The sequence below is a fragment of the Sminthopsis crassicaudata genome, chromosome 5, assembly GCF_048593235.1.
Source record: "Sminthopsis crassicaudata isolate SCR6 chromosome 5, ASM4859323v1, whole genome shotgun sequence".
Classification (NCBI taxonomy): domain Eukaryota; kingdom Metazoa; phylum Chordata; class Mammalia; order Dasyuromorphia; family Dasyuridae; genus Sminthopsis; species Sminthopsis crassicaudata.
This window is the reverse complement of record NC_133621.1, coordinates 67,557,244-67,701,422: the sequence shown is the minus strand read 5'-3', so window position 1 is coordinate 67,701,422 and position 144,179 is coordinate 67,557,244. Positions and strand designations below refer to the sequence as shown.

The following is a 144,179-nucleotide window of genomic DNA, read 5'->3' as shown; positions in this document are numbered from 1 at the left end:
GTAACTTTTTTCACGTTCATTAGCTGACAGCCTCAGCGGGATAACATATGTACCACTCTCACTAAATAACCAATATCTTCCGGAAGAGAGAACTACCTTGATGATGAAATGAATGACCTTTTCCAGTTTTTCCCCCACATCTAGAATTATTTCATAATTTCTCTTTCAGAGAAAAGATTTGAAAAGTCCATGCTGCAAGACATTACTCTTCCTTTACACAGCAGTCCAAAAGTTCAGTCATAGTTTTGGGGGGAGTTTCTTAAGATTTGCAAAGTATTTAGAGGTCCTTGAGCCTGATCCATCATTGTAAAGAAGAGGAAACTAACATCTGGAGATAACTTTGCCCAAGAAAACACATCCAGTTCTAATGGAGTCAGAACTAGAACTCAGTACTCTTGATTCCATAAGAAATGAAGTACTTTTAACACTGTGAACACCAGCTTGATCTTTATCAGGAAAATTTTTTCAGCATCAGCATTTTTTCTCCAAGTAATGGAGCAATTTTTAATTCCAAAACATCTCTCAATAACTAAACATCACTGAGCTCCAACTGGGTTTCTTATTATAGGGTTTTGTCTTTCCCTCTCTCTGCAGTATATTAAGTATATTAAGTCATTTTTCCACAAACATATATATATAGAGAGAGGTTTCTTCATGGACATTCAATGTTTGTCTCTCTCTGTATGATGCCAGAGCTGAAAGATAGATAGAAGGAATGACTACATATAGAAGCTCAGACTTGCCTTCTTGGAGGGAAGACTTTACATCTATCAGGATCCTCTAAGAAACCACATGGTCCCAGGAGAAAATGGAGCCATGTGGCTACACAGAGAGGCGGCATTGGGGTGCTAAGGAATCCCTTGGACAGGACGAAGCATTCTGACTGCAAAGAAGGCTTTCTCCATCAAACCTCCTAAAAGGAAAAGAAATAATTCCTGGACATGCCAGAACCAAGCAAAATAACCTTGGAAGCTGACGCCATAGATAAGGAGCAGCGAGGGACAGAGCTATGATGTGCACAAATCAAGCCAAATCAAGCATTTATTAAGCACCTTCTGTATCCTATGACAATTTAAATCCTTTAGTCTTATGTGGACTGAAGAGAGGAGACTAGACTCTCTAGTAACTCCCAAGTGCTTTTGCTTTTTGCAAAGGTCCCAATCATATATTTGGAGAATTCATTTAAGTCCAATCACTAAATTAAACATATCCTTTGATCTAGCAATACCATTATTAGGCATCTACCCCAAGGAAGTGAAAGACAGAGGGAAGAAGCAGAGTATACTGGAAATATCTCCTCCTAGCTCAAGAAAATGAGTTGTTAAATTTTCAGTTTGAATATTTACACTTCAAAAATTAGGATCAGGGCTTGATTTATCATTCTGTTAATTGTCTAAATTTAAATTAAAGTGTTTTAAAATGGTAATAATGTAGATTAAACTTAACCAGTATACCCCCACATTCAGTTACGAGATCCCATACTGGGTTGTGAACCATAGTGGGCTCTAGATAGAGGCTGAAGTACCTTCCACCTTAAAAATTCTGTGATTCTTTAATTTTTGTTTTTGGGGGGTGTGCATACTGAAATGTTTTTGTATTTATTCATGATTATTAGGTTAGTAATAAAAGAGAAAAACAGATCCATGAGAAAGATAGAGCACACCCAAAAGGAACAGGCATAAGTACAAACGGTTAGCATTTTTCATTTTCTGTTGGGTGAAATAAAATTGTCTCATATGCAATACTGAAATCATATATTCTTGTGTGGGAAATGAAGATTTTTTTTCTGCTTTTGTAGCGATTGACCCACAATGATATTCTCTGAAGAAATCCTGAATCCTTAAAAGCACAAAGCTAAAAAGTATGAGTAAAAGGATCCAAGACAGGTCTCTGTTGAAAATTCTAGGAAACAGTATTTTGGCCCTTTTTAAAAAAGTTAAATCCATGTAAACTAGAGCTTCATTTCTGGGCTATAGAGTAAATAGCTATAGCAAAGTTCTTTTTTGTTGTTGTAATTTTTTTCTTAGATTTTGAATTTAACATCAACATTTACATATGTGTGGAAAGACAGAAAGAAAATTGTACTATAATGTTAGGCTTTTATTATGTACAGATTGCTTTTCTTTTTAAGTTTATAGTAAGGAATCTATTAGGTACAGATTGCTTTTCCTTTTAAGTTTAAAATAAGATAAACCTATGGCTTTCAAAGCGTCCTGTATACCTGAACTTGGGGCAGTGGTGAACACTGACCAACTCCAGAGGGTCTATTGTTAAATATTTAGTATGAGCATTCACACCCTGGATATTAACAAATTTACCAATTAAGATTTGATTTATAATTTTATTGATTGTCTAGATTTAAGAAAGTGATAGAGGAAAATGTTGCAAATTAATATTGCAAATTAAACTTAAATGTGTGTCTTGTATATATCCCCCCCCCAGCACCATTAAGCTGGTTGTTAAACATTTACTCCTGAAGAAGGGTATTTTCTAGCTCCAGATGAGAATAATAACTATATCTTGGTTATTTGTTAATGAATTTGAATTTATTAGAGAGAGATGCTGATACCATCAATTTACTCAAATAAAACTTTGGAGAACAAATAAAGAAGCGATTTGAAGACAAATGAAAGGAAAAATGAAAATCTTGGAAAATTAAATAAATAATCAGGCAAGCAATCTGTGATCACCTTGAAGACAATACCCTGGGTGGGAATAGATAGCACATGGGTTCACAAACAATAAATCCTCCTAAATTAACCAGATTTCTCCCACCCCACCCCACCCCGAACTGTTTAACAAATTGGATTGTGGAATGGGAAGGTGTTAGACATTGTACTACTGTGCCAAGCAGATCTAATGAAAAACAAATCCAATTCACAAGGAAGGATTAAGTGTCCTTATCTGGATTTTAGCAAGATGCTTGGGCTCAGCTCCACACAGAGATCTTTCAGAAAAGAGTGGAACGTTCTCAATACGGATCCTTAAGGCAGAACAAAGAGGTCCCTGTGCTAAAGAGCAGGTAGTTTGCTTTCTGTGAGGAAGCAATAGAACTTTTGCATCCGACTTTTTGCAAAGGACCATCTCCATCTTCCCCAGGGGAACATCCCCAGGAACACTGTGACCCTGAGTCCCGAGGCAGCAGGGGCTGCTTGGGCAAAGTTCCTCGCTTGGGAATGAGATTTCTACTATGACAGCGGTTGGAAGTTTGGAGGTCTGGAAGGGGTCCAAGGAGGGCAACAACGGACACGAATCGCCCTGCATTAGGACAGGTCTTTACCGAGACCTGTCCAGCAGAGGGCAATATTTGTATAGTTACTTTAACAGCAGAGCTCTAGCTGTCCGTAGGACGGAAGATCCCAGAGCAGCCGGCGCCCCTTTTTATCTGGCTCAGAAATGAAGGCCCACCCCTCGCGCCCCTCGCGCCTTTCTCTCAGCTGCATCCAAGCCGTTTATCCCTCCCCTTTATAGCGCTCTCTGATTTTGGGGGTCGCCCGTCCACACCGGAACTTCTGAGATTCTAAAATAAACCTGTCCAAGGGCAACAAGGACCACGTTTCTGGTCCCTGTGTCTTCCTTTATTGGAGGTTTTCTCCGCCGTCTTCAGAGTGAGCCTTGATGCAAAGTTAGATGGTCTTGACATGGTAGACCAAGTCATTTCCCATGATGTCCCACCAGACATGTTTGTATGGACAGGTCAGATCTTCCCTAACAGAAAGCCACGTGTGTGTGTAGGTATATTGGTATAAACTTTATGTATACATATATGGGTATACATATACTTTATATATATGTATACACACACACACACACATATATGAGCCTGACTCTCTCCCCCTCCCTCCCTCTCTCTCCCTCCCTTCCTCCTTACCTTTCTCTCTCTCTCTCCCTCTCTCCCTCCTTCTCTCTCCTTCCCTCCTTCTCTTCCTCCCTCCCTCCCTCTCTCTCTCTTTATCTCTCTCTCCCTCTCCCTTCCTCCCTCCCTCCCTCTCTCTCTCTTTATCTCTCCCTCCTCCCTCCCTCCCTCCTTCTCTTTCTCCTTCTCTCTCTCTCTTCCTCTCCCCACCCCCCTTTCTATTACACTGACCTCTTCATACAGGAAAACCAGAGGGCCAATACCTATAGAAGTATACTTATCTAAGATTCCATGGGAATAAAGAATGAGATGTCATGGAAAGTCTCAAGGGACCCAACAAGTAACAGAGCATAATTTTTATATTATATCTAAGTAAATATTAACACAGCCCACCCAAATATGGCATTGATCATTTTGTTATTCAGTTATAAATTGTATTCTATCAATGATGCTAAGGTCTTAGATTTTAACTGGAGAATGCAAATTGTGCTTGGGGTCTAATCTTAAGGAGGGAGGATTTTTTGGTTTGTTGTTGAGAAATTTTAAAATGTTGTTGATTGATCTGTTACACCAAAATATAAGTATCTCTAGAGAGAAAAATAAGTTATCAAGAAAAAAAATATGCTTTCTCTTTTCTCAAATAAGCATGAGAAATGTAAGGTCCCTAAAGGACTAAGGCCATCTTGTTTTTGTCTTTTTATCCTTAACACCTAGCAAAGCGACTGACTGTATTCATATGAATACCCAAAGGATCTGTGATTACATCATTGTTGGGAAACTCCCAGTGTGGGAACTCACTGGAGTGACACAGACTGCATCTCCTCTGTGATTTAATAAATAAATCCTCCATAATTGCTTGAGTGAGCAGCCTACAGTCACATGGTGTTCAATCAGAATCCATATCTTCCTGTCTCCAAACTCAACAATCTATTATTTAGACCAATTAAAAATTTGTTGAATTATCTCATGATTAATCCTGTGACTGGGCCCAATGAATGATGATTTCTATAGCAATGTCAACTTGAAGCAGAAGGTTCTGATCTACTTAATAATCTTATTTATGACCTCCTTGAAAGTACAGTTAGAGGATTTTTGTTTCCAATTTGCAGATAACATAAAGTTGGAAGGGACTGCTAATATCTTGGATGAGGATGAAGATCTCAAAATCCAGATAAACTGGAATAGTATAAAATAAAATAATAAAAAATAAACACACACACACACAAGAAGAAAGAGGAAGAGGAAGAAGAGGAGGAAGAGGAGGAGGAAGAGAAGGAGGAGAAGGAAGAAAAGGAGGTAACAAATAAAATGCTCTGTCTTTTTAAAGCTCTAGGTGGCATTGAGACTGGAGTAAAGAAGACCTTAGTTCAAATCCAGCTCATATAAGTCATTTAAAACCTCTTTTAAAAATCCTCATCTGGAAAAATAAGCTGGAGAAGAAAACAGCAAATTTTTCCAGTATCTTTGCCAAGAAAACTCCAAATAAGGTCATGAAGAACTGGACATGACTGAGCAACAACAATATAAGATATACACTCTAAAAGAAATGTCCAATTGCCCCTGGGATAATTTTGCCTCCTCCTCATCTTTAAAAAAAAAATTTTTTTTTTTGCAAGGCAATTAGGGTTAAGTGACTTTCTCAGGGTCACATAGTTAGTAAGTGCTAAGTGTCTGAGGCTGTATTTAAACTTAGGTTCTCCTGACTCTAGAGTTGGTGCTCTATCTCACCCTCTAACTGCCCTATCATTATCTTTTAAAAGTGTCTTAAAAACACACTTCAAAACACCCCATAATCTGACCCTTTCTTAAACTTCTTTATGTAACCCCAAAGTCCTGAAATGGATCCATTTCCAAGTTATCTAGTTTCTGATGGCTCTGGTTCATGTTCCACTGTGGACTATGGCTGTGTTCACACAGCACACAACACACACACGACACACACACACACAGCAGCCCCTGTTTCCATCTCTCCCTCATGTCCCTCAGCTTCCCATGACACAGTAATATGTCTCTGGACGAAGAGGAGGGAGAGCCTGAAAGGTGTGGCTAGGCAACTACTCAGCACCCGCCAGTACGCAGCACATAGTGTGGGCAGCGGGACACCCGCTGGGGACTGTGCACTCTGTGGTTGGGCTCAGGATGGCTGAGAGCTGAGATGCCCTTGCATGTCTCTGTCCCCTGGCCTTTCCCCCTCCCCAGCCTCTCCTCCCTTTGTCTCCCCATCCAAACATTGCTCCGATAAGGACCACTCTGTCTCATAGTCTCATATTATGTCCCCCAACCCAACTAGAACCTCCGTCCAAGTTCTTCTGTTTGTGGACAATACCTTTAAAGCCAGATAACTAACGCCATTTCAATCCCTAATTAAAGGTCAGGCTTAAAATTGTAAACACCCTTAGGAGAAGCCTACAAAATCTTAAATTCATAGGAAGGCATAAAGTGACTTCAACCTATGTAAATATTATCCAGTCCTCCCATCTCCCAGAAGAATGCAATCTACTTTTTTTGCCTTAAGGGCAAAGACTTTGTTTTTTGCCTTTGAATCCTAACATGTGCCTTCACATAGTTGGTACTTAGAAACGTCTTGTTAAATTGAATCAAATATCTGCTTGTGAACAGGACTGTACAAACTGTACATGCACACAGATCATTTTTAATGTTGTAAAAGAGTCTAACTAATCCTTAGCCAAAACATGATTATCCTTTTTATTTTATTTTATATATATTTATATAAATATGTTATATTGTATAATTGTATAGTATATAAATTGTGTATATATTTTATATATACACAATATATATTATATCATGTCATTTAAAATATTATTTCGATTTGTTATATTGCATACATGTATGTGTACATATATGTGTGTATTTAGTCTGACCAGTAGCCATTCAGCCTCTACTGAACATTTCCCAGGAAGCGCTAATAAATGCTAGTTGATTGGCTGGTTGATTGACTGATGGCTAATTCATTGATTTCTTAGGCAATGAAATGGTGAAGTAGGTAAAGTGTATCCTTAGCACCCTGCTAAAAATATGGATCTGTGCTCTTCTCTCCGCTTTCAGGTCCCAGTTCTGTTCTCAGACACCCGGGGCTCTCGCGTTGGGCTCTTCTGTTAGAGCAGTAAACAGCCCACTCCCATTGCTTCATCCTAGTAATGTTAGGATGTTCTTCCCGACAACTGACCTTCAATGGATCTTCAGGTCATTTTTTTTTTACTCCTCTACCTGAGGAGTCAGAGGACCATCATCAGACCATTCATGGAAGCCTTCTCTCCCCCTTGTTTGGTGTTTGTTCTCTTAAGTCCCTTCTTCTCCCATCTTACTCATTGGAGTCTAATGTAAATAGTTGGTTCAAGGAGACAGCACCACCTTACTATAGTGTAAGGGAATTTCAAGGAACAAAAAGTAGTCATGGAGGACTGGTCAGAGAAGACCCAGGCCTGGCAGTGGGCAACCACCAGAGCATGCTCCCAAAACTACCTCTCTCCACATTAAGAGGCTTTTTAAACCACCAGGAAAAAGACAACTCCATTTAGCCCATTTTTATATATTGCTTATAAGCATTAGAAAGCAGGTTTACATATGTAACTTCATTTGATCCTCATAAAATCCCTAGGAGGCAAGTGCTATTTTTATTTCCATTTTACAGATGAGGAAACTGAGGCAGATAGAGGTGAAGTGTCTTGCCCATAGTCATACATCAAATCAATGACTGAGGCAGGATTTGAATTCAAGGCTTTCAGCACCCCTATCCATTGCACCAGAAGTGTCAAGCACTGAGATCCCATTGCTAAAATGTTCCCTGTGTGGGGCCTGGACCACATTAAAATGTAACTGGGAAATGTTTAACAAAATAAAAATAAAATGATACAGTGAACAGTAACAGCATTGGAGTCAGGAAGGCTCCTCTTCTTGAATTCAAATCTGGCTTCAGATACTTAATAGCTGTGTGACCCTATCACTTGAACCTATTTGTCTCAGTTTCCTCATATGTAAAATGAGCTGGAGAAGGAAATGGCAAACCAATCCAGTATCTTTACTAAGAAAGCCCCAAAGGAGTCACATTGAGTAAAGAATAAAACACAGATAATGTGAATTTGTGTTTTTCTAAATCAGTTTGTGCCGTAGAAATCCTTATGAAGGCTTAAGAATGCCATTTGTATTTGAGTTTGATACCATCATGTTATATCACTTTTTTGCCTCAATAGAAAGTCACAGAATATCTGTATTGGTCCAAAAAGATAAGCTTAGCCCCTCTATTCCACCTTCCACACTTCTAGGTCTCACCAACTCCTCTCCATGTGGTTTGGCAGCAGGAAGCCCCCTGCCCACTATTCTATCCCAGCAGTGGGTTCTCATTGGCCAGTACTCTGCCCTTAACACTATCGAGAGCTGAAGTCTCTCATGAGAACAACTAAGGGCTTGATGTATTCTTCCCTGTTGTTGCTCCTCTTTAGTCCTCATGTTCCTCCACTATGCACTTTGATAGGGTCAAAATCCTCTGTATCTCTTTCCCTCCACCAGAATCAAGTGTTGGATAGAGCCATAACCTTTAGCTCCCTTTTCCTTTCTGGCACAGGTTCTAAGTACACACTTATTTGATTTCTGATCAAAATCACAAGACCTCTGAAGCCACCTCCTTCACCAACCCAACTGCCTTCCTTTTGGTTTTTCTTAGGAAGTTCCACATATTTTCTTGAACCTTTCACATAAAATTTATAAAAAAAAAAAACACCATCAAAAATCAAATTGGACCCTCACATGATCAAGAATTCTTTCTAATTTGTAGTCAGTACGGAACCATTCAACCTTACATTGAAAGCCAACATTTGGGTAACTGTTTGCTCTTTCCGATTGTACTTGCTACTGAGGACATCGATACCTGGAACATATAGTAGGTGCTCGATAAATGCTAGTTGTCTGACTGACTGACTGACTGGAATTACCCACAATACCATGACTGGTTCCTATCATTAGGATTCATTAGGTTACTATCATTTGGTTTCCCATGTTTGGATACGATGATGGGTTTCTATCATAAACATGTTTAGATGAAAGCAGATGGAATAGGGGGATAACAACAGAAGGAAAAAAATTCATCCTTCTCCTTAGTATTCTAGCAGTACTCATCAGTATCTCAGAGAATTAGGAAAATATTTTTAATATGCAAGTCAATTTAATAATTTGGGTTTAGCTTTAGTGCCTGATGAGGACACCATTCACCAACTGGTGACTTCCAAGTGTTTCATTATCATTAGTCATGTATCTGAAAGCAATGGAGCCAGAATACTTACACTGAAAAAAGAACAATAGAATACTAGTAACTTTTTAAAAATTTCATTTTTTTTTCCCAATTACATGCAAACACAATTTTTAACCTTTGGATTTTTTTTTTGTTTTATTGTTTGTTTGTTTTTTGTTTTTTGTTTTTGTTTTTTTACAATTTTTAGCTTCAAATTCTCTCCTACTCTTCTCCTCTCCCCTTATATGACAAGGCAACCAATTCAATAAAGATTATACATGTTTAGTCATGTAAAACATATTTCCATATTAGTCATATTGTAGAATAAAACATAAACCAAAAAACAAGAAAAACAAAATAAAAGATCTGGTTGGATCTACTTTCATATGATTCTTTTTCTTGAGGTGAATAGGACTTTTCATCACAGATCTTTGTTGTGAATGTTTGTATTGCTGAGAGTAGTTAAGTCAGTCATATTGATTATTATATAATATTAATATTATGGTGTACAGTGTTCTCCTGGTTCTGCTCATTTCACTTTGTATCAATTCATATAAACATCCCCAGGTTTTCCTGAAATTATCCTGCTTGTCAGTTCTTATAGCACAATCATATTCCATCATAATCATATATCACAATTGTTCAGTCATTCCCCAATTGATGGGAGTTCCTCCTCAGTTTCCTATTCTATATCACCAAAAAAAAAAATTGCCATAAATATTTTTATACAGATAGGTCTTTCCCTTCTATCCTTTTTAAACCTTTTTGAGATACAGGCCTAGTAATGACATTGCTGAGTCAAAGGGTATGCACAGATTTATAACCCCTTAGACATAGTTTTAAGGTGTTCTCCAGAATGCCTGGATCAGTTCACAACTCTATCAATGCCTCAATTTTCCCGCACCTCCTCCAACATTTGTCATTTTTTCTGTTATGTTAACCAATCTGATAAATGTAATGTGGTGCCTAAGAGTAATTTTAATTTGCATTTCTCTAATCAATAGTGATTTAAATAGTTATGGTTTTTTCAACTGAAAACTGTCCATAGCCTTTGATCATTTATCCATTGGGTACTGACTCATATTCTTATAAATTTGACTTAAATTCAGAGATAAGGCCTATATCAAAGAAATTTGCTGTCAAAATATTTTGCCTCATTTCCTGCTTTCTTTCTAATATTGGTTACATTGGTTTTGTTTGTGCAAAATCTTTTTAATTTAATGCAATCAAAATTATCCACTTTACATCCTCTAATGTTCACTGTCTCATTTGATAATAAATTATTCCCTTATCCATAGATCTGACAAGCAAATTTTATGCATGCTCCCCTAATGTGCTCATGGTATCACCCTTTATGTCTAAGCCATACACACATTTTGATCTTATTTTAGTGTACAATACAAGTATTGGCTTATGTCTAATTTCCACTTTCCAGTTTTCCCAGCAGTTTTTGTAAAATAATGATATCTTGTCCCAAAAATTTGGGATCTTTGCATTTCTCAAAAATGAAATTACTATGGTTATTCCATTGACCTACCACTCTATTTCTTAGCATTATGAGATTGTTTTTAATAATTATTATTTTGTAATACAGTTTGAGAGCCTGGTACGACTAGGCCACTTTCCTTTTCATTTTATTTCATTAATTCCCTTGATATTTTTGATCTTTTGTTTTTCCAGATGAATTTTGTTATTATTCTTTAGCTCTAATATTATTTTGGTAGTTTTATTGGTATGACATTGAATGAATAAATTAATTTAGGTAGAATTTTCATTTTCATTATGTTGATTTAGCCTACCCATGAGCAATTAATATTTTTATAGTTGTTTAGATCTGACTTTATTTGTTGAAAAGTGTTTTGTAATTGTGCTTACATAGTTCCTGGTTTTGTCTTGCAAGGAACTCCCACATATTTTATATATCTACATTCAATTTTAAGTGGAACTTCTCTATCTCTATTGGACTTTGTTGGTTACATAGCACTAACTTTTTGTCAAGAAAAGTAGCTTTTGGGTCAGAAACATTTATCATTAACTTGCAAGGTGAGCTTAGTGAGTCACACCTCTCTGGCCTCTTGTAATCTGGCCAGATTACATGTAGAAAATATAAATGATCTAGGTTACAAAAATATTGTGGAATAAGGGGAGGAGGAAATTGGACACCTGAAATAAAACATTTTTTTTCAGTTTTCTGTTGTTGCTGTGCTTTTTTTTGGAGTGATTACTGAGTTTATTTAATTCTATATTTTGGGATTTGTGAACCTGAGATATTCTTTGGAGACAATTTCAGTTTAGTGTTGGAGTTCTTTTTTTTTTTTTTTTCAGGGTAGCTAGTTTTATTTATTTATTTTTTTATATTTTATTTTATTTAGAATTTTTTTTCACAGTATATATGTATGAGTAATTTTTTAAAATAATATTATCCCTTGTGTTCATTTTTACAAATTATCCCCCCCTCCATTCCTTCCCCCTGATGACAGGCGATCCCATACATTTTACATGTGTTACAATAAAACCTAGATACAATATATGTGTGTAAATACCATTTTCTTGTTGCACATTAAGTATTAGATTCCGAAGGTATAAGTAACCTGGGTAGATATACAGTAGTGCTAACAATTTACATTCACTTCCCAGTGTTCCATCTCTGGATGTAGTTATTTCTGTCCATCATTGATCAACTGGAAGTGAGTTGGATCTTCTTTATGTTGAAGATATCCACTTCCATCAGAATACCTCTTCATACAGCATTGAAGTGTACAGCGATCTTCTGGTTCTGTTCTTTTCACTCAGCATCAGTTGATGTAAGTCTCTCCAAGCCTCTCTGTATTCCTCCTGCTGGTTATTTCTTACAGAGCAATAATATTCCATAACCTTCATATACCATAATTTACCCAACCATTCTCCAATTGATGGACATCCATTCAACTTCCAGTTTCTAGCCACTACAAAAAGGGCTGCCACAAACATTTTGGCACATACAGGTCCCTTTCCCTTCTTTAGTATTTCTTTGGGATATAAGCCCAGTAGTAGTATGGCTGGGTCAAAGGGTATGCACGGTTTGATAACTTTTGGGGCATAGTTCCAAATTGCTCTCCAGAATGGATGGATTCTTTCAGAAAGTGTTGGAGTTCTTAATCCGGGGAATATGAGCTTGTTTGGGTTTTTATTTTGGTCCCAGATATTCTTGGACATTCAATTTTATGTAGTTCTTAGTGCTTTAAAAAGCTAGGTTTTATCCCTCTCCAGTATCTGGACACTGGCTTGTCCAAGGGCTGAAAGGCAGAGATGGAGGATAGGTGCTTCTGTGGATGTGGAGTGGTAGACACGAGAAATTCAGTGGAAGCAAAGTAACATAGAGAGAGTGCAGAGGAAGATTATGAGTTACTGAATACGGAGAGAGGATTTGGCTAATAGAGGATGGGCAGGGAAGAAATGGTGAGACAACAAGCAGTCAGTGCGTGGGATGGACTCAGGGAAAATTTTACCTACCAGATCTATGGATAAGAAAAAAAAACTAATAGGTAAGAAAACATGCAAACCAAACAAAATAGTCAGAACAGACACAGGGAGGTTAAGTGTTGAGGATACAGTTCTGTGAGGGGCTCCTTTACCCATGCAAATTCATTCTTAAAATGTAATATATAATAAATATATTAAACATATATATAATATATAATAATAAAGTGTAAATATCCCACAAAATACAAGCTCTTAAAGTACCTACACATTCATAGATCTACCTCTTCTATACTATAGCAAGTAGAAAATCCTTTCAGTTAACTGCTAGCCTTTTTATTTTCCATCTCTCCCTTCTATATGTCTACCTATAAGAAACTCAGTTTTATGCCCAAAGGGCCATAAAACTATGTATACCCTTTAAACCAGCAGTTTCATTATGGGTCGGTAGCCCAAAGAGATCATAAAAGAGGGGAAAGGATCCATATGTACAGAACTGTTTGTAGCAGAGCTTTTTGTAGGGGCAAGAAACTGGAAATTGAATGGATGCCCGTCAGTTGGAGAATGACTGAATAAGTTATGGTATATGAATGTTATGGGATATTATTGTTTAATAAAAAACGATCAGCAGGATGATTTCAGAGAGGTTTGGAGAGACTGACATGAACTGATACTGAGTGAAGTGAACATTGTACGCAGCAACAAGATAATGTGATGATTAAACCTGATGGACTCGGCTCTTTTCAACAATGTATTAATTCAAGGCAGTTCTAATAGACTTAGGATGAAAACTGGGATGAAAAATCTCTTACATCTAGAGAGAGAACTATGGAGATTAAATATGAATGAAAGAATAATAATTTCACTTTTTTGATTGCTCGTTTATTTTTTCTTCCTCATGGTTTTGTCCTTTGGTCTGATTTTTCTTGCACAATATGACAAATATGGAAATATGTTTAAAAGGAATGCACATATTTAATCTATATCATATTATTTGCTGTCTTGGGGAGAAGGGAGGAAAGGGAGGGAAAAATTTGGAATACCAAGTGTTACAAAAACAAATGTTGAAAACTATCTTTACATGTATTTGGAAAAATAAGATACTATTGTATATGGGAGAGACAGAGAGAGAAAGAGAGACAGAGACAGAGAGAGGAGGAGGAGAAGGGGAGAGAGGGGGAGAGAGACTCAGTCAACTCACCAGCCATATCTACCTTATCTATCTTAGTGAGTCATTTGAGATGGCCACATATACAAGTCAAAACAGCATGAAACTAAAGAAAACCAAGTCAATGGTGGGGGGGTTTTTTTTTGTGTGTTTTTGTTTAAACCAAATCTACTCAGTTACACCCATCTAAAATTGACACATATGTTCCAGAAAAGGTTACAGGTTGATTTCCCCAAATTCCAAGTAATTTGAGAGGATCTAAAGGATTTCACAGCATTTATATTGGATTTCAACATTTAAACCAGTAGGAACTTCTAACAGCTAAAAGACTGAAAAGAAATGGGACCCAAAACTGCTTAATTCAAGATAGAAATTCACTAAAAGTGAATAATTAGAATTATATCTTAGAAGTAAAAGGATTTTAATTTTTGTTTTAATCTGGAAATAGTTAATAACCCTAATTCCTCTCTAAACTACATTGCTAACTCATCTCCACAGGATTTTGTCTACTGTACTCTTATCTGGGCATCTTCCTTCTCCCGTCTCCCCTTTACCAATTCCTTTTTTCTTCCTCAATTAAAATGTAAGCAACTTGAGAGCAGGAATTATTCTTTCTAATTGGATTTGTGGCCCCAGATCTTAACATAGTGCTAAGCACAAAACAAGTGCTTAATTAATGCTTCTTGACTGGCTGGAAAGGACAAACAGTATAAGAAAAAGATTCAATTTTTACTTAGGTCCATGACAGACAAAGTTTCTCTTTACACAGAAATAGAAGAAATATCTTTGACCATTCATATTCAATCTTCTATGTGTTTCAGTAATATATATTTAATATTCTATATTATCTAAATAAGTTTTAAAGCATTAAGGTATTATTGTTTTCAGAAGAGCTGAATTATTTACTCTGGGCTTTGGATTTCCCATCATATTTAAATTTCTCTATCATAAATGACATGTACCAGAGCAATGGTGGGTTGGAACCTTCCCAGAATGCAAGCATTAGTAAACCTGGCTTCCATAGCATGGGATAGAAAGCTAGAGGTCGCTATCACTTCCTTATCCAACAAATAAGATTTCATTAGCTACCTTTGCTTTCCTTCATTCCAAAAGCTTTTGTAGTACAGTCTTAGGAATGACTTTCAAATGCTGTATTTTATTTCTGTGTTGTAGAATGTCTTACATGAAGATAATTTATTATTTTAAGATCTATAATTGAGAGGCAAACATATAAAAGTCAAACAAAGTAAACTGTGTATTTGAAATGTGGAACTGGAAGCTTAATTATTCCATTTTAAAGTCTTAAGGACTTTGATGCTATTTCTGTAAATACTTAAAAATTTAGTAAAACACAATCTTTGTGAATCAGGATAGCTTTCAACTAACACTGTCATTCAATATTTTTAGATGATAGAAACGAAAATATTAAGCTAAAAGCCAGTATCATTCAAGAAAACCACAATTTTACAACTGCCTCAATGTTGAAATCTTTTAAAGAAAGGCTTTTTTTGGGCTCACCTGCTCACATACTGTTGCTTAGATTCGAAGTTTCTGTTTCAATGGTAGCTTCTATAACAAAGCAAGGAAAGTTGGCTGTGCATAGTAGACAGCCCAAAAAATTCCCAAGGTGAAGTTCCTCAAGCTTAATGTGTGCGAAAATGGACCTTCCTCTGCTTATTTGTTTTGAATGCTGTACTCTGGACTTATATTGGATTTGTGTCCTTATGCTATTCATAATAACGATTTTCTTGTTGGAGAATTGATTTGCTGGACTTGGAAATTGCAAAATCCACAATCAAATGCAGCCTCAGTCTATTCCTAGCTTTGTGATTCAGGGCAAGTCCCCTAATCTCTCTGTGCCTCAATCAATCAACCAGTCATCAAGCTTTTAGTATTACTTGCTGTGTGCCATGGGAAAGCTAGGTGAGAGTGGATAGACTGGCAAGCCTGGAGTCAGGAAGACCTGATTTCAAATTTGGCCCGAGACACTAGCTATGTGACCCTGGGTAAGTCATCTGACTCTGCCTGTAAAGTGGACTAGAAAAAGAAATGGCAAACCACTCCACTATCTCTGCTAAGAAAACCCCTAATAGGGTCACAAAGACTTGTCCAGCACAAGTAAGTAACAGTAAAAACTATGTTCTAGGAACTAAGTTTAGCACTGAGAATTTAAGGAAAGGCAAAAGTTGGTCCCTACTTTCAAAGAGCTCACAGAGTAACAGGAAAGAAGTGGGAGAGTCAATGTTCAAACAGCTATATCCCAACAAGACACATACAAGATAAATTGAAGATTGCACAAAGAAGGCACTGGCATTAAGGGGAATCAGGAAAGACTGTCTATAGAAGGTGACATTTTACATTTGTGGCAGTCCTTTTTGTATTGGCAAAAAACTGGAAACTGAATGGATGCCCATCAGTTGGCGAATGGCTGAATAAGTTCTGGTATGTGAATGTTATGGAATATTATAGTTCTGTAAGAAACGACCAGCAGGATGATTTCAGAAAGGCCTGAAGAGACTGACATGAACTGATGCTGAGTGAAATGAGCAGGACCAGGAGATCATTGTACACAGAAACAAGATTATATTATAATCAATTCTGATGGACGTGTTGCTTCAACAATGAAAGTTCCAGTGATCTTGTGATGGAGAGAACCATCTACACCCAGAGACGGGACTGTGGGAACTGAGTGTGGATCACAACATAGCATTTTCACTCTTTTGTGGTTGTTTGCTTGCATTTTGTTTTCTTTCTCATTTCTTTTGTCTGACTTTTCTTTGCAACATAATTGCTTAAATATATACACATATTGAATTTAATATATATATTTTAACATGTTTAACATATATTGGATTATTTGCCATCTGGGGAGGGGTGAGGGAAAAGGGGGAAATTTAGAACACAAGGGTTTATAAGGGTCAATGTTGAAAAATTATCTGTGCATGTTTTGAAAATAAAAAGCTTTAATTAAAAAAAAAAAAAGTTAAATAAAGAAACAAACAAAAAAGGTGACATTTTATCTGGGATTTGAAAGAAGCTAGGGAAATTGGGCTAGAGATAAGGAGGAGCATTCCAGGCAAAAAATGGGATATAGGGAAGTATAAAAGGATTGCCTTGATGCAATGAGGACTCCGTTGATATTATGCAATAAATTTCTCATCTGTAAAATGGGAATAATTAATAATACCTATCTCATAGAGTTGTTCAGATCAAATGAAGTAACATGTATAAGCCACTATGCAAACCTTAGAGCTGTGCACTAGTTGTAATTATTATTGTTAACTTAATAATAATGTATATGTAGCCAAGAATCCATGTAGTGTTTGATACCATATTTCTTCCCCTTGTGAATAGGAGTGCTAATGAATGTTTGTGTTATTCTAGGCCAGTGCCTCTCAAAATGTGTGACCCAGAGACCCTTGAGGTCCCCCAAATGCTTTCAAAGGGTCTATAAAGCCAAAACTATTTATATAATAATATATTTTAATTTCAAATCTGGTAAATATTAACAGATATAACCCATCTAAACAAAAACTCTTTGTGGGAGGAGTCCTCAATAGTTTTTCAGAACATAAAAAGTCCTGAAGCAAGAAAATTTTGAGAATTGCTGGTCTAAGTCATGCCTTGTAGTGCAACTGAGCTCACACACAACCATGGAGTATGAAACCAGGAAACTGTGAAATCAGAACCAGTCTATTGGTTTTATAGAAACGGTATCAAAGGATGTTTTTCCCATTTCCAATCCTTAGAGAAAAGTCCTGGAAGCAGTAATGAACTTAAGCAGCACCTAGCAGCTTTCTCTGTACACGATTCACTCTCTGCTCCAGAGAAGAATTGCAATTAAAAGAATGAGCATCACATTTAGAGGCAGCCTTGTGGGTAGGCAGGATAGGTGCTTGCTTGCCCACATGAAGGAATCTAAGGGATGAGAACAGCAGGCTTACCCATCATGAAGCAGTTTCAAAGTGGAGACAAAAAGTAGAGGTCGATGCTTTATACAGACAAGATGCTCAAGGGACAAATTTCTTGCTCTAAACCAGGCAACTTGGAAATTTCAGAATGGAGAATGCAACACAGGTTACCTGGTTTTTCTTCTTTTTTATTATAGCTTTTTATTTACAAGACATGCGCGTGGGTAATTTTTCAGCATTGACAATGGCAAAACCTTTTGTTCCAACTTTTACCCTCTTCCCCCCCCACTCCTTCTCCCAGATGGCAGGTTGCAGGTCACCTGTTTTTAAGATTGGAACTTTCTCTGTTTTCCTATGCTCTTCACTCAATTCTATGTTCTTTATCATTTCTCTGATGGAGAAACTACATTTCCAGGTTCTCCACTTAAAATGCAAATACCCCTGGTGAGGCAATAAAAACTCAACTAAATACAAGATCATTTTCAAAAGCAAGATATCAGGCAGCAAAGGAATGGGAAATAGGAGAGGTAAGCTTTGATGAGATAGAAAGTGACAGCATATCTGTGGATATATGCAAGATAATGAGAGACAGAGACAGACAGACAGACAAAGACAGAGAAAGATAGAAAAAGTCAGAAAGAGAGACACACAGAGAGAGAAAGAGAAAGGGAGAAGAGAGAGAAAAAAAGGGAGGGAGAAAAGGGAGGGAGAAAAGGAAGTAGATTGAAGGGAAGGAGGGAAGGAAGGAAGGAAGGAAGGAAGGAAGGAAGGAAGGAAGGAAGGAAGGAAGGAAGGAAGGAAGGAAGGAAGGAAGGAAGGAAGGAAGGAAGGAAGGAAGGAAGGAAGGAAGGAAAGAAGGAAGGAAGGAAGGAAGGAAGGAAGGAAGGAAGGAAGGAAGGAAGGAAGGAAGGAAGGAAGGAAGGAAAGAAGGAAGGAAGGAAGAGAGTGAGTGAGAGTGAGAGAGAGAGAGAGAGAAAAAGAAAGAAAGAAAGAAAGAGAGAGAAAGAAAGAAAGAAAGAAAGAAAGAAAGAAAGAAAGAAAGAAAGAAAGAAAGAAAGAAAGAAAGAAAGAAAGAAAGAAAGAAAGAAAGAAAGAAAGAAAGGAAGAAAGGAAGGAAGAAAGAAAGAAAGAAAGAAAGGAAGAAAGGAAGGAAGAAAGAAAGCACAAGGTCAGGTTCCTAAGGGACCCTTCACTTGGGAACCATGGAAATACAGCACAAATCAAGAGAGGTAACTGAAAGTGTATATTTGTATTTGACCAACAGTGAGAGAGAAAAGAAGTCCAGAAAAAAGAGATAGAAGAGTTGAGAGAAATATGTTGTGCCTCAGGCTGCCTGTTATTTTAATACTGCTAATTATTTCATTTATTTTCTCTTTGCTTAATATTTATTTGTAATGTAACTGGTTCAGCAATTCAGCAAACACTCAATCTGCTACATGGAAGGCACTGTGTTTGATGTTCATGATATAAAGATAAATATGAAATAGTTTTTGACCTTGAGGAACTTACATGTTACAGGGGAGATGTTATCTATTTAAGGCAACATAGAGTTTTTTGAGGAGGAAGCAGGTTCTAAAAAGCTGGGGAAGCCAAGGAAGAGGTAGTACCTGGGCTGAACTTTAAAGGGAAATAAGATTATGAGGTTATTGGTCACCCTTGGGAAAGCAGTTTCAGTAGAAAAGTAGGATCAGATGCCAGATTGTAAGAGTTTTGATGTGAAGAGATGGTGAGAATAGAGACAGTGAGTATAGATGACTCTAGTACTTTAGCAGTGAAGGGGAGGAGAGATATGACAAAAACTTGAGAGGAAAGCAAATTATTTGTAGATCTGAGAGCATAATTTACACTTTGCTCCAAGGAAGAGTAGCAATAAGAAGAATAAGCATTGTATTTTGATGGAGGAGAACTGAGCATGTTTCCCCAGCAGGGAAGAAGTAAATGGATAAAGAGTTGTGAGAAAGAGAGGTAGTGACACAAAGGGAGAGAGAAACATTGAAATTGTGAGAAAGACAGAAAGAGACAGAGAGAGAGAGAGAGAGACAGAGAGAGAGAGAGAGAGAGACAGAGAGAGAGAGACAGAGAGACAGAGAGAGAGAGAGAGAGAGACAGAGAGACAGAGAGACAGAGAGACAGAGAGACAGAGAGACAGAGAGAGAGAGACAGAGAGACAGAGAGACAGAGAGACAGAGACACACACACACACACACAGAGAGAGAGAGAGAGAGAGAGAGAGAGAGAGAGAGAGAGAGAGAGAGAGAGAGAGAGAGACAAATCCCAAGTTTGGTCAAATGAAAAAGGAAATGTCCCTTTATTCCTGACTTCTTCCACTTGATCCCTAATCTTATTCTTGTTTTTCAGTTGTTTTAGTCACATCTGATTCTTTGTGACCTCATTTGTGGTTTTTTGGCAGGGATAATGAAGTGGTTTGACGTTTCCTTCTCCAACTCACTGTAAAGATGAAGAAACTGAGGCAAACAGGGTTTAAGAACTTGCCAAGGGTCACATTTGAATGCAGGTCAGATTTGAATGCAGGAATGAGTCTTCCTGAGTCCAGGACCAGTATTCTATCCACTGAGTCACCTACCTCCTTCCCAAAGAGGAAGTTGGGTGTGTTTGTTTCTGGCCAAATAGCTTGGTAGAAGACTTCCAGGAGCCAGCCCCATATTCCCCATGTTTATAGGGTTTGAATTTAATGGAGATTCATGTGAAGCATCACATCTGGAAGAAATAACCAGCAGATTCAGTGAATTCCATGTACATATGGAATACATAGAGAAATATCCATAAAACTTTGGGATGATAAGGAATCCTATTTATTCCCCAAACGACAATATTTCTGTGGTATAAAGATATACTGCATTGTACAGAACCAGCATTTCTTTAGTTTATCCCATGATTTTTGACTAAAAAGTCATTTTCATAATGCTGGTGATTTTCTCCTGGGAACTTCCATTTGAAGAAGCACCCATACCAGGAGGGCTTACTTCAAATATAATCTACTCTTGACTCCCCATATTCCTTCTGGACCTTGTCCCTGCAAGGTACCTTTCTACCTCCCTCTTTAGCTTTTTAAAAAATCCATTGTTTTCCTCATTTAAATGTAAACTCCTTGAAGATGGACCCATCCTACTTTTTATTTGAAGTTATATTCCCAGCTCTCAGCATAGTGCCCAGGTAAAGACTTAATAAATATTTCATCTATGTATTTATCCATCTTTCTATCTATTATGTATCTGTATCTTTCTTCATCATCATCTGTTTAATGATCTATCTTTCTTAGGATATTTTCACACCAATGTCAGCAGTTCTAATATCTAAATATCAGCTGAAGTCCTGGTTGTCAAAACAAAGAATAATAGACTTAGTCACAGAATGATTTCCTTCTAAATTTGGCTATGGTGTCTGTTAAGGCATTTCAATATGTTCTACAGCTGCCAGGATGACCCCAAATGATATCATCCCTTAGATGAAGCCATTTAACCATGGTAGGCTGAGAGCCCTGGGTCAGACCTAGGGGCTCACCTAAGCTCAGGTCAACAGAAAGTAGTGATCTTTTAGTAGTTTCTTGGTCAGCACTTCCTATGCAAAAAAGCAGCCTGATCAAATCTCAGCTTCCAAGAAGGACTGCCAAATTTTTATTCTTGGATTCAGGACCAAAAAAAGAGCAGTTCTCCAGAGCCACACTGGAGCCTTTCTTCCCCCACCTTCCATCAGCACCAGTGTTTTAAATGGAAACTTGACTCACTGCTCATCAAGAAATCCAGAGCCTGCTATATCAAAACTGGCTAAAGAGGCTCTCTCTACCTCCAGGCTCCTGTTTCAGTCACTGATGCCTAACATGTTGATAAGAGAGCTTCACAGAAGTAAGAAAAACAACTTCTCCACAGTGTGTCTAATTGTGCATTACAAAGACCCAAGGGAAATGTCTTCCCAATTCCCCTTGAACTGATGATTCCCTGAAGAATCCAGGTCTGCAACTTATCAATCCTTTAAATTCATCTTCTCTTTTTCATAGGGCTTCCATATTAAATCTATCTGAGATTAAATTTCGTAACACATTACATCGTTCCTTCCAGTCAGGCTGATAAAAATTATAGTCTGCCAGAGGCCTGTTTCCTTAAAATCTTTATCTTGTCTCATTTTCTTCTCTCCCCCCCTCCCCTTAGCTCCTTACAAACTAATTTTTTTAAAAAACAATTTTTTTCTATCATAGTTTTACATCACCTAAATTTCCCCTTGCATCCCTTCTTCTCTTTTTCCCAGAGAGTTATTCTACATAGCAGATTTTTTTTAAAAAAGGAAAGAGATGAAGAAGGAAAAAAATCAGTAAAGCAAATCAATACATCAAAGAAATATGACAATATATCTAGTGTTCCATATGCATAAACTTTCCCAGCTCTGCAGAATAGTTGGGGGAGATGTTTTCCAATATTTTATCTTTGGAGACATGTTTGTTCTTTGCAATTTTCTAGCATCCATTTAAAAAATTGTTTTGTAATTGATTTTCTTTTCTTTCTCATTGTTGCAGTCATTGTGTAGATTATTTTTCTTGGCTCTGCTTAATTCACTTTATATCTGTTCACAAAAATCTTTTCCCACTTCTCTATATTTTTCACATTCATCATTTCTTACAGCAGAAACCTATTCCATTACATTCATGTGACACAATTTGCTTAATCAGTGCTCAAATAGTGCAGTGCATCAACTTTTTTATTTAACACAACGTGCTGCCAATGGAACCATATCCAGTCATATTTCAAATGTGTCTGACCCTACTTGACTTCATTTCATTTTTCTTGACAAAGACATTAGAGTGGTTTGTCATTTCTTTCTCCAGCTCATTTTGCAGATGGCAAAAGGGAGGCAAACTAGATTAAATGATTTGCCTGGGATCAAACAGCTAGTGCAGGACAGACTTAACAACAGACTATTTAATAAATAGAATTTCAGAGCTAATGGAAAGGGTCCCCAAGAAGTTTCTGCCTTACCTGCTCAATGGCTTTTGAAATTTTTTAACAGAAATAAAAATGTTAATGATAAATTATAGTAATAGATAGTATATAGCATTTATAAGAGTTGCAAAATTCTTTACATTTTCTTATTTGATTGTCATAGCAACCCTGTGAGGTAGGTGCTATTATCATTCTCATTTTACAAATGAGAAAACTGAGTTTGAGAGAAATTAAGTAACTTGAATAGAATCTTGTGAAAGTATCTGAGGAAGAATTTGATTTCAGGCCTTCTTACCTCTCAGTTCAGCACTCTTAAAATAATTTAAATACTATTATTTAATTGTATTAATAATAGTATTAACTGAGGGCTTAAAATAATTTAGATACTATTGGAAGAAATCAATATCATCTAGATTCATCCTGAATCATGAAGGATGGATATAGGATCTTTTACTGAAAACCATTTTCAAATGGAGGGAAAGTGGAGGACTGAACAAATTGGGAAAGGAATATAGAAATAGTAAGTTGCTCATCAACAGTTTTGCTCAGTGATAGCTCTCCTTTGGAATATTCCATATTCTGAAATTGTCCTATATTCAATGTCTGAATTCTGTGTTTCAGTCAAGTTATCTGGTGCATAAAACTTATATGGAGGTGGTTGTGACTAAGAACCCCAGCAGCAGAGAGGCCCTTACTGATCTCTGTTTCAATGAAGCTACTTGTTATAAAAGATTTGTACCATATATATCTTTTCTAAGGTGTGTTTATAAATTGATTGAAGAGGGTGACACAATAATTCATCATATGAGACAATTGTAATTATCTTTCATATAATGTGATTGTCATGTTTCTGTGGAAAACCTTTCTTTTGCTGCTTTCTAATTCCTGTTTTATTTTTGCTGCAACCAATTAGAAGATACGCCATTAAAGTTGTAGAATTTTGAAGAGTTTCTTTAGGGAAATTTCACAGGTGTCCTTGAAGGTACTTTTTGGAGTTTTTGGAGAAACATAGTAGCTTGAAGATCTTTTAAAAAATTAATCCAGGGAAACTGGTTTTATTGCCTTTCTCTTCTAACTGAAATAGGAAAGTTATTCAGCTTTTTTTGTGCTATCATCTTTTCAACTCAACCTTGAACTTTAATGTTATTATTATTCATGATATGCCTGCCTTTGAACAAAACTTTTTTTTTTCAGTTTTTTTTTTTTAGTTTTAGAGGCAATTGGGGTTAAGTGACTTGTCCAGGGTCACACAACTAGAAAGTGTTAAGTGTCTGAGTTCAGATTTGAACTCAGGTCCTTCTGACTTCAAAGCTGGTGCTCTATGCACTGCACTACCTAGCTTCCCCCTTTGAACAAAACTTAATTTGCTTTACAGCAAGCCTCCATAGTGGGAGCTTTGGTCTATCCCAAAGGGGTGTCTGATCAGTAAAGCAGATGGAAAAATGGAGTCATCTCCCATTTCACCAACTGCAACCAATTATAGGACTTGTCAAGATACCCATATATATATATATATATATGCTTATTTGCTAATATCCTCCCCACTCCAATCCTGTTCCCCTCTGCAAACTCCCAATCTCTTCCCTTTATTACACAGGCTGAATTCCTGAGGAGTTTTAGTCAACTTTTCCAAAGTGGAAACTAACTTGTTCAAATGTAAGGCATGATTGGGGGCAGTAGGTGATATAGTGGATAGAGCACTATGCTTGGACTCAAGAAGACTCATCTTCCTGGGTTCAAATCTGACCTCAGATGCTTAATAGCTATGTGACTCTGGGCAAATTACTTAACTCTGTTTGCCTCAATTTTCTCTTCTGTAAAATGAGCTGGAGAAGGAAATAGCTAATTACTCCAGTACCTTTGTCAAGAAAACCCACAAATGGGGTCTTTCATGAAGAGTCAGAAAGGAAAAACAACAATAGGAAAAGGTCTTATTAGGGTCATTCATGCCAAAAATACAGGTGACCACCTTCCCCATCACTCTGCAATCCTTACCTGGAACTTTTTAAAAAGCTACACCCAAGTTAGCTAAGCATGTAGCGCAGACTACAGCAGTTACTCATGTCTTGTTAATGCCATAGATCACAGTGTAAGCAGCTTTCTGGATGAAGGTTTCCCTCAAGGCTGCATTTTCTCAACATGTTCATTTTGGAAGCCTGATGACTCCAAACACAAAATGAGCCACCCAAGCAAATGCCATGAGCTTTGCCATTAAGGAATCAAGAAACTATTCATTGTATTCCAACTCCTATAATTGCTGGTCCTTGCTGCTTTCCAATTTCCTCATTCACAATACTCCTTGCCTGTTAAAAGCTTCCTCTTCATTCAAGGCCTGGATCAGTTCCACTTCCTCCATGAAGCTCTCATGCCCCTCTGCCCACTCTTTCTACAACTCCAACTGAAGGTGATCTCTCCCCCCTCCAATTTCCTTAGAGGCTTTTTCTCTGGGTCTCTCCTGTGCCCCATCACATTCTCCCTAGTCACATTTATTTTTTTATCAAGGTGTGGGCTTTTGCACATGCTACAACTTCTTGGAGTCACAGATCAGAGTTGGGTACCAAGTAGAAACTAAAAATGGATCAGCAAGGCCCCACACTAAAGGAGCTGGTCCTCCTTGAACATCACATTTGCTCCAAGACCAGGAAGGAGACTGAAACAGGTGCTATGGAGTACTTAGATCTTGGTCAGACATTGAAGACACCAAGGTCATTCACTACATCCCAGACCATTACTGGTCATCCTGACTTTTGCCTTGCCACTGGACTTTGATGACCTGGAAGAAAGAGTGAGGTTGACAACTTAAATTCATGCATGAGTCAAGAACAAACAACAATATTTTCTTCCCATAAGTTAAAGGCTTATCTCTCCCATTTCCTGGGATGTATATATGCTACTTTTGGAAATCAAGGATCTAATCCAATTCTCATTTTGCAGATATTAAATGACTTGCCCAAATGGTAAGGTAGGAAGTATCACAAAATGGGATATCATTTTGGGCCTTCTGACTCTGAACCAACCTCAACATTTTTAGTTTGTACTTGATACCCAACTGTGATATGTGACTCCAAGAAGCTGTAGCATGTGCAGAAGCCCAGATCTTGGTAAAACCAAATCAGCAGAAGAGCTAAACCAGTTTGAGTATAACCAAAGGGTCACAAACCCATTGGTGAGTCAGGTGAATATTTACTCCAAACGTGAAGATTTCTCCTGTGGAATGAGTGGGAGAAAAGAAAATATTGGAACATTGGCTTCTAATAACTTTTAATCTAAAAAATAGGAATAGGCTCTGTACTTGTGATTTCATTGGTATATGGAATGCTCTCTATCACTACAGGTTAGCCCCTTTGCAACCTAAAGTCTTAGAGAGCTGCCAAGAGTACTGGGAGTTTAACAGTGGCTAACTGTCAGAGACAGAACTCAAATCCAAATCTTTCTTGCTTCAATCTCAAGCCAATCTATGAAGGATTTTTAAATGCCAGTCTGAGTAGTTTGTTTTATCATAGTAGAAGTAGTCATTGAATATTTTTGGGTAAGGGAGCAGCCATGGTCAGATGTGTTTTAGGAATAACAATTTGATTGTTTTAAGGGGAATGGATTAGGGAAATTCTATCCCATAGTTTTGTTTGTTTCTTTATTCACTATTTCTAAAAAAATCCTATGATCATGAATGAAAATTCTGAAGCCATGTATGTTTTCTGGAAATGAGACTAGTGCTGTAAAATGGGCAACAGATCTGGACTCAGACAATGTGGATTTAAATCACAGATAGCTACTAAAAAGCTTTGTGACTTCAAGCAAATCACTTGACTTCTTAGCCTCAGTTACCTCATGAACAAAGTTGTAAAAAAAAAAAAGCACTACATTATTACTCAGACTGGTCATCTGCAATTGGGACAGAAGTTAGAATTAAATCAACTGGCTCAAGATTGTATGATCTTTCACTCTCTTTGAACTCTGTGAAGCAGGTATGAGAATCATTCCCTTTTTCTCTCTTCCCATTTAAGCCATAAGGGAGCGAAAGGATTGTTCTTATTTGAAGACTTATGTGGCAATGGGTGAGATTTATAATTGGTAGAAACTAAAAGGGAAAAAACTACAAGGACCAGAGGAAGAAGCACTCCCTGGTTGGTTCTCCAGAGGGAGACTGTTTCTCTCCTCAAGATTCTAAGGATAGCTATGAACCATGAGGTTTCAAATACTGTTTCGCATGAGCCCCATCTGATGTGCTCCCCCAACATTAATCATCAACAGACAATTTGTTAAGAATATATAGCAGAAAAACAACTGTATGGAGTGGTATACATATATTGTATTTAACATATACTTTAACATATTTAATATGTATTGGTCAATATTGGTCAACCTGCCATCTGGGGGAGGAAGGTGGGGGAAAAGTTGGAACAAAAGGTTTTGCAATTGTTAGTGCTGAAAAACTACCCATGCATATGTCTTGTAAATAAAAAGCTACATAAAAAATGCATAGCAGAACAACAAACACAAACAATTTCCTCATAGGGTGTTAAGGAACAGGTCAGTTCTCTGAGAGCCTTCACAGCTGTGGATCATAGCATCTGAAGGAGTTGCAGGGCAGCCTTTGCTGACACAGGTGTTGTGGACTGGGAATGAGATGAATTGGAGGCAGAGGGAAGAGGAGAGAGGTCAGACAACGCAATGGCCTCTCAGTCACAGAGGTCAGAGAACAGCCACTGCCTCTTAGTCTCCTTGTATCATCCTCTCACAAGAGGAGATCCATTCTGGGTTGGATCTCCAGCAGCCACTGTCAGATGGCTCCCATGTATTCCAACAATAGGGGTGGGAAGGAAGAGAAGGAGGCATACTATCCCCTTTTTTACACGCTTAAGGTCCCTGGTGATTCCAAACTTAAAATACCACCCTGTTTTAAAACATCCCCTCAAAATATTATTTTAAGAATGACTTTGAGGGACAACTAGATGGCATAGTGGAGAGAGTACCGGACCTGAAGTCAGGTTCAAATCTGATCTCAGACATGTAATACTTACTAGCTGTGTGTAACTCTGGGCAAATTACTTAACTCCAGTTGCCTCACAGACGAAAAAAAAGAAAATAAATGAACAATTTAGTTATTTTATCTATTATAAATACCCAAATTAATAAGCAGAAAAAAACAATTAATTAAAATAAATAAACACCCAAATTAATTACAAAGAATATATGAAGAAAGGTGCAATCAGCAAGAACCAAAAAATAGAAGTATATGTGGGATAATTTTACATATATATATATATATATATATATATATATATATATATATATATATATATATACACATATACTTATTTCAGTGTAATGGTTGCCATAGGGGGTGAGAGAAGAAAAAACTAAAATTTCCATGATAATTTTGTTGTATATTTTTTTAAAATAGCAAGTTATGCATAGGAGACTTGCAGTTTCAGGCACAATAACCTTTTTACATTGTCCTATGTTATGAAAATGCTTGTTTTATTTCATAAATTAAAAAATCTCCCCAAATCGGAGCAATACTTTTCCCATTGAGAGAGCTGACTCAAACTTAAAGTACATAAAATTAACTAGGTGAATATATAGAGAACCAGTGGGACAACTCCTGGCCCGAGGCAGCTTTTCCTTCCATCTCCGAGTCCCCACTCAGCACACACTATATTTGCTTCTGGGTGCAGTTTCCCTGATAGACAAGTCTCTCCATTGTTCAACTGGGTCAGCTCTTTATAGGTTTTGATATCTCATCTGACAGGTCCATCCACTATTAGTCTGGATCAAGAAGATCATACCTCATGGCTGGCTCTCCACCAGACCCAGCTACTATTGCTATTGGCCCCACTGGTTTCTGCCGGTGAGAGACTGTCCACTCAAATCTTTTTTATGTACATTCAGTTCTGTTACAGCAGTCAATCAGAAGAGTACCATGTATCTGCCCCTTGGTCACTGATGTCTGGACGTAGATTCGTCAGTCCTCTGAGTGTTGCATTAGAACCAGGCCAGGAATATAGGATGGATCCTCAGTGACTGGACACCCATTACATTAATTAAAACCAATGAAGTGTCAAATTCTTTTGAAGAAGGAACACATTCATCCTGGGTTGCTATCATTATTAATAGTATTAACAATAATATTGACAAAAGACTGAATCAAGCCACATATAACACAATGTCAGGAAAATACAACTGAAAGGTAGAACTACCATGTAACAACTTTAATAGGATGATTTGTTGGTTGGTACAGTGCCTCGTAAAGAAACAAGAGGCATTTAGAATACACAAATGTGCATCTACTTTCCCATAAGTGGAAATATCCTTGCACCTTTTTAGGCATCTTGGATGAAAAGTTAAAACTAGATGAGATGAGAGTCTGACTTCTCCTAAATCAAAGTACCTCCGTGTCAGGATTGGAGTGCATTGATGATGTGGGGAGCAGCAACTGGCCTCAGATTTACTCTCTTTCCAAATACACTGGAGGAGGGAAGGGTTTTTTGGAGGGGGATGAGAAGGGCACTTTTTAGCTAGCTTCCTGAGTGGCTATTTTTAACCCATGAGAGTCCAAAGGGAAAATGAAATATTTGGCTCTCCAGCAATGACAGGCATTCACTGCAGCACCTTCTTGAGGGAATGAAGGCACTGCTCCTGGCAGGAACTGGGAAAGGGATGACTCACATTGGGCAGGAAACAGTTGTCTCTCCTGCTGCTGCTGGGCGGTGCCTTGCAGTCCCTTGGCAAACAGGTTGCTGTCAACACTGGGACTGCACAAAGACAGAGTTTATCTGCAATGCTTCTTGGGGACAGTTGAGAAAGGAGCCAAGCTAAGAAATGGATCAAATAAGCAAACAGGGAAGGCGATACTCAGTACAGAGGCCCTGGGCAGGCAAGGGCAAGCTACAAGCTTGGAGAAGACCAGGCAAAGGATGACTAGGTAGAAGTGAGAATAGCTCAGATTCATCAAACTTTTCAGAATACAGGGGGTTTTCCTCACAACAACTTCATAAGCTGGATAGTCCCTCAATCTCTGATTTGTAGGAAAAGGAACCAAGGTTGGGATGTTAAGGGACATCCATAATAAGGAGTGAATCTCAAGCTGGAATCCAGGTCTCTCACCTGATTCCAAGTATTCTTTTCACTATGACGTGATGCATTTAATTGAAGCCATTCAATGTGAACTTTCTCTTTTTCCATCCCTTTTATCTCAAAATTCCTAGATATCATCTCCTCCTTTGCCCCAGCCTCTGAGAAAGAGATAAGCTTTCTTACTAAGGCAATCCCTCTATTTAAGCATCTTTTTCCATCTCTTCTTCTTTAGCAAACTGCATCCTAAATGATCCCTCTATCTCCCTCTCAAATCTTTAACCTTCCACCATCATTATTCCCTTCCGTATTGCCTTTCCAAGTTTCTTTCACCCATAAAAACCTCATAATCCCTTATTAGGTCCTATCACCTTCTGGAGCTATCTTCCTGTATCTCTCCTCCCTTTTTCATCCAAATTCCTTGAAAAAATTTTCTACATTTGGTGCTTTTCACTTCCTCTCAGTAGCTCCTCAGTCTTTTGCTATCTGGCTTCCAATCACCTTTACTCAAGTGAAACAGCCAAAGTTATCAATGATCTCCCAATTTCTACATGTGATGGTCTTTTCTCAATATGCACACTATCTCCACCTTCCATTTCCATAGCTTTGCATTTATTCTTCTCCTTTCCCTTGAAAGGCATTCCTTCCCTGCCTCCTCAGAGTCCTTCTCTTTCTTTTTCTTTTTTTTTTTTTTTTTTTTTTTTTTTTTTTTTTTGAGGCTGGGGTTAAGTGACTCGCCCAGGGTCACACAGCTAGAAAGTGTTAAGTGTCTGAGACCAGATTTGAACTCGGGTCCTCCTGAATTCAAGGCTGGTGCTCTATCCACTGCACCACCTAGCTGCCCCCTTCTCTTTCTTTTATCTTGAGTGCAAAGTCTTTCCTTATCCTTCCAACTCCTAATGCCCCCTCTTCCAAACTACAGTATCTTGCATTTATTTTGTATCTATTTGTATTTATTAACTTTATATATATATATATTTGATGTATCCATTTTATATGTGTACATTTTATGTATAAAATGTATACATTTTATATGTATGTGTCTCCCCATCAGAATATAAACTTATTGTGAGTAAAGATTGTTGTATTCTATATACTTGCATCTCCATCACTTAAGCATAACACTTGATTCATAAGAGATGCTTAATACATACTTGCTGATGATTATTAACTGATTGATTGGAGTTTCTCAGGAAGGAACATAAGAGTGAAGAGGTGAAAGAAAGGCTTCCTTGAGATAGAATAATCCTATTCCACACTGAAAGGTTTTTATTTGCTTCAAAGAAAATTAATTCATTTCTAGATCAGAGGATCTGAGTGAATTGTTCTGAGTGTTGAAAGCTCTTAAAACTTACCACTGTAGAATCTTAGAACTGAAAATCATTGTAGAGATCATTTAAGTTTAACTTCTCTTCTGATATCATGTGAGAGAAATACTTGATTAATTCCACTAAGGGAAATTACATTGATGAGATTGTTAATGAGTCAAAAGAAGAGTAATGGATTTTACTTAAATAGCAGTAATGACATAATGAACAAACTGTTGAAATATAGTTGGCATATTTGAGCCCTGATTTCATATTTCCTGGGATTGTCATGTCCTTTCCATATAAAGCCAAACCAGTCAGTCAATAAACTTTTAAAGCAACTACTACATTTTAGGCACTGTGCTAGATGCTATAGGATACAAAAAGAGGTAAAGAATAATTCCGCCCTCAAAGAACAAACAATCTTATGGGGAAGAGAACAAGTATACAACTATATATGCTATGTGCAGGAAAAATAGGAATTAATTAAGAGAGAAGGCATTAGAATTAAGAAGGGTTGAAAGAAGTTTCCTATAAAAAAAATGGCATTCCTCTTCTCAGTGGTTCAGTGATCCAAGGCAATCCCAATAGAGTTTGAACAGAAAAGGCCATCTGCATCCAGAAAAAAGAATTATAGAGATTGAACGTAAATCAACACATGCTATGTTAATGTTTTTTTCTGCTTTGTTTTTTCTTTTCCCATGGCTTTCCCCCTTTGCTCTAATTTTCTCTCTCAACGTGATTCATGAAGCAGTATGTATTAAAAAATAAACAAAAATTTAAAAAAAGAAAATGGCATTCCCTTTAGGTGAGACTTAAAAGAAGCCAGAAAAACCAGAAGGGTGAGCATTCCATTTGTGGGGGACAGCCAGGGAAAATGCTCCAAGCCAAGAAATGGAGTTTTTGTTCGTAGAACAGCCAGGAAGCTGATGTCATTGGATCCAGGAGTATGTTTCAGGGAGTAACGTATAAGAAGCCTAGAAGGATAGGAGGAAGTTTGAATGCCAAAGCATTTTGTATTGATCCCAGAAGCAATAGGAGTCACTGGAATTTATTGATTGAGGATTGACATGTTCAGACCCACACTTTAGGAAATCATTTTAGTGGCTGAATAGAGAATGGACTTATGGGGAAAAGAGAAAGCAGACCCAACCATGCAACAGATGTTGCATATAATAATCCATGCAACAGATGGTGAGGGCCTATACCAAGGTGCAGGCAGTTTCAGAGGAAAGAATGGGGTGCATTCTAGAGATGACACAAAGGTAAAATTTACAGGCCTTGGCAACAGTTTAGACATAGCAGTGGGGAAGGAGTTGTTAGAGAGAATGAGGAATCCAGGACTTCTAGGTTGACAGCCGAAAGGATTAGGAGGATGGTTTGACCTCTACAGTCATTGGGAAAGTGAAGGAGAGGACTTAGTGGGGAAGATAATGAATTCAGTTTTGGTCATGTGGAGTTTAACATATTTCTTAGACATCTACTCTGAGATGTCTGAAAGGCAGTGGGAGATGTAAGCTTGGAGATCTGAGGCAGAAAAGGTAGATTTGAGAATCATCAGCATAGAGATCTTAATTAAATCCTTGAGAGCCAATGAGATCACCAAGCAAAGCAGTATAGAGGGAGAAGAGAAAATAACCCTATGTTGGACAACTACAGTTAGAGGGCATGATTTGGATGAGAAAGAGACTGAAAAGGACCAGTCAGGTAGGAAGAGAACCAGGAGAGAAGAGAGGATCATGGGGGAGAGAATGACCAAAATTGCCAAAGGCTGTAAGAGAGATAGAAGGGAATGAGGTCGAGAAGAATATTGCCCGCATTTTCTTCCATTTTACTTATTACCTATGTAATTACAGGAAAGTCATATCATGTCTCTGAACTCCAGTTTCTTCTATTATAAAGTGGGGTTAATAATACTTGTACTACCTGACTCACTGGGCTATAAAAATCAAATACAATCAATGAATCAATGTGCTTTTATCAAATGCCTACTATGTGCCAGATACCATTGGAATATAAATACTTTGAAAATAGGAATTATTGGGGGTAGCTAGGTGGCGCAGTGGATAGAGCACCAGCCTTGAATTCAGGAGGACCCGAGTTCAAATCTGATCTCAGACACTTAACACGTTCTAGCTGTGTGACCCTGGGCAAGTCACTTAACCCCAGCCTCAGCAAAAAGGAAGAAAAAGAAAATAGGCAATATTTCATTGTTTGCCTATCCAAGATACATAATAAATATTGTTGAATTTAATTAGATAACTGACATTTTAATATTTTTTCCCCAAAGTATTTTATATACTTGATTTCATTTGACTTTCAATAACCTTGCATGAAACAAAGCATAGAAAGTGCTTTGTAAACAATAAAATGACAGGTAAGTGTCAGTTAAGATATTAATATTAACTATAATTATGATGATGAAGTATCTTTTTAGGTTCACTCAGATAGCTAATGCTTAGAAGATCTTGGTCCATGGTTTGAACTCTAGTCAGGTTCTCACAAAGGAAAAACTTGGTTTACCTGAACACCCTAACCCCAACTAGTTATTTTGTAAATACAGATCCACAATGGAGACTAAATAAAAAAGAGTGGAAGTTTCCATACAGATCCATCACTGCTATTGTCAAAAGAAATCGAACGTAGGCCTACTTTGGGTTTATTGGCAATGCAGCCATCCTGTTCATAAGGCAGCATGTTCTCAGATAAAGGGCTGGCTGTGTTCCTTCCCTCTTCCTCTTCTTGGCTTGAGACTAAAACCACAATCTCTCAAGGACATGTTGTGAGTGTGGATGGTGTTGATAGTGGGATTTACTGAATGTTAATTTATTAACACCTTCAGCTCCACTATTTTATGTCCAGTTGTTTTCCCTTTATTTACTTTGGAAGGAATTTGTAATAGTTCTAGACTTCACTGCCACCTCTGGGAGATTTCTAATTAATGATTACTACAGGTTAAATTCATAGAGGGCTTATCTCCAAAAGACTTGCCGCAAAGTAATTTATTTTTCTTTTGGCCACAGCAGCTCATTGAAACCTTTTGCAGGCATTAAGGGAGTCCAAAATTCAAAAATAGAGGGAATATCAATAATAAAATTGTGAATTTCTTAAAGAATTTAGGTACTTTACAGCACCACTAAAACAAATCCATATTTCTTGAAGGCCAGATGCTGGATAATCTATACTTCAGCTAAACTGGATGACGCATAATTCCTTGATCTAGCACTTAATACAGTGCTTGGCATGTAGTGAGCATTGATTTATGTCTGTTGCTGATTATGATGATAATGATCTCATTCTGTTCTTGCATATTTTATATATTTCACATATGTTTATACATATATATTGCATATGTTTATATTTTATTTTAATGTTTATAAAATTGAACTGAAGAAGGAAGTCTTGACTTTGAATAGGTGAGGAATCAAATAATTATATGATATAATCCTGGCTTACAATGAGCTGAGGATACATAAAATAATCAGAGGACAAAGGAATATAAATATTAGAGGGAGAGTCTATAGACATCTACAAAGAATCTTTCTAATGGTGACTGCAGAAATGGTAGGCAGAAATAGTAGATCACAATAGTTCCCAAACTGGAAGCCACAGGGCACTAAGGATCCAAGAAATTCTTTTGAGAGGTCCAGAAATTCACAAACTACCAAGAAATGCCATTATTTGTATTTCACTCAAACAAAATATGAAGCATGATTAATAAAGTAAATATACTTTCTGAAGATAGGATAAAGAGAGGGATGGAGAGACAAAGATATTCATTAAGCAGTTACTGTTTCTCATGATCAAATCATCCATTGGTTAAAAAAATAAAATTTAAACATAAGAGTTGAAATAACAAGAAACAAAATACAGCCTTAAAAATCAAGTTATTCTCCTTAAATTCTCCAAGGGTGAGATCCCAGAAATCATGGACGTCTATCTATATAACAATAAGCAATCAGTTAAAACCTTAAGTTTCAGTTCAAATCTGTTCTCAGACACTATATATATCAGCTTAGTTAAGTTACTTTTCCTTGATCTGTCTCAGTTTACCCAAATTTAATAAAAGGATCAAAACTCCCTAACTCCTAGGATTGTTGTGAAAATCAAATGAAACAGTATTTGTAAAACTCTAAGCACAGTGCCTGACACATAGTAGTCACTTAATAAATGCTTATTCCTTTTCCTTCACTGTCATTATCAAATGCAAGTAAGACAGTGCCTACTCTCAAGATAAGGCAAACATAAAAGAGACTGGCAAAGGAGTCCTGGATCTAGGCAAAAATAAGACAAAAGCTCACTTATCAGAGCCTAGGACTGTTTCAGAGGAAAGATCCAAGTTTCTAGTAGAGAGGAAGTAGAGGAAATGGCTGGAGAAGAGGTTTAAAGATGACTAGGAAGAGATACGGAAGTCTTCCAATACTCTTAAGGCCCCCTGATTTCCTCCTATAAGATTCTCTGCTGCTCTTTGCTAGATGAAATGTCTTGAACAGACACATTACTTTGCCAGGCTCATTGGGTCTGCTCCTGAATGGTCACATTGCTCAGTGGGTAGTGGGCTTTGCTCTCTGAACACATTGTTGTGCCATTGGTTGCCCATGATCTCTACCTCCGACTTTCACATAACCAGAATTCCTTGGCAAGGACACTCTAGGTTCTTTCAGAAAAATCCTTACACTAGCACTATTGAAAAGCCTCTCCATTTCTGCTCTCTCAGAGTCTTGGTTCTTAAAGATTGTCATCTGCCAAGTAGCAGGATTCAAGTATATGCAAAGATAGTTTTCAACATTCATCCTTGCAAAACTTTGTGTTCCAAATTTTTTCTCCCTCCCTTCCCCTGCACCCTCCCCTAGACAAAAAGTAATCCAATGTATATTAAGTATATGCAATTCATATATATATATATACACACACATATATATGTATATATTTCTGCAATTATCATGCTGCACAAGACAAATCAGATCAAAAATGGAAAAATAAGAAAGAAAAGAAAAAGCAAACAATAACAAAAAGGTGAAAATACTATGTTGTGATTCACATTCAGTCCCCAGAGTTCTCTTTCTGGATGGCCATGACTCTCTTCATCCCAAGTCTATTGGAATTGACCCGGGGCAGCTAGGTGACACAGTGGTATCGAGCACCAGCCCTGAAGTCAGGAGGACCTGAGTTCAAATTTGACTCAGATACTTAACACTTCCTGGATGTGTGACCCTGGGCAAGTCACTTAACCCCAATTGCCTCAGAAAAAAAAGGAAAAAAAAAAAAAAAAAGGAATTGGCCTGAACCACCTCATTGATGAATAAAGCCAAATCCATCAGAATTGATCATCACATTTTTATTAAAGCTTTTTACTGTCAAAACATATGCATGTATAATTTTTCAACATTGACTCTTGCAAAACTTTATGTTCCAATTTTCTTTCTCCTTCCCTCCACCCCCTCCCCAAGATGGCAATTATTTAAATATATGTTAAACATGTTAGGGGCAGCTAGATAGTGCAATGGATAGAGCACCAGCCTTGAATTCAGGAGGACCCAAGTTCAAATCTGATCTCAGACACTTCTTAGCTGTGTGACCCGGGGCAAGTCACTTAACCCCAGCCTCAGAAAAACAAAAAACAAACAAGCAAACAAACAAAAACATGTTAAAATATATATCTGTTAAATCCTATATATGTATACATATTTATAGTTATCTTGCTGCATGAGAAAAATCAGATCAAAAAGGAAAAAATTGAGAAAGAAAACAAAATGCAAGTAAACAATAACAAAAGAGAGAAAATGCTATGTTGTGATCCATACTCGATTTCCACAGTGCTCTCTCTGGGTATACATGACTCTCTTCATCACAAGATCATTGGAACTGGCCTGAATCATTTCGTTGTTGAAAAGAGCCACAGCCATCAGAATTGATCATCATATAGTATTGTGGTTGAAGTATATAATGATCTCCTGGTTCTGCTCATTTCACTCAGCATCAGTTCACATAAGTCTCTCCAGCCTCTCTGAAATCATCCTGCTGATCATTTCTTATAGAACAATAATATTCCATAATATTCATATGCCACAACTTGTTCGGCCATTCTCCAACTAATGGGCATTCACTCAATTTCTAGTTCCTTGCCACTACAAAAAGAACTGCCACAAACATTTTTGCACATATGGGTCCTTTTCTCTTAAAAAAAATTAATTTAAAGAAAGTTAGAAAAGAGATTTTTCTCCAGTGCTCCAGGATTGGGACATAATAAGCCAGAGAGTACAAGAAGGGCCTAATTCTCCTCTTTAGAGTCAAATTCCCCCAGAACTAAATCCAATCCATATAAGTTTTTAGCTAATCCTACCAAAAAAGATACACCAGACATATAACCAGGTATTGTGCTAAAGAACTATAGCTTTAACCCTTATTTTCTCAAGGTTTGTGGCTGAAGCAAGATCACAATATAAGAACAATAATTTTATCTGATTGTATAGCAGCTTGAATACTGAGAAGAATAGAATTAGAAGAAAATTTGTGGGAGAAGTATCCTATTATCCTGAGTTACCAAAAAGTTGAGAATCACTGCTCTATAAAGATATCTATCTATCTATCTATCTATCTATCTATCTATCTATCTATCTATCTATTTAGATATTGAAGGCCAATTTCAAACAATACACATGGAACTCTGTGACTGGGGAAACAACAGAACACAAACCAACCTGAGTAGTGATAATCTGCTCATACAAAGATGTCATAGAGAAATTTGTTCGCTGGCTTGAAGGTTGGACATAATGGTCTCTATGGACCCTTCCAACTCTAGGATCTATGATTTTCTGAGAGACCATCTTTAGTAAAGTCCGAGTAGGTCCGCCACAAAAAGGACAGCCTCTGTCAAAAGCAGTCCCAGCTGTCTGACATAGAATGGATTATCTATTAATGAGAAGGGAAAGACAGCTGATTACGTCTCAGTCTACTCAACAATACTTCTGTCTGCAAATAAATGACACTTCCTTCAGCAGCATCTTCAGATAGAAAATAACAAAAAGAAAATGTATGACATAGACTTAGCAGATATGCACAAATGCAAAGGTAAGTAATATCAATATGGTGATTACAACTGGATTCAACAAAAGGTACCTAGATATATTTTCACTTAATTGTTTATATTTCAGGGATAGGAAGATGCTAGTTTTGGAAGGGAACTTGGAGATCATTCAATATAATTTTCTTGTCACATAGGTAAGAAGCATCAGTTGTGGGATTTGTGCCCAGTCCTTGAGCATAGTATACTGGAAGCCAGGAAAATTCTGGTTCAAATACTATCCCAGTCTTTATTAGCCATTTCACCCTGAGCAAAGCATCTAACCTTTTGATGACTGAGTTTCTTAATCTATAAAATGAGGGAGTTAGGTTCAATGTCCTATTCTTCCAATTCTATTCTTCAACTCCAGTATTCAAGCTGCTATACAATGAAATATAATTATAGTTCTTACATTATGATCATGCTTGGGTTGGGTTGCAAACCTTGAGAAAATAAGGACTAAAGTCATAGTTGTTTAACACAATACCTGGTTATGTGTCTTTTTTTTTTTTTTTTTTTTTTGAGGATTATAAAGAGAACTCATTAAAGTTCAGGTATAGTGTAGCAGGAAATAAAAACAAATGAAAACCTCAGGTAGGAGGCAAAATAAATACTAACTGGCTTTGATAAATAATGAACCCTCCCGAGGAAAAGCAAAGGAAATGATAGTGTTCTCAGGAGACAAATCACGCCTTCACAAATTAGCATGATCGAATAATTTGCAACTCAGAATTTTGGAGATGAAATAGCCAAGAAACAAAACACAGCCTAAAAATCAGGTTATTCTCACTTCCAGTTGATCAATGATGGACAGAGGTAGCTACACCCAGAGAAGAAACACTGGGAAGTGAATGTAAATTGTTAGCACTAATATCTGTCTGCCCAGGTTGCATGTACCTTCGGAATCTAATGTTTATTGTGCAACAAGAAAATGGTATTTACACACATGTATTGTATCTAGGTTATATTGTAACACATGTAAAATGTATGGGATTGCCTGTCATCGGGGGGAGGAAGTGGAGGGAGGGGGGGATAATTTGGAAAAATGAATACAAGGGATAATATTATAAAAATATATAATAATAAAAAAATAGTTTTAAAAAATCAGGTTATTCTCCTAAAATGCTCCAAATGGGAAATCCCAGAAATCATGGACTTGTGACTCTATATCAATATGCAACCAGATGAAACCATAAGAATTCATCTGGGCAATTTTTCTCCACATAGATATTCACATTGCTGATTTCTGAACTGAAGTGCTGGTTGACTTTTGGTTTTGAATTTTATAGATGTAGAGTCCTACAAAAAGGCAAGTTATGTAATTCAGCTGAGTATTATTTGGTAAGGTTTACAGTAGCATCAGAAATACACTTTTGATACACAATATCGAAAATGTACCTTTGCCAACCCCACACGTAGTTTTAAAAGAATTCCTTTTGCCTTTTGTGAATTCTGCAATAAATAACTTCTCCACTGAAGAGGTAATTTGTGGATTTCCTCACTATCTGATACATGCTTATTGGCGTGTCTCATGATTGCAGTCACTGTGTCATGGAACCTGAGTGGGTGATTTTGAATATTGTAGTATTCAAAAATTATTTTTTAAAAGCATAAAAAAGTTTAAAAAGTTGCAACTTAGGTTTTTTTGGTTAGTTTTTTTTTTTAAAATAAATCACCATTCTTTAACTGTCTTTAAATTACAAGATAAACCTCATGGGAAAGGAAAACTACATTGAATGAAATTTGAGTGAATTATTCAAATTATAATCCTGCTGCTTGTGTAACCAAAAACTCAAAGCTTCCTTGAATGAAAAAAAAAAAAAAAAGAAACGTACTTTAGGGAATGCTGCGGCTGATGACCCTATTATAAAAAGATTAGCTTATGAAAATGCCAATAGTTCATGCCGCGCTGTCCTTAATGGCCAGTGGCAGGATAAATCCCTTAATGAGATGATCAAACTCTGCAGAGATGTTCAGGACACTACTATGAGCAAACTAGAAAAAATGTCTCAAGCAGTATTGGCCCTGCAAGATCCCATGAAAAACATGTCAGAGGCAGTACTCACTATAGGGGCAGCAGTTAATACAGGACAGACTGTTGGGCACCAGAAAACTTGCTTTAAATGTGGCTTGGAAGGACATTTTGCCCGACAATGCCCCTCTAACTTTCAGGGATTTCCTGGCAATACGGCTCAAAATAGACGAGCGCTGCCAGCCTCTGTGTGCCCTAGATGTAAAAAAGGCTATCACTGGGGCAACACTTGCAAATCCACACATGATATTGAAGGAAGACCTCTGCCTCCTCTGCCTCCCCTTCCGGGAAACGGCAGACGGGGCCCCCCCCGGGCCCCTCAAGGACCTGTTCACACAGCCACGGGGCCCCAATTCCTCCCCAGCTCCACAGGGCAACTCCAGGGAGCGCAGGGGTGGACTTGTGTACCTCCACCACCACAGTATTAAAACCTGAGGACGGCCCAAAAGCCTTGCCTACTGGCTCTTTTGGACCTCCGCCACCTGGGTCTTTTTTCCTCATTATAGGCCGTGCCTCATGTACCCTTCAAGGGATAATTATTCACCCCACTTTGGTTGACAATGACTATGAGGGAGAAATTAAGGTCATCGCTTCTTCCCCCCACCGCACTATTACAATTCCCCCGAAACAACGTTTGGCTCAAGCACTGCCACTCCCTTTAGACACTAGCTTCCCAGCTTTCAAAAATAAGAGAGGAATATCTAACCCTGGGTCATCTGACATATATTGGGTACAGTCCTTATCACAAGAGAGGCCCACCTTAAAACTAAAACTACAAGGCAAATCCTTTACGGGACTAATTGACTCAGGGGCTGATGCCACAATCATTTCTGCCTCCCAATGGCCCAACTCTTGGCCCCTGCAACCATCTCTCACACATCTCCAAGGCATAGGACAGACTCAGGAGACTATGGAATCTACACAAATGCTGATATGGGAGGATGCAGAAGGAAACAAGGGCATAGTACGCCCCTTTATAGTTCCTAACCTCCCCATCAATCTTTGGGGTAGAGATATTTTATCTCAAATGGGCATTATCATGTGTAGCCCCAATTCTATTGTCACGGAGCAAATGTTGAGACAAGGATTCCTTCCCAAGCAAGGACTAGGAAAGAATAATCATGGAATTCGGGAACCTATACAGCTGCAACCCCAATCAGACAGAACAGGCCTTGGCTTCCAAAACCAAAACCTTTTTTCATAAGGGCCACTGATCCCCCCAGCCTACAGGCGGATAAGATCACCTGGAAATCAGATACCCCCGTCTGGATAGATCAGTGGCCCCTCCCAAAAGAAAAACTAGAGGCTGCAACTAAATTAGTTCAACTACAATTAGACGTGGGTCATATAGAGCCCTCTAATTCACCTTGGAACACACCAATATTTATAATCAAGAAGAAGTCTGGGTCATGGAGGTTACTCCATGATCTTAGAGCAGTCAATAAAACCATGGTACCCATGGGGGCCCTTCAGCCAGGCTTGCCTGCCCCCGTAGCAATCCCCGCTGGGTTTCATAGGATTGTCATAGACCTTAAAGACTGCTTCTTCTCCATACCATTAAACCCTGAAGATTGTAAAAGATTTGCCTTTACTGTCCCTGTCATTAACTGTATAGGCCCATCTCTTAGGTTCCAATGGAGGGTCCTGCCACAGGGCATGGCCAATAGCCCTACCCTTTGCCAAAAATATGTTGCTCAAACGGTAGACCCCTTTAGATTAAAATACCCACATCTCTATATAATCCATTACATGGATGACATCTTAATAGCAGGCCCTTCAGAATTAGAATTAGTAAAGGTATCTGATAGTCTAGTTTCAGCCCTCCAAAAGAGAGGCCTGCAAGTTTCACCAGAAAAAGTCCAAACTACCCTCCCCCAACTTTTCCTTGGGTTTGAGCTACATTTTTCTCAGGTAATAACCCAGAAAGCCCAGATACGTACCGCCCATCTTAAGACATTAAATGATTTCCAAAAACTTCTAGGGGATATTAATTGGCTACGTCCCTATCTGAAATTAACTACAGGGGATCTTAAACCCCTCTTTGACATTCTAAAAGGAGACTCGGACCCTTCCTCACCACGCTCCATAACAAAGGAAGGTGAGACTGCCTTACAGAAAGTCAATCAGGCAATATCCACTCAAAAGATTGGATACTATGACCCTGCAAAAAAACTCTGGCTTCTCATTTTTTCCACAACCTTTTCTCCCACCGGTTTGCTATGGCAAGGAATGCCCCTGTTCTGGATCCATAGCTCAGCAACTCCTAATAAAATACTTGCCACTTATCCCATACTTGTATCAGAGATTCTACAAGAAGGAAGGACCCTCTCCATAAAAATTTTTGGGAAAGATCCCGACCATATTGTCTGCCCATACACCAGCACAGAACTGACGCAACTCCAACAAAGGAGTGACGCTTGGGCTATTGCCACTATTTCTTATCAAGGGACATTGAACAACCAATACCCTCCAGATAAACTTATTAAGTTCCTTACAGAAAATTCAGTTACCTTTCCACGTATAACCAAGACTAGCCCTATAAAAAAGGGGAATGGTAAACAGTAAAGGAAAGGTTGGGGAAGGTTCCTGACACAATCCTTTGTGCCTGATTGAAGGGCAGAGTTAGTGAAAATTTGAGAGAGGAAAAATTTTGGTTTCTGGCTTCCAGCTTCAAGAAAGAATATATATAGTTCCAGATTCAGTCTCCGATGGGAATAAGTCCTCATGTAGAGGAGCTGACATCTTACTCATGTCCCCATCTCCAGCTTGCTGTACTAGTTAGAGGCTTTTGGAGAATTTCACTTTGGGTAAGATCCTGGGCTCTCTCCCTTGGTTGAGCTGAGATACTTCCAAATGGGAGATGTCATTCACTCTGTACTATCTGATATATTTTCATCTGAATACCTTGCTGATTTCTATTTGCCATTGAATTAGATAAATGGGTTTGTTATGCATTGTGTGTGGTCTTTGTGTACCTGACATTTGGTGGGGAGAGTTTCAAGTCTTGGAAAATTAGTATGGGGTATTCCTTCACCATTAGGGGAGAGTGATCAGGAGTGCAGGAGTACAAATTATTTCCAGCAAACAAGATTTGGTGAGAAGGGTGGCTAGTTAGATAGATATAATTCTAGTCTAGTACTTTTTCCCTGGTATCATTGTTTTGTATCTCCTTCTGGAAGCACTCAAAATCTCCCTTGTAGAAATGTAGGCAGAGAAAATACTAGAGATACCTTTTCATGATTCCTTGAAAATCACATCTAAGGAAGGCCATGTGGCCGCACATAAGTGCATCTCACACACACACACACACACACACACACACACACACATTGCACTTAATACCTATTTAACATTATGCAAATTATTTCTCCTGTCTTGATTTCAGTGACCTTATCTATAAAATGAAAGGGTTATAGTAAATGATCCTTAAGGTCTCTTCTAATTCTAAAATCCAATATTCCTGGCATCACGTTTCCAAATTCTGATATGGAGAAAGAAGAGAAAAATATGCTGGGATATGTCTCTAGGGAGAAGCTGGACAAAGGTCATTGGCTATGATGAAACTTAAGACCTGCCATCACAGGCTTCCTGTAAGGCAACCAGTTCAGACTTTCCAGAAGGGCTTTTACCTTAAATTGAGTTTCTAAACATAAGTTAAGTGACGGTATTAAAAGTCTCAGGGAAGACAGTGGAAGTCAGTTCTGTTCAAATCAGTTTAGAGAATAATTCTCTTAAAAGAAATTCAGAAAAGGATATAACAAAGTATAAGCAATTAAGAGGAGGGTTTTTTTCCCCAAATATATTCTTCCTCTATCCTACCTAGGGAGTCATCACCTGTTAACAAAGAATAACAAAGAAAAGTAGGTCAGCAAAACTGACCCACACATCAGCTGAGTCTGACAGGGTAGTCAATGTTTTGCTCCCATAGTTCTCACATCAGCAAAGCAGGAAGCCTGAATTTTCTTAACCCTTCTTTAGATATTATGGATATAGGCTCAGCTAGAGGAGGTCCCTTCCAAATCTGAAATTCTGTGATTCTAAAAAGATGTCAAAGGTCAGACCTTATCTCAGTCCAGACTCTTTACCTAGTGCAGCCAGATCAAAAGCAAAAACATCTGAGTCACTGACTGAGCTACCCAAGGAAGTCTTAGAGCACTTCATATCTGTTCATTGAGCCAGCTTAGGGAGCTGAAGAAATCTTCATATCTATTGGCTAAGCCTACTAATTAAGGAGAACCATATCCTTATCTGCAGAGGAGGTACTTATTAACCACACAGTGTATACACACACACACCCCTCCCACATCCAGTGGAAAGTGGAGGTGGCTAAAGAATTGGTGAAAGATCTCTACCCACAACTTCCTTACTGTATATCATACAAGGTATTAAGCATCCCTAAAAATAGCCAGAGTTGGTGACCAACTGGAGCCTTCTGTCAGAGAAGCAATGGAAGTAACGTCTGGCCAGGAGCAGCATTTTCTGAGCCATCAGCAGAGAAGACACTGGTACCCTTGAAGCAGCAGTATCATGAATCGTCTTTCCACACAGGTAGACTGTTCTCCTGAAGGGATGTGCACCTTCTTTCCCACAGATACCTAAACCACGAGTATTTTGCATGAGTGTATATCCCACATTTAATTCTTTTAAAGATCGACTTGTCCCAACAAGTATGTCTGTATTCGTGAAAAAAATAAATTCAAGATCTATGGAAAGGAATGTTATACTATGTGCTGTATTATTCAGGAACTTTTATTATTTTATTTGCATAACTGTCAGGGACAAAGTGCCATATGGACAGAGAGATGGCCATCAAACCAGGAAGAGCCGGATTCTAGTCTTCCTTCTGAAGCATTTAGTATGGGCAAATCCAGAACCTCTCTAAAGTTTCCAGACAGCTCTCTAAGATTATGTTGCCAACTAATAGTTTCCTCAGCTAAACCAATGAAACCACAGGTCCAGAACCTGTCATTATTTATTTGTATTGCTAGTTCATTAAAATGCCTTTGTTAATAACTAGGTATGTTCCATGCCTAATTAGTAAAAGTAAAGCGTATTGGTGAGGGCTCATGAGCTGTGGTGTAGATGAAATTCTGATCCTTAAAATACCTACAACATGAAACAGCAAACTGGGAGACTCAGAGTAAGGGTGTTCCCCATAAGCAACACTGAAATGGGGCTAACTATAAAACAGCCTAGAATCTGTGCACAGCAACCATCTGGAACAGTAAATAAATGATATCATTATACTACTCTCTAATTCTGAAAACTTGGGATTTTATGCATGAGCAATTAATGGCAAAACATCCCAATCACTTTGTGAGTTGGAACTAATTTTTTTTTTCATTTTCCCAAAGTCTTGAGATCACAGAGAAGGTGAAGTGCATCACTGAATCTGGGAATGCTAACAGTAAATTCCTTCAACCAAACTGGATATAGGGGTAATCTTGCCAACTCCATGACTCTTTTTCAAAGGAGGGAATGGTTATCAGTAGCAACAAGCTCACTTGGCTAGTTATCCTTTGAGATCTTTTTGGTTTATTTCTATCCACTGGTTGAGAAGAACTATGAAATCATTTGCATTTCGGGCCTTTGTGCTCAGTGCTTGGGATATTTCAGACAAATTATTGCAACATGAACATCTTTTATAAAATGTTAAACAATAATTTGGGCCTCTACAACCTAGAACTCTCAAAATTATTTTAGCTCACACCTGAGAGATACCTATTACAATATATGTTCTTTCCAGTTATCACAGAGCAATAAGGATGACTGATAAACATCTGAAAAACATTTCTATGAAAATCTCTAAACCAAATATTGTCTTTAGAGTTCTAATTCAAATTCCACTGCATTTGAGACTGAAAGAAAGACGTAGAACTTAATTCTAAGTTATCAGAAAACCACCTCCTCTTTTATTTCTCTCCAAAGAGCAGAAGTTAGGAAAAGACATTTTTCTGCAAACTATCTTTCTTCGAAATCCTTTTTTAATGTGTTGTTCAAACTTTTTAATGAGACACAACATGGAAAAAATGAGACAATAATTCATTTCTATCTTCAATCTTCTCATCTCACTCTGCTAAAAATATCTCCCATCTCCTCTAGTTGTTTCTTTATTCAATGTTGGTTTTCATGGAATCTTTCTCATGTCCTTACCTATGAAAGGTCTCAAATATTTGCTTTTTTTTTTTTTTTTAAAAGGCTTTATTTTCTTAAGAAGATAGCACAATGGGGGCAGCTGGGTGGCGCAGTGGATAGAGCACCAACCTTGAATTCAGGAGGACCCGAGTTCAAATCTGGTCTCAGACACTTAACACTTCCTAGCTGTGTGACCCTGGGCAAGTCACTTAACCCCAGCCTCAGGGGGAAAAAAAAAGATAGCACAATGGAAAGATGGGTGCATTTAAAATTAGAGGGACTGGGTTAGATTTGGACTTAACTACTCACTACCTACAGGATCTTAGACAAATTATTTCCCCTCCTGGAACCTCACATTTTCTAAAAAAAATCGAGGAGAAAGTTAGGCCAGATTGTTTCTGACATCTCTCCAAGCACTCAATCCATACATTCTCCCCACGCCAGATGTTTCTACAGTGATGGCTGCTTTGGGTGGGGTTGTTCATTTCCAGCAGTAGCCACTGATTGCAGAACTACTCCATACTATAAAGTCATCTGGAAGAGTAGGTGTTTTGTTTTTTCCCTGATTGCTGTGCCCCAGGATGAGAGGTCTCCTGTGGTTTTGTAGCTTGTTGTGACAATGAAAGCCTCATTACTTGGGCTTTTGTTTCAGCAACTGGCTCAGACTTTGACTCCTGGCTCTCACCAACCTTTGCCCTGAGCCAATGGTTTTATGTTTTCTTTCTATCTAATGATCTGTAAGTGAAATGACTGTTATATTCAACAGCACCTGCCATATTGTTTACATTCATGTAGACAGTTAAACAAGGGCAAATAAAACTTTGTGAAAGAAAAAACTGACAAAGATCACCCCCCAAGTCCTTTTGTTCAATGATTTTGCATTTAAGGAAGAAGTAACTTCATGGGGAAGATGTATACTAAACCCTACTTCCCACCTCCAGCCTTCTTAGTCTACCCACAGACTTTTGATCCTAAAGTCTATTTATCCATTTTTTAATTTGGTTTTGCTCTGTGATTTTCACTAGGATAAGGAAGCTTCAATATGAAGCTTCCTCCAAAGAAGAAGATCACCCAAATTTGTAGTCAATTTATAAACATTGAGAGATCCCTTGGCAAGGGGGGGATAGAGAAGAGTGGGTAGGGAGAAAGAGAAGGGCACTAAGAAGGTTAAATGGCTGCTTCATTAGCATCAAGCAATTCCAGATTCTGCTGGATAACATCTGCTATCCAGAATCACGGCTCTGACTCCTGCCCAATCCTCATTTCCAACAAATCTTCCCTAGACCAATCCAGCAAAAAAGAAAGAAAGAAAGAAAGAAAGAAAGAAAGAAAGAAAGAAAGAAAGAAAGAAAGAAAGAAAGAAAGAAAGAAAGAAAGAAAGAAAGAAAGAAAGAAAGAAAGAAAGAAAGAAAGAAAGAAAGAAAGAAAGAAAGAAAGAAAGAAAGAAAGAAAGAAAGAAAGAAAGAAAGAAAGAAAGAAAGAAAGAAAGAAAGAAAGAAAGAAAGAAAGAAAGGAAGGAAGAAAGAAAGAAAGAAAGAAAGAAAGAAAGAAAGGAAGGAAGGAAGGAAGGAAGGAAGGAAGGAAGGAAGGAAGGAAGGAAGGAAGGAAGGAAGGAAGGAAGGAAGGAAGGAAGGAAGGAAGGAAGGAAGGAAGGAAGGAAGGAAGGAAGGAAGGAAGGAAGGAAGGAAGGAAGGAAGGAAGAAAGGAAGGAAGGAAGGAAGGAAGAAAGGAAGAAAGGAAGAAAGGAAGAAAGGAAGAAAGGAAGAAAGAAAGAAAGAAAGAAAGAAAGAAAGAAAGAAAGAAAGAAAGAAAGAAAGAAAGAAAGAAAGAAAGAAAGAAAGAAAGAAAGAAAGAAAGAAAGAGTATTTAATGAAAAAGAATGCAAGGTGAATAGCAAGGAAATGGTGAAAATATTTTGTTTCTGGCCCCCCATCTCAGGCAGCTGGTGGCCCAAGCCTGAAATTTGGATCCAAATTCCATTTTAGTTTCAGGCACTTACTGTGTTACTCTAGGTAAATTGCTTAATCCCATTTGCCTCAGTTTTCCCATCTGTAAAATGAAAATAATAATAGCATCTGCCTCCCCAGAGAATCAAATAAGATAATACTGGTGGTTTAAAAAAACTTACTTAGCATATAGTAGGTGTTATATAAATAATTATTTCTTTTCCCTTTTCCTCTTCTGGAGCACCAGTCTCAGTTCCTAATTCTTCTTGAGTCAAGAAAATGTTAAACAACTTATCAACACAGAGCTGAAGGAACTGGGGTTAAGGAACAGGTGCAGAACTATCATTCATTTATGCAATAAACATTTATGAAGTGTTTACCCTGTGCCAGACATTGGACATATAAAAACAAAAAAAAAAAATTCCTGCCTATATTCTATTAGGGGAAAACAACACAGACACAGATAAGTAAATATAAGATAAATAAATATAAGCAAATAAAATATAAGTAAATATAGTAAATATAAGATTTATGAAGTGTTTGCCCTGTGCCAGACATTGCAGATATAAAAATAAAAACAGTCCCTGACTATATTCTATTAGGGGAAAATAACACAGACACAAATAAGTAAATATAAGATGTGTGTGTGTTTGTGTGTGCTAGATAAATGCAAGACTCCCATCATCCTTTAAATTGAGTGGGATGGGGCTTTACACAGACTCTTAGGAGAGGAAATTTAGTGACATGTCCAAAGAAACAGACTTTTCACCCTAAAATATTTCAGGAACATGATATTCCAGACTGTTCCCCTATAGGTGTCTTGACATATCCAACCACAACTGACTACCTAGTGTTTTTTAGATTAGTTAAAAAAAATAGCCCAAGGAAGTTTAATTTTTTGTTATTGTACCTGTTTTTGTTTTGTCTAGAAATGAGAATGATTTTTCCCCTTTCAGGATGTGAATTAAGAAGCCATTATTAGTTTGGCTTCTTTCCTACCATTAATGGAAAAGGAATTTGTCTACTGCATGACCTTAATTTATGCAGGGGGTGAAATGATTTGAAACTTTTGTTTTACAAAGAGAGGGCTAAGGAGGAAAAATCCAGCACTCTATTCCAGAATACTCTATTCTAATAAGTTCTTTTTTTTTTTTTTTTTTAATAAAAAAGGAATTCTAAGTTTTTTCTCTGATAGCCAGCTTGAAGGATAAGACTCAGGCATGGCATTATTATAAGCTTCTTATATGATCCAGTCTTTCAAAAAGGAAAGCTTTCTAGGGAACCAGTTCAACAAGAAAGAGAGCTCCTCAGGCACTAAAGTCCTTCAACTCTCCGGCATCACTTTGACAGAGAGCTCCACCAAAACAGCCTTTAATAATTCATACAGAAATATGATTCAAAGAGAACAAAAGGCACATGAAGAGGGACATTATTTTTTTGTCAGTGCCTCCAAATTAGAGCCGTAGACATATGAGAAATTGACAGTTGCCTATATCGGTTGATTTAAGGGATAATACAAGGTTCTACAGGGCCAAGAAATTTCTCCCACCTGCTATTTTTTTCAACTAGATTGATGACATCAGGGTATGAATGGTACCTTGGTTTGCAAGTGGATTGGATTTAAGTGAGGCAAAATTGTGCAAAAGTCAGCTTCCTCTCTCTTCCAGAGAGTTATTATTTTTTTTATTTAATAGTTTTTATTTACCAGATAAATGCATGGGTAATTTTATAACATTGACAATTGACAAACCTTTTGTTCTAATTTTTCTCCTTCCCCCCGCCCATGGCAGGTTGACCAATACATGTTAAATATGTTAAAGTATAAATTAAATACAATATATGTATACATGACCAAACAGTTGTTTTGCTGAACAAAAAGAATCGGACTTTGAAACAGTGTACAATTAGCCTGTGAAGGAAATAAAAAAATGCAGGCGGACAAAAATAGAGGGATTGGGAATTATATGTAGTGGTTCATAATCATCTCCCAGAGTTCTTTTGCTGGCTGTAGCTGATTGGAACTCATTTGGTTCATCTCGTTGTTGGAGAGGCCACGTCCATCAGAAGTGATCATCATACAGTATCGTTGTTGAAGTGCATAATGATCTCCTGGTTTTGCTCATCTCATGCAGCATCAGATCATGTAAGTCTCTTCCAGAGAGTCACTGAAGTTTAGTGGCAAGCCCTCGTTCAGGGGTGCTTAAACAAATTATTCTTGTCCCTTATTCTTCCAGGAGAAGTCTTCACGTGTTTGGGACAAGGATCCCCTACTTTACCAGTGGGTTTGAAGCCCGTAGCTACCTACTACAGAGAATGGTGAATATTCATGTCTGGAATAATTTCTTTTAATTAATGCATTATCTCCAGAATAGAATCAGGACAGAAAAGCAATGTTACAAAGAAAGTAGCATTAGCTTGTGTTTTCCCCTATAAATTTTTTTGTCTGTACACTACAGACATTCTATCCAATGCCATCAGCAGCCCAGGTTTCAGACCCCCCCAACTAGTCCCTACTCTGCTTGAGTGCCTCAATTTATCGATTGTATTCTCTACCCTTAGGAAACTAGTCTAAAATTTATATTGAAATATTCATTTATTCAATAAACATTATTCAATTCAATTATTCTACATGCAGAACACTGAGCTAAAAAATAGGAATATACTCAATGTCCTCACGTAACAAATGAAGAAACTGACCAGTGGGGTCAAGTGACTTCTCTAAGGTCACATCAGGAATAAGTGACAAAGTAGGATTTGAATTCAAGGCTGCTGCTCTAAAACCAATCTTTGTCTCTCAACTAGGATTTGATCAATTACTCCTTCTAGTTCTATTGTTATCCAGTCCTTATAGCTAAAAGAGTAATTTTAAGTCCTCTTTAAAAAGATTAGGAATAACAAGAAGAAAATAAATGAACAAATGAGAATAAGTAAGATAATTATTTATACTCATATTACCTTTTCTAGGGCGATATTTGCATATTAACAGATTCAAAAGAATTAACTTAATTCAAAAGAATTTTAGGTACTTCCTAAGAGAAGTATTTTGGGATAGGAGAGTCTTTTCCTTTCGAATCATTACATTCAAGCAGCCACTAAATCCACCTGCTTTTAGGATCAACTCCATCAATGTGAATATGAAATCAGGCAATTTCCAATCGTAATAAAAAATTCTTTGTCTATAATTTCTTTCTTTTTCTTTTTTGAGGCAATTGGGGTTAAAATATGACATGCTCTAACTTTACAAGTGGTTACTTAATTGTGGGTGGGAATAAGGGAAAAACCCAGAACTCAAACATTTTTGAAATAAATGTAAATTTTTTTGTTTTGAATATGACTGGGGAAAAATACAAAATAGATAAAAAATAAAAAAAAAACAGGACATTCTCAGGGACACACAACCAGAAAGTGTCTGAAGTGCAATTTGAACTTAGATTGGAGTCCAGGTTTGGTGATTTAATCACTGCACCACTTAGATACCCTTGACCTGCAATTTCAATGGTATAGGGAACTCCCAGGTAAGGAAACAGCGTCTACCAATACAAGTTGACATCATTTCTTCAACTTAGTCTTGGAGAGCTAGCCCAGAACACAAAGGGTTTAAAGTAATGGGCCCAGCATCATATAGCCAAGCTATTTTAAAAGCAAAACTTGAATCCAGGTCTTTTGGTTTCAATTGTCTATACCGAATTAGAGCTGAAAAGGAAACAATATCATCCCATTGAATAGTCATACATTTGGAAGTCCTGGGTTCAAATTCTGATTCCAGACAATTGCTACTGTATGACCATGGGCAAATTATTTAATCTGTACAGGCCTCTTAATAAGGGACTGGATGAAATGATCTCTGAGATCTCTTCCAGTTCTAAATCTATGATTCTATGTTAGGGACTGGAAGGTCATCTCGTCTGACAAATGAGGAATGAGTCTTCAAGGAACTTTAACCCCATTGAGGTCAAGTGATTAGCCATATAAATCACATGGTTCTCATTTTAGGCTCTAGACTGATAAGTAGCTAGCTAGCTAGCTAGGATAGATAAATAAATGTTCAGATTTCTGTAGTGCTTTAAGATTTACAACAACAAATACTTAGCACTTCCTAAATCAATACTTAACTAACATTCCTGAGGACTAACTTTGCTCATGATCTTTGCTGGGCTCAAAAATCAAAAAGGTTAATGTATTACTAGAGAAGATTAAAGTAAAAGGAATCAACTTCACAATAATAGATATAATTAGATAGATAGATAACTGGATAAACACAAATATAGATATATATGCAAATATATATATAAATATATACACATACACACATATAGTAAATATCCAACATTTGTGGGGGTAACATTCCAAGAAAATAGCACAAAAATAAAACATGTAAATATGGATATATCGAATCTATGGGAAATAGATTAGGTTTCCACAACCACCAAAAATTATAATCTTTTGCTGATGATTGCTGAAAATACACTTTTATATACCCAGTTCTTTACAACAAAATATTAATTCAATTAATAGGCACTTTTCCTAACATAGTAACCATGAAAAAAACCCATAAAATGCAGACACAAAACAAAACTGGTAACATGCAAAATATTTCTTCTTGCTAGTAATTCCCTAAAATTCTTTGATCTTTTGTGCTTATATTGCAATAAAAATATTTCAGAGAATATTCAGTTTTTGTAACAATCATCATTTGATTAACACCACATTAGTAGTTATTATTGCAGATATTCCTATGTGAAATTTATCAAACACTTGTTTTCTCACAAAGCCACACTACTGACTTTGCATGCTTGGGCTTAAAAGAACTTGAATTATGCTTTGGGGGCATAATTGCAATATGAAATGTGAATTTTAAAAGCAAACAATACAACAAATGCATGGAGAGCTCTTTGCGAGATAAGATGAATAAGCCCAAAGAAGTGCTTAGTATGACACCAGCCACTCAACGTACTTGAACACATTGGGTCTCTCATTTTTTTCTTTACTACATATACTTAAAATATGTGGTTGTCAAAATAAAAACATGAAATAAAAATCATGAGAATGTTTGGTCATGAGCAGTAAACACAGATAAGTTGAAGGTTCAATATATATGTATATATATATATATATAGACATATAGTTTTTCTGTGCTATAATCCAAATCTACTAATTATCATTTTTTAAAAAAAATCTGTACAAATAATAGGAAAGAACAAAGGAACTAAGTTATCCAGATAAATATTATATAATGACAATCAGTCCTAGTCATATTTAACTAAATGAATAAAATAAACTAAATAAAATAAAATAAAAACTAAATGAGTAAAATAAAAATAAATGAATAAATAAAATTTTAAAAACACCATCAAAAATCAAGTTATTGCAAAGATGTAAAAACTGAACAAGTGTGGGCAGAGACACATGTGATAAAATTGTGAGCCAGTTGTAATCTATGAAGCAGTGCCTCTGGAATGCTGGAGAAGCAAGAATGTCAGTAATCAGTCCAAGAGGACCCAGAGGCAGGTGCTGTGGGAGCCAGACCCCACCTATCTGAGCTACAGCACACAGTTTTAAAATAGAAGATATTCTCCACTTGTCAAATCATATTTAACTCATACAAACTAATGAAAAAATTCCTTAAGACAATATACTATCAAAGATGATTCTCCAAAATTATGAAATTGTGAGATTTTTGCTATTAAAAGAGGCTTAAAAAAAAGCCCTCATTTAGGCAGAAATCAAATCGGTGTTAAATGTTACTCAGATATAGTGTCAGCCACAATCTTTAAATAATTGGTCCTTAGGAGACCATTGCCATACATCCTACAGACATTCAACAAAGATGCATGGATGGTGAGAATCAAAATTCAATTTAATTCAAATCAACAAATAAATGCCTACCACGTACTATGTAGAAAGACAAAAATAAAACAGTACCTGCACTCATGGAGCTTACATTCTACCAGATGAAAAAGAGAAAGATAAAAATATACAGGATTCCCCTTCTGGTCTCATTCTTCCAATCCCCACTCACATTGCCCAGAAGGTATCTAACTACTTCTAACCTTTCCCTCCATAACAGTCTATCATTAAGTAGCCTTGAAGGACTTGAGTTTCTATTTCTGTATCATGTTCAGTATAGTTCCCAGTATCTATCAACCAGTTAATACCAGTGAGCTCTAACAAAGGATTATTTTGAGATGTATAGCAAGGACAGAAGTTTTTTAAAATCACCTAAATCAGGGATGCTGTTTCAGCTGCACCCTGGGAGAATGGGCTCAAACTTAAAAGTGCCCATGGAGAAAATACCTGGGACCCAGGAGTGCCTTATAATTCCTGACCCTAGGAAGTATTCTCTCTCTTTTGGCAGAAAGAGACTAATTGCTCCCTTATTCATCTGGACTGGCTCCTTACTATATAGGTTCAATCTACTGGGTGGAGTCAAGTGAGCCTTTCAGCTTCTATAATCATGCTTCATTGGGCTTGACTCCTGCTACCTACCTGCCTGATGGAAAGCTCCTCAAATGATTTTAATGAACTTCTAGGTCTCATCCATCATTCTCAAAATGATCAAATGAGGTAATATATGTAAAGCAGTTAGCACAGTGGCTGACGCAAAGGAGTTGCGATTGCTTTGAATGCTAGTCATTCATAGCATTAATAATAATAATATCATTAATAATATTATAGTTGCTGTTATTATATACTTTTAGGACATAAGAAACACACAGGATTGTTGTTTTTGATACCAAATAATAGAAATGGATGCTTTAAAATAACTGTATGGATATGTATACATATGTTGTATTTAACATATTTAACATATATTGTCTACCTGCCATCTGGGGAATAGGGTGGAGGAAGGAGGGGAAAAATTGGAATAAAAGGTTTTGCAATTGTTAATGCTGAAAAATTACCCATGCATATATCTTGTAAATAAAAAGCTGTAATTAAAAAAAAAAGAAATGGGTGCTTTAAATCATATTATTTGGTGCTTGTACTGAATATATGTGTAAATATATACATATCTGTATACATATATGTGCATATATAAAAATATAAATGTGTATTTACTATATATTCTCATTCTCCACATCACACAGTAAGTGCTTAAAATCTATTTGCTGAATGAATGAATAAGCAAAAGTGTCACAACCTGGAGTCTGCACTGGGTATAGGGTTAAAAGCTAAAGATGTCATTTATGTTCACAAAACATAAATTATAGTCAAAGCACAAAATAATGGTTCTCTTAGCTTTTAGCTAAAGACTTCAAATATTCTACAAAAAATCTTCTGGAAATACTTATGTATTAGAATAAAAATAATGATAATAGCTAGAATTTATAAAGCTCTTTAAAGTTTGCAAAGTACTTTACATTTACTATCTCATTTGATTACTTGCTATAAATGACTCTTTAAAGATAAAAGCAAACATGATATGGAATACTGAATGATGAAGAAATTCTAAATGCCATTACATTTCTTGGTGGCTGGCTCCTTATGGACCCATTTATGGTGTTCAGGTTTGGTCTAAGGGATTTTGGGGAAGTCTGGCAAGATTCAAGATCATCTGCAGTCTGAAGAATCCAAGGGAAAACTGGGCTAGTCAAATCAAGAATTCAGGTTCTTCAAGAAAGGCCCCAGATTCCAGCCTACTCTGTGACTCCCATCTCACCTAGAATCATATATCCTAGATCCAATCCAGGCTAGCTGACATCTTTGGAACAGGCTTGATTTCATTGAAGTACTTTATGGGGATAATTTGGGACTGGTTGTGGGAAGGTGCAGGGATAGGCTTTACTACTCAGGGTATAAACTATACCATTTCAACTTCAGTAGAGGTGTTAACTTTTTCCCTATTATATTTTAATCTGATTTTGGCTGTTGCCTGCTACTTGTGGCTTAATGATGTTGAGTGTCTGACAACAGCAGGGATTTCTGAGCACAGACACTTTTGTGTGATTTAGTGGTTCCCATTCTATTTCAGTTTGATCCCATTGGTCTAGAGGATCCAAATTTAGGGATTGATTTAGGCAAAGGGAATGTAGCTACTGGTTTTTTATCTCAATGCAATCTACCATTGTGCTAGGCACCCCCCTCAATCATTACTTTTTGATGGATTAACTAGAAAGAAGTTCTACCCTGTTCAACTTAAATGGTATCTGTTGTCAAAGTTCCAAGTGTGAGGAATGTTCTCTAAAAGTATGACAAGTTCATTTGTTCCTCCAGTAGAAACAAAATATTTGGAGTATGCCCAGAAAATTGCAATCACTGTCAGCTATTCACTCTAAAAATGGAAGTGTTCCGTTCTAAATAAGTTATGAAAGAAACTAAGAGAACAGCTTAAGGCACTCAACATCTGATGTCATCAAAAAATATAAAACTATTATCATGCTGGACCTTTGAATGAGAATTGAAAATTTATTGCAAGTCCATTAGAACATTAAATTTTTCATTGTGCTCCTAGGGTCTTTTGTCAACTGAGTGAAAATAAAGAAAACATGGTCATCAGCATCTGTAATCAGTTTCATTTGAGATTTGGGAGAGAAAGACCCTAAAAAGTTTGTGTTCAACTTGGTATACTGAGGATGGGTCAGTCATGATTCAATTTAAATTCTATTTAAGGAGATTCTTTGAAAAGACAACATTTGCTTTTGGGGTAATGTTACTGAAACATTTTTAATAGTTAGAATCAGATTTTTTTAATGGAGTCCAAAGAATAATGGAATCTGGTATTCAAGGGACATTTTGTCAGTAAAGTTTTCTTTGAAGTTTCTTTCTTTACACTTTCTATTATTGCCCATTTATTCATTTTCATTATCTACTTTGTGGCAAGAGTAGCTTGGGCAGGACTTGGAGACAAGAAAGACTTAGAAGTATCTCTCCATTTTTTTCTGGTGCCATTTTTTGATGAACTAAAACCACCTCAGGGAGAATTCTTTTCTAATAGCTGTTCTGCTCAATATATGTAAGAGGAAGCACCAAAGGACCAAGAATCATGAATGAAGGAAAGGGGATATAGTCGTCATCATCTCATCTTTGGTTTCTTTCCACTTTACTCTCCCAATATCTCTTATGAATTGACTTATTTTAGATTGAGGAAAAAAGCATGGCACATTCTGATTGGGCAAGGAGGAGATCTGCCAACGTACGGCTGGAGTCATGGACAGTTTGCCAGATACTTTCTGATTTACTAAGTCATGTTGCCTCATATGATCATTGTCCTAACCCAAAACTAAGATGCATTAGCTGAGCTGAGAAGGAGACCAAGTTCTAAAACATCTTTATGGCTGCTACATTTTCATCCTTCTTTGTGGCTTACCTTGAGCACAACAGCCAGATACCAACTGGAGCTGGAGATGTCCAGGAGAAGGATGCAGTAAAATAGTTCTTTTCCATCCTTATACTGGGAAGTGTGAGGAAATCTATAATGCCTCTCAGCCTTCCATGACTATTGATCCAAGACCTAAAGGGGAACTAATATTGCTTATTAAAGAGTGTGGAAAAAATTAACCTTCCATAGTTAACAACTTCTTCTTAACTTCTCTCTCCAAATCCCTATAATTAGAAGTCACAGGCTGCCTTATCCTAGTGCCAGTGCCTAGTACTCTTATCTCCATCCACCAAACCCCCACTCCCCAACTTGCTCTGCTTTCTCCCTTCAAATTAGCCTTCTGGAAATATAGTTCATTTTTTTAAAAAATTAATTTTTAAAATTTAAGATTATTATTTATTTTTGACATTAATTCTTTTATTTGAATTCCAAATTTTCCCTCATTACCCCTCTACTACCTATTGTGAAGACAAGAAATGTGATGTTAGTTATACATATGAAATCATGCAAAACATATTTCCATAAAATCCATAGCCCCCAGTCACTACTAATATATGCCTTCTGAAACTAATGTATATTTACTTTGTATTTTTACTTCTCCTATATGCTGTCTCCTTTGCATAATATATACATATATATATATGATACTTTGTAATTTAAAAAATGCTATCTAAAAGCCAATTCCTAGTGAAAAGAACTAGCTTATTTTTTCCTTTGTACCCCTATCTTCAAACAATGTGACTGGCATACAGCAGGTGTTTAATAAGTGCCTGTTAAATAAATGAATTCTATATCAAGCCCCAAGAGCTCCTTCTTCACTGTCCTCATAGATATGATTTTAAAATTAATTACATCAAATTGATGAGTCATAAGACCAGTAATTAAACCAATAGACAAAACTTCTGAATGATACCCTATAGACAGATTCCCTTAAATGTCTCTCTTTTACTTTGGTCCTTATTGTATGGTTCAGAAGAATTATGATGATGGTTGATGCTGTGCCAACTTTGAGTCCCCAGGTTGAATATCTGATAGTGTTCCTTGTATATAGGCCCACCTTTCTGTTTTCCAGTAATTGAAAGTCTGTTCACTTAATGTTAAATGGTATAGAGAGTAGAGGGAAGCTTTAGATATTCTCAAGTATATCCTATAAGGAAGTTAGTTTTTAAAACCTAATCACCTCCTATTTATAATCATGCTTTCCTTTATTCTGGCTATGTTTGTTGATAATTTTCCAACATGATTCAATATCAGCTTTTATTTTTAAAAGACATATTAAATTTACCCTATTATTCGAGGACCTATTTTCAAAGTCCTCCTTTTTATTTTTGCAAGAACGGTATAAACCTGATATCTTATTTAATTTCAGCTCTTCTTCATTAACATCCTTCCTATTTCTAAAGTTTTTTGTCATTAGAATTTACTAAAAAATCTAAATAAGAAAGACTTATTAAGAAAGAATTTCAAATTCCCTTATTATTATCATTGTAGAATTATCCCCAAATTAATGGCTAGATTTCAGTTTGATTGTGGCAAAAATATAACCCAGTTAAAACTAAATAACTTTAGTATAAGTAATTTTATTTTAAAGCTAGAATTTTTAAAAGATGCAAATCATTTTAACAAAAGATAAGGGAAACACTTGACACATCTTACTTAAAATTGAACTTAGCTTAAAACTTATACTTAACATTTCACAGCATTGTCTAGGCAAGCAAACTTTGAAAAAGCTATAAAAACAAGGATAATGTTGCATCTGTAAGCTTTTGGCTTTTGTTCAACCTTTAGAAATGAGTCTAATATCATATGGGAAAAAAATCATTAGTTGTGGGAACAATGTTCCATTGTACTAAGTTAACAGGATACATTATCAGCAGTGGTTGTTATTACATAAAATTCCAGAGGCAACTTCCATCTTGGGGGAAAAAAAAAAAAAAACTACCCCAAACAAAAAACAAACAACAAATCAAAGAAACCAATCGATAATCCCTAAGTGCAGTGCAAGGCATTAAAGGCACACGAGGGGAGAAATAGTCAAATAATGATTTAGTAATGTCCAGGGTTTTGTTATCCAGCACTTTGCAGTGATCTACAATGGTCATTAAGCAAGCTAAACATCAATTGTAGAACCTTTATAGCCAATCGAATTTTATCTCTATCAAAGGCAAAACAATTTTATTTTAGCTTGTCATCACCACTTTTTCATGCAAATTCTTTGATTCTGCCAATGAAATGTAGCTATGCTTTAAGAGTTCTTATTTTTTGTGTGTGTCATGAACCCTCCTTTGGAGGTCTGATGAAACCTATGGTTCCTTTTTCAAAATAGTGTTTTATTATGAATGAAATATATAGCACTACACAAATTAGTGAAAATAAAGATGTATTTTTTTCCCAAAGATTTCAGACTCCTTGAAATCTACCTATAGATGACTTGCGAGAATGAGGGGTCCTTGGACCCTGAACTAAGAACATCTGTTCTACTGAAGATCATAGAGGTTGACTAGGTTCACATCTTTAACAAAAAGTTCAAAGTTTCAGTAATAGGAAGAAGTAGAAAAAAAACCTCTTTGTAGCAGTCATTTTGAGATTGGAAGTAATTATGAGTTTAGAACAAGAATGTGCATCTTAATGATGACTCACACTTGTTAAATAGGGGCTGAATTCAACCTATCAGAATCAACCATCTTTTTCAGACTGAATCCAGAATCATTCTTCCTGAAACTTCTTGATCATCCTTCCAATTAATGGATTCAACAATTGTTATCTGAGAATGAAAAGAATTCCAGGAATATGGGTTTGAAAACATGAACATGGACAATATGTACAGTTATGTACTCAAGTATATTCTAATAGCTTCAAAAATTATTTTGGCATATTGCATTTTAACTTCATATTTTTAAAGTAAATTTGGTTATTTTTAGTTAATTAAAATTAAGTTTATTTAAACATTAGTTAATTTAGTTTTATTTGATAAATTAAAAATAAGGTCATTTATATTTTAGTATTCAATAAATGTTCATCTTAAAAGATATATAATTCTTTGAGAGCACATCCTGATAAATTATGCTACTCAGAACATTTCATGGAAAGTTGTCTCAGAACTTAGTTTTCTTCTCCAGCTGATTCGTTGGCAATATACTAACTTATAAATTTCACAGAATGTAATCAAATAACTATATATTATTTAATACACAATATTATACTATATATACACTATATACTCATATGTGTACATATATATACACAAAGAGAGCTGTTTATATTTTAATCTCATTTTATTAGGATATGTATATATGTATATATAAATATAAAATATAAACAAGCCTACCTTTTTATGGCCAAACAGCTCTCTGATATCATTTATACAGTTTCTTCTAATTAATTCTTCATTGGTTGTTTTGTTATAATTTATTCACATCCATTTTGTGTTCCAGACAGGGACACTTTGAATTCTGGATTTAGATGAGAATGGAAGGAGAGGTAACAGCTGTAGAAGGGGATACTGAAGCACAACAATCAGTAGGACAAGAAGTTGAAATTCCATATTCCACCCCCACCCCCCTTGAGGCTGGGGTTAAGTGACTTGCCCAGGGTCATATAGCTAGGAAGTGTTAAGTGTCTGAGACCAGATTTGAACTCGGGTCTCCTGAATTCCGGGCTGATGCTCTATCCACTGCGCCACTTAGCGGCCCCGAAATTCCATATTTCAACAATCCATAGGAGAAGGGGAAAAAGGATTCAGAAATTTTAAAACTAAAGGAATCCAAGATTTTCATTTAAAAAGTCTGGCTAGAATAATGGGGCCAAATAAAACAATAAGAAATTTAATAGGGACAAATATAAGGGTCTAAGTTGTTTTTGTTTTACAATAATTTTCAGTCGTGTTGTGGTTTTGAATTTTAATTACAACATAGCAAGATAACCACCCAGTCATGACCTAGATCTTAGAATATGTTCGTTTTCTTGTTTCTGCATGAAATAGAACTTTACCATGGGGGAAAAAATAACATAGCTCGTATAGACTTGCTCTTGTAATAATATTGTCATCCATTAATTAAGCTAACAAAACAAACTGGTTTCCAGGTAGAGTGTCTCTAAATGCAAAGTGTTTTCCTGTTAGAGATTTCCTGGTATTTTATTGTATATTTTGTATCTTAGGTCTCCTTGAATGTGGAAATACCAGTTTTTGGAAGATCTTATTTCCTCTTGGTTAAAATATAAACTTTTCAGCCTGGCATTTCAGGCCCCCCGCAATCTGACTTCCACCTACCTTTCCTGACTTATTTTGTATTACTCTACTTTGCAAGCTATGTGTTCCAGCTACACTAGAGTACCAGCTGTTTCCTGAACATAATATTCCATTTCCTATTTCTTCACATTTTCACAGGTTATCCTGGTGATAACTTGTAATACAAGTCACCCTAGTCCTCATCACCTAAAAGTCAGGGTTACCCTACCCCCCCCCATAGTATCCCAGAGAAGATGGATGAAAGGTTAAGTTTTTGGTTCATGTCGAGGGTCTTCCTACTATAATGGTGATGTAGCAAATAGAAGAACATGAGAAATAGATCCCAATCCCTCTCACTGTCCAGGTTCTACACCTAGCCCTAAACCCAATGTAGATGTAGTATGTGTGAGTAGATGAGCTTCTTAACAGAAAGGGAACAGGTAAAACCCCAGGATTTATTATTATTAAATGTAAATGAGGAAACTGAGACCCTGAAAGTTTAAGGTAACACAATAGTCTCAGAGCTGGATCTTCTGTCTCTATTTACACAACTTTTTTTTCTACCATAGTTCCCATTTTTGTTTATGGTGCCATCTTTCTGTAAGTCACATAATCTCAAAATGTTTGAGTAATCTTCCAAACTCTTCCTCTTGTTTATATCTTCATATGATGTCATTAAGACTTGTTTATTATTCTTCCTAATATACTTTTCAATTATTTTCTTATATTCATTCTTTTCTTTTCATTTCCTAATACAACCCTAATTTTACACTATTCAATGTGGACCTATATGGATGGTCACAAGAGCTATTTAATTAGTTCCCTGCCTCAAGTGTCTCCCCTCTTTAATCTATCCTTGGCAGAGCTGCCAAAATGATTTCCTAAAGCATAGATATGATCTGAAGTGCATGTCACTTCCCTACTAACTCAAACGTTATGTCCTCTGATTTTTAGAGTCCTTCATCACCCGATTCCAACTTTATTGAATACTATCCTCCTTCTCAGATGCTATAGTGCAGTCAAATTATCCATCTTGCTTTTCCTCCAATACAACATTATCTATCAATTTTATACCTTTGCAGTGTTTGTCTCTCAGGATTGAAATGCACCTTCTTCATTTCTCTTGTTTCTTTCAAAACACTGTTCATGCAACACCTTCAGCATAAAAAATTTTCTGATTCCTTCAGCTTCTAATCCCCTCTCATCATACAATTTACCTTATATTTATTTTATTTATACTTATTAACATACCTATTATATCCATTGGTAAAATGAAGATAATAACTATTTTTCTTTTGTCTTTATAACTTTGTACCTACCACAATATCTGGCACAAAGCAAGTGATTAAGAATTACTTGTTAACTGATTTTTCATCCCATTTACAGAGGGTGAAATGTGCATAGAGAAGGAAAGAGGCTTACTCATGGGCAAGAAACTAGCAAATTATATCTCCCTAGTTTGAAATTTTCTTTCCTTTCAAAAAGCTATCCATCTAATAGTTGAAGACATGGTAGATAAACTAAGATTCATATAAGTATGTGCAAGTAAGTATAATAATTATCCAAGCATATTAGTGGGAAACAGTAGGTCAAAGAGTGTGTTTGTGGTTTGAGAGATGGGTGGGGTTAATTAGATAAAATTTCTTAGATAATATAGACCTTGAAATATGGAAAGGAAGAATTTGGTTTGGAGGAATGGAATTCCATTGAAATACTTCAAAGGAATGGTATGTCCAAAGCCACAGGCACTAAAAAGGAAGGCATTGGAACCCAACATTTCATTACACTACTATGCATTGCCTCCATGATAATGCTATAAATATCAGCTTAATAATGTACTATAATTATACTTAATAATATCCTATAATATAATATAATTATACTATAATACAATAGTAAAAACTTAATATCAAGAAGACAAGGACCTAACTATTACAATGCTAGCTATCAGTCAAAACCAAGCCTTTACCTTGCTATTAAAGACAAATGCATACGTATATACATTTATATATAAAGATAAGTCTCTATAATCATATTTTTAAACACTGATATTCTCTAACAAAATAGCTAGGACAAGAGTTCTCAAAGAGAGAAGCCGGAAGAAGAGAGAAGGCTAGATTGCTCTGGAGAAATTGCAAATTTTCCAATCTTTCCATCACAAGAAAGGTCTCTCTTTTCAAGGCAAACTTTTTATCAGTGTTACTGTATAGTAATGACACTTGGAACACCTCTTTCTTTGAAGATCTAAAGGTGAGTATAACATAGAGGGCAATGGAAAGACACCTAATATATGTGAGCAGGCTGCAACAAATAGTCAATAAAGAGAAGTAATGGGTGTCTTTGAAGAATTGTAAGACAGAAACAATAGCTGGGAAGGTCATGTTGTGAGAGCAAGGGATGACGTGGGCAATAAGAGTTCCATTGGGAAGCAAACTCTCAAAGTTGGGAGAAAACAAGAAAGTTCTCCAGCACATTGGGTGGATCCCCATGGGAAAGGGGGAGAAAAGTAGCACAGGGTGGGCAAAAATGACTGTTGCAATCATCATCTTTCAAGGCAACTCTTGAATCTGTGAGATTATACATCTGTTTGGCTATTTTAGAGTATTTTCTGGGAACGTTTCATCACAAAATTGGACTCAAGTAAATTATTTTTTCTGCCACAGCAACTTTCTAATTATTAATATCATAAAGAGGATGTTTCCCACATCTGTGAAAGTAGTATCCACACCAAAGAAATCATAAGAAATGATAAGAAATCAAAGAAATACCTGAAGTAATGAGTTAAATAGTCTCTTTTGGCAATGTTCCACAGAACAGGAACAACACAATGCCAGAACAAATAAAATTATTGATAAATCAAAAAAGACAACAGAAATATGTAGAGAGAAGATAGATTGATTGATCTATCTATCTATCTGTCTATCTATCAATCCATATAAGATGCCACATTTTATCAACAGTGGCTTGTGCTTAATATAACAATATCATCAAGAATACAAATAGCTAGAATGCTAACTTCTTGTGTATAAGGATTGTTTCATTTATCATATTTGTATGCCCAGCACCTAGCAAGCCCCGGGCACATAGTACTTGTTAATTGATTACTGGAAAGATGGACTGGATCTGTAATGTGTAACGAGTAAAAGATAAAAAATGGAAGTGACAGATTTTATAAATAGAACCAAAAAACCCCATCTAATTCTTAATCATAAACATCAGCACTAGCTAGAGTAATCTGTCTCTTTATTTAGAGCTTAGAATTGCTATACCCTTTGACACTAAGGTTTCCAAAGAGGAATTTCTTTCAGTGAATGTTAAAGATTATTACTAGGAGTGACAATTCAGGTTACAAAGGAAGAGTTTCTATTCCCATTTGAGATAATTGTGATATTAGGAAACACTCAAGCTTCACAAAGTAATCTCTAATTCAACCCTATGAACTTCTCTATCTTCTAATGCAAAACCTGTAAGATCCACTAGCACAGGAGTATATATATGAAATTATAAGATCATAAGTACCTGAGAAAATAGTTGATGAAAGGGCAACATTATAAGGGCCACAGATGTATACCAAGGAACATATATTGGAACTCTTGTTATTGGAACAATGTTTGGCTATTGCATCCAAAAATCTAAAAGGCTGGGTACAAGATCTTCACTCAGAGAAGAAAGGGATTTTTTGACTGTCCTAAAGGCTTTGGAGAGAGAAACTGATTAACCAGGACACAAGGTCCCAGCACACTGCTCTTGGAAAAGAAGGACGGCATCTATGAGGACAGCTGTTACAAGTATCAATTTAAGACCTAATTGAAATGGAAAACTTAGGTTGATAAGTGAACATATAGGGCAGAAACCCTATTAATGTAATGAAAATGAAAATGCCTTCATTTGGCACTTACACCTCATTGGAGAGCCCAGGCTAGAGTGAAATCCTATAAATATAATGAATGTGGGAAAGATTTCCCAATGATCAGACCTCATTCTAAACCGAAAAGTTCCAGTTTGGAGAGAAATTCTATGAATGTTATGAGTTCATGATAGCACTTTGAATTCATTCATTGTGAATTCAACCATTATTCAATATCAAAGAAGCCATATAAACTTGTTTTATGGATAAGATCCATAAAAACTTATTAGGAGCTTAGATCTCACTAAACAAAATAGGACCAAATACATAGAGAAATTTTTTTTGAGTGTCCTATGAGAGGAAAGTATTAGCTCCATTGAAATCTTATCTGGCATCAGAGAAGCCACCTGAACAAAACATATTTGTTTTAATGAATCAGATTATTTATACATGAGTAAATTATATTTTTAAAGCCTTAACTTGTCTTTAAAATTTTAGAACAAGTTATTTAGCCCTTATACTTCACAATATTTTGAATAGCTTTGGAGACTACTGCTCTTCCTATCTTTAATCTTCTCTTTCAAATTCTATTTATTCTTGACATCAAGCATGAAGTCATTGGCTAAATCACTAACTTAGCTTCCCTGACTTCCTTCAGATTTCAGCTAAAATTCCTCTTTTCTGTTTAGATGTCTTCCTCCTTATGCTTGTGCAGTCATGTATTTCCAATTTATTTTGGATGATTTTTTAAAATTCATAATTGTTTTCATGTTGACTCACCCATTAGATTGTGAGCTTCCTTAGATATTGTTTTTACCTTTGTTTCTATCACCACAATTAATACTACACATGGCACACAGAAGGCACTTGTTGATTTGAATGACTCTCACCTAAGTTTTCTCTTTTGTTAAATGTGGAAAATAATCCCAACATAACTTATTTCAAAGTCATATTGCAGGAATAAACTGAAACTACCAATGGGGAAAGAAATAATGAGGGATGGACAATCTAAGTGCTAAAGTGATGTTTATAAAATATCAAAAGAACTAAAGAAAAAAATCCTATGTATTGGATGGATCTATGGAAATTCTTGACCCAGGACTATGTAGGAAAAGAAAGTATGCAAAACCTGTAAGATCCACTAGCACAGGAGTATAAACATGAAATTATAAGATCATAAGTACCTGAGAAAATAGTTGATGAAAGGGCAACATTATAAATAGATAATGTGGTCCTGGTACCAGAGCTGCAACTCTCTATTCAATTAATCCTTTTTCATTTACACTTTAATAAGAATGAATTTTAGTTTCTTCCAGAGGGCAAATTTGAAAAGGAGAGATATAGAAGATATAGTAGCATGGGAGAGGGGAAGAAAAGAATATTTACCAGACTAATTCAGTTTTGCTGAAAAATGGCTCTCCATAATTCGGTGCACAATCTGTTTAAAGTGACTGCACATATTTAACCTGTATCATATTGCTTGCTATCTTGGTGAGGGGAGGTAAAGGAAGGAGGGAGAAAAACTTAGAACACAAAGTTTTACAAAAATGAATGCTGAAAACTATCTTCACATATATTTGAAAAAATAAAATACCATTAAAAAAATAAATTACCTTAAAGAAGCATCAGCAATTGCTTCAGCTGCTCTCATGAATTTTCATTCTTGACTTAGTCTTCTCCTTTGCTAAATCAGCACTTAGAGAAACAGTGTTTCCTGACCAACAGTATAACCTGATACAGTTTTCAATGGGACGATTCAATGAGTGATGTGAATAGACAGACACCTTTGCTAAAAGTTTTGAAAAGTTATAGAAACACTCTTTATCCATTCCAACCTGATCAAAACTTCTGTTGATAATAGAAAAGCATGATACATTGAGGATAGTGTGGAAAGCTCAAATACCTACTCATATATTCTTTACTATAATATGAAAAAAATTACCATATTAAAAAAAATCTCATGTTTGCTGACTGGTCTAGCTTTTTAGATAATGAGAGGGTTTTTTTCTGTACATATAATACATATTCATTTATGGGGAGTTGTTGAGAGCCATAATTTACCAATCACATAATTCTTTGTGGCAAAGATAGATAATTATGTCAAACTGCCTAAACATGTTGTTTTTTTAAAAGTATAATAAATTGGGGAATGGCTGAACAACTTGTAGTATATGAATGTAATGGAATTGTGCTATAAGAAATGATAAGGAGGCAGATTTCAGAAAAAACCTGGGAAAACTTATATGAACTAATGCAAAATGAAGTGAATAGAACCAGAAGAATATTGTACACAGTAACAGCAATGTTATGCAATGATGAACTTAGCTTTTTTCAGCAACATAATGATCTAAGGCAATTCCAAAGGACTCATGATGGAAAATGCTATTCTCATCCAGAGAAAGAACTGATGTAGTCTGAATGCGGATATTATTTTTACTTTTTAAAATCTTTTTCCTCTTAATCTGTTTCTTTCTTTACAACATGACTAATATGGAAATATGTTTTATAAGATTGTACATATACAACCTATTTAAAATTCTCACTTTTGGGGGGGAAGAAGGAATGAAGGAAGAAAATGTAGAAAACATAAAATATCAAATGATAGTTAAAAATTATCTTTAGAAGTAATTAGAAAAATACTACCAAAAATAAAAATAATATTGATCAATATAAAATACAGTGTTTAACAAGAAAATCAGTCCTACCCAGATAAACTTCTATCCTCATATTTTTGTATTGTTTCATTTCAGCATAGTTTTTCTTGTTTTATGAGTAATGCCTTTTACTTACTTTTACTTTAAAAAAAAAAAGAATTTCAAATCAAAGTCTAGCACAAGTATAATGCAGTGGAAAAAGGATTGAATTTGGATTCTGAAAAACCTGGATTCGAATCTGACGATACCATATGGTTCAAGTTATCTTTTTTGTTCTAGAGGGACATTGCTAGAGGAAGGGAGATGAAATCTGATGACCTCTTAGGTCTCTTCTCACTTTAACAATTTGATTTCCCATCACCACCCCAGAAAAAAAAACCAAGCAAGCATTTTAAGGTCATTGGTTTTTGCCACTTTGTATAATTTTATTTTGATTATTTTGTGGATAGAGGACTGGATCTGGAGTGATACTTCAGGAGCTAAAGGTAAGTCACTTAACCTCTGTTTGCCTCAGTTTCTTTATCCATAAAATGGGGATAATAATAGTAACTACCTCCCAGAATTATTGTGAGGAATAAATGAAATAATTATAATAAAATGTTCAGCACATAGTAGGCACTAAATAAATGCTTTTCATTATCATTGCTTTGTTTTTTTAATAGGCACACAGCTTTTTAGCTGGCAGGAAAACTTTGTTCTGTTTGTCTTTCAGAAGCAAAGTTTCAACATTACCTCATAACTTTACCAAGAAGGAGGGAATAGACTTGATGTTTACTTTGAAATCCAATCTCTGCATTCTTAAAAATCAAGTTTCCAACATTTAAAAAGCTCTGAAAGAATTCTTCAGTAAAAAGATGGCTCTCTTAGAGATTCCCTGGGAGCCTAATGATTCACCTTCTTTGGAGTTCGTTCATTGTTAATATTTTAAAGGCTGGAAGTCTTGGGCCTTTAAAGCAACTGCCCTCTTCACTCACCCACTCAATGCATTATCACACACCCAACTCAAACTCAAATGTGTACAAATCATTTTTCCTCTCCATTACCCTGTGGAGTCAATAATTCAGGCAAGTATTATTTCGCAAGTGTATAGATGAACCTCACCAAAAGTCATATATTCCCCCCTCCTTCAGGCTGACTTTGCTTCAATCTAGGAAGGATGAAATCAAGATGAAGTAAATATGAGCTTCAAATATGCCACTGGTTATTCAGGAGAAAACTCACCTTTTCTAATTATTTGGAGACAAAGATGAGGTCATGAGATCAACCGTTTTTTAAAAATCCAACAAAAAAGAAGTGGATGCTAAAAGAAAGAATTAAATTGTGGGTTGTAAGTTGCTTCTTTGTTCTCTCTGACTGAACAGTGGTATAGTATTTTTAAAAGTCATCTCAATGCTGCACATGCTACAGAACTTAGTGTAAATTCCAGCTGTCTGTGAGATGGATAATGATTCTGTTAGAAATCATTGGGATTCTATAAAAACCTCTCAGTGACTCATCCAATATTTATTAAGAACCTACTAAGTGCACTGTATTGTGCTAGGGGCTGGGGAAGACTCCCTTCAAGGACCTTACACTCTAAATAAAGGTGATAAGACATGTATAAAAATAATAATACAAATTAACATATTAAAAGTACAAAAAAGAAATACAGAGTGCCATGAATACAGAAGTCCCAGCAGAGTTTTAATAGTTAAAAAGAACTGATAATACCTTTACAAGGTAATTGTTAGGCAGGAATATATGCTTGTGCTTTGAGGTGTGGTAACGAAACTCTTCTAAGTCTGGATTTTTATTAACCCTACTTTATCTAGCAGTAGGGCCCTGAAGTGTTTATTGTACTAGACCTACTTCCTAGAAATCTAGAAAATCTGATGTGAAACATAAAGTCAAAATAATTCTGTTCCAACTTAAAACTTATAACTATAGGTTAATCTATAGTGAGTAAGAGTCTGTGCTTAAGAACATAAAAAAATTGGAACTAAGAAACATGGAATCAGAGTAGATTAGCAAGTAGATTGTCAGCTCTTGGATCAGAAGCACTTGGGATCAAATCCTGACTGATTTATGTCATAAGGAAATAACTTAATTTTCTGTGCCTCAATTCCCTCATTGTGAAATAGGTTATAAAAATAACATTTATGTAGTGCTATATAATTTGCAAAGGACTTCACATTTTATCTTACCTATGACACATACTTCACATGTTCTTGTGAACCTTACTTGATAATCAAGATGACTGGAGATAGCCTTGGATGAAATGGGAGATCTTGGTTTTTTTAAGCTAAGGTCTTCAACAGGGCCATCTCCAATCTTCTTGATCTACATCTTGCCACTGGCCCCAGATGGCTCTGACAGGAAAGTGAGGCAGGTGATCTTGCACAGCCCTCCCTCACTTAAATCCAATCCACTTATATGTTATGGAATCACTTCCCCTATGTCATGGTCCTCTTTGAGAACAAAGGACAAATAACAATATATGATAATAAAAAATTAGTATTTAAGGTTTGCAAAGTGCTATATAAATATAACCTCATTTTATCCTCACATTGACCCTGGGGAGAGTAAGTACTATTGTTTTTCCCATTTTACAGACAAGGAAACTAAGAATTACAGAGGTTACATGTCTGTTCTGTCTCCCAACTACGGAGGATTTAAATTCTACTAAGGCTGGATTTAAATTCAGATCTTCCTAATTCCCAGACAAACATTCCATTCAATGTGTATAAAGTATTTTGCAAACTTTTGGGTACTAGGTAAAAGTCAGTTATTATCCCCATTTCCTGGTGATATTTGAAAAGACCTTCTACAAGTGTTCTGTTCTGATACCTCATTGTTGCAAAGCCTAAACTTTGGTATCCACAAAACTGAAAAATTTTGTATTTAAAGAGATAGTGGGGGTAATTAAGACAAGAAAGATCACTAAGTTTTAAATCAGAAGACCTGTATTTGAATCTTGAGATCTTTGACATATGTATTTGAAATTTAACAAGACAATGTTTAAAAATATTTATTGGTGTAACCCATATTATACTTAGCTCTGGATTTATGAGATCCAATGAGTTCAGCATGAGGTATTTTGGATGACAAATGTATGCCACTTGATTCAAGCTCCCTGGCAACCTTTAAAATCATCTGAATTCAGTTTATCCCAGGCTAACAGAATAGACAAAGCATTTAAATAAGTGAAACAATTGAGACTACTACAATTAGCAGAGGAAGAAGGAATACAATCTACAGGCACATATTCTGGGGATTAGGGTCTCATTCCAAATGCAGAGAGTGTGGAAAATAATTTACTTTTTTGAGACTAGTTCTCTGGGGAGGGAAGGGCATGTAAATATCTCTTGCATGGTTGGATGGAAGAGTGGGGGAGAAGATTCACTTGTGCAATATCTGAATCCCTGCACTCATGCATGGCATTTGCCACATTCTGTCTTTTGCCTAATCACAACAGGAGGACCTCTCTCTTTTTTTTATGTCTTCTCCAGTTTGTTCTGGACAGCTGACAAGCAAGTTGCATTGCTGTTGTCCATTTTGTGCCCAGGTTCACAATGATTACTTCTCCTCTGAGGTTTCTATTGCCTTTCTGTTGGAATTGTCCTGTGTCCATGGTGGACAGTGTCACAGGAACTTAAGTCTTAGTAACTTCATTTACGGCTAAATATTCTTGGAATCATAGATTAGGAGCTTAAAGAGAAGTGAAGAATTGAACAATTAGTTTTTACAGAAGCATTGTTTTTAGAACCAGGCCCAATTTATATCCCAAAATATATCATTTGATTGTTTTCATTATTTTCAGACACTTTGAAAAAATAGATTTCTTCCAGTAGAACTCTAACAAACATTTGAAATTAAATAAGATCAAATATTTTCAAAAATACTTATTGTTATAACTCACATTGCATATAGCTCTGAACTAATGTGAACTGGTAGGTTCATCCCATCAAGTCCAATCCTTCATTTTTCCATATGAAGACAATGAGATGCAAAAAGGTAAATGGATCCTAGGATCACGCAACTAATAATGGTTGGAGAGAAGATTTGAACCTATGTGTTCCTGATCCCAAGTCTATTATCCTATTCATGACAAGTGAGAAATGAAGTCCTTTCCTCAGATGTGTTTCTTATTACCTGTCAAAAGAAATTAGATCAGATGAATTCTAAGGTCTTTCAGGGCTATAGATTTATGAATTGATGATATAGAATATGTAAGAATATAATTTTTCAATTGTTTTCCCTTGGAAAGTCTATTTTTCTATTTTTTGTATTTCTCATGGAAATTATCTTAATATTTCTTGAAAAATACTCTTGTTTTTAATTTGAAAGAACATATAGAAGCACTTTATATTAGGAGTTCTAAGTTATGGTATTTCAGAAAAGATTAATTTCACCAAATATCAAGATCTTCCTAAATATAAACACCAGAATAATCAGGTAAATCCAGAATTTACAAGAGGTTCTAAGCATTTTCTTTGGAAGAAAGGAAGGAAGGAAGGAAGGAGCATTAGAAAGGAAGGTAGTTCAGATCAAGTCAAACTTGGCAAGTCATTCTTTAATCTACATCTGCATATTGATTTGTAGATTCTGAAGTCTTGACACACACTGTACTTTGATTCTGGTAAATCCTATGCTTATTCTTAGCATATCAGCAATAAAATGTATGTGTATAGGGGGAAGGAACTCACCTCAGTTTGAATTTTAGATAGAATGTGGAATTTTCATTTTAAAAGTTCCATTTCATCACTTACTGTTCTACTTAAATAGCATAGTCTAATTTTTTTTTAATTGTCCAAAGGCTAGATTACTAAATATATGGTAAGAGAAATTCTATAGAAGGCTAAATTTTTCTAAGCAGTTGGTTTGGGATGGGTCTCCACAATATAAGGAACAAAAGACAATTGACAATCTTTCATTTGGTTTAGACTATATAATGTGTTGTATAAAATCTTCAACCCTTCCCAAATTAAAATTTGGAGCCTAATTTATCAACTCTTCTCACACTGATAAATGAATTGGAATTCTCCTCTTCACCTTGTAAGTAATAAGATGAGTCAACAAGAGTCACTTTTGCATTTAATAGTTTTGTTTCTGTTGTTGACAAGAATGAATAAAAAGGTTTTCAATCTAATAATGCTCAGACATAAAGCTACAACTCTTAATTGCATGAGTTTTATACCCTCCTATTGACAATGTACCATAAATGAAGACAAACTTCAGAAATATAGGCCATGCATTTCTGTGGTTATGAATGAAGTTTTTGGTGCCCACTTGGGTACCTAAATTGGATACCAGTATATGAGATGGCTTTTACATTGTTTTAATATCAACATTATTCAAGAACAACATTTAAGTGATATATTTATAGTTCAAGGATCTTGAAAAGTATCATAGTTCCATTTACAGAGTGTACCCACATCTTTGACACAGTAAATAATAATTATTCATATGTTTGTATAGCTGAAACTCAGAGGTGAGGCTGCAGTTGCTCTGATTAAGGCAGTAGCCTTCTGCAAAAGGTTTTACACTGGGCTTGTTAAAACATGACTATGATTAGGATGACAGTAACTGTGCCTCCCTGATTCCAGAAACAATCTCCTCTTTTAAATCTTTTCATACCAAAGACAACACAATGAAAGGCAAGACTTTACAGAGACAAATCAACTTTTGACAAATATCATAGTGCTGTCTCCCAAGGAAGAAGAAAAGTTTTAATGCTGTCTTTCTAAATAATCTTCTGTTTTACTTCTAATCTTTTAGTGCCATAGCAGTAAGTAGAACTGAATAAGAAATGGGCACTAATGACACAATAAGGTCCTGCCCAAAGGTTCGTCATCATTAAGGTACGTATTGAGGAGAAGCCTAGACTAACTACCAGTTAGAAAAGCTGGAAGTACCTGTACTTTGAGAATGTGTCCCTAGAAAATGAACATTCAGATATTGTCTTCTTTGCTTCCTAACCAATCCCGCATTGAAGTTTTTAAACTTAAATAAAAATCTTTTGCATTGTTAGATTTGGGGTTGCGAGTGAAAGGAACTGAACAGCCTTCATATTAACAGTCATTAGAGGTACAGTCTAGCTGGAGACCTACATGGACAATGTGTCAGAAATATTCAATTTAGGGAGAGCCATCTTAATGTCCAATCTGTACCGCTGCTTTAGCAAGTGAGTTACTTAATGAAATGGTCACTAGAAACATTTCTGAGCAGGTTTGCAGTGGAAGATATGGGCATGTGAACATGTCAATACCAAACAAAAGTGAAACTGTGAAATTAATAATTAGTCACACTCTTTGTGTTACGTTTTAAGCAGAATGATCCAATGAAGCTGACCAAGTCTGTCAAATCATACTAAATATATGAATGTTAGAAGAAGACTCTTCTCCTTACTTTCTCATTTATATACATGTGTGTGTGTGTGTGTGTGTGTGTATCTCTTTGCTTATTATAAAAGACATTGTTGGTAATAGGTGCTTCAAAAGCAAAAAGGGAGGTTTCAACATGAGCATTGACATAAAACGTTCAAAACTTTGATCGGTACACATTTTGTAGAGAGCATGGTCATTCTATGACCAACTTGGAAGGTTAGAGAAGAATCCCCAGAACTTCCTTCCTTAAAGTATTAAATATTTCTTAAAGTTTTTGTTATGTGTCTAGCACTGGTAGGGATAATAAAATTGATTAAAACATTGTTGCTTTTGTGACCAAAGAAGAACTAGAGATCATTATTGATCACAAAATAGAAAATGTTGATTATGTCAAGTTAAAAAGCTTTTTACAAACAAAACTAATGCAAACAAGATTGGAAGAGAAGCAATAAACTGGGAAAACATTTTTACAGTTAAAGGTTCTGATAAAGGCCTCATTTCCAAAATATAGAGAGAATTGGTTCTAATTTATAAGAAATCAAGCCATTCTCCAATTGATAAATGGTCAAAGGGTACAGACAATTTACTCATACGAAAGGGTGTTCCAAATCACTATTGATCAGAGAAATGCAAATTAAGACAACCCTGAGATACCACTACATACCTGTCAGATTGGCTAAGATAACAGGAAAATGATGAATGTTGGAGGGGATGCAGGAAAACTGGGACACTGATGCATTGTTGATGGAGTTGTGAATGGATCCAACTATTCTGGAGAGCAATTTGGAACTATGCTCAAAAAGTTATCAAACTATGCATACTCTTTGATCCAGCACTGTTACTACTGGGCTTATATCCCAAAGAAATACTAAAGAAGGGAAAGGGACCTGTATGTGCAAGAATGTTAATGGCAGCCCTTTTTGTAGTAGCCAGAAATTGGAAAATGAGTGGATGCCCATCAATTGGAGAATGGTTGGGTAAATTGTGGTATACGAATGTTATGTAATGTTATTGTTTATAAGAAAAGACCAACAGGATGAATACAGAGAGTACATGAATACATGAATTGATGCTGAGTGAAATGAGCAGAACCAGGAGATCATTATACACTTCAACAACAATACTATATGAGGATATATTCTGATGGAAGTGGATATCTTCGACAAAGAGAAGATCCAATTCAGTTCCAATTGATCAATGAGGGATAGAATCAGTTACAGCCAGAGAAGGAACATTGGGAATTGAATGTGGACTACTTGCATTTTAATTTTTCTTCCCAGGTTTTTACCTTTTGAATCTGATTTTTCTTGTGCAACAAGAGAACTGTACGGATCTGTACACATATATTGTAGTTAAGATATAATTTAACATGTTTAACATGAATGAAACTGTCTGCCATCTAGGGGAAGAGGTGGAGGGAGGGAAGGGAAAAGTTGGAACAGTAGCAAGTGCAAGGGATAATGTTGAAAAATTACCTATGCATATGTAATGTCAATAAAAAAATAAAAAAATAATTTAAAAAAAACCTATTGTTCCTGCCCTCCAGATTATAATCTAGTTAAAGCAGAATTATCACTTGTGAAACAGTGAGGAATTAAGTGGAATCATTGTGATTATAAGTTTAATAGATATTAACAAAGGAGGTGGGTCTAGAGCTGAGAAACTGTAGGATTTGGATTTGTTCAGTCATTTTTCAGTCATGATGAACTCTTCCTGACCCTATTTATTAGTAGTTTTCTTGGCAAAGATACTGGAATAGTTTACCATTTACTGCTCCAGCTCATTTTACAGATCAGGAAACTGAGATACCTAAGGTTTAGGCACTTGCCCAAAACCACATACCTAGTTAGTATCTGAGGCCAGATGAAAATTCAGGAAGATGTCTTTCTACTTCCAGGTCTGGCATTATATGTACCTAGTCATCTAGGTGCACTAGGCTTTGGATAGGTAGAGGGAAAGATGGAGAATATCTATGGGGAGGGTAACCTAAGCTCATAGGCTCTTGTAGGGGGCTAAGGAGGATCCTGGTGTGGCTAATGCTTAAACTGAACTAACTACCTTTCTTCTCCAATTCCCCATCCCCTTCCAAATTTCCCTTTTACTGCATCGTCTACTGCAATAGCCAATTTAGGTGGCTTGGTGGATAGAATTCCAGGAGTAGAAGACTTGGAGACCAGTTTAGAGGCATGAAATGGGGAGAACAACAAGTCGGGTACTGAAATGCCCCAGATTTGGATTCAGAAGGGCTTTTTGATTTTGGACAAGTCTCTTAATTTCACTTATAAAAATGGGGATAATTGGATAATATACTATATTGCCAACAATAAAGCATTCTACAAATATTATTTGAACAACAAAGAGTGAATTGGAGAGGAAGGTGTGAATTCTAGAGAAAAGTCAAAGGAAGGAAGAATGGGAGGTTAAGATATAGATTGTCATTAATTTGTGAATGGTATTTTAAAAGTTGGCCTATAAATTAATTGGAACGCAAAACCCATTTTCCCTTAGGAATATTTTTTCCATAGGACATTGTAAATGGTGATTAGGTTCTCAGACCAACTTATCAAAAACGTGTTTAACTCCATAGTATGCCTGAAGCATTACACTATTTAAATCATACATAGCTATCCTTTGTAATATTGTTTTCTTTGTAAAAATGGATTCTGAGTTGTAACTAATTACTTCAAAGATAGAGGGAAGGAGACAGGAAAGGAAGGGGTGGTTCATGTTCTCCAGGATACCAATAACTACTTTCTACATCAGCCTAAGAAAATATAACTCAGAGGACAAAACCCCCCTTGGAAAGCAAAAACCTCAGATAAAGATGTACCCTAAGCTTTGTTACATTTCATTCTCAAGTTGGGTATTAAAAATTAGGGATGGGGAAGAAGGAAGAATTAAAGACCACCCCAAAGTTTTTAATGTAAGAGCCTGAAGAAATAGCATTATTTCTTGGTTGGATGATTGGCTGCTGTCTTTCATTCTCAAAGAAGACCATAATAATATCACTGTTAGAATAAGTTACAGTGCATCTGACTGTGGCCGATCAGACCAATGTGAGCTCTGAATGCTCCGACACAGGTCAGACACAGATAGTCCCTATGAATATTTGGAGTGGTTTGTCTAATTTTGTGCACCTTGCATTTCCTTTGGGCTAATTCTGCTTTGTCCATAAAGCACAGCATCTTCTGTGCTTTTCTGACCACCTTGTGAGCACTTACCCTGTGTGAATTCTCCACAAAACAATTTTTTTGGCAAGCATACATTTGGCATCCAAACAATGTAGCCAGCCCAATGGAGTTATGCTTTCTTCAGTAGAGTTATCTCTAATAAAAACTGAGAAATTCTGTAGGGAATCATGGGGAGGAGGTACAAGGAAAGTGGATAACCCTTAAACTTCTTCCACTAGCAACCCCTTTTCACCTGATAAATTTTTATATAACCCCAGGTATACAGGTATATAAAATAACAGATAATTAATCATAACTTTCTGACCCTCACATTTAGTTACGAGATCCATATGAGGTTGTAAATCAATTTTTAAAAAAAACTTTGCTTAAAGGCATAGTTTTGAAAACACTTTTCTCACCACAACATGAGGTTTTCAATAAATGTAATCATTTTTATTTTTAAAAAGAGATTGCCTAGCTATTTATCTGAGGTGGATTTAAATCGAGCTTCCTTTCTTTCAAGTAAACACAATCTCAATTCACAGAATTTCAGTGAATGAACAAATGTAGCTTGGTTAAACAAACATGGCATATAAATATTAGAGAATGTGACTACACTGTAATTAACCTGAAATATGAAGGATATAGAGAAGCATGAGAAGATTTATATGAAAGAGGGAAGCAGAACTAGGAAAACAATATACACAATGACTACAAGGATGTAAATGACAAGGACAAAAACCAAAACTAAACATTCTGATTACAATGACTAAACCTGGCCTGGAAAAAAAGGGACCAGAAAAGACGCTTCTCTCTTCTTACAGACCTAGAAGACTATGGATATGGAATAATGTTTCTGTTGTCGGACTCAGAGGATGTGTTAGTTTTGTTGTACTGTTTTTCTCTTTAAAAAAACAAAAACAAAAACAAACCTTTTTAAATAGGGATGGGTCTCTGACCAGGGGAGAGAAAAGGATATATTTAGAAGGTGATAAAAAAGAAGAAATATTTTTGATGGTGAGTAGCTTCCTTAGGAAACCATTAGGGACCTTTTTTTTTTTTTTTTCTTCTTTTTAATTCCACCTGTGATGTGACTTCATCAGTGTATTGAGCTCCTGGTGAGTAACATCCTCTATTAGTGCAGATCAGGGCCTTCTGGGTAATTTAAGAGTCTCAGAATGTTGCTTAGGACACTGGGCACGTGAAATGACTTTGTATAGGTATGGGAGGCAGGATTTCAACCAAGGTTTTTCTGACCTCAAGTTCAGCTGTCCACTATACCACTGTGTCATAGTCATGTTTTATTAGTTTAGTGGAAAACTTTTCTTTTTTTTTTTTAAACAGATTTTATTTTATGGCTTTAGCCTACTTGTAGAAGTATTCTATGATTTATTCTTTCACAGAGTGGCCTAGACAATGTCAATAAAACCTGGATTTAAATCTTGGTTCTGATGTTTTTTTTGTTTTTTTGTTTTTTTTTTACTAGCTATGCAAGGGTAAATTACTCTTGGGGAGAGGGTTTGGGAGAGGAAACAACTTTACTTCTGTTTTGTCTTTTTTCATCCCTAACCTGGGCCTTTTCTGACACTTTCTTTTAGTGCTGGAACATAAAACTACAAAACTTCTGATTCTTTCTTTGCTCTAGAAATCCCAACCTGAAGGGATTTCTAGAGCAAAGAATTAGAAGTTTTCCTCTTCCTACCCAGAAAGAAAACATTTCTTTTTTCACAGTCTTTGAGTTAAACTATATATATATATATATATATATATATATATATATATATATATATATATATATATATATATATATATATATATATATATATATGTAAGTGATGTTAACAGAAAGTAACCTCTAAATAAAAAGTGACATGGCTGGGTCAACTGCCAGAAAGAAAAGAATTTGACTCCTACATAGATAATTCTTATAACCTGCTGCCCTCTTCATTAATAACAATCATAATAACTCACTATTTATGTAGTGCTTTAAGATTTGCTCTGGATCACTCCTACCATTATACATGTTGCTGAATAAAGATGGAGAAAAGCTATTGTCCACTACAAATCTGCTACATATCCTCAATTGGGCCCTCACTGCTGCCAGGCAATCCTATTATACCCTCTTACCAACTCACTTTCACAGCAACTCTTCCAAATTCTTTTTCTCCTCAAACCCCTGAGTTCTCCCTTCCCCCATCTCAGATGAGAACTTTGCCTCACAATTTATAGAAAAAATTGAGGCTATTTCCCATGAACTCTCATTTCCCCCCTCTTCGTCATCTTCTATCATTGTTGTCTTCTTCCATTATTTTCTCCATTGCTTCTGCCTCACATGAAGTGGCCTTTCTTCTTAAGCCTTCTTAAGGCTAAAGTCATCTTCTTCGATCCCCTTTCTGACACTTATTTTCAATCTCTTCTTTCTACTGGCTCATTCCCTACTGATTACAAACTACAAAAACTCTCAGTTGTCCTCTTCATCCCTGCCATCAGCCTATAAATTTTCTTCTCTTAGGGGTAAATTTGAAAAGGCTAGCTACAATCTGTGCCTCCACTTTCCTGGCTCTTTTCTTAACTCCTCACAGTCTGGATTCTCACATTATGCCACTAAAACTACTCTCTCCAAAATCACCAATCCTCTCTTAGTGGCCAAATCTTAGAGGCCTTTTCTCTATCCACTTGCAGACTACTGAAAGGCTGTTGGAGATGTGATTTTGGAGGTCAGCAGAGAAGTTGGAACAGAATAGGTAGATCTGAGAGTCATCACCTCAGAAGTGGCAATTAAATCCATGGAAGCTGATGAGATCACCAACTAAAGTTGTATAGAGGAAGAAAAAGACCCAGGACAGGAGAACCCCGAGGGACACTTAGAGGTAGAAAGCATGATCTGGAGGAGCATCCAACAAAGGAAATAGAGAATGAGGAGAACCGGGAGAGAGTGGTGCTTCAAAAATCCTAGAGAGAAGTGAGAGTATCAAAGTATCTGATAGCTTTTACAGGCCACAGAGGCAAATTATTTGTTGCCTTTCCCATTATACTTCAAGCTCCTTAAGGACAGATTGTCTTTTGCCTTTCCCCCCTCCCCCCAGATTCCTAGGTTTAACATAGTGCTTACTATGATAAATAGTAGGTGCTTAATGAATGTTTATTGATTGATATTTGTTTTCATTTGATTTGATCTTCATAAGATCAGTGAGAGGAAGGGACTATTATGTTCCCCAATCTACAGATAAGGCAACTGAGGCTTGAAAGAAGTTCAGTGACTTGCCCAAGATCACAGTTAACAAGTGTCAAATTGAGAATTTGAACTTAGGTCTTCTTGAGTACAAGTTTATTAACTGCCCCACCTATTTTACATATTCTTGAATAAAAAGTATTATTGATAAAAGAAAAATCAAATTTAAAAAGTTCAGTTGTTATAAAAAGGAATTACTGGTAAATAAAAACCAACTTTTAAAAATTCATTGTCATAAAAATATTGGTTAAAAAAATCAAATTTAAAAAGTTTAGTTATCATAAAAAGGCATTATTAGTTTAAAAAAATTTAAGTTAATTTGTCATAAAAAGGTATCATTGGTAAAAAATAAAAATTATATTTAAAACTTCAGTTGCCAAAAAAAATGTATTCTTGGTCAAAAGAAAAACAAATAAAAATCAAAGTTTAAAAATTCAGTTGTCATGAAAAGGTATTATTTGTAAAAAAAAAAAAATTACATTTAAAAATTCAGTTGTCACAAAAATGTATTCTTGGTCAAAAGAAAAATAAGAATCAAATTTTAAAATTCAGCTGTCATTAAAAAGGTATTATTGTGAAAAAAGAAAAGTAAAATAAAATTACGAAGTTCAGCTGAATCATAATAAGGAGAGTATTACTGATTAAAAAAAAGGTTCAGCTGAGTCTCGCATGCCAGGGACGCACACGAGCCCTACCCCAAGCCCGGCAGGAAGAGAAGTGTCTAGGAGTTGTCCAGGGCGAGGGGGAGGGAGCAGAGACGAGGAGGGAGCCTCTTCACGCCTGCGTACCAGCACCACCTCGCTCCCTCCCTCGCTTCCCGGGCTCACCGCCGCCCAGTGTGTGGCGGCTGCGCACTGGGTACAGGCCGAGTAGGGGCGGGCGAGCAGTCCCAGAGGCGGACGGGTGGGCAAGCAGGGCACAGCAGAGTTGATCTGGGCCGAGCCGAGCCCAGCTGAGCTTTGTTGTCCTAGGCCCAGGGTGGAGACCACGCTCCCAACTTCGCGGGACTCGCCTTCTTCCCAGCCGCCTCCTCTGTCAGGGGCGGGGACGTTGCCGGACACGCCGGACGCTTTGCCGGTCGCCGCCGCCATGGCCGCCATATTGAATCGGAAGTGAGGCGGGAGGGGGCCGAGGCGGCTGCCGGCGCCGGCGCCGGAGGTTGGAGTCGCTCTTCCCGGCCGCCCCCGCCCCAGGGGAGCCCAGCCCGGCCCGCGCGCGGCGAAGAGCGAAGCAGCCCGGGCGGCGGAGCGCGGCCCCGCTGTCGCGAGCGGGCAGGCTGAGCGGCGGGGAGGGGCTCCGGGCCCAGGGCCCCGGCCGCGAGGAAGATGGCGGACCCGGCCGAATGCAACATCAAGGTGATGTGCCGCTTCAGGCCCCTCAACGAGGCCGAGATGGCCCGGGGCGACAAGTACGTGGCCAAGTTCCAAGGCGAAGACACCGTCATCGTCGCGGTGAGTGTCTTCCCCCCTTTCCCCCCCTCCCCCCCCCGGCGCGGGGCAAGGGGCTGCTGCTTCCTCCCCCCCGGCTCTTCCCACCCACGCCCTTTCCGCCCGGACCCCGGGGTCCTGCCCCCTCCCGCATTCCCCTGCGCCCCCACTTCTAGGAGCTTGGAGTTACACGCACAGTCCCAGCTACTTGTTGGTCTCCATTGGAAACTGTGCTGTCACTTTTCTTGCGGGTTCTGGGGCGAGGGGGAGGGATCGAGGTCTGCCCCTCCGCTCCGATCCTTTATTTTGGTTTGTCCTACGAATGCAAAATTGTTAGCTATTCGGCCATAATAGAATGGGGCAGCTCTCAGAATAGGCTGTCGGATAATTTTAGACGAAAAAAACCGCAAACTGACCTGAAAGGCTTAGGTCCCTCTCCCCACCCCCCACCCCCATCTTTTTGCTCTTTGTCAAAAGAAAACTTACCCGATTTAAAATTTTCAATTCAAAAAGTACTGTTGTTGTATTTTGACCCAAAGGAAACTGTTCTCCAGAAGAGATCGATCAGATAACTAGACTTTCTTTTCATTTGATTTAGATACATACCTGGAAATGTAGCCAAGCTGTCCCATGCAGCCCAGGCCTGCCACAAAGGAAATTACAAAGTTACTTGGTGAGGGAAGTGAGCAGGGAGCGATGTTACAGTTTCTATCTGCATAAGGATGCTAGTAGTGACTAAGCTTTCCCTTTGACATCGCAGTTGGGCTAGAATAGTGTACTGCGTTCAGTATTGAGGAACTTTCAGTATGCTTTCCCATATATGTGATGATCCTAATGTGCTAATAAGTAAGGAAATGCCTACATTGAACTGGTAAAGACTTAATTCTTGCTTTCCTGTTGAAATCAGGATAGTCTGCAATGCTAGTTAAGTATATCATACTTTAACTTATTGTAATTTCAGTCACTGACAGAATTGTAGCTATTGCCATTCCATATTCACTAATATATTTAGGGCAGTTTAACTTGGAAGGAAAGTCAGAGTAATTTATAACGTTTAGAATATTGGAGAGGTTTTAAAACCTTGAAATACATAGTAAAGTGTTATAGTTTTCTTCTTTTCTCCCCATTTGTTTTTCCCAAATTCAACTTCAGAAAATGAATGACAGCTCTTAAAATGGTAGCTTTTCAGTTGGTCTGAGTCTTTAGCAAACAAGTTGACTAACTGCCAACAGATGGTATGTTGAAGGACTTGATGTCAGTCCGATTCTTAGTTGATCAAAAGCTTTTGCTGCAAGTTCAAAGAATGATTAAGTGTTTAAACTTAATGCAGGAAAAATCATCTTTCCGTAAAGGACATTAATAGGCTATATTAGATGCTCAGTTTTATTCTTTTTCCTTCTAAACTTATCCTTCACATGTCGTTTTCCAATATTATTAATATTTATCCTAAAATTTGGTGGCTATAATAAAGTTAGATTGGATATTTTGTTTACAATAGAATATTGGACACAGTATGTGAAGAAAAACTTGGAAGAAACTATTGAATAATTGTCCCTAATAAGCATAGATGCATTTTACTTTTACTTCAAAATATCCTTGCTATAAAATAATGGGACAGGTGATTGAATGGGGAGTCAGTGGGAAAGAATTGGGAAGGTCTGACATTCAGACAAAAGTAAAAAATAATTTAATCTTGGTTGAAAAAAATGCAGCACAGGGGTTTGCAGAAATGCAAGTAAACTTTGAGATTTAATTACAAGGGCTAAGAACTGTCATGTTTCTTATCAGTGCATTATATCAGTTCTTGATTTAAAATGGCTTTTATTTTCCTCAAGACCAGAGCTTTATATTTTTGGTGAATTTTAGTAAGTAGATTATTTCTTTTTTTAAGTAGGTAATTGAATATGTTTTTGTTTTTGTACTAAAAGCTTCTCTAATTGTAAGTATTAATTTTCCATAATTTTTTTTTTTTTGAGTTACATGTCTTAAACATGTCTCTGTTAAACTCAACTAAAGAAACATTTATTAGCCAAAGGTATAGGGGATACAAAGACAAAAAAAAAAAATGAAATAGCTCTTGTCCTTTTAAGGAGTTACATTCTTCTAGGAAGATTGAAATATTAGATCACTTAAAAAAAAAAAAAAGAAATCGAGCATTCTGAATGTTGCTGTGGAAATTAATATAAGAAGCATTCATTTTCTTTTACTCCATACGTAAATGCTTTTCTATACTGTTCATAGATATAACTTATCTGCACACAAATCAATGTAATTATTTATAATCGGTTGGTCTCTGTATTGGCCTTGTCTATTTCCTGATTCATCATTCCTACAGCAGATGTAATACATATAATGGATGATAGATAAGTTTGCAAAATGAATTTTATTAAAACATTTTTTCAGCTAGCATAAACTTTAATACATTGCCCTTTGAGTTTAGAAAAATAAATGATTACAGTTTAGAAAGTTAATATATTTGATTTTTGCATTTATGTTTGAAAAATAAGAATTGATCCCACATACAGATAATTTGTTTAATCACAGAAAGTAAAGTTGCTTAAACATCATTAAGAAAAATAATTCCTACCTGTTTGGGCACCATTAAAGTAGAGGAGCATGCTCATTTGCATCACTTTTAGTGCTTTTGCTGTATAGGAGAAACTAGGCATGTAGACATAAAGTAAGTTCCCTTAAAACAACAGAAAAATGAATAAGAAAAAATATTTCCTACCTGTTGTTTTAATGGTTAGGTGGAGCATGCTGGTTTGCATCACTTTTCTAAGCAGCATTCCTTTTATGGTGAATGACTTCACAGAGTAGAGTCTGCCAGAACCAAGTATAGGCAGTTATAGCTCTTAAAATGAGAGGTGGATAAAACTGATTAGGTCATTTTGGCCATTCCCTTGCTTGAGGAGAACACAGTTGCTTCAATTTGAAATGCTTGATTTGGTTTTTGGTGCTTCTGGCTAGCCTTCTGCCTTGAAAAATATAGAGGAATACCATCCAGACATACTTGTTTATTTGTTTTGGTTTTGTTTTTTAACAGGAAGCAAAAAAAAAAAAAAAAAAAAGTTGGTTTCTCTTGAAACATCAAGTAAATAGATATAGAGTTGTGGTAGTTAATAAATAATTGTTTTTTTTAATTTAACAGAACATTGATCTAAGTGAGGAAAACCTAATATAGTAGATTACCATGTTATCTGAACAGATGATCTCTATTTAAAATTCCAAGGGAAGGCTGATCACTCACCAGGATTATGTGCTTGACTTTGTTAATTACTAAATTTGCCTTTCAGTTTAGAATCATCATTTTTTGAGAAATGTAGGATATAAACATGGTCCAGGTAAATGACCCATTTCCTTTTTTTTTTTTTTTTTTTCCCCTTGATTCCCAGTCATGTGAATTCATCTTGTGACTGAGTGTGTGTATACAGGAAATCTGAAACTGAGTATGTCTGAAGATAGGTAAATGGGAAAGTTCCATAATATATGTTCTAAAGACATGTTTTTAGTTAAGAACCAACTTCTAGAGTATGTATATGTCAGAAGTTTGAGTTTTCTTTTGTTCACATTTCAATTGGAAAGCTGTTCAAGAAGTTTCTTTGGCCTCTTATTGCCTTTAGGATAAAATACAAAATCTGGTATTAAAGCCCTTCACAAATATGACTCCAGTTACCTTTTAAAAATTATTTCATATTTCTTTCTCATACTCTGTTGTGTTCCACTTTGACAAATCTTCACCTCAAGGCTAACCTACCTCCTTTTCTGACACTATTTCTTGAGTGTAGATAATTCATGGAAGTATGCTCAATCTATTTGTACCTAGAATAATATGACTACCAGAGAAATTTTCAATAGAATACAATTTAAATTTTTTTTTAATCTTTAAAATGAGAAGTGGTTAAACTACTGAATTAGACAAATTTTAAATTTCCATTTACTCTACATATTTAGCCAGGTCTTGTTATTTCTACCTTCATGTCTCTCCTCTATGTTCCCTTTTCTTTCCTAACACAACTATAAAAGCTTTTGGCTCTTCAAGCCTGGAGAACTATAATAAACTACTTTTAGCATTAACCTTTTCTCCTCATTCCAGTCCATCTTCCTTCTGTGCCCTTTCCCTTTCCCATTCCCCTGTTCCCCCCCCCCAAAAAAAAAAAAACTCAGCAGGTGACTTCCTATCACCTCCATCCTTTTCCCAATCTTCTCTCACTCCTCCCACTGGTAGCATTCTTCTTCTGAGATTATCTTCTATTTATATTGTATATCTTGTGTATATCTATTTATTTTGTGTGTATATACATCTTTTTGCTATTGTCTTCATTAAGATGTGAACTCCACTGGATAAGAACTATTTTGACATTTCATTGAATACCCAGTCTTTATTTTTAGCATAGTATGGAACATAGCTAATTGTTTAATAGGTTTTTGTTGACTAATACCCCAGACATGATCAGTAATTGTAAAACATTTTAAATTACTTTCTAACTATCATTTATGTAAAGCCATTAATACCCCAAACAGGAAACTCAAATTCTCAAATCTTTCTACTGTTGCAGATGACCTCCAATCCATGCCTTTTTTCCCTTTCCTAAGACACCTGTTTTCTCCATCTTTTTGAAATGTTGTTTAGAATTAGTACAGTACTTGTAGTAGTATGTCACAAAATAGTTTAAACTTTAGAAGTTAAAATAATTAAAAAGAGAAAGAAAAGAGTACTTTTGAACAACTAGAACTTTCTGACCTATCATGGTTTCAGAGTAAAAGTTGTCTCTTCTTCCTAGTTTGAATTGTGGAATATATGCTTAAGTTTTTAGTTGTCACTTCTGGGTCTATTTTTTTGTTTGTTTGTTTTGTTTTTTTAATCTGAAATGTGCTTGCTAATAAAGAAATCACAAATGAAGGAACCAAGTTTTGTATGAGCTGATACAGGTCTAAGCACTTGTTCAGGCTTCCAAGAATGAGTTTAAATAAAACCCTGACTCCTGACTTTGTAATTTCTACTACTGAACCAGATTATTAAAACAACTAACTTTTTTTTTTTTTTATTGGGGTTATTAAACACTTAGAATCAAATGGAGAATCCTTGAGTGATAAAGTCTTCAAACCTCTATTTAAGAATATTTGATTCTAAGTATATCAGGACCCTAGATTTGTTTTGTTTTGTTTTGTTTTAAAGATCTCCATTCTCCCCTTACCTTATATCTATATTTCTTTGGCTTGTTTCTTAACTGAAATATTTAAGTTAAATATTAAATTAAATATCTATTTTATATCTCACAGATTGACCAGGTTAATCTTCCTGAAGAAATGCTACATTTGGGGCAGCTAGGTAGTGCAGTGACTAGAGCATACTAACTCTATGGAGCTAGTCATAGCTCCATATGGAATCAGAAGTACCTGAGTTCAAATGTGGCCTCATACACTTAACACTTACTAGCTAGTATGATCCTAGCCAAATCACTTAACCCCAATTGCCTTGCCAAAGAAACAACAACAAAAACAAAAAACTATTAATAACACTTGTAAAAAATTTTTTTTAGAAATAGTTCTATAAAGTATTTAATGGTAAATTACCTTTAGGTTAAAATCCAAACTTCTTATACTGGCACTTAAGGCAGTCTGGCTCTAATTTGCCTTTTCAAAGCCTTTCCTTATTATTCTCCCTTTTTTTTTTTTTTTTTTTTTTTAATTTTCTTCTATTTTTTCAATTTTAATTTCTAAATAAAAAGACAAAAAAAGAACATTTCCAATTATACAGCATAACATAAACATAGGATTCAATATAAAACCCTAAATTTCCATTTCACATTGTATTAACTTTTTTGAAAAACTATATACTACTAGACATCATTTCCAAAGCTACACCACTTTTCTGTGCTTCTAAGTTTTCTTTTGTTCTCTGCTTGGCCCTACTTTATGTTCTGAACAATCAGGACTACTTATATTATCTGCCCAAAATATGCCAAACTTTCTGAAACCTTTGTCACTCATGGTCCTGCTTATTGAAATCCTACTCATCTTTTAAAGCCCAGTTTGAATTTCAGCCTTAGATCTCTGATCTTATGATTCAGATGAGTTACCTTCTCCAGTAATGCTTTCACCAAAGCCAGAAGTACTTTTGCCTCCCTGGGTACTTTTGTAACAGTTAAGTTTGTATCACTAATATAGCACTTAAGGCTTTGTACTGTAACTATTGAATGCATTTAAAAATTCCTAGGAGAGTCTGATCTCTTTAAAGACAGAGACCTTACTTTTTTTTTTTTTCTTTTTTTTTTTTTAATGGGTCTACTTCACAGTGCCCTGTATATACTAGGCTTTGTATGAATAGTATAAATATAATTATAATGTAAAATAAATTATTTTAGTTTCTTATAGAAAGCTTGTTTTTAACCTTCAAGGTTCATTATGGCTATAAGATTTATATTTATTTTTTTTCTTACAAAATAAGAAAAAAAAAAGGAAAAAGAAGAAAAAGAATAATGTAGTTTTTAAGCTTTTTTGGAACTAAGAAATTAACTTTTTGTTCTTTTTATAATTGCAATATAATTAAAGAATGAAAGTACAGCATTTTCTTTGGATTTTTGAATACCAGTACTATGAATCTATTTTTTCAAAAGAAATGTTTTAGTCTTTACTTTGGAAGAGTTGAACAATAAAGAACAATATAATTGGCTGTTTCTGTTAGGATTTTTTTGAGAGGGTTTTTTTCCTGCAGATTTTTTTTAAATCATCAAAACAGTTCATTGTCCTTTGTTCTACAGAATTAGCCATAATAAATTTTTATTGAAATTTTAAATAAGCTCTATTAAGGGAAGTTTTAGAAGACTCGATTAAAACTGAGTAAATGTCTTCCTGATGAAGTGAAATTTTAAAAGGTGTTAAAATATCTTGGGAAGCTTTTACTTACAGAATAATATTCCTTGTTCCTCATACAATTCCAAAATGATCCATAATAAAATAAATTTGGGGACTATGTTGCCATCAAGTTTGGTCTGTCTTAATTACCTTATCCTTGTATCAGTCAATGAATGAACATTTATTAAGTACCTATTAAATGCTATATACTGTGCTAAGTGCTTTTTCTGTTGATTAATTGTGATTTTGGCTAAGTTGGAACTATTAGCCAAATTGCAGTTGTCTTGCCGAATGACTACTTATCATTTCCTTCTAGAATATATATATATATCTGGCAGAATAGAGATGAGTTCAAGTGAAATTTACTTCTTTTCCATTCTCTACATATATTATATGCTTTTATATATTCTTCATCTTAAGAGGCTAGAAGGAATTTTTGAATTCTTTAATTTTCATTTATTCATATTGTATCTGCCTTTCTTAGTATGTTATCAAGAATTACCTTTTAAATAGCTTAGATTGGACTATTAAATACTTTTAAAAATATTAATATTGTAATTCCTTGCATTTGTAGCACTTTACTGTTTACAAAATACTTCAAACAACCCAGTAAATATAAATACATTAACAATCCAAGCAATATAATTGACTATTTCTTGAGGGTTTTTAGGAATACAAGTCTTACACTTATTTGTCTATTCCGTTTAGTAAGCACTTTATAAGTATTTGTTGTTTTGATTTTTAAGAAGAAAAAAATGTTTGCAGAATTTTTCAAATTCAGATGGTACCCATTGGTTAATACATTGTTGATATTTTCTTTGTAGCCAGAGAGGTGACATTCAGGATATTTTGTGTTCCTTTATTTGGGAAGAACAATTGCCAAGGTGGTTTTTTTAGGTAGCTGGAGACACTTAAAGCAGACAGGTTTAAAATTAACTATTTCTTTCAGAACTAAGAAAGTGAGAGCTATTTTAATTCCCTTTCCCTTAACAAAGGCTGAGATAAATTTTAAAATGTTGTGTCATGGGTGTATGTGAGTTAGAGGTGTGCATTAATAATACTCTCCTAATTACATAGCCCTTTAAGATTTACCTTAAAATAAAAAGCTCAGAACCCTGTGAAGTAAATAGTACAAATATTATAAAGATACTGAGATTTGTAGAAGTAAAGAGACTTGCATGATCATCCTTTTGGTTAATATCAAGGATCAGATTTTATCCAGATCTTTATTTATTACCAGATAAGACTAATTCTAGTCTATAATCTTATTTTTTGTTTCTGCTCTCTCACTCCATATAAATATAGACTTCAGTTGTGGGTCACTATTATTTAGTCTTGTGGTCATTGAGAGCAGGTATTATGTTTTATTCTTTCTTGTTATCTCCTACAAAGGCCAATCATAGTACACTTTCAATAATACTTGTTGAATGAATGATTGTCCAATATTTTTAGTTGATAACAAGAATTATATTATTGTATTCCTTGTTAAACAGACCAAGCGGGGTTGAAAAGGCTTACTGCAAATATCCTTGTCTCCTAGCTTCTGATGATTTCATTATTATTATTATTATTATTATTATTATTAGTGGCATTTTTGTACCATCATTGCCTTGGTTTGTGACCCTAAATAATTCTCTAGATATATTGGAAGGTAGCATGGCATGTGGAAGGACCTTAGGGAACATCTCTTTCAATGCTTCCAATTTACAGGTAAGGAAACTGAAGTGTAAAGGCTTATAAATTTGGAACAAAAAGCAATTGTAGAGAGTCCAGCCTTATTTCACAGCTAAGAAGATGTGTCCCTCCTCTGAAGAGTTAAGGTGACTTCTTTCTTAGAGCATAAAGTATAGAACTAGTGATTTTCATGATCATTCACTAAATGATCTCATAACTCTTAGCTTGAATTCCTCAGCCTCAGGGGCAGCTGCCTCAAGAGCATACTTGAATTTGGAATCAGGATGTAGGTTCACATTACCCGGTTTATTAACTCTGTGACTTTGACCAATTCACTTACCTTCTCTGTTCCCTTCTCCAAATTAATCAATTTCTCTGATTCTTTAAGCTAAGGATATGGCAATGTCTACTGAATTAATATATCAACTTGAAAATTCTTTTGGAGAAAACCGAAAAAACCTTTTGCTTATTATATGAAAATGAACTTTCTCATTTGAATGTAAAATGAACTTAATTTGCTAAGTAGTTTATAATTCCTTCTGTATCAATTTTTATCTTTAGATATTATAATAATAGCATAATAATAGTATCTAATCACTTGCCTTCAAAAATAACTAAGCCATTTATCCTGTTTTTAATGATTTCCAGAATCAAGTTAATGTTTATTCCCTGCTTTTCAAAGGAGTTGAAGACATGAGTGAGGACTAGGGAAACTGACAGAAAATTGCACGTAGGTGAAATATAAATAAGTACTACTTGGTTTTATCTCCATTATGATTTGGGCTTATCCCCAGGGATAATGGTAAGAGTTCAACAATTATAAAGCATTTTATGGTTTCATAATGATAGCAAGCATTTATATAGTGCTCTAAGATTTTCAACAGTTTAAAATGCACTTTTCTCACAACTCTTTGGTGTGAAGTATTCTAATTTTTATGAGGAAACTGAGACTCAAAGGTGACTCATCTACACTCACACAGATGTCAGTCAGGACTGTCCTGATCCTTGCTCTTCTGGATTTAAGTGCATTGCCTGTTTCACTAATCCTTGCTGCCCTGGAGATACATACAGGTTCAGATGACAGTGTTCCAAAATAATACAATTTAATTCACTTTTGAAGACAGGAGACCTATGTTCACCAAGTACCTAAAGAATAAAATTGAAGATTATTAGATCCTTTGGATTATTTTATATTTGTCCTGAAATAGATTCTCATCTCCAAGTTGGTTCTGGAGCTCCTTTAACTTCTTAGAAGTCTTACAGCTTAGAAATGATCTAAGTAAACATAGAAATTCATAAGGAGGGAGCAAGAAGATGAGGATCATGTGCATATTTCTTTTGATTTTTTTTTTCTTTCCTGCCATATTTATGATGAGTTGGTATTATATAAATTCTGAAGAGACAAACATTGAAAGTGTATAGAATAGAATATTGAAAGATAGTAATAGTTGAGCATGGGTCATATTAGTGCATATTTCATCATTAATAATTATTCTATATGCTATAGGATAAATTCTGTATTCTATTAGAGCTGCCAAGGCTAACATAAGTATTTATTGCCCTTGGCAGATATACTCTCTTATAAGAAGTTGCTTCATGAATCATTCTCTCTCATATTCAGTTTCTCCTTATCTGCTAGCTTCTATGCTACCTACAAGCATAATCAGATCTTCTCTTTCTAAAAAATTCCTTTGACCCTGTTTCTGTCCCCTCAAGCTATAGTCATAGAAATCCCTGCTTATAGTGCCAAACTGCCAAGCCTCTACGGTTGCTCCTTTTGGCTCTTTACATCTGGCTTCCACTTTGTTCTCTCCAAGGTACTATGATCTTTCAAGCTGCTAAATCTACTGGCCTTTTTTTGTATCCTCACCCTCTGCAACTTAGGATATAAGGAACAGTTATTTTTATATATTCTATTAACCTTTGACGTGTGTGCACATTTCTCTCCCTTCCTTTCCCTTCTCCTCTCTGATTACTCTTAAATACTTATCTGTGTTTTCATTATTCTCTTGGATTCTGATTCTGATTCTGGATTCTGACTGATTACTCTTCAATCTCCATTGCTGGATCATCATCCATGTCCTATAAGTGTTTCACACCTATCACCCTGTAAGTGTTTCACAATTTCAAGAACTTTGAAATTCCTATCTGACCACAAACTCCTGTCCTTCTGTATTTGCTTGTCCTGTATTCCTACTAAAGCTATTCTTTATCTTCATTGTGACTTCTAGTCTCTTTCTCAATGGTCTCTCAGGTATTATCAAAACGAAAATAAACTGAGGGCAAAGTTTTGAACATGTTCAATTTATTGATTATAATAAAAAGAGTTTTTGTTTATCACCATGCAGCTCTCCAGTGACTATTAAGACATTTCCCAGATATCTCCAATAAAAGTATTTAAAATGCAATTCATTATCTTGTGCCCAAAACCTACTGTGCTTACAGACTTCCTTTTTTTTTTTTTTTTTTTTTTTTTTTCTGTTGTAGGTTCCATCATTCTTCTAGTCACTTTGGTTATCAGCATCAGAGTCAGTTATCAAGTCTTGATTCTACCTCCATATATCACACCTGTCCCCTTCTCTTTTCACTTAAACACTAGCCTAATTCTGGCCCTCTCCTGGACTAGATAATAGCCTCCCAATTGGTCTTCCTGCCTTAGGCTTCTTCCCTTTTCACCCACCAAAGTTATTTTCCAGAATTAGGTCTGAACATGACATGTCTCATCATGATGATGATGATGAGTCTAATGGCTCCTTATTGCCTTCCAGATCAAATATAATCTCTTCTATTTTTTTAAAGGTATTCATAAGCAGTCAATATTTTTTTATATCATCATACATGATTTCCTTTCCTGCACTTTCTAATCTATCAAAACTGACTTTATATCACTTCTTCACACATGGTCGTCCATTTCCAACTCTATTTTTTTGCATTCCCTTGCCTGTATTTTGAATATCTTTGTCTACTGTTTATTCTTCCTTATGCTGCCTCATTAGAAGATACAACTCAATATAGACCACAACATAACATTTCCACTCTTTCTGTTATTGTTTGCTTGCATTTTTGTTTTTTCTTCTCAGGTTATTTTTATCTTTCTAAATCCGATCTTCCTTGTGCAACAAGATAACTGTATAAATATGTATACATATATGTATTTAACATATTCTTTAACATATTTAACATGTATGGATTACCTGCCATCGGGGGTAAGGGGTGGAGGGAAGGAGGGGAAAAGTTGAAACGGTAGTTTTTGCAAGGGTTAATGCTGAAAAATTACCCATGCATATGTTTTGTGTATAAAAAGCTATAATAAAAATAATTTAAAAAAAGAAAATACAACTCAAGCTCTATTTTCTGCCTGAAACCTTTCCAGATTCTCTCTCAAGTATCCTCTTTCTATCTTAATTTTGCTGTATTTAAATTATATTTATTTTGCATTTATTCTGTATGTGTTTACATGCATTTTGTCTCCCTAGATAAACAGTAAAACTCCTTTATTTTGTATTTGTATTAGCAGCCCCTAGAATAGTGCAAAGCATGTAGTAGATATTAATAAATGCTTATTAGGAATTTGGGTTTGCAAGGGAAGGAAGAGTGACCAGGAGATAACTGGAGAAGGCATCTGAATGATTTTAGATGAGGAATAGAAGAGAAAAGGGAATTCTCTACTTATGACCTCAGAGTTGGGGGAGGGGTAGTTTGTTTTTTCCAGTGAAATAGGGATACTCTTCTCAGTCAGAAGGGTAGGGGGGTGAAAAACTGTGGGAGAAAAGTTGAAACGGTAGTTTTTGCAAGGGTTAATGCTGAAAAATTACCCATGCATATGTTTTGTGTATAAAAAGCTAAATAAAAATAATTTAAAAAAAGAAAATACAACTCAAGCTCTGTAAAATGAAATAATGGGATGAAGTGGCTTCTACCACCTCTTTCAGTCCTAAAAATTTGATGCTATTAGCCTTCTTTTAAAACTTTTGAATATTTGAAAAGAATAACAAAAATAGGACATTATCATATAGAGTCATTGATGTAGACTTGGGAGGGACCTCAGGAGCATCTCATCTATTCTCTAATTTTTCAGATGAAGAAACTGAGACCCAGGGATAGTCAATGATTTACCCAAGATTTGTGGGTAGTCAGTATTAGAAGGTAGTGTCTGAATCCAGAATCAGGGTTTTTTTTCATTGTACTAGACTTCAGGATGCCTTAAGACCAAAGAAAACTTTATTCTAGAAATTCTACATAACCTGTAGTCCTGAACTTGCAATTAAATTTGGTATCCAGAGAGCATTTTCCTTAAAGGAGAAGGACATGGAGAAAGGACTTTACCAATTTACACTACCTGGCACATAGTAGACTCCATATAAATATGAACTAGTAGTAATAGTGGTAGTAGTTGTAGGATATGCAACTCCTTAGGAAGAAACCCTTATCTATACCTTTTCTTCAGTTTATAATCTTAACAGAATTTCCTGGGACACTGACAAGTTGTATTTTGCCCAGGATCACAAATTAAATATCAGAGGGGAGAATTGAAAAATTCTATCTGATATAGAATATTAGATATGTAGAATATCTGTCAGCCCTATATTACATTGAACTATCACAGAAACAGCCAGGTGATTTGAATGTATGGGCTGAGGATATTGTATGTATAGTCTCTTATTTAAATAACATTTATTCAGTCCTTGTACAAAAATTCAAATGGTGGCTAAATTTTTTTTGTTTTTGATAAATATTCTATATTGCTATAAAAATAAACTTTATTTAAAGAAATATATTCAGAAACTATCCATCTTATCTTTTGCTTAAAGGAGAAAATAAAAGCTAAAGAAAAAGCATAAAACAGCTTTAGTCCAGTGCACTTACAAAAAAACAAAAAAAAAAAAAAAACAAAACTAAAGTATTTTGGCCTACTTTGGCTACTTACTCAAGATGAACTTGTATAGCTGAAATCTGGTGTTTACTAGTGGTAATCTGTATCCACATTATGGCACTGGTGTTTCAGAGCTAGAGAAAACAATGGCTGAATTGTATGAAGTCGAAGTTTTGGGGAATGCTCAACAGATAAAAAGTAAGATAAATGTGTCGTTTCTTAATGATTTGCTTAAGTTAAACTAGTTTTCATTTCTTGAATAGTTGTAGAAAGTATGCAGAATAAATGATACATGCTATGTGTGTAGCAATAACTATATATAGTATAATATAAATAAGCATAACAAGTATAAGAGTATCAGGCATAAAAATGCACATATTAAAACATAAACTAAATCTCATGCATTTCCATATAATGCATTTTAAATTCAACAAACATTAATGAAGCTACCATATGTGAGGTGGTGTCAGAGGCACTAGAGCAGAGGACATAGCCTCTGCTGGTGGAATAGTTTATGGACTTAAGAGGGTGAACAAAGATACAACATGCACAAAAAAGTACACAGAAAAGAATGTAATGGAGGGGGAGAGGGGGGAGAGGAGGAAGAGGAGAGATTCAGACCAAATTCTTTTAAGAAAATGTACAAAAGTGGGGGAAATTTTCTTTACTGCTGTGAGGCCCAGACCTGGCTTATCCATATATCTGCCCCATGCCCTATTATACTAGACTATGCTCCAAATTCTCAATAAATGTTTCTTGGAAGTGTTAGGAAATGACTTTCAGGCTAAATTGTTTGGAAGAGATAACTGAGCAGATCCCTGAAAGAGGAGAACTATTTCAACAAGTGAGCATGAGAAGGAAGGCAGTGTATTCTAATCATGAGAGGTGACCTATATTATTGAGTACTTAGAGGTAAATTTGGAATCTAGGACCAATAGAGTCTACTTTGTGTGGGAAAGGTGTGAATAAATATAGGAAAAATAGGTTTCTTGTCAACTTATACTTTGCCTTAAATTCTAAGCTAAATATTTTATATAATTAATTTTACTAATTTAAATAATATAGTATTTTGTACTCTAGATAATAGGGTACCACTGGATATTTTGGAATAAGGGAGTGACATAGCCAGATGTGTGCATTAAGAATGTTCTTTTGGCAGCTTCATAAAGAATGGAGTGGAGAGGGAAAAGACTCAAGGTGAGGTATCCAGATAGGATGCTACTGTAGTAATCCAGGTAGGAGATCAAAGTTCTTAACTTGAGTGGTATTGGAAGGAGGGGGGGTGAGGGGATGAGAGTGGGAAGTAGGTGGGTGTGGATATATATAGAGTAGAAGAAAGAGGGACATTGAAGATGATGAGTATCTGATGGGATATGAATGATAAAAAAGAGGAAAAATTCAAAGGTTACTGAAATTTTGTGGTCTCAGTGACTGGGAGGGACAGAAGGAAAATGAGTTCAATTTTAGAAATAAAAAAGTTGTGTTGCCACAAGTTTTTAAAAACCAAAGAACTCTGAGAATGTGTGGGAGAATAGCCTAGGCTGGGAAGGCAGGTAAAGGGGCACAGCTGGACTCAACGGTGTAACAGGCCCTACTTTTTAGAGTCTACTCTAACATAGCACCCTTCATGTAGTAGGAACTTTAAATAAGAGCTCAATTGAAGGGATGGGATTACTTATTTAGATGCAGTCCTAGACACATCTAAGCTTTTGCTTAGGTAGTAGATGCCAAAGAAAGCATGATCAGTATGTATTTGAGGACCCATGGTGATCATGATGTGGATCAGTGGTGTCAAAAGTAAAATAAAAACAGATTCTTGCAGGTAGTATTCCATAAATCAACATTATTATGTGGCATTGTATTTTTATTTAGTTGAACATTTCCCAGTTACATTTTAATCTGATTTGGGCTGCTCAAAAGTTTTACTGGGGGAGTAGATGACCTCAGTAAGTATTTTGCTTATATGTTTTTGGTGGGTTTTCTGGTTAATTTAATTTTCTTTCTTTTTTTTCCCCTTCAGTCCAAGCCTTATGCATTTGATCGTGTATTCCAGTCAAGCACCACACAGGAGCAAGTATATAATGACTGTGCAAAGAAGATAGTGAAAGGTAAATAAATATATTTCATCCATTTCTAAAAATATTGGGTTTTTTGTTGAAGCTTTATCCTGGGATTCTTCTCACCTCCCATTCTTGATAATATTTTTGAAGATTCTTCTAAATTAATAATTGTGGGGGGAAATTTTTGTATTTTTAATACAAAATGATGATAGTGATTATCTTTAGTAAGAAAGAAATTTGTACAATGTCCATCACTTCAAAAATCAGGTTATGATTATAAACACATGTTATAGGCTTAACGTTCACATCACAAGAGAGTTTTTAAGGTAATAAATTAGAATTAAAGCAACAGAGCAGAAGAAACAAAATTACTAGGCAGATATCCAGCAGTTTAAAGAAAATGACAATTCTTTGTCACTGCATGCTTCTTCCACTCCATCATTATTTTCTTTCCAAAGACCCCTTCTAGCAATAAGCAGGAAAGGTAGAAAGGAATTCAGCCACAAATTTGATCCCAGTGCATATATTTCAAGTCATAAATTTGTTAATATAAACCCAATTTAAGAGATTTTTTTGGGTAGCGAGAGAGAAGAAAAGCAGGTTTCCTCTTATTTTTTATTCCAGATTCACAGAATCTTAGAATTGAAAAGAGCATTAGACATTATGTAGCTTAAACTTCTGTAGGACTTCCTTTTCTTCCAATCCTAATAAATTGAATGGCTGTTCAGCCCTTGCCCAATTATGTTGGGTGGTTTGGGCTTACTTCTTTTAAAATTAATTACTTTGTTAAGACTGCACTAATCATTAGAAAGCTGAATTTTACATTGAATTGACACCTCAGACTTTCCTAACAAATTTATTTTATTCCCATAAATACAGTTTTAAAAAATAAATGCCTCATTTCAAATTGAATGGCTTCAATTCCACCATTCTTCTTCTGCTGTTATTTCTAGGTTTCCCTACATTTAGATTTACTGGTACCATTATTTCTCATAATTACTTTGTAATTAATGCTGCTGGTTCTTTGCTTTAGCAAGGTTAGTGGCTACCTAATACACACTTGATTCATTGAGCTTTGCAATCACCTAAAAACCCCAGATCTTTTTCTGGTGAATTTCTATCAAGTAGGATCTTCCAATCTTATACTTAAGCACTCATGCAAATTGAATTTTTAACGTAAGTTCAAGAATTTAACTCATTTTGTTGACTTAAGCCAATATATACTAACTTTTAAAGCTTATTTTAAATATCAGTTCTTATTAGTTAGTTCTCTAAGTTTTTCATCAGATTTCTAATAAAATACTCTACACTTAGTAGATGCTTAATAAATGCTTTCTAATTGATTCATGAGTATGCAGAATGACTTCATATAAGTGATTTTTAGAAAAAATATTAGGAAAAGAGCTTTGTCAGAACCCTCTGGAAATCTTCCTTTTTATAAACTCAATACGTTAGCCAATATCTGGGTACAATTGTACAATAAATTGCAAATCTGACCAACAGTACAATCACATAAGCCATTTCATGAAGAACTTAGTCAGGGGATCATAGGTTTTGATTAGGAAAAGTGTTCCTTAGGTCAAACCTTATTTTACATATCAGAAACAGGCCAGGCCGAGGTGATAAATGACTTGCCTAGGGTCACATAGCTAGTACTTGTCTCAGGGAGATTTTGAACCCAGCTCTTCCTGATTATACCTGATTACCTGAAGTTTCTGGGATATCTAGTTTATTATATTTATTATAAAGAGTCAGTTTAATTTAATGCCATTAATTTTCTTGTAAATCAATTTTGGCTCATGGTTCTCATCCCATTGTTTCTTAAGGACTCATACATTATGTGGTTAGTAATACTCCATTCTCTGTCATTCATATATATATCATAAATAGAAATATTTAGCTATACTTTTTGAAAGTTGCCATTTGCTCCTTTTTAAAATTAAGACATTGTTACATATTCAGTCTTTAAACTATTACTGGGAGGAACTCTCAGATAAAATTTTCAAGTATTTTCAGCTGCTTGGTATTATTCCATAACTAAAAATGTATCTTCCTTGAGAATTGGTCCCATTACTTCTTGCTTTGATCACAAATTTTTTTAAATGGCTTTTTTGTCCTTAGCAATTGTCAGTCAATAAACATTTACTAAGTGGCTACTGTGGACCCAATCCTAGGACACAAAGACAGCAGAAGACAATCTAACTTCTCTAATTTAAGGGAGCTCATGATCTGATGGGGGGAGAAAATACACAAAAAAAGAGAGGTAAGGGGAGAAGACAGAGGGAGCGATTAAGTTCTGTAGCTGGATGGGAAATGAAGAGGTTGCTGCCCCGCCTCTCTTGGTGTTTACCCATCCACCCTATCCAGTCAAAAGAAGGAAGAGGTCCCAAGGGCAGGGGGTATTAGGGAGGCTTGAGTTTCAGAGTTAAGGTGGTCTTTTCATTAAGCTGAGTTTCTGGAAACAAGTCCAGGAGAGCAGCCAGGTGGGAAATGATTGTTGTGAACTAAGCACAGCCTTTTTATGTGTAAAAAATATAAATACTATTATATGCCTGTTAATTCAGCACTGATTTGAGAGAACAGTAAAATAATAGATGCGAAATCACCATAAAAAACTGCAAAGTACTCAACTGATGTAATAACATTCCTTTTACATGCCTTTTTACTGCCCTCGATTTTCTTGCCTCTCCTTCCATATTTTGCACATGTACAGCTAGGTGATGCAGAGGATAAAGTGCCAGTTAGGAAGAGTCATCATCCTGAGTTCAGATCTGGCCTAACTCTGATCCTGGGCTATGTGACCCTGGGCAAGTCACTTAATCCTGTTTGCCTCAGTTTCCTCATCTGTAAAATGATCTGGAGAAGAAATGCCAAACTGCTCCAGTATGTCTGTCAATAAAACCCCAAAATAGGGTCACAAAGAGTGGGACACAGCTGAAAAACAACAGAACATCAACACATAACACAGATTCCGTTATAGCAACACTGGTTTCTTTTAAGTTCATTTTTTCATTAAGGGAAATAAAAAGATGCCTTCCTGGAGTTAATAAGCTTTCTGGTAGACTATAACATACACACATACATACACACACACACATACACACACACATACACACACACACACACACACACACACACAACTATGCAACATTATATCATAACCATGCAGTAACTAGGATGAACTATAACATAATAACATGAGAGGAATGTAGTCCAAGATAGCAAGAAGGACATATTTCCAAGTACTGGGATCAGTAATGGCTTTATAGGAGAATTGGACCTTGAATTTTAAAAGGCCTGTGTAATGGTAAGGGATTTCCAGATACGTTGAGTAATATGAAGAAAAACAACAATGTTAGGAAGGGCTTAATACTTATTTGGGATGGTAGCTACTCCAGTTTGGCTAGAATGTGGTTCATATAGAATGGAGTAAGATAAGGCTTCATGAAACTTTCTTTCTTCCCCTGATTATAAGTGACTTTGAACCTTAAATCTTATATAGCACTTTGTTCTACCCCTTTCCAACATAGATTATGGCATTACCTTTATGTTTGTGGCATATGTACTCCCCCTTTTCCCACTAAATGTGACTTTTAGGACAAGAAATGTGTCTTATTTAAAATTTGCATCTTCCCCAGGGCCTAATATGATCTCTCAAATGATAAATGTTTCATATTTTTTATTGAATTGTGGGAGTACCAGGTTGTAAAATGACTAAGATGCTAAACTAAGAAGTTTGGATTTTATTATATATTCAGTAGGCCCCTTTGACAAATTGTGAAAGCATATGAATGGGGGAACTTTCAGAGAATAAACCAAATCTATCAGCAGTCATATGAAAACATTCCATAAATCACTAATAATTAGAGAAATGTGAATTAAAATAATTCATGAGATACCACCTCATACCCATTAGATTGGCTAAGTTGATAGAAAAGAAAAATAAGGGGAAATGAAAAAATAGAGACACTTATGCACTTAAGGGTACTCCAATCATTCTGGAGTACAATTTGGAATTATTCCTAAAGAGCTATAAAACTATACCTTTCACCCAACTATACCACTACTAGATCTATTCCCTAAGGACATCAAAGGAAAAGAACCCAAAGGCACAAAAATGTTTATATCAGTTCTTACTGTGGTGGCAAAGAATTGGAAACTGAGAGAATACCAACAATTGGTGAATGGCTGAATAAGTTATTTTTTTATAACATAAACACACATGCTGTGTATTGTATATAAATATGATAAAATATTACTGTGCTGCAAGAAATTAGGAAGATGATGACTTCAGAAAAATCTGGGGAAATAAGAACTGATGCAAATTGAAGTAAGCAAAACTAGCATAATAATCTGTACAATAGTAGCAGTATTGTAAAGACAATCAACTGAGAAAGACTTAGCTCTGATTAATACAATGACCCCTGAAATTCTGAAGGATTCAAGATGTAGAATGTTCTTCATTTTCAGATAAGAGACTGGTAGAGTAGATAGAAGTGTATTTTCCTTTCTTTATTATTCTTTTTTTTTTTCCCACAACATGGTTAATGTGGAAATATTTTGCATAGCTTTATATATATATAATGGTTATCATATTTCTTGCTTTCTCAATGGGTAAAGAAGAAGTTAGAGGAAGAGAGAGAGAGAGAGAATTTGGAACTGAAAGTAATTTTTCTAAAAAAGTTATATTCAAAGGAGATCAGTTTTGAGCCGAGGATAGATATGGAAGTCAGCAAAAAGAACTAAAATTGATGACTTAGCTTTGCTGGAAAATTTGGAGAAGCAAAGAAGTTTGATTGAAACCGAACTTGATAATGAGTTGATGGAAGGCCCAGAAAGTGGCCTCATTTGTGGTTTTGTTGATTTACTAGATTTAAAAAAGCAATAGAAAAACTGTTACAAGTACAGATTAAACTGTGTCATTTTTCCCTTGAAGATCCAGTTGTAATATTAGAAGGGTAGTAACAAATTGGGAAAATATTTTTACAGTTAAAGGTTCTGATAAAGGTCTCATTTCCAAAATATATAGAGAACTGACCCTAATTTATAAGAAACCAAACCATTCTCCAATTGATAAATAGTCAAAAGATATGAACAGACAATTCTCAGATGCTGAAATTGAAACTATTTCCACTCATATGAAAGAGTGTTCCAAATCACTACTGATCAGAGAAATGCAAATTAAGACAACTCTGAGAAACCACTACACACCTGTCAGATTGTCTAAGATGACAGGAACAAATAATGATGAATGTTGGAGGGGATGTGGGAAAGCTGGGACACTAATATATTGTTGGTGGAGTTGTAAAAGAATCCAACCATTCTGGAGAGCAATTTGGAACTATGCCCAAAAAGTTATCAAACTGTGCATACCCTTTGATCTAGCATTGCTGCTATTGGGCTTATCTCCCAAAGAAATACTAAATAGGGGAAAGGGATCTGTATGTGCCAAAATGTTTGTGGCAGCTCTTTTCATAGTGGCTAGAAACTGAAAGATGAATGGATGTTCATCAATTGGAGAATGGTTGGGTAAATTACGGTATATGAAGGTTATGGAATATTATTGCTCTATAAGAAATGACCAGCAGGACGAATACAGAGAGGTTTGGAGAGACTTACATGAACTGATGCTGAGTGAAATGAATAGAACCAGAAGATCGCTGAACACTTCAACAAAAATGCTGTATGAAGATGTATTCTGATGGAAGGATATCTTCAACGTAAATCACTTTCAGTTGATCAATGATGGATAGAAATAACTACACCCAGAGAAGGAACAATGGGAAGTGAATGTAAATTGTTAGCACTACTGTCTATCTACCCAGGTTACTTATACCTTCGGAATCTAATACTTAACGTGCAGCAAGAAAATTGGATTTACACACATATATTGTATCTTAGATTGCCTGTCATCTAGGGGAGGGAGTAGAGGGAGGGAGGGGATAATTTGGAAAAATGAATACAAGGGATAATGTTATAAAAAAATTGCTCATGCATATATACTGTTAAAAAAATTTATAATTATAAAATTAAAAAAAAAAAAAAAAAAAAAAAGAAGAAGAAGATCCAGTTGTTATATAGTGATCAGCATGCTCCCAGAACAGATACAGGGAGCCTCATTAGGTTGTTGTAGAAGTAGAGTCATCTTTAAGGACAGCCTTTTTTTTGTTTCTTGGCTTTATGTATCCTGATCAAGAAATTTCATTATCTTCCTTTTGCTTTTAGAATCATGTCTGGTACTTAAGCATTTCACATTGTGGCTCCAGACTGCCTTTTAAGGCTATAGGACATAGTTCCCCTTGTCAACAAGATAGATGGTGTTCTCTGAACTGGAGAGTATTTCCCACCTCCATTTGCATATTCTATCTCCCATACCTAGAATGTTCTTCCTCCTCAAGTCCAGCTTTAGTACCCCTTTTCAAGAGACCTTTCCTGATTTCCCCTAGTTGTAAAGATCCCCTATCCCCCAAATCACTGTGTGTATCCTATACTTACTAGTGAACATGTTGCTTTCCTCAAGGGCAGCAATTGTCTAAGTTTTATAGCTGTATCTCTCAGAACCTATCACTTTGTGGGTGTTTAATAAATGCCTGTTGAATTTAATTGAATTGGTTAAGAGACTATTATCAAGAAGATAAGAGACCCTGAACAATGCTGGTTATAATGGAAATTGGGCGGCAGTGGGACTGATGGGAGATATTGCCCAGGTGGAACTGACAGAACTTGGCATCTGATTGAATCTGTAGGAAGAGGAAGCAGCTAAAGATGGCTCCAAGATTTTCAGGCTTACTTAGGTGATTAAGCCTTAGTGACTGGGTGACTATCTTGATCATTTAAATGGTTTCAACTTAAAAACCTAAGTCAGCCAGTGACTCGAGATTATCAGAGAAAAAGAAAACAAATTTGTCTACATGTATGAGATAAGTTTGTTTCATAAAATACATTGAGAGAATTTTACAATAATTGAATATTATAAAGAATAACTTAGGTACAGGGAATTTCATAGAATGTTGTCTGATTCATGATTTTATTCTAGAGTTAAAGCTAGGACAAATAAGATTTATGAAATTCCCATTTCCCAGGTTTATTTTTAAATTTTTAAAATTTTTTTATTTTTTGAGGCTGGGGTTAAGTGACTTGCCCAGGGTCACACAGTTAGAAAGTATTTGAGACCACATTTGAACTCAGGTCCTCCTGAATTCAAGGCTGGTGCTCTATCCACCGCACCACTTAGCTGCCCCATCTCCCAGGCTTATAGTAAAATAATAACAATATGAGAATTTTGTAAGATAAACTTATTTCTGTTTGTAGGTTCTAACAATTTGTAATATCTCTTTGAGCACTAGCCATCATATTTCATATTTGGTTATTTCTTTCTAGGTCTTACAATAGTTTGGTTTTATTCTTTCTTAGTAAAAGTATTGAAACAGTGGATAGTGTGCTAGACTGAGATTGAACATTTATTAAATGAGCCAAACATTCTGCTTCCATCTTTCATGTGAATAAAAACAAATTTTATCAGTTTCTGACAAGAAAACAGACCTTGGATCCAATCCCAGTTCTGACATTTACCGTCTTTGTGACCCTGTGCAAATCACTTAAGCTATGTGTGCATCAGATAACTCCCTAGGATTTATTTACTAAGTCTTAGATAAATTTTATTCTGCTCTGACAAAGGAACTTTTCCACACTCAAATTAAAGATCCTTTATATGTTGTGAGGATTAAGTTTAGACTTTGATAGGTTTATAATTCTTATATAGAATTTTAGAAAGACTTTGTACACATCAACTCATCTGAAGAAAAATTAACTTGTTTTTTTACCAGATTATTTTGCTGGATTTATAAGAATTTAGATGGCTCTCTTAAGTATTTTAATTATTTGAGAGGTTTCTTGTGTTGATAATAAGGAATATATGACATTTTCTTGCAACACTTAAAAGCAATTCTCTGAATTTTGTTTAGGAGGGAAACTCCCTAGTATATAAATCTTTTTTTTTGTTGTTGTTTATTTTTCTTATAGATGTACTTGAGGGATATAATGGTACAATATTTGCATATGGACAGACATCCTCTGGGAAGACACATACAATGGAGGTAAGAAATTGTAAAATAAGTTTTCCTCTCCTTTTTTGAGTAGCATAGCAAAATCATTAGTATGGTTTTTTGTATTGACAGTAAAATTATTTAACTATTATTTTGGACATTTTACTACTTTCTCTTCTGGAGGTAATATATTTTGAATTATTAAAGTTTTATTTTATTAGTGATGTCATCATATCCACAAAATAGTGAGAATTTGTAGGTCTGCTTAAGATATAGCAGCAAAGTATAGAATTCAAATAATCTTTTCTAGAACTTGATTGTTTTTCAGTATAGTTTAGGCAGTAAATTGAGAATAAAAATTGGTCCTATTGGACCCTAAAGACTTTAGATCCTATCCGAGTGGCATATTTGTCACTTCTTTATATTAAGAATTTGCTGTAGTTCTTAGCAACTTTTTTGAGATTTTAAAATGCTTATATGCTAAAAGTTCAAAATAAGATATAGGAGTAGTTTTTTGTTTGCTTAACCCTTTTTTTTGGGGGGGGAGGCAAAGTCACTTCTTTAATCAGTAGATTGCCTGAATTGTCCATATCATTCTGAGTCTGAGGTCTGAGCACAATCCACTTCTGCTTTACAAAACAATTTATGTTGAGCGCTTGGCTTGGGCGATTAGTTTGACAACAAAAGTTACCAGTAAAAATCAGATCAGGCATTTCTAATATTTGAATTAAACTAGAGAAAGAAGAAAAATTTTTCTAAATAAGGAATTTCCATTTTTAGATATGTGTAGTATTCCAATGAACTGGAATAATTCAAGCTTAATTATTAGAATATGATCCCAAGAGTATCCTGGTAAAAGATAAAGTTTATACTTGGAATCACGGTGATGATATATTTTGATACATGTATGCCATGTAGTCTAGAAATTTTTTTTTTAACAATATGGCCATATTTAATATTTTAATTTATTCTATTTTTCCTGTTCACTGTTGATTCATTTTAGTTGTAAAGGATTTGCTTATAGATTGCTATATTACTTACATTAAATATGTATAATTCACTAAAAAGTCTAATGTTTTTTATTGTTCCATTCAGGGTAAACTCCATGATCCAGATGGAATGGGTATTATTCCAAGAATAGTACAAGATATTTTTAATTATATTTATTCTATGGATGAAAATTTGGAGTTCCACATTAAGGTATACTCTTAGAGATTTGTTTTTATTTAGCTTTTAGGATAATGACACTTACAATGTATTAAGTAATTGTCTGGTTTATAGTTAAGTTTTCGAAAAAGTCAATTTCATTGCTTTAGACTTACTTTGTACTTATCACACTTAGCCTTCTATTAAAATTATTTGTATACATGCCTTATGCTTTATTTATCAAGTAATGAGATTCTGGGAGGCCAGGGTGATATCTCACTTACCTTGAATGGATTGCAACTTCCATTGTGCCTCTGGTTAAAGCTGTAAGAATGTCAACTATTTGGGGGCAACTATTTTTTCAGTTTTGTCTTTGTGTTGGTTGGGGTGGTTCTCAAACCCATATTCTGGATTGGGTTACAGACCATCTTCATAAGCTGAATTAAATTCTCAAGGTCCTAGTCAGGGAAAGTGCGAGATCTACACCTATATCTTCATTGCTGTAGCTCCTGAGCCCCACTGGTGGGACTCACATTTATGTAATATTGAACAGTCACCCTTAACTCTTCAACATTATATTACTATAAAGCAAATGCATGAATAACCAGTATATCACATTCTCTATAGACACCTAGGTGATATTCAGCCATCAGTATACATGGGAAAGAATAAATACTTCTATACAAGAGACATATCAATTAGCCCTGGCACAGGTCCTTGGGACTGTTTATAAACTCTGCATTGTAGACCTTAGTGTTCTTAGTTTGTTCAGAAACAGTCTATACCATATGCAAACTGTTTATCTGTAGATGCTTAATACACTATTGTGGCAAATCTATTCTAGTACTTTAATTGATAAAGGTAAATAACCACATCGTCCTGGATAATTACTTAAACTTTTGTTCTTATTTTGAAATGTAAAAATGAGAAGGTTGGACTAGGTGATTCTCAATTTTTTCAAGTGGAAAAAATCTAATCCTTTTTAAAAGATGGAATAAAGAAAGGAAAAAAGACTTAAAGCTATTATCTTTTCGCTTCCTCTGTGAATTGACTAATAACATGTATTAAGTAATTTTAGTGATAATTGATTTTGTTTTTTCTTTTTTAATTTCTGTTTTTCCTTTAGGTATCATATTTTGAAATATATTTGGATAAAATAAGGGACCTTTTGGATGGTAAGTTGTACTCTTCTTATTATCTCTCCTGGAATAACAGTAGTAATCTGTGTTTTGTCCGAAGGAATCTGAAAATTTTCTTTTTTCCAATAAATGGAAAAGTATTTAGCTATGGAGTATATAAAATTATAGAAGATGACATCTTAAAATTATTCTGGTAAATAACAGTTGTGTGTCTTTTGATAATATAATGAGAAGCATACATTTATGTATATATTTAAAATTTTGAGTACAATCTTGATTGTTTAAATCTCTTTGGACAGTGATGATGGGGTAGTCTTTTATTTCTCTCCTCCCACCCCCACCCCACTCCCAAATACTTGTGAAGGTATTTCTAAAATAGTGATTCTTGTCTCTTTGTCATACTACTCAGAGGGAGAAAATTTATATAATAGCAGTTTCTTAGCTAATGTTACATTTTAGAGGACATTCGTAATCATCTGACAAATAATGTTTTCCCATTTCAGTTTCAAAGACCAATCTTTCTGTTCATGAGGACAAAAACAGAGTTCCCTATGTAAAGGTCTGTATAACATTTACAGAATGATTTTTTTTTTTTAAGAGAAAAAGCACATAATGATGTGAAAATAATTTTAGTACTTTATAAAATTATTTTCAAGGGTTGTACAGAGCGTTTTGTATGTAGTCCAGATGAGGTTATGGATACCATAGACGAAGGAAAATCTAACAGACATGTAGCAGTTACAAGTAAGTAAATATTTGAATTTTAAAAACAAATCCAATTGATAATTGTGTTTTCAGTGTAAAATATGCCATTTTAATTTATTGAAGAGAGAAAATTACTAATTCATACAATTGTTTTAATGTGTTTTCATTATAGATATGAATGAACATAGCTCTAGAAGTCACAGTATCTTTCTTATTAATGTAAAACAAGAAAATACTCAAACAGAACAGAAACTGAGTGGGAAACTTTATCTGGTAGATTTGGCTGGTAGTGAAAAGGTAACTTTTTTTCTTTTTAAAAAATATTTCTCTAGGTACAAATACACATACCTGAATTGCTTTTTCTTATGTAGTATTTTGTATACCTTATTAAATCTTTTGGGGGGGAATATGTAAAATAATATATAGTCTATATTTCAGCCCCTATAAACAACCAGTACCATTGAATTGTAAAGAGGACATGATTCTGTAATATTCCATACCCTTATTTATAATCAGACACTTGATCCGAATATTTGGTAATGTTTTCAGTGTAGTGTAGATATGTGTCAGGTTATATTTTAGTTGACTAAGTTCTGTTTGATATAATATGTGTGAGTAGACTTTTTACATATTAGGTACTTCAAAAGTATCTATTGATAGTTTGTTGAAAATGGTCTCATTTGTCAATTAAAATGGACAAATTTCAAATTTTAGTTATATTTACATTTTAATGTTTAGAGAATTGTTTTATCTTCAGAGCATCTACAATTATCTTGTTTCTTGTGCCTGTCCAACTTTATTGCCCCTTTTAAAGTTAGGCTTTGTCATCATTGTCATCAGTACTTTTCATGGACATTCTTGCCTCTTTGGATTTGCTTTTATTTTCCTTGCTTTTCCTTACTTAAAGTCTACACATTTTAAAAATATGATTTCAGGTCCTGCTTCTAACACAAAACTATCCCTAAAAACTCAAGCCAATATTGATAGCCCATCTTATTTTAATTTATATTGTTAAATCACCTAGTTAATTTAATTTAAAGTATACATAGCAGTATAAATAGGAGTATTTTTAGAAATCAAAATCCCTTTATTTTGAGACTTAGGAAACTAAGATTCAGAATGTGATTTATTAGGATTTATGGAGGTAGCAAGTGATAGTTTGGGGAGTAGGATCTGAGTCTGCTGTCTTGCACCGATTGCCCTGTATGCCACACTGTGCTACTCTTTACATGGATCATACAATTTTTGTTTAATGAGTATGTGTCCATAACTGGATTATTAGCCTCTTAAGAGAAGGATGATCTGTTTTCTTCCATATGACATGGTACAGAAAGTGCTGGAGTTAGAATCACAGATATTTGGATTCAAAGCTTACCTTTGACATAGAAACATAATGGTGGAGTACATGGAGAATGCACTGGATTTGAATCTGAGGCCCTGGGGTTAAATCTTTGCCTTTCTACTTAGAGCTGTATGACCATGGGAGATTAAGTGCATTGATATGGGACTCAGTTTCCACATCTGTAAAATAGATAGTTTGAACTAGAGGGCCTCTAGAGACCTAGCTTTCAGTTTTTGGTGCTTGGAATATTCTAGTTATTTGTCTCAGGCCACTTATCTTAGTTCTTAGTGCAATGAAAAGAGTTTTCTTGGAATAGGAGTCGAAATACAGTCTTGACTAAATACATCCAGATGACCCCAGCAAGCAGTTTAAGTTGTCTGAGCCTTAGCTTCCCATGTATAAAATGGGATCTCACCCATTCTTAGAATAATAGCTTTTCTCTTCTCATTCATACTATATCATTTGCTTTTGTGACTCTCTGGTACATTTATCATGTATCTATATGTATTATAATTATATATCTTTGTCATGTCTCCCTGTGTGATTAACCTTAATGAAATTAAGATTATCATCTTCTCTGTCAAGATGATCTAAACTTTATTCTCAGTACTGTTCATTTGAAATTATCTAAATATTTCATTTTTAAAGAAAGAAATCATTTTAGATAGTATTTTCTGGCCATTGTACTCTATGTCCCTCAATCTTATTTAATACAAGTAAATTAGATATTGTCACTTTTCTCCCGAATTTGTAATCTCCTATGTTAAGAGCAACAAATGTAACATATTGAAAGAAGAAAAAAGCTCAAGGTTGCAATAAAAGAACAAAATGATAAAAAATTTTAAAATATTTATACTTAAATATTCCTTCTAAAGTACTGCCACTATGCCAGTAAACATTTCATCACTAACTATGAGCAGAGTAGGATGTAAAGGATTTCTAATCCTTAGGTAAGGTATAGTCCCTTTCCTCTTGGACCTTATAGTGAAGAGATACAATGCGTATAGTAATAATTATAATACAAAACATCAAATATGTTAAAAGGGGGCAAAGAGTTATTATATTAGTAACAGTGTCTGCCAGCCCTGCACTATCCTCTCTTCCCAGATAATCTTTTTCAAAAGTGAAGTATATAAAAAATATCAAGGTAACTATGGTATCACTAATAAATAATAAAGACTTTGCTGGGAATGAATAATAATGGAATTGGGGGTGGGAGTGATCTATGATTTCAAAAATATTGAGAACCTCTCACTAAAAACTAAAAGAAAAATAGATTGGTAGATTCTTAGAGATTTATATGGAACACTAAGAGATTAAATGCTTTTGCTGGCTGGAGCAGTGGATAAAGTCAGTAAGACCTGAGTTCAAATTTGGCCTTAGACACTTACATGCTGTATGACCATGGGCAAGTCACTTAATCCAGTTTGCCTCAGGTTCCTCATCTGTCAAATAAATGAGCTGAAGAAAGAATGACAAACCACTTCAATGTCTGTCAAGAAAACCCCAGATGGGAATCATAAAGGGTCAGATATGATTACTAAAAAAACAACAACCCTTTGATTATTGTTTCAGAATAATTGTTTTCCTGGTTTCAAAGCCTGCCTCTATATGCTATGTCACACTATTTGTCTCAGCAGTATCTTTAAAGAGCATAATTTTTAACTTGAAGTTTCTTGTGCTTTAATTTTTTTTTTTTTTTTTTAAATTATACATATAGGTTAGTAAAACTGGGGCTGAAGGTGCTGTACTGGATGAAGCTAAAAACATCAACAAGTCTCTGTCTGCTCTTGGAAATGTCATTTCTGCTTTGGCTGAGAGTAGTGTAAGTATCATAGACTGCTGTTGTCCTTTTTTAAATTTAGAAATTACATTTTGGAGTGGCTAGAAATTGAATGAATATCTGTCAATTGGGGAATAGCTGAATAAATTATGGTATATGAATGTAATGGGATATTATTGTTCTAATAGAAATGAAGGGCAGGCTGATTTCAGAAAAGTCTGGGAAGACTTACATTAACTGATGCTAAGTTAAGAGAGCAGAACCAAGAGAATACTGTATACAGTATCAGCTAGATTGTATGGTGATCAACTATTATGGACTTGCCTTTTAACAAAATGATAATCCAGGACAATTCCAGTAGACTTGAGATGGAAAATACTATCCATATCCAGAGAGAAAACCGTGGAGACTGATTGTGGATGGAAGCTCACTGGTTTCACTTTTTGTTGATGTTTGTTTTTTCTTTCCTATGGTTTTCCCCTTTTTTTCTGATTTTTCTTTCACAACATGCCTAATATAGAAATATGTCTGAAATAGGAGAAGGAAAAAAAATTTGGAACTCAAAATCTTGCAAAAATGAATGTTGAAACTATCTTTACATGTAATTGGAAAAATAAAATACTGTTGAGGAAAAAAATTTTTAAACTAATCTTAGATTTGTACACAGAAACTGTGATCCATTTCTAGTATTATAAATTATATGAGAAGATACTGTGCCCTGTGTAAGTGTTCAAATATTTATTGAATGAATGCAATTGTTACCAGTTTTAGATTTCCATTTTAGATCATTAGTGAAGTTAAACAGCATATCTCATTCCTGTTCTTTAAATTAGGGAATTAACATTAAATGGACACATTGAAAAAATATTCAACACAATTTTTTTTTTTTTTTTTTTTTTGGTAGACATATGTTCCTTATCGAGACAGTAAAATGACAAGAATCCTTCAAGATTCACTAGGTGGCAACTGCAGAACCACGATTGTTATTTGTTGTTCTCCATCATCATATAATGAATCTGAAACAAAATCTACACTCCTATTTGGTCAAAGGTTAGTTACTTAAAATGCAATTTATAATCTTAATAAATATTTGAATGAAGTTTAACTTTTTAATATTTATTTCCTTGAAGCCCCTATAAAATCTTGCTATATAGGTTTTTTTCTAAAAGTAAATATAATTCAAGTTAACTGATACACACACACATATATATATATGAAAAAATTATATAAATACACACACCTTTACATAATTGATATCTATTGGCAGAATCCATATTTTATATTAAACTACAGATGCTTCAGATTTGGTTAATTCAGTATTATATTTCACCCAGTTCTTTTGAAAGTTAAGTTAAAATTATAATTAAGGAAAGAAAATTTAATTTTGCAAGGCTTGACAAATAAAATTTGGATCAGATTATTAATTAAAACCCATATAATTCTGACAGAGTTTGTTAATTTTGAGCTGCTATTATATGCTCTTGGATCAGGAATATTTTAAATTTCATAGTGACCATAAAAGAGTCAGATCATAATATTTGTCATTAGCCTTAAAATAATTTAATGTCAGCTTTGCAGATAGTATAAAAAACCCTTCCCCCTTTCCCTTTCCCATTAAGAGCTGCTCACAGTTTGCAAAAGCTGCCCACTATCATCTCTTAAGTATACATTAAAATAGTCTCTTTCTGTTTAAGTAAATAACTTTCTGTATTCATTCTAAAATGTATTCAACTAAGTTGTATACACATTTTATTACCTAGTTATAGAATCATTTGGAAAGTAGCCATTTTTGAAAATAACTAGTTTCATTCCTGTTTTAATTTTTTTTCCAATTTCATTAGAGCCAAAACAATAAAGAATACAGTTTGTGTTAATGTGGAACTAACTGCAGAACAATGGAAGAAAAAATATGAAAAGGAAAAAGAAAAAAACAAGACATTACGTAACACCATTCAGTGGCTAGAAAATGAACTCAATCGGTGGCGCAATGGTAATGAAATTAAGCTATCACATTTTCATTCTAGTGAGCCCATAACTATAGAATAGCTGTTTAAAATATTGGGGAATCCAATATTAAGGTAAATTAAAATAGAAACCAAAGTAATTGTCATTTAGACAACTTTGAAAATGATTTGGTATTTCTCATTAATTATCATTTAGTTAGGTTCTCTAACAAAATGACCCCAAATAATTGAAGCAAAAAGAGGTAAAAAAGGTATCAAAATTCTGCTAAATATCAAGTTTAAATTCTGAATTACATGACTATTTGCTTTTTTTTTTTTTTAATAACCATATCAATACTTGGCATATCTGGTTTTTTAACTAGGGTAATTTTAGGATATGGTGGTCATTTCTCTACTTCTCTTTTTATTAGTAAGGAGATGATAATAGCTTAAAAACCAAAAATGAACAGGGTCTAGAATTTCAGGAGTAGGTATAGGCAGTTGATTAAAAAGAAACATTTTATATTTACAAGATTAAATAATATGAAAGGGCATATTTCATAATTATAGAATTAATCACCACTACAACAGTGTCAGGGAAATGTCTTTAATAGTTAATACACTATTTATAGTTATTTACTAGCATGACTAAATTTCCATGAGTGATACTGGGTTTTTATATATTTATATTTTTTCAGTATTTGGCTAGACAATTTCAGTTATTTAATAGGTATTCAGTATCTTCTATATGATCAATATTGTTTATGGTGAATGTAAAAGCACTGAAAAGTAGAAGCTGCATTTATAAGCTTAAAGTCTAAATTGTATGATATATACTAAAGTGCTATAAGGATTTAGAATAATTAGGGAAATTGAAAGAACTATTGTTTTAAACAATGAACAAGATAGGTAGAAATGCATACAGAAGGCCATTTTATTTTATTTTATTTTGTAGAAGAACAATATGAGAAAAGAGAATAAGGAATAAGTATAATTTATTTGCAGGGCACATCTCCAAATTTGACTAAGGCATATTGGAAATAATGGAAATGGAGAGTCAATGTTAATGGGAAATTGTAGAGTGCCTTGAAAACCTTTGTGACTTGGTGTGAAGGCAAGGGACAGAATGGGTGAATAATGTGGTGGCTTAGCTTGTCAGCATTATCAAATAGATGGAGTTGGAAGACTTACTATGAAACTATTGGAATATTCCATGTGAAGTGATGAGACCCCAGATTAAGGTGATGATAGTGAAACTGAAAAGAGATTTTTCAAAGGAAAATCATCTGGTTTTGGTTGACTTAGATACAAAGGACAAGTATAATTCAAATATGACAAACATAGACAAGGAGTATATAGGGGAACATTAATGAGTTCAGTTTTTAACATGTTTAATTTTATTAAATAGTCATTCCTATGCCTTCTTTAAGGGGAGACTGTGCCAGTTGATGAACAGTTTGACAAAGAGAAAGCCAACTTAGAAGCCTTTGCAGTGGATAAAGATATTACTGTCATCAATGATAAACCAGCAGCCACAATTGGAGTTACAGGAAACTTTACTGATGCTGAAAGAAGAAAGTGTGAAGAAGAAATTGCTAAATTGTACAAACAACTTGATGATAAGGTAGGAATTGTTCTTATTCAAAATTATTTGAATTTGTGGGTATCATCTGCTTCTTAACTGATTGTTTTTATTTGGATATCCTAATAATTTATTTGTTTTTTTTTTTTTTTTTTTAACTTTCTTTGCTGTGTCAGATGTGTGATTTTGTAACATGTGTGGGTTTGCATTATACCATTGTGCAAATTTATTATATCACTGGTTCTGAAACCATGTTGGTCGGATAATTTCACTAAGTTCATGGAACATATATTAAGTTCCTATTACGTGTTACGAACTGTATGTAGCTGCTGAATATACAAATACAAACATAAGTATCTCCCCTTGAGAAGCTTACATTTCAATGGAAAGGGTGAGAAGGAGAAGCTGACAATATCTTCCACAAGTACAACATCTATTTCATGAAGGAGAGAAAATTAATAATGGTGGGAATCAAGAAAGGCTTCATATGGAAAATGCAATCTCAGTTGGACTTTAAAGGAAGCAAGAATTCTAGGAAGTAGATAAGAGTTTACCTGGAGTGCCTTCCAGACATAGGATTCCACATATGCAGAGACCTATAAGAAAGGGGATGAACAGTCATGTGTAGGGAACAGACCCATTTGAGTAGGATGAAGAAGGCAAAAAATGAAATAATATAAACTGTGGTTTTAATGAGAAAAAGGAGTCATATTAAAGAGGCCTTTAACTGTACCATGTTGAAGATTTGAATTATATTTTATTTTAGTGGCAATAAAGAACAGCTGAAGAGATTTACATAAAGTAGTGATATGGTTAAATATCTTTAGGGAGTGTCAGTTTGAGAGCAGCATAGAAAGAAGATAAGAAACAGACACTATTTAGGAGAGCTAAAATGTAACACCCAATAGGACTGGAGGATGTCAGGAAAGCATGAAAATATTATGGGGTGTCGGTAATGTTAAAAATAGTTTTTAAATGTGCCTTAAAAGGAAAGCAATTGGATGGAAGCAGTGAAAGTGAAAAATAAGAAATGAGGAAACCTTATGTGTTTATTGTGTGTAGCCTCAATTTGAAATGTTTCCATAATATAAATTTACTGTGACATTTCAGTAAATTGTACAAAACTTAATTTTGTATTCATTATTTTTCAATTATAGCTTGGACTTTGTAAAATCTACATTCAAGTCCTGTTTCTGATACTTACTAGTTATATGATGATGAGCAAGTCACTTAACTTCTCCTAGCCTCAGTTTTCCTCACTTCTAAAATAGGGGTACAGTCCTTGTCATATCTAATGAATTAACATATACAAAGTGTTTTAAATTGTTATCTTAATAGCAATAATTATGGTCATTTAAAATGTTTTAAGAAAATGGTTTGGTTAAAAAAAATTCACCTGTTTCTTTGCAGTATAATAAATTATACATTTATTGTAGCAGTGGCTACTTCAAAAAAAATAGTAACATTTTCTTTTTCTCAAGAAAAAAATTTAATTGTTTTGAATTTGGAGAAGTGTCTCTGATCTAGCATGTTTTTCTATATGGCAAAAACATTTGTTTTTAGTATGTAAAAATAAAAGAGTTTGCTTGTACTTTTTATTTGAAATTTCAGAAAGTTATTTTTCTATTTACATTTTACATGTGTGCTTAATTATTTTATAGTTATCAACTAACCAAGATTACAACAAATTTTTGAGAGCTTTTAATAACTGATTTTTTAAAAAATTGTAGGATGAAGAAATTAATCAGCAGAGCCAATTGGTAGAAAAATTGAAGACACAAATGTTGGATCAAGAAGAGGCAAGTTTCACCTGCTTACTTCCCTGTAAAGTTTCAATTTTATCATATACTTAACATTAGAACTATACAGATTCAGGCCTCATTTTTAGTCCTTTATAAATCTTTTTTCATTCCCTTTCCCTTGTGCCTTTAATCTCACTTAAAATACATCATCATGTCTAAGCAAAACTGAATTCCTAAAGAAAGAGTTGTTTCCTCCAGGATCCATTAATTTTTATTCCTGATTGCTATATAATTCTAAATAGAGTCATATGTTTAATAAATGAAAATGAGAACGTTAAAGATCAGTGAAGGGTGTGATAATTAATAAATTACCAGGATTCTCATCTCTGTACTATATGCTTGTGCTCAAGAACAGATCTTTGTAAGAGATTACAGTTGAAACATAGTATATTTAGCTTTTTCTTATGTTAATACTTTGGTGAAAATAACCACATATGATCTTCTTTTACAGCTTCTAGCATCTACAAGAAGGGACCAAGATAATATGCAGGCTGAACTGAATCGCCTTCAGGCAGAAAATGATGCCTCCAAAGAAGAAGTGAAAGAGGTGCTGCAAGCTCTGGAGGAACTTGCAGTTAACTATGATCAGAAGTCTCAGGAAGTTGAGGACAAAGCCAAGGAGTATGAGTTACTTAGCGATGAATTGAATCAGAAATCGGTAAGAAACCAGCCCGTGCTCTCTTTTTTAATGATTTAATAAATTTCCATCTTTAATAGTTCTTACTTGGCAGTTACTTAAATTTCTTACTTTTAGATTGTACAATGATGCTCATAGTCCTAAGCTCTCAATCACTAGTTCTTACTCTATACTAAAACTTCCTTGCTTATTTTTTATTCTTCTGTTGTTGACAGAAACAACCACAAAAAGATGTATTAAGGTCACCATTATATTCCCCCATGATGTCCATGTGTAATTAAATACTGTTAAAATGATTATTCTTTAATCTTCTGATGGGAAGGGAATTTGTTTTAAAAATTAGATTCCATTTTTCAGGGTGTCAGATGATAGTAAACTAGTGAACTGACTACTACTAAGAGATTAAACAATACAATAATGATGAAAATTTTATTTAATTTACAACTTCAATAGATTATTTGCCTTAGTCATTGATATTGTAACTTTTCATAACTAGATCATGTTGATTTCGTTTTATTAGCATTTAACCAATAAGCCATTTACTTTCAAAATACTCTATGTATATTTTAAATATTTTTGTTACATACACAACAAATGTTGATATATTGTTTACTATTTTCATTATGATTTCCTAAATAGGTGGAATTTCTGTAGAGTATTGTAACTGGATAGAATCATATAAATTCCCACCATTAGCATATTTTATTTTGTATGGTGGCTATGTACATTTTTAAACTGTTATATTTGTACAAAATAGATTGGCAGTCTTCTTTGGGGTGGGGGTTTATAGAACTTTATCCACCAGTACAGATAGGCAGCTACTTTACAGTTTATAAAGAGAGTTGCTTCAAGTACTGAAGACTTAAGTAATATTCCCACCATAACACAATAAGGATCTGTCCTAGGCAAGTCATGAACCCAAGCCTTCTTGATTCCAGGACCAACATTTTCCATTGTACCATGCTTCTTTTCATTTGAATTACTAAGTTATTAAATTATTTTAACAAATCTTTGAACTTATTTTTTCATTAGGCAACTCTAGCAAGTATAGATGCTGAACTTCAGAAACTCAAGGAAATGACAAATCATCAGAAAAAACGAGCAACCGAGATGATGGCTTCTTTATTGAAAGACCTTGCAGAAATTGGAATTGCTGTGGGAAACAATGATGTCAAGGTAAATCATAACTATAAAGAGTTGAGGGTAGCTAGCTTATAGCATGTCCTGAAAGTTTTGATTCAGTTCTAAGCTTAAGACTTAGGCTTGTCATACATGTGTGCTTGTGTGTGGGTGTGCAAGAGAGACAGACACCTTATTTCATTTCTGCACATGAAAAGATTTGCCTCATTGCAGAAAGAGTTTAGATTGCTCTTGTAATTGAGTTGTTTCAGTTATACCTGACTCTTTCTGACCCTCTTTTGGGGGGTTTCTGGGCAAAGATACTGGAGGTCAAATTTGCCAATCTGATGGATAGGAGGTAGAACTTCAGAGTTCTTTTAATTTGCATTTCTCTAATTTCATGATTTGAAGCATTTTTTTGTATAATTATAGATTTGAATTTTTTGAAATGTTTTTTAGGACTGTCTGTTATGTCCTTTATCCTTTGACCATCTATCAATTAAGGAATATGAATAGTATATTATTAAGACTAGCAGAAACAGAAACAAAAATAAGCATTAATTTATCTCTGTTAACTTGTTTCTCAAATTTTTATTGCTCAAAAGTTCTGAGACAGTTAATTTAAATCTGAAAGCCAAATTATAATTTGACCAGGATGGCAAAATGGGCACTTAATATATGACTGCATCAGTTCTGATGTTTAATTTTTTTTGTGAAGCACTTCAGTTTCTCAATCTATTCTTCTCCCAATGGTATCATCTTATCATGTTATTTATCTTCACTTAGTTTACTAGTAAACTAACTTAGTAAACTAGTAAACAGTTATAAAGCACTTACTGCATGCCTGGCAACATGTTCATACCTGGGGATAGGAATACAAATAAAAGCAAACCAGTCCTTACTCTCAAGAGCAACACAATCTCATGGGGAAAGACATGTCTCCAAAGAAGCTGGAAAGGAGAGTAGGGAAGAAAGTGCCTAGTGAAGAGGTGTGATGGAGGGTCCAGAAAAGCCCTAGAGCATCATGAGAAAAACTGGGCTGAGCCCCTTTTTTGAAGAGACCCTGGAGCTCATGGCCTTGCCTCTGTGTTCAGAAGGGACTGATAAGGTGGAAGTTCTAGGCAAATTCAAAGGAAAAGAGATTGCCAATCAGTATTTACTGGGCTAGCATTATTTTTCCCTTTTCAATAGCCTGAAATTTATTTTATTTATATTTATGATTAGAGGTGGAATTTCAGAGATTGTAGAATTCTTACTGGAGAGTATAAAACAATGTTGAAACCACGATTTAGAAGGTACTCATTGTTGACTAAGATTTGTAAATTTGAGATACCAGATTTTCATTTTTAACAAATTTCATATTTTAAGTTAAAAATATGTGTTGAAGAGGGGCAGCTAGGTGGCGCAGTGGATAGAGCACCAGTCTTGAATTCAGGAGAACCCGAGTTCAAATCTGGTCTCAGACACTTAACACACTTCCTAGCTGTGTGACTCTGGGCAAGTCACTTAACCCCAGCGGGGGGGAGATATGTTGAAAAGATTACTTGAAAAATTATGAGTCCTATTTTAACTTGCCAAAAGTCACACACATTTCAGACATTAAACCAGATGTGACTGATCTAATGTATAGCCTTGAATATGCCCTACAGGTAAGGGAATATACCAGGAATCTTTAATCTCAACACAGGATTCTCTGGCCCCTAAAGCAGAAGGTCCAATCAATCATGAGAGATGTGCCTGAGGAGCCTTTGGTCCAGGGGAGGGATATGAGAGCAGCCACTAAAGGTCAGCTGGAGTTCGGCCTTGGATTCCAGTGACCCTTAAATTTACCCATTCCACAGGCACCCCTCTGAGCAGATTTGGAGTGGATTTTCACAGTTCCCGTTTAATGGTTCAGCCATTGTTGTGATCATAGGATTTAGAGAGAAGTTTAACAATTCATTTTATAGATAAAAAAAACAACCCCAGATTAGTTCATAGACACAGAGAAGGAGGCAGCAGCAGAAGTTTCCTCATCCATTTTTTTTTCCATGAAGAGTCTGAGTGTCAGGTGGTAGAAAACCCTTTCCTAAGGCCACAATTCTCAGTTGGATATTTAGACCCAGTTCCTCAGGCTCAGCTGCCACTGCCCTTTCCACAGCACTGGTGCTAGCAAATAAGTGTCAAGCCAGGATTAGCTCCTGGGGCCTCCTGTCTCCAAATCCAGTATTTTTTCTGTCGCTTCTCCCCTCCTCCCCCCATGTAAATGCCCACCATTGGGCTCAAATCCATGTCCTCACATTGAGAACCTTGTGTTGTCATACATAAGAAAAATAAAAATGCTCTCTAGAGTTCATTTTTAGTTGTTAAGAAGTCATACATGTTACAGCTGTAAAGGATCTTGAGGATCTGATCCCTAGATAGCAGGCTTGTTTATTAGACTCTACTAGGTTGTAAACTCTTCTAGAACAGGCCCTGTGATTTTCTACAGATAATGGTGGTGCTTAATAAATAATGACTGCACAAAGGAAAAGTAAGCCAAAAAAAGCACTCCCAAAAGCATAGAAAAATTAATATTTTTTCTAAATCATTACCCAAATCAAGGCTATTGATTTTTATCAGCATATGTCTCTCTCAAGCAAGGGTTTTGTCACAGACTCCTTTGGTAGTGTGGAGAAAGCTATGGACATTTTCTTAGAATCATATTTTTAAATGTATAAAGTAAAATATATATAAAAATCAACTAATTAAAGTGAAATAACAATTTTTCTCCCATCCAAGTTTACATTCAAATCTATCCAGAGGCTCCTTGGGGGTTAAGAACTTCTTCTCACTTATATGCATTTTAAAAGAGTGTTTGCTTCAAAATAAATCCCCCAGTCTTGAGTACATGAGTTGATGTCGGATGTTAAGAATTATACTATACTGTACCAAAAGTAATATGATCTAAAAACCCTTTTAATCTTAGAATCAATGAAAAGTTCATTAATGTGACAAGGAAATCTGATTTGTGCAAGTTAAAACACTATCTAGTACAGTTTTCCATCCTTGAGCTGGGGTTTGGTGCTTGGGATACAAAAATTAACTTCAGTTGAGACAATCTGACATAATGTTTTTTGCTATTTTAATAGACATTTATTGAACCTTCATCTGAGCTTTGTACTATATTCTTACAAAAATTAAGTGATGTGGCTTAGATACAGTTCTTTTTAACTATATTTAGTGATATACTCACAGCGCCTAAACTTCCTCTTATTAGTAATTTATTGTCTTAGGATGTTGTTGTAGCTGAAATGGCTATGGTTATTGAAAAATTTACTCATGAAAAAAAATATAAGAGGCAGAATTTTATTTTTTTTAAGGCCTAATGTCAGATCTTTTTCTTAGCCTGTATTCATATACTATATAACTTTTTTTATGTAGTGAAAGGAAAATTCAAGCAGAATATAGTTTGTCAATAATTTCCTATCTTTTCAAATATGAGGACCCTTTTTAAATGTCAGACTTCATAGACCTCTACATCCTGATAATATTATTAGATTCCTTTGAGAAAATTTATAATGACAGAATGAAAAAATTCTGTTATCTGTGTGTGTGTACATGTATGCATGCATGATGCATGCACACACACACACACACATATATAGGGAAATGTATGTATATTTGGATTATTCAACAATTTGCAATATATTCCACAATAAGCTTACCAACTCCTGTCTCTGTTTTTGTTTTTGTTTTTGTTTTTTTGGCTGAGGCAATTAGGATTATGTGACTTGCCCAGGGTCACATAGCTAGGAAGTGTTAAGTATCTGAGAACAAATTTGAACTCAGGTCCTCCTGACTTCAGAGCTGGTGCTCTGTCCACTGCGCCACCTAGCTGCCCCCCAACTCCTGTCTCAACCCTTTCCAAAAAAACTTAGCAATGAGACCACAGGTTAGGATTCTTTGATGCAAGCTTTGAAAGCAAAAATTGAAAGAAATAAACTGAACTCAGATATGAACAGATTTAAGTTTAAATGTCACACAGATTTTTGCAAATATTAACTTTGTTGACTATATTTTAGATTCTGATCTTCCCACTAAAATATTTTATTACAGCAATGTTCACATGAATTTACTTTTTCTTCTCAGCAACCTGAAGGAACTGGCATGATAGATGAAGAATTCACTGTTGCAAGATTGTACATTAGTAAAATGAAATCAGAAGTGAAAACAATGGTGAAACGCTGCAAACAATTAGAAAGTACCCAAGCAGAAAGCAACAAAAAAATGGAAGAAAATGAAAAAGAATTAGCAGCATGTCAGCTTCGTATTTCACAAGTATGTATTATAACATGCAACTTAGAGTTCAATTGTTGAAATGTTTTTATGACTTTAATTTTAAATAAGGTTTGTTGGGGAAAACAAATTTCCATAGTTTAACTGAAGTAAAACATATTGTGATTAATTCAGAAAGAATATCATTTTTGTTTTCTCAGTATAACATTGCATAGTAATATGAGGATTCTGAGTAGGTTGCACTTTTCACTCAATATATTCATCCTCGCCAGGGAATTTTTCATTTCCAAAAAAGAAATATCTACTAAAAGTAAGTTATAGGAATCCTGACTGTTCGACCCAGAATGAGAGTTGAGGAATTAGGGCCTTTTGAAAAACACATTCATCCATTTAGGAGAATGAAGAATGAATGAAATGAGATCACTTAGCAGTCTTCAGGAATCTCTTTCAATTCACTCCATCCCTCAGACACTTTGTTAGATGCAGTAAACTAATACTAAGCATTCTGAGGACCCAGAAAAAAATTAACAGTATCTAATTTTAAGAGTGGGAAGTGAGATGAATGACATGAATAACAATGTAATCTGAGAGACAAATATGAGGTCAGATAGTGGGGTTTGAGAAATGGAAAAGAGTACTTGATGCTGGGAGGATTAGTAATGGTTTTGTAGAGAAGATGAACTTTGAAAAAAAGAAATTTGAAAACATGAGAGGAGACCATTCCTTCTTTGACAGTGAGGGTCAGTTTGCACAGGAGATGAGAACAGGCAGGAGGACATTGGTGAAAGGCCATCAATTTGGTTTGAGTGAAAAGAGATTACATGATTGGAAGTGAGGTGCAGTGAAACTGAAAAATAAGTGAGAATTGGATTGTGATGGATCTGAGATGCCACATTTAAGAGCTCATACTTTGATAAGGAATCAGAACCTTTGAGTGAGCACAGAAGTTTTGTGATCCCTCTTCATCAGGAAATTCCCTTGGGAACAATGTGAAGAAAATTTTGAATATAGAGCAATTGGCAACATGAAGACCTGTTTTAAGAATCTTTTACTATTTCTGCCCTTTACCATCTCTTTTGCCCCACCCTTTCCTTTCTCCCATGTACTTTTCATGTTATTTAAATTAATTGCTTTGGATTGAGGTGAGGACAGATCTTGAGATAGGGGACAGAGGTGAAAGAATAGAGTAATAACTAAAATTCAGAACCTGCTGCAACCAGCTGAATGTTCTGTTGGAATAGTAATACAGATGTTAACAAGGGTCTTTAGCCTGAGCCTTATTGACTTTGCACATAATCATGCAAGACTGAGAAACTTCAAAATGAAGCCTCAGTATTTTACCTTTGACATTTTCCTCTAGCTTTGAATTTACTGGACAGGTTTCTATCTAGCCTAGATGTGTAGTATTAAATTGCTTCTGTCTATGAAATCAACAGAAGAAGAAATGTTCCAAATAGTCAATGTAAATTCAACTTTTGACTTGATGAGAATGGAAAAAAATTTTATTTGAAGTATTAAAAAGTCAAAGCCACTCTTGCCCTTCAGTTTCTACAGTTCTTTATCTACTCATTCATGAGAAGTAACCATTTGAAAGGAGAAGGAAACTGAGTTTCAAGAAACTATTTGAGTTAATGGTTTGCCATTATAGGATTACACTTTCTAAAAACAAAGTCTTCTGTGTCAGAATTGTCTATATTCTAGAGTTGTCTATTCTACAAAAGAATAGAATAGCTTTGGGAACATTCTTAAGATAAATTGCAAAGGGTCTGACCTTCTGACAGGGGCCTGACTACACATCGAACACACAATCTAAACAATGTTCCAAAAGTGAAAATGGACTGTGTCTAGGCATAATGCATGTCACCTAAAGCTAGTTACTATAAAATTGCCTATTTTCCAACAATCCTTTAAACTATCTTAATAGAATTCTTACAGTGAATAGTCAATTGTTTTGCTTTATTTCATATCAGAGCTGCGGGTGCCAATCTTTGAAATCTGGAACATAACTAGATTAGCTTTGATATTTTTATACTTGAGCAAGAAACAGGCTGAAATAATTGGATGTTTATTACACTATAGTTGGAAATAAGTTTGTACCTAAATTGTGATTCCCTCTGAAAGATGTTTGTTAAAACTAAAACACAAATGTGAAATTCTAAGACAGAATGACAAAAAATAAGAGACTGTACTGTGAATTGACACTTAATATTGATTCAGTCTGGTAATATTTGGTTCGTTATACTGAATCTAGGTGGTATTGATGATTGACTTTAATTGATACCATACAATCTTAAGTGTAATTTGAATTGTGATGCAGTTTCACATTAAAACAGATTAACTTCAGAAAAATCATGTGATATACTTTAATAAATAGCTAGAATTTCTAATCTTTAAAGTTGAAGTTTACTAATAATAAATCATGATTTTGTGACCTCCACATTCAGTTACAGTACCCCCATATAAGGTTTTAAACCATAGATTAAGAAATGGATATATACAATCTTGTTAATTAATACAATACCATAATTCTAAGAATTTTATTTTTGCTTGGCATATTTCTCATTTAAATTTGGTTATTAAATTTTACAAAATGTATAAACAGATCTTTTAAATTTAAGTAATCTTCAACATTATCCTAGGGAGCAAATGCTATGGTATATACACAGTTTGATATATAGAATAGTTTTTATCTCAATCTTAGCCCTTTAAGAAAAATAATTTCTATGTTTCAGACTACTGTAATAGTCTGCCAATCTGAAACCTTAATTGTGTCCTTTTAAACAATGTATGCTAATATTAACACTCTAGTGTTTTTAAATAAGGATTGCTGTTGGCATGAAAATGGATCTTGTAAATTTAAAGCTTTGTCTTTAAAAGATTACAAATGGGGTATGTTATAGTTAAAATGCTCCTACATCCAAAAGAAAAATCTCGAGAGACCAAAATAACTATCAGCTCCCAGTAAGATTCAAGTAAACAGCAATTTAATTTATTAATCATATGGTAACTGAAGCAGTTACTGGTAGGTTAATGAATCTAAATTGACATACAGCATGTCCCAAAAGTCTGGGTGCATCTAAAGGCTAAAGCTGAACTACACTGAGAATTTGGGCACATATTATGTGATGTTAACAGAGTATACAGTTAACCAGTATCATAAATAGCTTAACTTCCACAATGGCAGTAACTAGTTAAACTTTCCTTTTAAAGATACACCAAAGAACCACAGAACATTTAATATATCTTATAGTTCATTTTATGACATTTTGTAAGTATTAGTTGAACTCTTCTGATACTTCTGGCTATCTGATTAATTGAAAGATTTCTATTGTGATTCATCACTGCAAATTTGAGTTGGCTGAAGTAACCTAAGTACTATTATCTTGTGGTACTGAGAAATTGTTCTTTGACTAAAACTATTAAATAGAAGAAAAAAGGGTAGGAAAGAAGTCATTGTAGAATTATGTCTTGAACATTGGATTTGAAGTCACAAGACCTGGGTTCAAATTCTGTTCCTGCCACTTACTGTATGACTGGGCAAGCTAGTTAATCTTCTTCTGTAAAACCAAAGTGTTAAACTAAATAGTTTCTGAAGGCTCAATGACTATAATGTACCTCAGAAAGGGCATAAAAGAAAAGCTAGGTTGGAGTGGCTAGAATAGCATTGTACATTAAGAAAATGTGGTCATGTAAAGAATCTTGACTTTTAGGGAGAGATTTCAAGAAGAAGGATGAATCCCATGATTAAAAAATATATACTTTTTTTCTGGTATGACTAAAAGACCCCTGAGATTTCTTATATCTCTGGAATAAAGATAGTCCAGAATGGATATGACACTTTCAACAATTAAGTTATGAGAATATGAAAAAACAGTACTAGTAGTCGGCATATGCACAGGGAATTCACTAGTCAGTTTAGATCTTTAAAAGACATTGAGGGACAGCTAGATGGTGCAGTGGATAGCACATCAATCCTAGAGTCCAGAGGATCTGAGTTCAAAAATGGCCTCAGATATCTAATATTTCCTAGCAGTGTTACCCTGGGTAGGTCACTTAGCCCCACTGCCTAAAAAAAAAAAAAAGAAAAGAAAAGAAAATCTTAAAAAAGAAAAGATATTGAGAGAAGAAGAAAGAAAAAGCAGCTAATGGGATGAATGCAAAAGTTTGGTGGGAGGAGTCATGCAGAAATCCTCTCAGGAGACAAGGCTGGGAAGTGAGGATGGGAGTGGGAGCTAAAAACAAAGTGTTCTTTAGCTGCAATAAGGAAACAAAGACTTAAAGAAGGGATAGAGTCACTGCTTGGGGAGAAGAGAGTGGGAATTGATGATAGAAGAAGAAAATGGCCCAGTTCATATTTGTTTTCTTTACTAACAAATGGATTTAGAAATAATGAATTTAGAAATGTAAAAAGAGTAACAGGGAGCTAAAACCCAAAATACTATAAGTAAGAAAATAAAGCAGCAAGATATCTTTAATGTTCTTCCAATCCAAATGAAGACCTTAAAGATCTGAAAGAACTGCAGGTGCAGCTCAGGATTGAGCTACTTAAGGTAATTGTTGAAAGGCCAAAAAGATGAGTAGTTTTGAGGAGGATTTCAAAAATGAAGAGATTGAAATTTATAAATTCCAGGATAGTGAATTTTGCTCCAATTTGGCAAAATCTTAAACATCGGGGCAGCTAGGTGGCATAGTGGATAGAGTATCAGCCCTGAAGTCAGGAGGGCCTGAGTTCAAAAAAGGCCTCAGACACTTAACACTTCCTAGTTGTGTGACCCTGGGCAAGTCATTTGGTCACCCAATTGCCTCTGCCCAAAAAAAAAAAAAAAAAAAAAAAAAAATCTTAAACATCTTAACAAATGGATGGTTAATGAACACTTTGAAAGAGAAGTTATTATGAAGCCAGCATGATTATGTCTTGCTAACCTTTTTTCCCTTTTTTCTAGAGTCGTTGCTAAACAGGTAGATGAGAGGAATGTCACAAGATCTAATTTTCTTGCTGCTATTTTTATTTAGACTTGTTTTTGAAGTTAAGTGACTTGACCAGGATCACACAGCTAAGAGGTGTTAAGTGTCTGAGGCCAGATTTGAACTCAGGTCCTCCTGAATTCAGGGTTGGTGCTCTATCCACTGCACTATCTAGCTGCCCCTTGTAATGCTATTCTTGTGGAAAACTTGGGAAATAAAAATGAAATGGAAATATAATTAGGAGGATACAGAATTGGTTCTAAACATATAGTCAGGATGTTTACTCAGTAATAGTTCATGGTTTGCTGTCAGTTTGGAAGAAGATCTCCAGCATCAGGATCCAGGAATTTGTGCTTGATCCTGTGCTTTTTAACATTTTAATCAATGACTTGGATATTGGTATACATGTCACTTTTATCAAATTTGCAATTGACATGAAGCTAGGAGAAATTCCTAACAGTGAATGACTGAGATGGAAAAAGATTTTGACAGACTAAATTGAATAAGATGAAATTTGGTAATAAGTGGAAAGTTTTACATTTGTTAAAAAAAAAAAATCAACTTCACAAGTGCATGATGATAGGGGTTGGCTAGACAGCCACAGAGGTTCAAAAAAGAACTAGGATTTTTAGTGAACCAACAATCTCAGTGTGCTTCAACATTGTGAATGGTAACCATAAAAACAACTCTATTCTCTAATACCAAAGGTATACTCCCCAAGAATAACAGATAAGAATGCCACTTTATTTTGTGCTGGCCACAATAGAATATTCACTTTTAAATGCCACGGTATAGCAATGACAGTGATAAGCTGAGTATCATTTAGAAAAGGGCATATGGGCCGTAGGATCATTTGAACACCCTGAAATACAAGTGACTGTGAGTGGGGGAAGGGAGAGAGCAGTCTGTAGACAGTGCTTTCTGTTGTAGAGCTCTTTTCTGGAAAAGGCTAAGACTTGTTCCTCTTGGTCCCCAAGGGCAGAGTGGTGAGTGGAAGCCGAAGAGGCACATTTAGACTGGATGTCAGGAAAAGCTTTCTAGTAATTCACTTGTCTTCACTTGTGCAGATATGGATTTCCCTTTAGTAAAGGCTGGAGGTATGCTGCCGAAGGCTGTACAGGTCTAGGTGGCCATAGAGAACAGAACTCTGAAGTTCTGTCATTCTGGCACAGGCAGTAGAAGGTAACAGGTTGAGGATGGGAACAGCAGAAAGGATGATTAAAAGGAGCAAGGAAACATTTGGAGGGTTAGCTTGGCAAAACTTATAAAATAGGAAGGAAGGGAAAAAGGGATTCAAAGTTTTAAAGTTGATAACCATTTCAGTAAAGTTGTGGCTGGGTCATCAACAAAGATATTAGGGAAAGGGATTTGAACTATGTGAAGAAGATTTTAAATGATTGGTTTAATATTGAGATGTGAATCTGCTGCAAATAATAGTTGAAATCTTAATGTGTCCATTTTCGTATTTTTATCGAATAGAATGCTTAGGGATAAAGAGGGGTCTTGGAGAACATAGCAAACTAGTAAAATTAATATCCTGTAATGTGGAACCATTGTCAGGAAATTATGCTCTAATGTAGAATGACTTCCCAGGAATAGAATCTGTAAATTAGACAGGAAAAAATATATGGTGTAGTAAAATGGGGAAAACCATAAAAATGCCCTCCCTTCAAATCTATTGTTTTTCTAGCTATCACATTGGGTAAGTTCTTAAAGATTTAAAATTTAGGACTTAACTGTGTAGTTTACCATATATCTCTATTCTTAACTTTTTATTTTAAAAAGTTTTTGTTATCTCCTTACCCCTGCCCACAATGAACAATCAAAAAGAAGAAAAAGGAATGCCTTCAACAACAAATATGAATAGCCCAGCAACACAAAATTCTTACATTGACCATATCCCAAAAATGTGTGTCTTTTTAATTGCCAGGACTTTGATTTTTTTTTTTTTAAGATTCTTTTGCTATAAAAGTGGTTCAGATTATTTTCCCCCACATGAAGTCATTCCAAATCTATTTTATTTTGAAAGCATGAAGCAAAAATCAAGTCATTGACTGAATACCTTCAGAATGTTGAGCAAAAGAAAAGGCAGTTGGAGGAATCTGTGGACTCCCTTAATGAAGAATTAGTACAGCTACGAGCACAAGGTATGTTCCTTATTATCCAGTGGATGTATTTCTTAAATTTTGAATTATACATATGTATTTTGGGACTATTCCCTTCATATTAATTAACCGAAGCCCCAGAAATTTCATTTGCTCAGTATCCTTTTCAGTCACTTTTGAATTTTGGCTAGCCAACTCTTAAATTGCTTTTGTTTTCACTGGCAGGTTAGTGATTTTAATTTTTGTAGTACTAGCTTTTCAGAAATCATCCATGCTAATGCTTCCTTTTAGCCAACTTTTATTTTTACTTATGGAAGATAGTAGCTATGGAGACTTGGGGGGTTTTTTTGTTTGTTTGTTTGTTTTTAAATTACATTTTAGGGCAGCTAAGTGGCACAATGGATAAAACACCAGCCCTGAAGTCAGGAGTCAGACCTGAGTTCAAATCTGACCTCAGACACTTAATACTTCATAGCTGTGTGACCCTGGGCAAGTCAACTTAACCCCAATTGCCTGGGGATTAGGGAGTGGAGAAATTACATTTTATTAAATATATGACTGTACTGGGAGATTATTTCATATAAAAACAAAATCACATTAAAGATCTGTATCATAAGGAATTGTAAATTGTCCAGTTTTCCATGAGAGTCTTTTCTGTCATGTCTATACTAAAGGTCTACTACTGCATTCTAGGAATAAATAATTCTCAGTCAACCTGTTAGGAAGCATCATTCTAAATAGAGCTGTGCCCTCTTAGCCTTCTCAGGAGCAGGAAAGAAACTAAGTGTTTAAATTTCAAGGGAATTTTTATGTAACAAAAAATAAAGTAATTCATTATGTCAACAAAGATTGAGGTTTGTTACTAACTATTTACATGGACTTTGAGTCAAGATTTGCAGTTTGGGGGTTTACTGAATTATTGCTGCAGAAAAATGGATCATATTTTCTGTAATCTATACTAGAAACTTTCAATTCTTTTCTTATCCTCTGCCCAGAGAAAGTCCATGAAATGGAAAAGGAGCATTTAAATAAGGTTCAGACTGCAAATGAAGTTAAGGTAAGTTAATCTTTGTCATATTCATAATTTTTAACTACATCACAATGTTCATTTTTAACCATTTTTTTAAAACTATATTTTTTAGCAAGCTGTCGAACAACAGATACAAAGCCACAGAGAAACTCATCAAAAACAAATTAGTAGTCTGAGAGATGAAGTTGATGCTAAAGAAAAGCTTATTACTGATCTGCAAGAGTAAGTGTTTGATTTTTTTATTTTAATGTATTTGCTTACATATTTACAGTTTAGTTTCGATGAAAATATATTTGGAGAGATTCAGTGGGGAAAAGTAGGATAATCTTTATACAAACAAATAGATATAGGTAGCTATAATTTATCCTTTGAATTTTGAAGTTATTACACCCATGTTAAAAATCAAAATTTCAGGTAGTATATTTTCCTGAAAAATACACATTTGTGATTGAAAATTTTGAGAGAAATTTTGAAGCTTAGAAATTATTTTCATTTTAAAATGGAGTGGTGGAATGTCCTGAGGTTTTGGGTTGTGGTTTTGGGTTTTTTTTTTTGTTGTTTGTTTTGTTTTGTTTTTAAGTTTTAAGAAAAAAAACCTGGGACAGTATAAGTTTAAAAAAAAATTGAAGTTGCAAAACAAACAGTAGTAAAGTATGTGAAAACTATTGTCCTTTTATTTTACTATTTATGCACATAAACAATATTAAGTTTGTCCAAAAGTTCAGTTTTATGGATGATAATAAAAGATAAATCTAGTTAAGATATTAGGAAAAATGAAAACTGTGAAAGTTTGAAGTCTTTAATATATTTTATAAAATTAATATTACTTATGCCCTTTCTTTTCAATAGCCAAAATCAGAAAATGATGTTAGAACAGGAACGCCTGAGAGTTGAACATGAGAAGTTGAAAGCCACAGATCAAGAAAAAAGCAGGAAACTACACGAACTTACGTGAGTGAGAACTTTAGCAAGGCCTAAAATAGGAGACTGAACTGAACTGAGTAATGAGGAGAACCTGGCTCTAGCATTAGGCTGCAGGCAAATGGAGGTCCACAGGCAGGTGGAATTTGTCTTCTCTGATACAACTAATAAGCAAAATGGACCTGTTCCTTCTGCCTGCAGATGCCATTGTGTTAGCAGACTACTGCCAGATGTGAATCATTAAGCAGAGATGTTCTTGTTTATTTAACAATTCAATAGGTAACAGGTAGAGTAAATGCTTGAAAACAGTTTATGATCTGGAAAGCTCACATAATTAACTACAGTTTGCTTCTGTATTTTATAAGAAAACAGACTAGCTGCTATCAGCAATTTAGTTAAAAGCAGCTTCTAGAATTTGTTGTAAGGAAAGACCCAGTCCTGATCACCCAACTGTGAATAGTCACAACAATAACTACCCAAAAGCATGTAAGATCTTGGAATGCTTTTCTGTTCAAAAGAAACTTCAGTTTATAAACATGGTTATGGTTTTGCCACAAAATGTATTTATCATAGTCTAATTCTCCAATAATTTAATAATTGCAACTCGCAATTAACCATCTCATTCCAAGGCCATCATTTGATTAACTCAAGCTAATCAACAGTTGTTGGCTATTTTTAATTCACTTCTTCAAACAAATAATTTTACCTTTCTCTGTCATTGAAGCATTGCACTTTATTTGGAAATAATGTTCCATATATCCCATAGGAGCCTTGAACACCAAACAAAATTATATTGTTATAATGTAACCTTTTAACTAAAATTTCTTAATAGCATGATATGTCTAGTTTCTACTGGATGAAAGTTTTTTCCCCCCTTCCCTGATATATAAAGATAGATTTTATTGAACCAGAAGATAAAACTGGCACATATACATGCATATCTATATGTAATTTTTTTATTCCTTATTTTTAGTGTTATGCAAGACAGGCGAGAGCAAGCTAGGCAAGACCTGAAGGGTTTAGAAGAGACTGTGGTAAGAGAATATAAAATTTTGGATTTTATACTTATCCTAAATATGAAATATTAAGTTATAAAAAATTTTTCATTCAAGGCAAAAGAACTTCAGACTCTACACAACCTTCGGAAGCTCTTTGTTCAAGACCTAGCCACAAGAGTTAAAAAGGTAGTTTAAGATCATTGAGATTCTTGTAATGGTCATTTAACTTTTATCTATAAATAAACCTTTGGTTTCTTTAGTTTCTGAAATAGTTACATAGTTTAAATATTGAAGTGATTCATTATTTTTTTTTCTCAGAGTGCAGAGATTGATTCTGATGATACTGGAGGTAGTGCTGCCCAAAAGCAGAAGATCTCCTTTCTTGAAAATAATCTTGAGCAACTCACAAAAGTACACAAACAGGTAATAAGCTGGAGATAGAATGACTTGTAGAAATGTCAGTTATTTGGAAGGCTATTTTAATTTTTGTCTCTCAAAGCACGTAGGTGGCACAGTGGATAGAGCACCAGCCCCCAAAGTCAGGAGGACCTGAGTTCAAATACAGCCTCAGACACTTAACACTTCCTAGCTGTGTGACCCTGGGCAAGTCACTTAACCCTAGTTGCTTCAGCAAAAAATAAGTGAATGAATGAATGAAGAAAGAAAAAGAAAAAAAAATTCTCATTCACAGGGTTTCCAATTCCTGTGATCTAGAATTCTATGATATTTTAGACTCTTAAGACTTTCTATTAACTACAGCATATAAACAGACTCCCAAGAACTTTAGAGGATTTGCGGAGGGGAGAAGAGGCTAATGGGTAGTGATCTTTTATTAGGAGTCTCTCTCCCTGAGAGTAGGCTACTAAAATATAATTGCAAAGCTTTTGGGATTTAACTAGCACTGATGGATCCTCCAGTCTGAGTTTCTCTTTCCCTTCAACTCTTAGTTCCCTGATCAATAAAGTAAATCTTAACAATTTTACCAAGATATTTAGTTCCTTAGTAAAAGTATAAATTGAATGAGATCATTTTAATTAGTAAAGCAAACATCATTTATATGTGTCACTTGAAATCATTTTTGCTAGATTTTTTTTCTTTTAAACCTGACCTATAATTTCATTAGTCTGGGGATTATCCACTGAAGAAGCTCTCTCAGCCAAGCTGTACCTACTTAGCCACCCAGTGTGCATGGCCTTGAACTCCAGTAGACTGAGAGACTTGACCCCAGTCACACAGAGTGTGTCCCAGGCATCAGTTAAAGCCAGCTGTTTGTCCCCTTTGTATTCTCTCTCTTTTATATTGTGGATAAATGAGTGTTTGAGTTCAGCTGAGTAGGGAAAAGTCATCAGCAAGTGCCAGATCTGGGATTTCAGCTCAGGTCTTCAGACCCCACTGCCAAAGAGCTCTTCCTTCTACACTTGCATCTACACTGGGCCTGGGCCCATTTTCCCTTTCTTGGGGAGAAAGAGCAGGATTGGGTTGTATGTATTAAAAACAAAAATGCCAGAAGATAGAAGATAATTATCTTTTAAGTGAAACGTGGTTAATATTCTAATACTTGCTTTGATTTACCCTCAGTTGGTACGTGATAATGCAGATCTTCGCTGTGAGCTTCCAAAATTGGAAAAACGACTTAGAGCTACAGCTGAGAGAGTCAAAGCTTTGGAGTCTGCTTTGAAAGAAGCCAAAGAAAATGCCTCTCGGGATCGTAAACGGTATCAGCAAGAAGTCGATCGGATTAAGGAAGCGGTCAGGTCAAAGAACATGGCCAGGAGGGGACATTCTGCACAGATTGGTTAGTAGAACAAAGAAAAGTTTTTTAACTCTCTTTTTAAACCAAATGACTTTCATTTAGATAAATTATAACCTGATTTATTTTAGATATGCTATGTGTGCTCTTAAACTACATAAGAGAGATTTTTAAGACTTTTAACTTAATCTTCAAATACTACCCAAAGGGCTTTTCCATTTACAAGCATAAATTGCATTTCTCTATGCTTATCGTCTTTGGTCACAGAACACTATGTAGTAAATAGAAAAACTACAAAGCAAAACCAGAAATTCTAGAACTGAATACTGCTTAGAATATGAAATGACAAAAGTGCAGCCAAATGCAGGTTCTAATTTTATTCTCATATCTCTATGATCCTTTTATAGAAATAAATTTCTACTTGTCAGCATGAAAAAATTTTTTTAAATAATTGGTTAAATCAGTATTTTGTTGATGTTGCTAAATAGTTCTTGAATTTTCTAAAAACAATTTGAATGAAAAGAAATCAAAATATGTTTATTTGATGGTTTGTGAATTTTGTAATGCTTTCCCCTCACAGTTTATATATATATATATATAATCAGTGAATTGGATTTATAATTTCATCAATTTGGAAATTCCCTTCAAAGTACCATGATTTAAATATCTCTGCCTTTTCCTACTAATTTTTTGTCTACTTTCTCACATACTATTCTCTGGAAAATCCCTCTAGCTTGATGGAGGGCTTTCTTTAACTCCTATAACATGGGGGAGTACCATTACAACTTTCAAATTTTTTGTTCATCACCCTTGTTAATGATATCTCATTTTTTCTTTTACTTAAAAAAAAATTTTTTTTCCCCATTAGCAACTATTTAATTGTTTCTCCCTCCATTGGAAGAAGAAAAATAAAAACAAAATCCTTGTAACAAGTAAGCATAGATTATCAAAACAGATTCCCGTATTGGCCATGTCCAAAAATGTGTGTTTTATTCTTCCTTTAGTTCATCATTTCTTAAGGCCTCTTTTATGACAGGAATTCATGTGTCTTTTTTTCCCCCATAACTATCAGTAAATGGACTTTAAGTTATACCATAAAATAAATAAATTTGCTATTCAAAAGCAGGATATTTGGAATTATGTGCTACCAAACACTGACTTCTGTGAGTTAAGGATTAATATTAAAAGTGAAAGCCTTTGGTGGTCCTTCTGAGTATCCTAGAGACAAGTTTGTTAATGTTGTGTTGTTAATTATTCTTCCCCTCCCTCATCTTCTTATAAATACTTCTTAAGTGAGAGGAATCCTACACTTCTCCATAAACTTTGTAATCACAGAGACTATCTCATTATGGTCTCTAGTCTTAGGGAAATGAGACGTAGCTCCCACAAAATGGGGGTGTTCTGCCTCTGAATCACATAATCATTTAAGAGAGCAAGTGGAAAAGAGGATCCACTTTATAACTTCAAAACAGGTTTCAAGTGTAGGAAACAGAAAGGACCCAGCAGAGAGAAAATGAAAAAGGGAAAAAAACAGTGCAGTGTCCTGTGGAGCTGGGGAAGGTGAACATTTCCCAGAGAAGGCTCCCAGGACCAGAGAGAATAGGTCAGAAAACAGGGCCTTGGGCTTGAGAGTCAGGATGCACCATTTTTGAAGGTGTGGTTTCAGAGCTCCCTTGACATGGACTAAGCATTGGGTGGGCAGGAAGGATGGCTTCCACACAACTTACTTGTGCTTTTAGCTTTATTTATCTATCTATTTAATGCCTTATCCATTCTACAACTTTGGTGAACTACTGAATTTAGAGGAGTAGAATCAATCCCAAAAAGAAATGAGACCACTAAACCATTCTTAAGGATACTTGTGAGCTCCACATTGACTTAGAAAATCACACACTCAGAGTTCTGTTTTATTTTTATTAAGTATGTCCACAGTTACATTTTAATCTGGTTCATGTAGCATGCTGAAGTGTTACTTCTACAGCAGAATATTTTAGATTGTATTTAGTTACTTTTTTATCATCATTAGTTACTTCTACAGCAGAATATTTTAGATGGTATTTAGTTACCTTTTTTTATTATCATCAGTTAATGACCTGCCCATAATTACCATTACTAGGAGAAAGATCTAAATGATGTATATTTTCCTCTAAAACAATCTCATTATTCAGTTAGTAAAACAGCATTAAGTGCCTGCTATGTACTAGGCACTGGAAATACAGAAAAAATAAATGTCTCTTGCCTCTCAAGGAGCAAGATACACCCAGCTTAAAGAAATGGGTTAGGTTGTGGACTAGAAAAGGTGACTCCCTCATCTCCAGCTCCAAAGCCTTATATAGATCTGAACATTTAACGGAGCAAAAGTCAAAGCAGCTTTAAGTGGAAGCCCTGGAACCTCTGTGTCCAGAGGCGTCAACAAAATGAATTGTTATTACTTCAGTAATTTAAGGAGCTATGGTTTCAACCATGTGGGCTCAAATGTTGAAACTGATACTAGAGATTTTGAGTTAGTATTAGTGTATGTTTAGAATCTAAAATAATATGTAGGTAGATGTAAAGCACTTATGTGATTCTTATTTTAATTCAGGGTATTTTTTTTTTTTTTTTTAATAAAATAGTAGAATTCTTCCTCCCCTCCCCCCCAGCTTTGTATCATTAAAGACACGGGCCATTTTAAAAAAGATGTTGTAAAATATACTGATGAAGAAAAAAACCATAATGATTAATTGCTTGAAAAAAATTGTGATAAATAGTATTCAAAAGTCATTCTTTACTTTTATTTAGCTAAGCCCATCCGTCCTGGACAGCATCCAGCTGCTTCTCCAACTCATCCAAGTGCAATTCGTGGGGGAGGCGCATTTACTCAGAATAGCCAACCTGTGGCAGTTCGTGGTGGTGGAGGCAGACAAGATAAAGTGTAAGCATTTGTACTTGTAAATATTCTAATTATTTTTATACTGGGCCCATTTGGGGATCAAAGAAGAATAGAAAACCTTAATTGAGATACTTAATTTTGAAATGTTTCCATAACTTTTGGAAACCTTATTAGAATCATAATTCCTAAATGAATTCTAATTATTGGTACAGCATATATGTGCTATAGAAATTATTTTAAAAAAATTTTTAATGTAACAAATAGAATTTTGTTAGACTTGGTTAGGTAATTAGGAATTAAATGTTAATTTAGTGATTATCTGAAATAATGCAAAGATTAGAGGGCAGGAGAAAACATTTCATGATTACCAGTTATTTATGATATTTAAAAATCCATAGTCTGTCGTTGAAGGCCCTCATGGACCCAGCAAGAAGGGACCCCCTCTTTCTTCATGTCTTTCATAGACGCTGTAGCCCTCTCTTAGACAGCTACCATTCTGTGACTTTTCTTAGTTATTTGTCTACAGTTTTAGATTCCTTTACTAGATTAAGTAGTCCTCAAGGGGAATGCTGTCTTCTCTGATCTTTTCTCCAAAACTCACTGCCCATTTTGATTTTTCCCTTTCCCACAACATTCAGGCTTTTGACAAGTTGTATCCTTTCCATTTCTAGCATCTCTTAGATCAGTGGTCCTCAAACTTTTAAAATAGGGGGCCAGTTCACTGTCCCTCAGACTGTTGGAGGGCCGGACTATAGTAAAAACAACATCTGACACTCTTATCTCCACCCCTCAGCCCATTTGCCATAACCCGACAGGCCGCATAAACTTCCTCAGTGGGCCGTAGTTTGAGAACCCCTGTCTTAGATGGCCTCTTTGTTCCCCCTGCTCTCCCTTCACAGAAGCTGTCTTCACATTGGAATATTTACAGTAATCTCTATTCTAGTCTTCTTTCCCTTAAGTTATCCTTCATTCCGATAATAGAAATGATTTGTGTATGAAGAGAAGTAGCCATCTCTCCTCTTTTTGCAACCCTTCAGTGGTCTTCTACTGCCTGCCTAGTTAAGCCTTGCCTTCAAAGTCTTTTCCATTATGGGAAATTCCCTACCTTTCCAATCTCATCTTACACTCTTTCACTATGTGTGTTTCACTTCCCCCAAACTGAATTGTTTACTACCTCCCCTAAACCTCTCATAAGTTTCTGTATCTACGCCTTTAATCAGAAATCACTCTCCCTCTGCAGCCTTCTTGTTGGACATAGGATATAATCTGTCATGCTTATGCCTCATTTTGCATTATTGCAAATACTTCATATGATATTATAGCCCCTTATTAAGTTGTGAGATCGCTGAGAGCAGCAATTGCATATTATTTTACCTACCACCAGAACCTGGTATTGTGCTGTGTACATATTAATCACTTAATGGTTTAATTACCATGAGGAAACAAAACAAAATGGTATGCAGGTTCATCCATTTAGAAAAGTCAAAGAATTTGAGCTGAACAGGATCTTTGAAATCATTTAGTCTCTTATAAAGTAATAAAACTGAGGCCCAGAGATGTTAATTAACTTGCCCAGAATCATACATTTTTAAATGATGTTCAGTATCAGTAGTGGTCTCCTGACTTCCCATCCAGTATTTTCTGCTCTATAATACCTTCATAATCTTTTTTTAAATTATTATTATTATTATCAACTATGTTGTGAATGCTTCAAAAATGTGTTATTTCATTTTGATGACTCCCATCATTACCACTCTTCCCTCTGGTGAGTGCTAGCTTTCCGGTCAAAAAAATTCAGCACAGATCTGGTAGCCGGGTTTTCTCCCTGTGCCCCACGGAGACCTCAAGGCAGGAGTCATCTCGGGAAGCCTCACTTGGCCTGCATAGAAGGAAGGATTGGAAGAATTCAACATTTAAACAATCCTAATAATTGATTTACTGGTTCCAATTATAGACCAATTTTGGATGAGCTACATGCTATTTTAGATTATTTATATTTCTTGTTTGGCCAGGAAGCTTTGGAGGTGCTTGCACTAAAAATAGCCATCAGTTTTTGCTGATGGACTTTACGGTGGCTGTCACACATAAACTGAACTGCTCCTTCTCAAGAACACAGAAGACGACAATATTGTGCTTAAATTAGCTTCAATTTTGAACTTCTGGTGCAATGTAATAGCATTTTTGCCACATGAGGGAGATAGAACCCTCCCTATACTTTTGAAGCTGTTCTAAAACACTGGGTTCATTTTATTGTTTATTTTTTATAGTAAAAACACCCCCTCTTTTCCAACCCATCCTAAAGAATAGCTAGATAGAAACAGTGTGAAAGTTTTTGCAGAGTAATTGGAGATTGTCTTATCTTAAAAATTCTGGCTGGAGCAGTTCAGACTAATTCCTTGCACTAGGAAAAAAAAAAAATTCAAAATCCCACTGGCAAACATTGTTATTATTACCGATTCCATTATTGCTAAGTTATCTAAGGGCCAATTTTAGTACTTCTCCCTGAGTAAGGAACCCTGAAGAACCTTCTAGAATGGTGAATAACGTTCTCCCTCTTTCAACCTTTATGAGGATTTCATTCCTTCATCTTTCTCCTCTTTTTTCTTTATTCCATTTTCTTCTTTTTGCATTCTTTATCATCTCTGCCTTTTCAATTCCCCTCTTTTATGCTTGCCAACACAGTCAAAACGATTTTTTATTTTTCTAGATGTTGTAAAGACTAAAAGAATCATTAGCCTTTCTTAGCTTATTTTGTTTCCCTTTCCCGAATGATTAATTGGTTGCAAATAAAAGAAGTCTTTTTTTTTTTTTTTTTTTTTTTTAGATAAAGTTTGGTGCATAAGGTGGTTGTCATAGCTTTTAAAAATTATATTATTAGATAAATTTTAATCTGGCTGTTTCAAAATTCTGTTGCCTCATATCATAGTTACACTGGAAAATCAAGAATTATCTATAAATTGAAATACTAATCTTTCTTTGCTTTTTTTTCTTTTTCAGATGTTGAAGATGATATGTTATCAAGCAGAGAGAAGAGAGCCTCATTCCATGACTATAATCTCTCCCCCTGCAGGGATTATAGGATTATAACTTTTTTTAAATGTATAAATTATACCTGGCCTGTACAGCTATTTCCCACTCAACTCATCTTGCAAATTCTGCTGATTCTCAACACAACTAGAGTGCAATTTTGGCGTCTTGGAAAATTGACGTGTAATTTCAGAGTGTAGCCCTGTTCATGACACGATTTGTCTTTCATGTCTTAAATTTAGTCTGCACTGTGCCAAGTTGAATGTACTCTACAGGTTTAAAGAAGATTTTAGTTTGTTACCTTCCTTTTTGCGTGTGTTTTCTTGCTTTAGGGAACATGGAACAAGGTTGGAGTTTAGATTTGATATTTAAGTTTTACCACTTAGAACACTATGTGTCCCATTCTGTATATCAGGGCAGCACTTAAAGACTCCTGGGAACGACATCAGGGCTACATTTGTTTGTCTGGTTTCTGAAGTGTGCTTCTGAGAATCATTTGGGCACAGAAATCTTGAAACTGCATAACTCAACATTTCAGTTTCAACCAGGCTGCTTAACTGTTAATCTGATGAAATGCCTGTTTATTTTGAGTTAAATACTATATATTAACAAGTAAACTTAAGTTTACACAAGAGAATTGGTTTGGCAAAGGAACATTTTTATGTGTTGTTCCTAATACTATACACAATATAGTTTCATGGGGTGAAATTATTCTGCTTCATTCCAGTTAACCTACTAGCTAGCACAGAAATCTGACAGTTAATTTATCATCTCTAACATAGAAAAAGGAACTAGAAGGGTCTAGAACTAAATTTAATTTCTCATTCTCACATTATCAGTACTTTATCAATGATCTAAATTTAGCTTTTGGAAACTGAGAAAATGTGAAGTATCTTAAAGAGCTAGAAAATTAAATAAAACACACTGATACATATTAAATAGGAATTAGTTCATTTTGGTTACTCATCCCTGAGGTGTGTTTTAAAACTTCGACATTGAGTTGTACACTATAATTTATTTCTGGTTTAGTCTAGAAATATTGGGATGTTTACTCCAAACCTTTTATATTAAATGAATCTTTTCTTTTTTTTGCCTTGTTTGCAAGAGTCACTAGTATATTCATGAAATAAAATGATTTCTTTTGTTGGCTTTAGTCCATGATTTTGTAATTAGATCTAGACTTTTTACATATTACCCCCCCCCCTTCTTTCTCAGAGGATTGAAATGAATCAGCAATTTAATTTAAAGAGTAATATCAATGATATGGGAAAAAAGATCTCAAATCTTTGCTTTTTCTAGGGATGTTAGCAGAATTTAGGGGAAAGTCAGGGTTTGGGAACTATACATCAGATAGTATAGGTACTCTAAAGTTCTTTATTAGGATGTTGGTGGCAAAAATAACTTTCTAGAGAAGTTTTATATACATATGTTTGTATTTTAAAATTTGGAGCCATTGTCAGAAGTTTCAGACCCTAATTGGCTTATTTTTCTATTTCCTTAACTACTGTAATTTCCACTTTTTGTAATAATTTTGATTTAAAGGGTGAATTTATTTATTTATTTTTTTATTAGCAGCCAGAAATCCTTGCTGTTGCAGTGTGTAGCCCTTGAGGCGGTTATTTTGCCTTTCAGATTGATTGAAAAAGAAGCACTCCATAATTCAAGATGAAATTTTTGTGTGCAGCAAGATAAGCAATTTTACTAAGGAAAAAAAAATCCTGCAGCATTTGTGATGAAAACAAGAGTTTTCTAAATGAAAACACCTTTGTCATTGCCTGCCTAGAGGGTGCATATGCTTAGACATTTGTATTTCACTTCTGACTGATAACTGGTTTCTTTGGAAATATACATAAATGAAGCAGATTTTTTTTCTCTTTTGTCTGTATATGGTAGTTTCATTCCTGTAAGTAAAGTATCATGGGTATTGGTGCTGAGCATTGCTGTGTAACAGTGCAATCATAACTAGCATGTAGCTCAAAATATACATTACCTTTTTATATCTTAATAATTTTTTAATTTCTAATTTTAAACCTTTTGCAAAAGTTTACCAAGAATTACATCTAAATTTTTAAAAAGGAACTGCTCTTTGGTTCTCCTATAGTAGGTCAATGGAACAGAACATTTATTCTTTGTCAATGAACATTTTCAGTTTCTAACAGGACCCTGATGCAATGCTATTCCAATTTGCAGTATCCCTGTTTTGGAGTGGATTTTATTTTTATGTTCCTCTGAATCATCTTGTTAAATGGTTTAGAAGAAAAACTCAGTGAAATAAAAGAATAATATTTATTCATGCTGATCAATTAAATTATTTGCATAATTTAAAATTACTGACTCACTACTGTGTATAACTCTAAATTTGACATGAGATGACATAAGAGTCTGATTCTACCTGTGGAATACATTGGCTTATTTTCAGTGCGTGAAGATACATTCAAAGATAATTGGTTTGGGGACGACGCCATATAGTTTTAATTTAACCTGCATGCTGTAAATGTATTTGTGTTTAAATAAAGAGAGAAAAAGACACTGAAATTTAGTGACTTTATTAAAACTTTCAAATAGATTTTCTTGTTTTGTTTTAGTGAGATCAAGTTTCTTTTCATGTTGGCATGTTAGCAGTTGTATACATTAAGTATCTTTATATTAATTTTCTAAAATTTTATTGTAGACTTTATGGGTAGCAGATGTTAAATGTCTCTAATCTCAAGAATTATTAGCTAGAAATGGATCATGCTATTAAGTTTTCATGTTTTCAATAGACATTATAAAGTTTCATTTGGGCTTAACTTTATTGAATTTCAAGTTTAAATGTGGCCTGAAATTTTTGAGATCATTTGTGGACATACAGAACCAAGAGACACACCAAATTTTAAAAGAGAAACTTGGTTTCTTCCTCTTAACTTATCTTGTTTTTACCTAGAAAAATAGTGACAATGATAAGATAGTGACAAGAAGGATACTTTTTATACATTTCAGGTATTTAATGCCAAAAACTATATGGAGTATAGGTTATGGCTTTTCCAAAATCTGTGATCAAAAGCATCTAAATGACATGACATGTAATGCTACCCCTTTCAAAGCAAATTATAAAGGTAAATGTGAATATTTAGGAAAATGTTGAATTAAGTTTTGTAAATTTGCATATTGAGA

At 35.2% G+C, this 144,179-nt stretch overlaps 1 protein-coding gene across 1 annotated transcript; it reads left to right on the top strand.

Annotated features, from left to right (window-relative positions):
* Positions 1–82,160: 82,160 nt before the first annotated feature.
* KIF5B (kinesin family member 5B) lies at positions 82,161–143,561 on the top strand. The gene is made up of 26 exons (XM_074267065.1): positions 82,161–82,417; positions 97,819–97,906; positions 105,881–105,954; positions 106,999–107,103; positions 108,176–108,224; positions 108,692–108,747; positions 108,845–108,932; positions 109,066–109,190; positions 111,956–112,060; positions 112,923–113,068; positions 113,860–114,008; positions 115,392–115,585; positions 117,274–117,342; positions 117,797–118,003; positions 119,015–119,158; positions 123,212–123,400; positions 130,353–130,470; positions 131,424–131,485; positions 131,571–131,680; positions 132,308–132,409; positions 133,353–133,413; positions 133,492–133,563; positions 133,696–133,800; positions 134,956–135,172; positions 137,909–138,041; positions 140,997–143,561. Exons 1-26 carry the CDS (start codon positions 82,292–82,294, stop codon positions 141,001–141,003), a joined length of 2,901 nt encoding a protein of 966 aa, XP_074123166.1. The 5' UTR covers positions 82,161–82,291; the 3' UTR covers positions 141,004–143,561.
* Positions 143,562–144,179: the final 618 nt, after the last annotated feature.

What these genes read in the sequence shown, in the direction of transcription:
- KIF5B (XM_074267065.1), top strand. Translation starts at nt 82,292, where the DNA reads ATGGCGGACCCGGCCGAATGCAACATCAAGGTGATGTGCCGCTTCAGG. An exon ending in TGCAAAGAAGATAGTGAAAG is followed by an intron (nt 97,907 to 105,880) that starts GTAAATAAATAT and finishes TTTTTCTTATAG; the next exon opens with ATGTACTTGAGGGATATAAT. An exon ending in ACACTCCTATTTGGTCAAAG is followed by an intron (nt 113,069 to 113,859) that starts GTTAGTTACTTA and finishes CAATTTCATTAG; the next exon opens with AGCCAAAACAATAAAGAATA.